At 33.2% G+C, this 143,874-nt stretch overlaps 5 protein-coding genes across 5 annotated transcripts; 2 read left to right on the forward strand and 3 right to left on the reverse strand.

The window, feature by feature from the left end:
• The first annotated feature begins 2,695 nt into the window (after window positions 1-2,695).
• On the forward strand, window positions 2,696-57,183 carry LOC145333796 (uncharacterized). The gene is made up of 44 exons (XM_080179034.1): window positions 2,696-2,823; window positions 3,290-3,364; window positions 7,288-7,399; window positions 7,944-8,063; window positions 8,459-8,554; window positions 20,844-20,942; window positions 21,633-21,688; window positions 22,580-22,663; window positions 22,896-22,971; window positions 23,560-23,632; window positions 23,992-24,082; window positions 24,736-24,824; window positions 25,916-26,022; window positions 26,622-26,695; window positions 27,392-27,587; window positions 28,633-28,728; window positions 29,267-29,370; window positions 29,776-29,866; window positions 32,712-32,777; window positions 33,505-33,601; window positions 34,636-34,733; window positions 35,416-35,533; window positions 36,668-36,717; window positions 37,275-37,329; window positions 37,879-37,954; window positions 39,222-39,279; window positions 39,941-40,066; window positions 40,646-40,861; window positions 41,401-41,478; window positions 43,110-43,165; window positions 44,392-44,483; window positions 45,815-45,911; window positions 47,356-47,504; window positions 47,941-48,037; window positions 48,356-48,480; window positions 49,004-49,081; window positions 49,602-49,667; window positions 50,284-50,362; window positions 51,246-51,347; window positions 52,265-52,481; window positions 53,531-53,625; window positions 54,225-54,336; window positions 54,718-55,540; window positions 57,033-57,183. The coding sequence occupies exons 1-43, from the start codon at window positions 2,729-2,731 to the stop codon at window positions 54,814-54,816; spliced, it is 4,236 nt and encodes a 1,411-aa protein (XP_080035160.1). The 5' UTR covers window positions 2,696-2,728; the 3' UTR covers window positions 54,817-55,540; window positions 57,033-57,183.
• Window positions 57,184-58,447: 1,264 nt separating this feature from the next.
• Window positions 58,448-67,847, reverse strand: LOC145333799 (uncharacterized). Its single transcript, XM_080179036.1, has 9 exons — window positions 67,793-67,847; window positions 65,534-65,607; window positions 64,810-64,974; window positions 64,122-64,412; window positions 63,567-63,689; window positions 60,627-60,719; window positions 60,179-60,240; window positions 59,256-59,319; window positions 58,448-58,578 (listed from the first exon to the last, which is right to left on the reverse strand). The coding sequence occupies exons 2-9, from the start codon at window positions 65,598-65,600 to the stop codon at window positions 58,568-58,570; spliced, it is 876 nt and encodes a 291-aa protein (XP_080035162.1). The 5' UTR covers window positions 65,601-65,607; window positions 67,793-67,847; the 3' UTR covers window positions 58,448-58,567.
• Window positions 67,848-77,798: 9,951 nt separating this feature from the next.
• On the reverse strand, window positions 77,799-83,317 carry LOC145333800 (UPAR/Ly6 domain-containing protein crok-like). The gene is made up of 7 exons (XM_080179038.1): window positions 83,228-83,317; window positions 82,848-82,941; window positions 82,390-82,457; window positions 81,639-81,708; window positions 80,927-80,990; window positions 80,030-80,099; window positions 77,799-79,249 (listed from the first exon to the last, which is right to left on the reverse strand). The coding sequence occupies exons 1-7, from the start codon at window positions 83,289-83,291 to the stop codon at window positions 79,221-79,223; spliced, it is 459 nt and encodes a 152-aa protein (XP_080035164.1). The 5' UTR covers window positions 83,292-83,317; the 3' UTR covers window positions 77,799-79,220.
• A 6,466-nt stretch (window positions 83,318-89,783) lies between these two features.
• LOC145334562 (protein Star-like) lies at window positions 89,784-105,343 on the forward strand. The gene is made up of 14 exons (XM_080180050.1): window positions 89,784-89,897; window positions 90,086-90,138; window positions 91,245-91,322; window positions 92,688-92,763; window positions 94,049-94,120; window positions 95,203-95,273; window positions 96,071-96,153; window positions 96,759-96,826; window positions 97,338-97,388; window positions 100,052-100,165; window positions 101,596-101,650; window positions 103,312-103,351; window positions 103,971-104,053; window positions 105,034-105,343. Exons 5-14 carry the CDS (start codon window positions 94,092-94,094, stop codon window positions 105,148-105,150), a joined length of 711 nt encoding a protein of 236 aa, XP_080036176.1. The 5' UTR covers window positions 89,784-89,897; window positions 90,086-90,138; window positions 91,245-91,322; window positions 92,688-92,763; window positions 94,049-94,091; the 3' UTR covers window positions 105,151-105,343.
• Window positions 105,344-107,236: 1,893 nt separating this feature from the next.
• Window positions 107,237-109,408, reverse strand: LOC145334336 (uncharacterized). Its single transcript, XM_080179767.1, has 2 exons — window positions 109,293-109,408; window positions 107,237-108,485 (listed from the first exon to the last, which is right to left on the reverse strand). Exons 1-2 carry the CDS (start codon window positions 109,299-109,301, stop codon window positions 107,529-107,531), a joined length of 966 nt encoding a protein of 321 aa, XP_080035893.1. The 5' UTR covers window positions 109,302-109,408; the 3' UTR covers window positions 107,237-107,528.
• Window positions 109,409-143,874: the final 34,466 nt, after the last annotated feature.

Here is a 143,874-nt window from a genome sequence, read left to right on the forward strand (position 1 = left end):
CGGCACTAATGGGTTAATTAAGCATCTTTTTAGAGCTGTATTAGACATTATACAAATGGCTAAAATAATAATTTTAAAATTTTGAATTTTTAAGTTGTATATTCTGTTGAAATTCTACAGGGCATTTTCATAATAATGATTGATTGAATGAAAATGATGTGCCTAAAAAATGTTGAAAAAACACGGCATTCCCTTATAAAAACCCAACTCAGATTTTTGTATTGCTTTTCATATGTTTATTCAGTATATGGCTTGGAAACCGATTAATATCCGCTTGACCTTATAATCAGTTCTCAACATAACTGAAAAATCATGTCTAGTGTTGTATTATAGACAGCTTTTTGCGGATATTACAATGAAAATTATGAGAGTAAAACCAGTTTTATTGGAAATGGAATAATTAAAAACTGCTTTTAAGTGAAAATATATTGGCACCCTCCCAGTTGAAGAGTGAGATTCTACCCCATGTGAAAAAATAACCCCCCCCCCCCCCCCGTCCGCAGCATCATGTGATTTTGTACCCCATCTTAAATTTTGGTCCCTGTATTTTTAATGTATAAAACCTTTATACTAAAGTAACAGGATGTTTGTCTGTGTGTCTGTCTGTGTGTCTGTACCGAAGGATCTCGCTAACTGCTGAACCGATCGGGTTCTCCTTAACTGGGTAGCTTCTCATAGATCCCGGGAAGGTTTATAACTTTTTTCTTGGGGGGTGGGACAACCCCAACCACCCCCGCCAAAATGAAAAATACCCCCCCCAAAAAAAAAAAAATTTCCACCCCCAAAATTTTTTTTTACTTTTTCTTATAAAATCTAAAATAAGAAATTGGGTTATCAAATTCGACTCCCCCCTCCTCAAGTGCCCCTAGAGGCCTCTAGGGGCGTAGCAGCTAGTTTAATGTATAAAACAAAGCTTGGTGGTAATAAAATATGAGTTATAGAAGCACAATAAAAAAAATGGGAAGCAAAAATCAAACATGGGGGGTCATTTAATTGTGATGGTGATACAAAAATTAATATGGGGTAATTTTTTCATGACAGGGGTAGGTTCAAGTGTTTATATCTGGAGAACCATGAGAGATAGAAGCCTAGTTGCTTTATTGTGGTAACTCAGCTTTACATAAGGAAGCCATTTATGCACATGGGGTACCAAAATTTGACGTGGGGTAAATTTTTCATGATGGAGGTAGGTTCAAGTGCTTATATCTGGAAAACCAAAAGAGATAGAGGCCTATTTGCTTGACTGTGGTAACTCAGATCTACAGATATAAGCACTCGAACCTACCCCATCATGAAAAAATGACTTTATTAATTTTTTAACCTCCATGTGTAAGTGTTAACTCCTTACTTCAATTTTAATATCTCAGCAATTTTTTAAAATTATAAAGTAAAGGAAAGTATTAGAAAATGTTGTTGTTAATTATAAAAAATTCCTTAAAATCATTATTAAAATTAAAAAATATATTTACTGTATTTAAGTGCTTATGATCTGTAAACCCCCCCCCCCCCTTCCCCATCAATTTTGGTACTCCATATACCAAAAATGGCCTCTCTTAATGAATTTGAAAATTGAAGTATCTGATTTTAAGAGAGGGTCAAAAATACATGATGGGGTATGAATCATGTGATGGGGTACAAAATTACAGGATGCCGGAGGGGGGAGGTTAACTTTTAATATGGTCTTGAGTTCACTCCTCAACTGGGAAATTAAAATTAAGTTACTTACATTATATTTTTCCTATCCTGAAAATGGCCATGTTCGTATAGATTTCTGGCAACATTTTCTTTGTCGAGACAAATACTTCTTAAACTTTTTTCCCCAAAAGGTTAATTAAGCTAGCTGCTAGAATCTGAAAAATCAACATTTAAATTTTGTTCAAATACAATTTTCTGTTACATTATCAATGTTGACTTACCGGTTTATAAATTTAAAAAAGAATTATTCAATATGATGCATTTTTTTATAAAACATAGAGGGGAAAAATAACAGGAAAAAATCGTCCAACAACCTTGTATTTTGAACCAAAATGGCAACCGCCAATTTTGAAAACATTAAACTTTTGTCAGCTGTCAGAATTTTGTGTTATTTAGGTGAAAGTGAAAATTTTGAATGGTTTTGTGATGATTTATGTTATTTTTTACCCATTTTTAACGTTAGGAAAAATGTAATTCTTTAATCTGAAGCCTTTTTAGTTTTCTTAAAGGGTCATTTTTATAAATATTTCGTGTTTTTTCACCTTTGTTAGTTTTAACTAGAATTATTATGATAGTGGTTGTATACTTAAAGATTAAAGCCAACGTTATTATAAAACCTAAAATCAGGATCTACGTAACTATAATATCCATTCCATTGTAAAATCATAATGTGTACATATTTGTGTTGGCAATCCGAAATTCGGTATCAGTCCATTTTTTGGACAATTTTGGAATACGGAATCCATTATTTTATAGCGGATTCGGATTCTTAATTGTTAGGCTAAAATTGGCGACTTGATTTTTTTCTTTTAACCCCGTACCCCCCCCCCCCCCCCCCCCATCTCCGCGTAGAATCCGTTTTATTTTTTGACGGATTCTTGTAAGTTGTAAGAATCCGAATCCGGTCTAAAAATTAGACGGATTGCCAACCACAATATTTTGACACACAATATTTATATATAGGTATATATATATGCTTTTTTTAATCCCCTTGCTTATTTTTTTTTTCAGATAATTGGCAGGTCAATTCCGGATGACCCTGCGAAAAGGCAAATGGGCGTCGCCTGGTAAGAAAGGGACGCCCTCAAAGACTAGGAGGCGGTCTTTAAATAAATCTTCATTATCAAGGTTAATTTTAAAATATTTTTCAGGAAAAGATAGTAAAAAAGACTTTTCCTACGTAAATATTATTTAAAATACGTAGCATGTTTTATTTTATCTGTCCTTAATTGTTTTTTAACACTGTAATCATTGATTTATCTTTTTTACTGGAGATTCACATTGCAGCCGCTAATGCCCTTAGTTTAGACTTTTCTGTGTCTGTTTCTTATTTTGTTGTTTTTACTTAAGATCTTACCAACCGGAGATTTGATATAAGGTTTCCCTTTATTGCATGCTGTTAGCTTTATTTTATTTCTTGGTAGGTTTCTCCTATTTTCTGGAATGTATCATATGTCACTTTCCGTCCCAATAATAAATATTTATTTTTGAAAACAAATTGTTCTTGTGAGATTTGGAGGGAATTGGGTGTTATATTACTATAAATACGTTAGGGGCTTCTTTTTAAGATTTCTATAAATATGATTTATTTTAGTGTGAGTCGAACCCAAAGTACATCAGCAGTTAAGAAGCCACTAGCTGCCAACATTAAAGTTGCCGTCAGAGTCAGGTGGATATTATGACAAGGGGCTGATATGTGGATTTCGCGTTATTCCTACTATTATCAATAGGGGATGGGAGGGTGGTTGTACACTTTGAAAATGGCTTGTTTTTATAGTTATCAATATAATTCTTTTTGTAAAATCTCTTATATGACCGGATCTGCCTGTAAAACTAAAAATTGAATATTGGCACTTACCTTTTAGGGGCTAGTTAGGTAAGTGAAAGTGAGCTTTGTGAAAGACGCATTAAAAGTTCCTTTTTTGTTTAGATGTTTAAGATTTTTATATCTTGATATTTTTAAATCATTTATCTTAAAATGTTAGATGAACAAGGATGACAACATCCTTAAAAGCGATGCTCTGAAATGGACGAACATTAACTCTGGTAAAGTGTCTGAACTGAAAAATCAAAGCATAAATGTATAAATGTCAAATGTATCAAAATTGTAAGTAAATCTGTTGAAAAACTGCTTAAATACAAGATTTTGTTTAAGGTCATATTTACATTTTAAGGACTTTATTATAGAGATGCTTCGCCTTTAAGTATAACAATGTACTTTGTTGTCCTAGGAATCAGTATTTCAAAAATCAGATCAAATGGATGATTATATCACATAAACAATTGCTGTTAAAAATCAACATGACAAAAATTGACGTTCGGACAGACGATTATACGTTGCTACGTTTTCTAAATCGTATCGAACTACTACAGGAATCACCATACAAATAATGAAATCGATAGTATAATTCCTACATGACTAAATTAACGTACGTAAAAAGCTTTTTGTTCCGAACGGTTGTACGGACCGACCCTAAGGGGGGGGGTTTTTAATGCAACCATCTCGTAATCAGTGAGCAAATGGCACTTAGAATTCGAATTTCGATCTGAAATTTTGCACGAGTAATCCTTGATAGGTCTATTTTCCCTAAATCGAACAAAAAGTTGGAAAAGTAACGGCTAGCGGCTGGCAGCTCAGCCGTTTAGCCGTTTTTTGCCTATTTTTAGGGCAAATTCATCATTAATTACGTAGGAATCAACTTTTTAAAACATATTTCTGGTTTAATTCATGTTAAATGATAACAATAACCATTTTTTTAAAATTTTTAGTACCAGCTGCTAAACGGCTAGAACCGGCTGAAAACGGCTGGGAGCCGCCAAGAGTATAAAGGGTAGATAGGGCTTGTGACATGGCTAGGGGTAGGTTTCTATGGGTGCTGAGCTCAAAAATGCTACTAAAAATAGTGACGGCCAATCCATATGGCAGCTGAGTAACAGCTGCAGCTCAGCTGCGAGCGGCCAAAAGTAGAATGAGTAGATAGGGCTTGTGACGTGTCTAGGGGTAGGTTTTTATAGGTGCTGAGCTCAAAATGCTAACAAAAATAGTGGAGGCCCATCCACATGGCAGCTGGGTAATGGACGCAGCTTAGTTGGGTAACGGCCGCAGCTCTGACGAGATAGGCCAAGAGTAGAATGAGTACATGAGGCATGTGACGTGTCCAGGATTAGGTTTTTATGGGTGAGAACTCAAAAATGCTTCTTAAAATAGTTTCGGCCAATCCCTACGGCAGTTAAGTAATAGCTGCTGCTTAGCTGCGAGCGGCTAAGAGTAGAATGATTAGATAGGGCTTGTGACGTGTCTAGATGTAGGTTTTTATGGGTGCTGAGCTCAAAAATGGTACTAAAAATAGTGGCAGCCCATCCATATGGCAGCTGGGTAAGGACCGAAGCTCAACTGGTAGAGGCCAAGAGTAGAATGAGTACATAGGGCATGTGACATGTTTAGGGGTAGGTTTTCATGGGTGCTGAGCTCAAAAATGCTACCAAAAATAGTGGTGACCCATCCTTATGGCAGCTGAGTAACAGCTGCAGCTCAGCTGCGAGTGGCCAAGAGTAGAATGAGTAGATAAGGCTTGTGATGTGTCTAGGGGTAGGTTTTCATGGGTGCTGAGCTCAAAAATGGTACCAAAAATAGTGGCGACCCGTCCACATTGCAGCTGGGTAACAGCTGCAGCTCAGCTGCGCGCCATTAAGAGTATAATGAGTAGATAGAGCTTGAAACGTGTCTCGGGGTAGGTTTTTATGGGTGTTGAGCTCAAATATGCTACTAAAAATAGTGGCGACCAATCCATATATGGCAGCTGAGTAACAGCTACAGATCAGCTAGGAGCAGCCAAGAGTAGAATGAGTAGATAGGGCTTGTGATGTGTCTTAGGGTAGGTTTTTATGAGTGCTGAGCTCAAAATGCTACCAAAAATAGTGGTGACCCATCCATGTGACAGCTGGGTAACGGCGGCAGCTCAGCTGGGAGCGGCCGAAAGTAGAATGAGTACATAGGGCTTGTGACGTGTCCAGGGGTAGGTATTTATGAGTGCTGAGCTCAAAAATACTACCAAAAATAGTGGCGGCTCATCCATATGGCAGCTGGGTAACAGCTACAGCCCACAAGCCCTATCTACTCATTCTACTCTTAGCCTCCCCCAGCTGAGCTGCAGCCGTTACCCAGCTGCCATATGGATGGGTCGCCACTATTTTTGGGAGCATTTTTGAGCTCAATACCCATAAAAACTTACCCCAAGACACGTCACAAGCCCTATGTACTCATTTTACTCTTGGCCGCTCCCATCTGAGCTGCAGCTGTTGAGCTCAGCACCCATTAAAACCTACCCCTAGACACGTCATAAGCCCTCACACAGCTGAGCTGCGGCCGTTACCCAGCTGCCATATGGATGGACCGCCACTATTTTTGGTACCCTTTTTGAGCTCAGCACTTATAAAAACCTACCCCTAGACACGTCACAAGCCCTATCTAATCATTCTACTCTTGGCCGCTCGCAGCTGAGCAGCAGCTATTACTCAACTGCCACATGGATTGGCCATCACTATTTTTGGTATTATTTTTGAGCTCAGCACCCATAAAAACCTAACCCTGGACATGTCATATGCCCTATGTACTCATTCTACTCTTGGCCTCTCCCAGCTGAGCTGCCGCCGTTACCCAGCTGCCACATGGATGGGCCGCCACTATTTTTGGTAGCATTTTTGAGCTCAGCACCCATAAAAACCTACCCATAGACACGTCACAAGCCCTATCTACTCATTCTACTCTTGGCCGCTCGCAGCTGAGCTCCAGCTGTTACCCAGCTGCCATAAGGATTGGCCGTCACTATTTTTAGTAGTATTTTTGAGCTCAGCACCCATAAAAACCTACCCCTAGACATGTCACAAGCCCTATCTACTCTTCATACTCTTGGCCGCTCCCAGCCGTTTTCAGCCGGTTCTAGCCGTTTAGCAGCTGGTACTAGAAATTTAAAAAATGGTTATTGCTATCATTTAATATGAATTAAACCAAAACTATGTTTTAAAAAGTTGATTCCTACGTAAATAATGATGAATTTGCCCTAAAAATAGGCCAAAAACGGCTAAACGGCTGAGCTGCAGCCGCCAGCCGTTACTTTTCCAACCTTTTGTTCGATTTAGGGAAAATAGACCTACCAAGGATTACCCATGCAAAATTTCAGCTCGAAATTCGAATTCTAAGTGCCATTTGCTCAATGATTACGAGATGGTTGCATTAAACCCCCCCCCCCCCTTATAGAAAAGCTTCGTTTTTAATAAACAAGTAATGTTGAGTGTGTGTAATTCCTGAGCTGGATCTTTAAATGTGTAGTTGTTGCTGCTGCCAGAGGTACAGCCACTAACCTAATAGCGATCTTTAAATCAAATTGGCTACGGCTTTAAATCTTTAAATCACAACCACTTTTTAAGTTTTCAGTAAAAATATGAAGAAGAAAAAATAATAATACCTAATACGTAAAAACTTCAAACATTAAATAATACATGTTTTATTGGCAGTTGCGACGGTTACGACTATGGCCACGGCTACGGCAACGGCTACACATATTTAAAAATCCAGCTCTGATAATTTTCTAGGCCTGAAAATGAGCGGGAACAGGCCGGAAGTTACGACAATATTATCAATGTTGTCGACAAAAATATGCTGGTATTCGACCCCAAGGACTGTGACGACACTTTCTTTTTCAAGGCATGGATAATAGATATGTTATGGCAAAATATTTTTTTTTTAATTAATCCATTAAACTTTCAAGGGTGATAAACAATATGTACCTACCTAAATTGTCGTGAATATTACAAAAGGGATAGTTGCACGAAATGCATTTCAACCTGAATTTGGTGAACTGCATATTTTTTTTGTTCATGAGTTTAAACTACATCTAAAGGACAAAATTTGATATAATTTTAATTTTCTACCAGGTAGTTTTAAAAATAACAAGGCTTTTGAATTTTATTTTTTGGATGTATGTAACTTATATGGCTGCCCTCTTTTCAAACATACAGCATGATAACTATTTTAGTGGTGCCTAATAGACTGCTTTAAATTATAATACAAAATTATATATGTTAGATGGTATTCTTGTAACTTTTGCTTGCAATCAAACTCATTAAATGCACTTCATGCAACTATCCCTTTTAAAGTTTGGACCTTAATGGACTATAAAACGCAATTCTTAAATGAAATTTTCCTAATTATATATAATAATACATATCTTTTTATCCTATTTTTCAAGGGTAAAACCCATAAAATGAGAGATCTCAACAAGAAACAGAAAAAAGACAAAAATTTTACTTTTGACAACGTATATGACGAAGATTCAACCAATCAAGAAGTCTTTGAGGGGACAACTAAGGTTTGGTTTCAATTTCTATTTTTAATTGTGATATGTATGTTTTTTCAACAACCAAAAATTCTTAATATTTACACTTAACATTTTTTTCAAGTGTCAAAAGAATATATATGGGAAATTTTATGGAAAAAAAATAAAATTGTTTCAGATCAGATGATTCCCAATTGTTTAATTTGGCAAGAAAAGGCAAAAAAATCGGCGGGAAACTTCGGTTCCGCTGCCTTTCTTCACAGTTCCATATTGTACCTCTTTAAAGCAACTGCCATGCCAAATCTCTAACTCTTTAATTAGTTGAGTTCTTTTGACTTTTAGTTTTTGTTTTAAAATTCCACCCCCTCCCTTTCTTTCCTACAATTTTACCTATTTATGTTACCCTGTTTAATTAATCTATGTTTTAGGGTATAGTGGACACGTTATTTGACGGATACAACTGTTGTGTTTTTGCCTACGGTGCAACCGGAGCGGGAAAAACTCATACAATGTTGGGGAATCAGGTAGGACACTGTTCCATCACGGCTGGATACAAACTAAGGTGGATTCTTTATTAAAAATTAGGGTCACTTACTGAGGTTAAATTATTTTTGTGAAAAATCCTCCAAAATCACAAAAAAAATCTACAAAAATTAAACAAAATCTTATGTTAATACCTAACCCTTTTATAATATTATTTAACTTTTATAGATTTTTTATGCGATTTTGGAGGATTTTTCACAAAAATAATTTTGCCTCACTAATTTTTTTTAAGAATCCACCTCTGGTTTTGAACTATGATATAATTCATCGATACAAGTTTTGGCGAAACCTATTTAAAACAAGAAAATGGCTTTAAATAAGTAGTTTACAAACATAAATCATAATCATAACATCTGCTTCAAAGTTATTGGTCTTTGACATCAAACGTGAAGGACAACGTAGCCAGAATTTGGTGTTTGTGTGTCTTGTTTGTTCAGTAAGATCTCGAGCATACATGCAGTACTTTTCAGCTCCTCAGTTCCACTAGGTGGCCCCTCTCCTCCTTATAGAAAAATATCCTCTTATAGGTCTGCATTTAGGTGTTAAAAAAATTTTTTGGCGCTACGCGCCAAAAAATCACTAAAAACAATTTTTGACGCTTCACGCCATAGTAACACTAATACAATGGTAATTAATATTTATTAGAATTAGATATTATGCTGAAGACAGTCAAAGAATCCCCTTCTTAACAATCTTAAAGCAATTTTATAGTTTTTTGTGAAAAAGAAATATTTACAATTTTTTTTAAAAACTGAATTTTGATCAATTTGATTGGTTAATTAAAATAATTGATATTTTTTACTTATTATTACTTAGGTAGTTATTTTTTAGACTTCAAGAAATATTTTTGTATAATGAATATTAAAGGGGGACGTACTGAAGCTTTTTTGATGCAGGGGGGGGGGGGGTTTCTCAGGAACCACTTGATGAACCGTGTAAATTTTTTGGACTTAAGCTTTTATGGGTATGAACATCTTATGGTTTCAAAGTCTTTTAGTTTTGTAGTTACCCCCCTGCCGCCAACCACTAGTCCTCCCGGGATCAAAAAAAACCCATAAAAATGAACCTAACCTTTATTTTCTCAGAAACCATTTAATCAATAGAGATGATTTCTTAAACTTTAGCTTTTATGCTTATAAACTAACTTTTAGTATAGAAGTCACCCCACCTGCGCCAACCCCTAGCCCTCCGGGGCTCAAAAAACCCTAAAAATTGACCTAACCTTATTTTTTTCAGAAACTATTTAATCAAGAGAGATGATTTCTTAAACTTAAGCTTTTATGCTTATAAACTAACTTATAGTTAGGAAGTCACTCCCCTGCCGCAAACCCCTAGCCCTCCGGGGCTCAAATAACCCTACAAATGAACTTCATTTTCTCAGAAACCATTTGATCAATAGAGTTGATTTCTTAAACTTATGCTTTTATGCTTATAAACTTACTTTTAGTTTAGAAGTCACCCCCCTGCCGCCAACCCTTAGCCCTCCGGGGCTCAAAAACCCTAAAAATGAACCTAACTTTAATTTTCTCAGAAACTATTTGATCAAAAGAGATGATTTCTTAAACTTAAGCTTTTATGCTTATAAACTACCTTATAGTTTAGAAGTCACCCCACTGCCGCCAACCCTAGCCCTGCGGGGCTCCAAAAAAACCCTAAAAATAACCTAACCTTAATTTTAAGAATCAGCATGTTTTAAATGGACATTTGGACTTTCTGTTAATGATTATAGAGTAGCTACGTTTTTTAAATTGTACCTAAATGCTATACAAATTATCATGCAAAGTTTAAAATCAATAGGACAATTATAATATGTCTAAATTAACGAAAAAAAGCTAACCCTCACAGACCAAACCTTATTAAAGAAAAGCTTTTCTTTAACAAAATTTTTAATTAACAAAGTATAGAGTCCCAACTCTTTTTCCCATAACAGCTGAAGTCCAAAATATCTGCATTTAATAATGCGGTTCCTGAGATAACTGAGGTTAGGTTATTCTTCTGAAAGCCTACTAAAAAAAATTTACTAGAAATTTAAGCTAAAGTATATTTTTTAGGGGGTTTTTGAGCCCAGGGTGGCTATGGGGTGGGTGACTTCTAAAATAAAATTAAGTTCATAACCATATTTCTGCCAAACAAAGTAGTTTATACACATAAAAATTTATCTCTATTGATCAAATGGTTTCTGAGAAATTAAGGTTAGGTTCATTTTTAGGGTTTTTGAGCCCCGGAGGGTTAAGGGTTGGCGGCAGGGGGGTGACTTCTAAACTAAAAGTTAATTTATCAGCATAAAAGCTTAAGTTTAAGAAATCATATCTATTGATCAAATGGTTTCTGAGAAAATTAAGGTTAGGTTCAATTTAGGGTTTTTTGAGCCCTGGAGGGCTAGGGATTGGCGGCAGGGAGGTGACCAACTAAACTAGAAGTTAATTTATTTGCATTATAGCTTAAGTTTAAGCAATAATCTCTCTTGATTAAATAGTTTACGAAAAAATTAAGGTTAGGTCAATTTTTAGGGTTTTTGAGCCCCAAAGGGCTAGGGGTCGGAGGCAGGCTGGTGACTTCTAAACTATAAGTTAGTTTGTAAGCATAAAAGTTTCAGTTTAAACTTTAAGAAATCTGAGAATCTGAGAAAATAAAGGTTAGGTTCATTTATGGTTTTTTTTGATCCCCGGAGGGCTAGGTGTTGGCGGCAGGGGGGTAGCTTTGCTTTAACAAAATTTTTAATTCACAAAGTATAGAGTCCCAACTCTTTTTTCCCATAACACCTGAAGTCCAAAATATCTGCACATTTAATAATGCTGTTCCTGAGAAAACTGAGGTTATGTTATTCCTCTGAAAGCCTACTAAAAAAATTTACTAGGAATTTAAGCTAAAGTATATTTTTTAGGGGGTTTTTGAGCCCAGGGTGGCTATGGGGTGGGTGACTTCTAAAATAAAATTTAGTTTATAACCATATATCTGCCAAACAAAGTAGTTTATACACATAAAAAATCATCGCCATTGATCAAATGGTTTCTGAGAAAATTAAGGTTAGGTTCATTTTTAGGGTTTTTGAGCCCCGGAGGGCTAAGGGTTGGCAGCAGGGGGGTGACTTCTAAACCAAAAGTTAGTTTATGACCATGAAAGCTTAAGTTTGAAAAATCATCTCTATTGATCAAATGGTTTCTGAGAAAATTAAGGTTAGGTTCATTTTTAGGGTTTTTTTGGAGCCCCGCAGGGCTAGGGGTTGGCGGCAGTGGGGTGACTTCTAAACTAGAAGTTAGTTTATTCGCTTTATAGATTAAGTTTAAGCAATTATCTCTATTGATCAAATGGTTTCTGAGAAAATTAAGGTCAGGTTCATTTTTAGGGTTTTTTTGGAGCCCCGGAGGGCTAGGGGTTGGCAGCAGTGGGGTGACTTCTAAACTAGAAGTTAGTTTATTAGCTTTTTAGATTAAGTTTAAGCAATTATCTCTATTGATCAAATGGTTTCTGAGAAAATTAAGGTTAGGTTCAATTTAGGGTTTTTTGGAGCCCCGGAGAGCTAGGGGAGTGACCTATAAACTATAAGTTAGTTTATAAGCATAAAAGCTTAAGTTTAAGAAATCATCTCTATTGATCAAATAGTTTCTGAGAAAATAAAGGTTAGGTTCATTTTATAGGTTTTTTTATCCCCGGAGGGCTAGGGGTTGGCGGCAGGGGGGTGACTTCTAGACCAAAAGGGATAGTTCTATGAAGTGTATTTAAAGAGTTAAGGTACTTAGAGTAGTGAACTTTTATATGTCTTAGTAGAATATATTAGGCATTGGATAGATATGATTATATGTTAAAGAATTTTTAACATTGACCAGACCAAACTTTTTTTATTTGACAATATCGAAAAAAGTTAAAGAGATTTGCCACATAAATTACATGAGAATGGTCTATTTTTTTCCAAATATGTATAGCCAAAACACCAATTTTAGATAATCTTTTTTCACATATTTCACAAGAGTTATAAAAAAATTGAACAGGGGTTCCCCTTGGGACAAGTTACTTAAAAAACATAAAAAATAACGTCCGGTTCACTATAGGACAGGTTTTCTATAGATTCTTTTTAAAAAAATAAAGAAAACCGTCCGGTTTACTTACAATATACACATTATCTCACGCGGAAATACCAACTAACCATACAACATATATATATATAAAAAGACCATTCTCATGTAATTTATGTTGCAAATCACTAACTCTTTTAGATATTGTCAAATAAAAAAAGTTTGGTCAGGTCAAAGTTAAAATTCTTTATCACAATCATATCTATCAAATGCCTAATATATTCTACTAAGACATATAAAAAGATCACTACTCTAAGTACCATGCTGAATATTTTATTGGTCATTCTTTGTTGTTATGTGTATTTTGTTGTATAAAAAGTTTAAAGTTCTATTAACTAGTAAATGCTATCTAAAGTTGTATTTATGACAAAAAAGTTTTTGCCATATATAACACGCAACGAAGTTGAAAATAAAAAACTCATTTTTTAAGGAAAATCCCTGGTAAAATCTTTTAATTTTAATCAATAACTTTATATTATGCACTACTACGTTATTCAAAATAGAAAAAACTTACAGTTCACTATTTTTTTTTTAAATGCACTTCGTGAAACTATCCCTTTAGTTTATAACCATAAAAGCTTAAGTTTAAGAAATCCAGGGTGGCCACAATGTACGGATGTACGGAAATGTACGGAAATGTACGGATTTTTAAAAAAGTGCTAAAAAAATGTACGGATTGTACGGATTTTTCATTTTGGTGTACGGAATTTCCGAGCATGGTGTTATAATTAGTGTATTATCTTTAAAAATTAAGTAAAATGTATCATTTTTTGGGATCATGAAAAGAAAACGAAGTTTCCGGTTTCGTCGTTTTTTTCACAGTAGCCTTTCTCCTATTTCTAGCCCCAGTGGGGGGCTCTAGCCCTGCGGGGCATATTTTCTAACCCTGCGGGGCAATCATTGACATTTAATTAACCTAACCTAACCTAAAATAACCCTTCAAAAGCTGCTGTGAAAAAATACGATGAAACCGGCAACTTCGTTTTCTTTCCATGATCCATTTTTTGTTCTGTATCATTATAATATTTGTAAGTTACATTTAGATTTCACGGGAACCAGTTTGGACAAGAATGGTGTACCAGAAGTTGAATTATTCAAACTATTCAAGATTTGTCTTCAAAGTTTCTATTCAAGGGGGGGGGGGGGAAGTTCTGACACTTTTGCGTAAACAGTGATTATAGGCTTTGTCTTTGGAGTGAGAGGATAGGTTATTTGACAAAAAAGTTTCCTTTTGGGATGTAGTTTTCCTATTTTTAAAAAAATTTTGGATTCGGCCTCCAGGTTCCGGTACTCCAGGCCTCCAGGTGGATTCTGGACAAGTAAAAAAAAATTTCAAGTAAGAACAAAACTTATTTAACAAAAGTAGCTTCTTTATAGATGGTATTAACTAATTTGAAGAAAATTTTGAAATCGGGCTCCAGGTTCAGGTACTGCAGGCCTCCAGGTGGATCCTGGACAGGTAAAAATTGAAAATTTTTACTTTAAAAGTTAGAACAAAACTTATTTAACAAAAGTAGCTTCTTTATAGATGGTATTGACTAATTTTAAAAAAAATTTGAAATCGGGCTCCAGGTTCAGGTGCTGCAGGCCTCCAGGTAGATCCTGGACAGGTAAAAATTGAATTTTTTTACTTTAAAAGTTAGAACAAAACTTATTTAACAAAAGTGGCTTCTTTATGGATGGTAGGAACTAATTTGAAGAAAATTTTGAAATCGGGCTCCAGGTCAAGGTACTGCAGGCCTCCAGATGGATCCTGGACAGGTAAAAACTGACATTTTTTTCTATTAAAGTTAGAACAAAACTTATTTAACAAAAGTTGATACTTGATGGATGGTAGGAACTAATTTAAAGAAAATTTTGAAATTGGGCTCCAGGTTCAGGTACTGCAGGCATCCAGGTAGATCCTGGACGGGTAAAAATTGAAAATTTTTACTTTAAAAGTTAGAACAAAACTTATTTAACAAAAGTAGCTTCTTTATAGATGGTATTATCTAATTTAAAGAATATTTTGAAATCGGGCTCCAGGTTCAGGTTCTGCAGGCCTCCAGGTAAATCCAGGACAGGTAAAAATTGAATTTTTTACTTTAAAAGTTAGAACAAAACTTATTTAACAAAAGTGGTTTCTTTATAGATGGTATTAACTAATTTGAAGAAAATTTTAAAATCGGGCCCCAGGTCAAGGTACTGGTAGGATCAAGGTAGGATCAAGGAACAGGTAAAAACGGAAATTATTTACTATTTAAGTTAGGAAAAAATTTATTTAACAAAAGTTGTTACTTTTTAGCTAGTTTTACCTAATTTGAAGAAAAAGACGAAATCAAGTTTTGTTCTAACTTTATTAGGAAAAATTTTCAGTTTTTATCAGTCCAGGATCCACCTGGAGGCCTGCAGTACCTGAACCTGAAGCCCGATTTTAAAATTTTCTTCAAATGAGTTCCTACCATCCATAAAGTATCAACTTTTGTTAAATAAGTTTTGTTCTAACTTTTAAACTAAAAAATTTCAATTTTTACCTGTCCAGGATCTACCTGGAGGCCTGTAGTACCTAAACCTGGAGCCCAACTTAAAAATTTGCTTTAAATTAGTTAATACCATCCATAAAGTATCAACTTTTGTTAAATAAGTTTTGTTCTAACTTTTAAAGTAAAAAAATTCAATTTTTACCTGTCCTGGATCCACCTGGAGGCCTGCAGTACCTGGACCTGGAGCCCTATTTCAAAATTTTCTTCAAATTAGTTCCTACCATCCATAAAGTATCAACTTTTGGTTAATAAGTTTTGTTCTAACTTTAATAGAAAAATTTTTCAGTTTTTACCTGTCTGGGATCCACCTGGAGACCTGCAGTTCCTGGACCTGGAGCCCTATTTCAATATTTTCTCCAAATTTGTTCCTACCATCCATAAAGAAACAACTTTTGTTAAATAAGTTTTGTTCTGGAGGCCTGCTGCAGTACCTGAACCTGGAGCCCGATTTCAAAATTTTCTTCAAATTAGTTAATACTATCTATAAAGAAGCTACTTTAGTTAAATAAGTTTTGTTCTAACTTTTTAAGTAAAAAATTTCAATTTTTACCTTTCTAGGATCTACCTGGAGGCCTGCAGTACCTGAACCTGGAGCCCAATTTCAAAATTTTCTTTAGATTAGTTAATACCATCCATAAAGTATCAACTTTTGTTAAATAAGTTTTGTTCTAACTTTAATAGAAAAATTGATCTTGATCAGTACCTAGTATGAAACCAATTTTACTAAATAATATATTTACTACATAGTAGAAAAATGTACGGAAATGTACGGAAAAATGTACGGATTTTTTTTTAGCATGCACGGAAATGTACGGATTTTTTTTAAAAACCTTGTGGCCACCCTGGAAATCATCTCAATTGGTCGAATGGTTTCTGAGAAAATAAAGGTTAGGTTAATTTTTAGGGTTTTTTTTGAGTCCCTTAGGGCTAGGGGTTGGCGGCATGGGAGTAACTTTTAAACTAGAAGTTAGATTATAACCATAAGAGCTTAAGTTTAAGAAATCATCTCTATTGGTCAATGGTTTCTTTTTCCCATAACAGCTGAAGTCCAAAATATCTGCATTTAATAATGCGGTTCCTGAGAAAACTGAGGTTAGGTTATTCTTCTGAAAGCCTACTAAAAAAAAGTTACTAGAAATTTTTGCTAAAGTATATTTTTTAGGGGGTTTTTGAGCCCAGGGTGGCTATGGGGTGGGTGACTTCTAAAATAAAAGGGGGGGGGTTCGTAATGACATCTATTCGTAAACCGTGAGCAAAATGGTCTAAATATTTAGTTAGACCCTTCAAACTTGGTATATAAGCCTAGTCCTACAGGTATTACATCTAAATGGCAAAAAAATCCAATTTTTTTTATTTTAAGGTTAGGTTAGGTAAGAAAAACCCTGCGGAAATGGGGTTTTTAGGCTTTTTTTTGGTCTATTTTATTCTAGAAACTTACTTATTCTTTTTTGTTTTTTCCTTGAATAAACTGTGTCTATTAATGAGGACATTATTTTAGATAATCCAGCAAGTTGGGGACCGACCCCAGCGGGCTAGGTGGTTGGCCTGCAGGGGTTAAGTGCATTTTCCCCAATATATATGTTGTAATACATCCAATTATAGGTTTTGTATGTCAAAGAACTAAAATTTAGAGCTGAAATAAGCATTAGACTAATCTGAAGCTAACCCCAGCGGGCTGGGTTGGTTGCCCACAGGGCTTAAGTGCATTTTACCTAACCTAACCTAGAAACTTACATTTAATATTTTTTTCTCAAATAAACTGTCCATTCATGAAGACCTTATTTCAGATGATCCAGCAAATCGAAGACCGACCCCAGCGGGCTAGGTGGGTGGCCTGCAGGGGTTAAGTGCATTTTTTTGAAAGTATCTGTTGTCATACATCAATGTATAGGTTTTTTAGGTCAAGGACCTCAAATTTACAGCTAATAAAAGCATCAGACTAATCCAAGTCTTAAGTGCATTGAACCTAACCTAACCTAGAACCTTACTTGTTTTTTTAGGATTTTTTTCTGGAATAATTTGTGTCTATCTATGAGAACATTATTTAAGATGATCAAGCAAGCCGGGGACCGACCCCAGCAGGCTAGGTGGGTGGCCCGCAGGGGTTAAGTGCATTTTTTAAGAGCGTGTGTTGTCATACATAAAATTATAGCTTTATTTAGGTCCAGAAATTCAAATTTAGAGCTAATGATAGAATCAGACTAATCTGAAGCTAGCCCCTGCGGGCTAGTGGAGTTGCCTGCAAGGCTTAAATGCATTTTACCTAACCTATCCTAGAATCTTACTTTTTTAAAGGTTTTTTAATTGAATAAACTATGTCTATTCATGAGATAAAAAAAATTTGAGTTTATTGACCTAAAAAATCTAGGTATAATTTGATGTATGACAACACATACTTTAGAAAAAAATGCACACACCCCTGTGGGCCACCCACCTAGCCCGCTGGGGTCGGTCCCCAACTTGCTGGATTATCTAAAATAATGTCCTCATTAATAGACACAGTTAATTCAAGGAAAAAACCAAAAAGAATATTAAGTTTCTAGGTTAGGTTAAATGCACATAAGCCCTGCGGAAAATCTACATAGCCCGCGGGGGTTAGCTTCAGGTAAGTCTTATGCCAATTTTAACTCTGAATTTGAGTTTCTTGACCTTAAAAACCTATATTTTGATATATAACAAGGTATTTATTGGAAAATAATGCATTTAACCCCTGCGGGCCACCGACCTAGCCCCCTGGGGCTAGCTTTAGATTAGTCTTATGCTAATTCTAGCTCTGAATTTGAGTTACTGACCTAAAAAACTTATTATTTGATGTATCACAACATATATGTATATTGGGAAAAATGTACTTAACCCCTGCGGGCCACCCACCTAGCCCGCTGGGGTCAATCCCCGACTTGCTGGATCATCTTAAATAAAGTCCTCATTAATAGACATAGTTTATTCAAGAAAAAAACTTGCAAAAATATGAGTAAGTTTCTAGGTTAGGTTAGGTAAATGCACTTAAGCCCTGCAGAAAACCAACCTAGCCCGGGGGGGTTAGCTTCAGGTTAGTCTAATGCTAATTTTCGCTCAAAATTTGAGTTTCTTGACCTAAAAAACCTACATTTTGATATATAACAAGATATATATTGGAAAAAATGTACTTAACCCCTGCAGGCGACCAACCTAGCCCGCTGGGGCTAGCTTCAGATTAGTCTAATGCTTATTTTAGCTCTGAATTTGAGTTCCTTGACCTAAAAAACCTATGATTTGATGTTTCACAACAAATATATTTGGAAGAATGCACTTAACCCCTGCGGGCCACCCACCTAGCCCCCTGGGGTCGGTCCAAGACTTGCTGAATCATCTTAAATAATGTCCATATGAGTAGACACAGTGTATTTAAGTTAAAACCCTTAGAAAAACAATTTAAGGTAAGTTTCCACATCAAAATAGACCAAAAAAAGCCTAAAAACCCCATTTCCGCAGGGTTTTTCTTACCTAACCTAACCTTAAAATAAAAAAAATTGGATTTTTTTGCCATTTAGATGTAATACCTATAGGACTAGGCTTATATACCAAGTTTGAAGGGTCTAGCTAAATATTTAGACCATTTTGCTCACGGTTTACGAATAGATGTCATTACGAACCCCCCCCTTAAGTTCATAACCATATTTCTGCCAAACAAAGTAGTTTATACACATAAAAATTTATCTCTATTGATCAAATGGTTTCTGAGAAATTAAGGTTAGGTCAATTTCTAGGGTTTTTTGAGCCCCGGAGGGCAAGGGGTTGGCGCAGGTGGGGTGACTTCTATACTAAAAGTTAGTTTATAAGCATAAAAGCTTAAGTTTAAGAAATCATCTCTATTGATTAAATGGTTTCTGAGAAAATCAAAAAAGCTTCAGTTACGTCCCCCTTTTACTCATATTAGCAACTATTGAAGCTTTATGAAGAAATATGTAAAAAAAATCGTAAAAGGTTAGCTTTTTTGTGTAACACAAGAGAAATAAATTGTTAAAAGTTAGCTTTTTTGTTTAACACAAGAGAGAAAAAATACATGATGTCAAGTTCTTATTTCTGTATACAAACTTTAAATGAAGATAGCTAGACTTTGAATAAAGGTAATAACACAAAATCAAAAGTTTTTTTTGAAAATTAGGTTATTGTTGTTTATATCTGTAAAAAAGGGGGGAGGCGGATGTGCTACCTAAAAATACTGAGACTCGAACTGGGCGCACCTGGCGCTATATTCTTTAACACAAACTTTGTTTGCATATAAGAAATATTTACATAGACGTTGATTTTGCTAAAATATTCCTATCCTAACTAGAATTATGATAATTTATAGATTTTTTAAAAATAGGGTAGCTTCGCTCCTCCAAAACAGCCAGACGTGCTTACCAAATGTACATTAGAAGTTAACAGAAGCAAATTTAAGTTATTTCCGAGCTTAAGCAAAAAAATTACATCATTTCTCCAAATACAAGCCTAGATATTGAAGTTTACTTTTGTCTAAAGATCGCAATGTGTAGTATAGAGAACTAAAATCAAAGAGGTTGCTCCTCTTTTTTGGAGGTTGGCCCCTCCTTTTTAATGTGGTGGCCCCTTCTTTTCAAGGTTATAACACCTTAAAATAGAACATAATTCTAATTTATAATACAAATTAGAACGATGTCTGTCTGTTTGTTTGTAGAGAAGGATCTCGCTAACCGCTGAACCGATCGGGTATTCCTTTACAGGGTAGCTTCTCATAGGCCCCGGGAAGGTTTATAACTATTTTCTTGGGGCGTAGGACACCCCCAACCCCCCCAAAAATAGTGGGGTCGACTACCCCCCCCCCCAAAAAAAAAAAGTCTCCCTCCCCAAAAATTTTTTTTTTTTAAATTTCCTTTAAATCTAAAATACGAAAAATTAGTTTGATCTAACCGCTTCGGGCAAAGCCTCTAGAGGCTAGGTGGCCCCTCCTTTTTAATGGAGTGGCCCCACCTGTTCAGGGTTAAAACACCTCAAAATAGAACATAATTCTGATTATTTAATAAAGAATCATAATATAAAGAACTAAAATAAGAGGTTGCTCCTCTTTTTTAGAGGTTGGCCCCTCATTTTAGGGGGGTGGCCCCTCCTTTTTATGGGATTGCCCCACCTTTTTAGGGGGGTTGCCCCTCCTTTTTAATGGGGTGGCCCCTCGTTTTCAGGGTTATAACACCTTAAAGTAGAACATAATTCTGATTATTTAATTAGGAATCATAAAAAGAACTAAAAGAAGAGGTTGTTCCTCTTTTTTAGAGGTTGGGCCCTCATTTTAGGGGGGTGGCCCCTCCTTTTTTGGGGATGGCCCTTCTTTTTTTGGGGGGTGGCCCCTCTTTTTTGGGGGGGTGGCCCCTCCTTTTTGGGGTTGGCCCCTCCTTGCGAGGAGGTTGGCCCCTCCTTTTACTAGGGTGGCCCTTCATAAGGAGGAGAAAAGTTGGGTTCCAGTTGGGTTCCAAGAACCCAACTACTGCATGTATGATTATTCTCGAGAAACAGTGGAAGGATAGTCATTCACAAAGTCCAGGGAACCTTTTTACTGGTTTTAATTTATTTTTGGGTGGATTCAGGATTGACAGATCAATTCTCTCAAAAAGAAACTCTACTCTGATAAGCATTGATTTATCCTCTGAACGAATAAAATCAGAAATAAAATTATTTAGAACAATCCTGGAATTACATTTTTGACGATGAAAGAAATTTTTGAGAAGCAAGAAACCATTGACGATATGAACTTTGAAATATTTCTCAGTTATATTGAGGTGAGTGGAAATATTTTTCCAGTGTGGCTTTGAAACCGATTAATATCCGCTGAATTAAAACTGGTTCTCAGTCGTACTAAAATATCTTGTTGTATAGCATCGCATTTTAGACAATTTTCCATGAATATTGAAATAAAATTCCCAAAATTAACACCAGTGTTGTGATCCCGGGCCTTTGGCCCATGATGGGTAACAAAACAAATCTTACTTTTTTTTGGGTACCGCGGAAAATTGTCTATATGCGATAATTAAATATTAGGCGTATCTTTTCAATTATAAAAGTAGATGATTCTTTCAGTTACAATACATTTTTTTAAAAAGTGATTATTGAAACAACGATGACAATATCCGTAAGAAGCGAAGTATTGAATCTAATACTAGTATTAACGTAAAGAATAAGCTTTATATTCTGCTAGGATGCGCAATTTTTTTAAGGCCTATCTTTGCATCCGACCGAGAAATCCACAACATTTTTTAATTAAATCACAAAGATATAAAGTTAAACTTACGATTAAAGTTTTAAACAATGGTAGTATTCCTGTCAATGCATAGTGAAATCTTTTCTAAAAAAGCACTCTGTCTTAAATAGTAACTGAAGAAGATACCAAACTATTGAGAAATTTAGAGTTACTTTGTTTTATTATTCTTTGTTATGTAAGGTAGATCATTTTTATGCAAAATATTCTTTAGGTCTACAACGAAGGGTTGAGAGATCTTTTGGATCCTTCTAAAACATTGATCATCAGGTATAAACATATTTTTTGTGCTGTTGACTGACTTGATATTGACTTGATATTGATATTGAAACTATCCGGCATTATAAACTTTTTTATTAAACAACAAAAATCCTTACTTTTTATAATTTGAATGGCTGTAATTTTCGTATTTTTGAAGCTAGATGAATTTTTTTCTTCAGAAAATGTTTATTTATATGAAAATTTTATATTATAAATCTCAAAACATGATTTTTGACGGCGGTAGCTGTACTTGGTAACTGCCAGCAGTCGCAGCTAAACAGCAGCCGATTTTTATGAAGAATGTCCGGTACTTTGCCGGATATCCGGCCAAATAAGTATTTGGCCAAACCCTACTTGTAACGTACATACTACACAATGTGCCACAAAAAAAAGAGAAGGATATGAAAATACAATGCGTGCTATTAACTTCTTTCTGATAGCGTGTCCAATAAATATAATACTTGGTCGGGCCAAGAGTGTCATGTTTCAAACTGTCAAATTAGACTACACAAAAGATTAAAAAAAAGTATTAGCTTCTTTCTTGTTAGGGGACTGATTTTAACGAGTCGGAGAATATCTTAGGCGATAAATGCACTGTTTATTAAGAAGTCTTTTTAATAACAGGATGTTTGTCTGTAAGCTTTACAAAGAAATCCTTTATACAACAAGTGACAAAGATTTGTAATGTCTGCACTGATAAGCTTAGAATTTATGCATACATACAGTGCTTTTCAGCTTCTCAGTTGCGCTAGGTGGCCCCTCTCCTTTTTAGGGGTGGCCCCCTCCTTTTTCTAGGGTGTCTCTTCATCAGGGGGACAAAAGTTTGGTTTCACTTGGGTTGCGAAAAATCAACTACCTAATGCATGTATGAATTTATGTATATTTTGATATTTTTTACAGGGAGGATGGAAAAGCAGGAACTACAATTGCTGGCATGACAATGCTCAAGCCACAAAGCCCAGATGAGGTTCTTAATCTTTTAAGGTATAGTTTTATTAACTTCCCTCTAAATTTATCACCTGATTATGTTAACAAAATTTGCAGCAAAAATCAGTCATTAAACTAGTTTGTACATTAATATGTACAGTCATTTTTGCCTTTTTCACTTGAAAAGAAAGATCCTTTGTTTCTATATTATAACAGAATGCATATTTTAGTAACTAATACCTAATCATAACAAGGCTCCTTTCATAATAAGACATATATTTATTTGTAGTATGGGCAACAACAATCGAAGCCAGCACCCTACAGACCACAACAAGGAGTCATCTAGATCTCATGCTATCTTACAGGTAAGTTGAATAAATGTTTTAGAGAAATCAATATTTTAACTTTCCAGGGTGGACCTGGAACCTGCATGACCTGAACCTGGAGACTGATTTGAATTTTTCTTCAATTATGATAATTACATCCTAAAGAAATGAACAAATTGTTTAGTAAATTGCTCTCTAACTCCTAAAACAAAATTTTAAAAATGTTTTACCTGTCAAGAAACCACCTTCTAGCCTGAAGCACCTGAACCTGGCGACCGATTTAAAAAATGATTTAATATATGTGAAATACTCCCCCCCCCCGGGCCCCCCCCCCCCCCTATCCTTAGTTTTCAACTCTTTATGAAAGAATTTAACCAAAATTCTTTCCTTCAATTATTTAGAATTTACCCTATTAAACAAGTAAGACAACATCCATGAATAATTGTACCAAATATTTTATTAGAACCTAGTCTTAGAATAGTTTCAAATGAAATTTACTATGACCTTGCCCATAGCGTATGGATGGACGGACAAAATGATATATGAGTAGATACTGTTAGTGCAGCTTTAAAGATTATTCTTAATAAATAGAAGGATTTTATATACCTAATTGAATTCTTTGTTTAGATAATTTTACAGCAGAAGCCAAAGGATGCAGGCCTCAAGGCAGAAGTTAAAACCGCAAAACTTTCTATGATAGGTAGTTTTAAAAACTAGTATCTAAAGTAGCGTATCTACTATAAGAGTCGTGTTTAATGTTTATGTCAGTAAGTTTGGGGTCTCGTCTTTAGATAATATACATACAGGCAGAAAATTTGAGTTCATTATCAGAATTATTAAATATGAAAGACAAATTATTAATTTTATAAACTCTCTATGAAAATATCTCAGTAACTTTTGGGCTGATTTAAATAACTAGATAAAAACTGAATTTGAAACGTGAAGAAAAACACTGAAATATAGTAAAATACCTATTTTTTTATTCTTTTTTGGCATCGATACTATGACTTGCCATCTTAATTTTTTTGACTGTTTCGTAACATTATTTCTTTTTTTTAGATTTGGCAGGAAGTGAGAAAGGTACAGCAACTGGACACAAAGGTGCCAGGTTTAGAGAAGGATCAAATATCAACAAATCTTTACTGGCTCTAGGAATAAACTTATTCAATTCAGTGAATGATTGGTATAAACTAAGCCTTAGCAATAGCATCTAGATGTTTTGATAAGAGTAAAACACTTGAGAGGGAAAGGGTTAGATAACTGTTTCGCTCCATCGCACTGTCCTTGTACCAACTTTCAATTGGGTCATTGAAAAACAACCAATGGTGTGGTGTGTATTAACACAGCCAAGTAGCAGGAAATGATTTGGTAGCAGACGAATAAGGTCATTGAAAAAGGAAAAGAGGTAGTTATCTGTATATACATCTATACTATAGATCTTTTGGTTAGATAACCTCTAGAGGACGGGTGAACTATAAGGTCTCAATTGATTGGGTGAACCTTGACACTTGCCAAACCAAAGGGGGCTACTGTAACTTTGTAGAATTTCACTCCCATTGATATTTTCATCCTTGTTAGTATCGAAGCTACTCTATAAGTTATAGTGTCTGCCTGTCCTACTCTCATGCTCTTTCATTTTCTTATTTTTTTACAGTTGGAAATGAAATTATAATATCTTTTTCTTCTTTATGCAGGTAATTCTCTAAATGATTTGGCCTAGGTTTAGAATCTATTTGACGTAATTGACCTTAAGAAATAAAAATTCTTAAACTTGCAGAATTGAATAATAAGTTTAAATACCCCAGGAAATTGTATAAACGCACTTGCTGCTGGTTCTAAATATATTCCTTACAGAGATTCCAAACTGACCAGGCTCTTGAAAGATTCTGTAGGTAAGAAAAATAGATAGATAGATGGGTTATACGTAGAGTTGCGCCGGATATCTGGCCAATGCCGGATATCCGGCAAATTACCGGATATCGGACATTATGTTTTAGCCGGATATCCGGCATTATAATTTAGCCGGATATCCGGTATCTGGATAGTTTCAATATCAGGTATCCGGCTGGATATTAAAATGGCTGGATATCCGGCCCAACCCTAGTTATAAGACAGATAGATTATATAGATAGGTGAAGAGATTGATAGGTAAATAAATTCCTGAAAGAGATTCCAAACTTATAAGGCAACTAAAAGATTCAGCAGTAAGGTCAGGGATCTTAAGAGATAAGACAATAGACGATAAATTAATGTACATCCCCAATTATAATGAACTAGCGGCTTCGCCCCTAGCCTCTAGTGGCTGTGCCCCAAGAGATGATAAAAAAAAGTTATGGTGAAATTCGTAAAAAAAAAAAAATAAGAAGGACCAAGGAAATCTTCTACAAAAAAAAAGGACCAAGGATATCTCCTACAAAAAAAAATAATTGTGGAAATTTTATTTTTGGGGGGGTTGGGGGTGTCCCACCCCCAAGAAAATAGCTTAAAACCACCACAAGACCAATAGGTATATACCCTCAAGAGTAGAATCCGATAGGTTCAGTGGTTACCGAGATCCTAAGCTTCAGACGGACGGACGGACAGACGCACAGACAGACAGACATCGTACTACTTTGTATTATAAATAAAATAACTCCTTCTGTAGATTAAAATATTTTTGGTTAAAAAGTTAGGGATCTTTTAGTATGGAACCTACAAATTACAATTCAATATAAGTACCCAATTTTTTTGAGTTATAAAACTTTGGGTACTAGTGTAATTTACAGTACAATACCCCTCCTCCCCTTAACATATCTGAAATAGTGAAGATATTTTTTTGGAAAAAGGACAGTAAACTGCAATAAAGTTCAAATGGAAAAAAAACAATAATTAAATACTTAGACATTTTTAGGGGGAAACCTAAACATGCAAATATTGAAAACGTCAGACACATAATAAAGATTAATTAACACACTTATTATTAATATATAATATGTTATATTAGGTGGAAATTGTGCCACAGTTATGATAGCCAACGTATCACCCTCCAGTCTAACATATGAAGACACACTAAACACTCTGAAGTATGCAGATAGAGCTAAACAGATTAAGGTAGGACAAGTATTTAATTTTTTCGCCATTGCCTTTCCCCTAATTAAAAACAAAATATACAAGCGCATGTATAGAGCTTAAAAACAATTCATGACAAATTGTACTTCAGGTTTGGTGATAATAGTGATTAGAGGAGGTTACGATTCCTCTTTCCTTAAAATAGCTTAAAACCTGCCAGGGACAAGTTTTAAACTTTCCTTAAAAGGGGACTATGCAATGCACGAACAACGAGTGCAAGTGATTCTAAGCAGCTTCCAGCAGTGATACTAAATATTTTTTTGGGGAAAATACTACGGATATGTTTGATTTAGTTACCCACACCCACTAAAAAAAATAATGTTTCACCTTGGTTTTCTATAAATAAAACTAAAATGTTACCTAAGCATTTTTTAAACTCTTAAACTATTGTGAAACTTATTCTTCAAATTAATACAACGATATTAGTATATTCACAAAAAAACATTTAGAATCACTGCTGGAAGGTGCTTAGAATAACTTGCTCTCGTTCGTGCATACTCCTCTTTCCAGTCGTTTGCAAGATTTTAACATTATACGGACAAAAACACTTAGCTACTGTATAATATGTGGTAAATTTTCAGGTTGACCTAAAGAAAAATGTTGTAAACGTAGAATTCCATGTTGCTCAGTACGCCAAGATTGTGGAAAACTTACAGTAAGTCATTGTCTTTACAGTTGCTATGCTATCATACAGGTTTTAGTCTATAGATATTGATAATATAACTAGAGTGGTTTTTAGGAAAACCTACTGTAACTTTAAGTAAGTCTTTACAGTTGCTTTGCTATCATTGGAGTAAAACACTAGAGGGAGAAAGGGTTAAATAACTGTATCTCCCCATCGCATCAACCTTGTGCAACCTTTCTATTGGGTTATTGAAAATCAACCAATGCAATGGTGTCGTGTATATCAACACAGACGAGTAGCAGAAAATAATATAAAAGCAGACGAAAAAGGTCATTGAAAAGGAAGGGAGGTAGTTGTCTGTATATATATCTATACTATAGATCTGTTATGCTATCTATCATACTAGTTTTTGTCTATAGATAATTTAAATAAATGGTTTTTTAGTTGACCTAAGTAAAAGCGGCTCAATTTTTTTAGTCACATTGTTGTACCATGAATTCTCTTACATAGTATATATTTTTAGTTAGTTTCAAATGTAATAGAATCTCTGACGGATTAGTTTAAAATCTTTATTTATGCTTTTTTTAACTTTTAATAATGTTTAATGTTTAAATTGTACCTACAGAGTAAGAGAGCTACTGGCCCGTGAAAATTAAATTTTTTTGTCAGACATTACAGGTTAAACATTTCCTCTCGCATTAAATAACAATTTTATTATTTATTAAGATCTGAAATAGAAGCTCTCAAAACAAAGATAAAAATACTGGAGGAAGAAAATGAAGATTTAAAAGTAAACGGCGGACCTGTTGCCGCAGCTGGTAGTGGCCAGGCAGCGCTAGGTAGTCCAGGAATCGCGGATAAGCTAGCTGCAGCCACTAGCGGTCAAATGGATATTGATATGGATTTAGATAGTCTTTCTGTGGTAAGTTGATAATCTTTATTAAAGAGGACTATCCACGAACATGAGCAAGTGATTTTAAGCACCTTCCAACATTGATCCATAGTATTTATTTAGTGAATATACTAGATTTATGTTAAATATTTGGTTTATCGACTAAAAAGTTATGCTTTACCATGGTTTTATATGAAAAAAACTTTCAAATGTAAAGCATTTTTAGATACAATATCATCAACTGCTTTGTTGAGTTCAAAGGACAAAATAAAATAAAAGCATCAAATGCTGTAAATTGCAAAAGTACATTAATTAAACTGTTTAAAATATTACAAGCTACCAACCCTTTTTCTAAACATACATTTTTAATCAAAATGATATACTTTTGTGTCAAAGCTTTTAAACAACAGTTTGAACTCATTAAAATATTTGATGAATTTGCACCAAACTATGCTTAACATTTCAAAGTTTTTTTTCATATAAAACCATGGTGAAACCTAATCTTTTAGTCAATAAACTAAATAATAAACATGAACCTAGTATATTCTCTAAAAAAATGCCAAGGATCAATGCTGGAAGGTGCTTAGAATCACTTGCTCTTGTTCGTGTATACTGTATAGTCCTCTTTTTTAATGATATCTTAGGTAAACATTTTCTAGGTGGCATACAAATTAAACATACAACGCTATTTAGGCAAAAAAAAAATTCTCATATTATAGATTTTTATGTTCTATTAGTTGCAGTGGGGTGTATATTCTGCACAAAATTCATTTTTTCTCCTGCTTCGAATTTTTTATTCTCCCCCTAGTTTTTTTTAAAACTGTTAATTTTATTCATTTTATCCCCCCTCCCACATATTTTTTTCAGTTTTTTTCCCATTGAGGGGAGTAAATGAAAAAAAATGTTTTCAGATCTCCTAATTTTAACATTTTTTTCCCCCAACCACATATCCCCCCCCCCCCCCTTTAGCAGGGTCAATTTTGTAGAATACGAAGAAACGCCCCTTAAGGAGCGTTGCAACGAAAGGAACTAAACCCCAAAATCCCCTTCCTACCTGAATGATTAATATTTCTAGATCACTAAATTGAAGCAACAGCTGGCAGTTTTGATGGAGAGGCAGAAAGATTATGATCAGTTACAAGAACAATTGAACAGCCACCGCGAAACTCAGGTTAACCTTTACTTTTATGTTTACGAAAGACAAGGTTTGTGTTGCTTTCACAAGCTTTTATTTCAAACCGGACGATGCACGAACGAGAGCAAGTGATTCTAAGCACCTTCCAGCAGGGAATCTCAATATTTTTTGGTAAATATTCTAGTGTTTTGTTTGATATATTAGTTATATCGAATAAAAAAATTAGGTTTCACCATGGTTTTCTTTGAATAGGTATAACTAAATATTATCAAATGTTTTGTTGGGTTCAAATAAAATAAAAACACGCTAAAACATAATCAAATGCTGTAAATTACGAAAGTACACTAATAAAACTGTTTATAATACTAGTTACCATCCCTTTTTTTAAATTAACATTGGTCATTGAAAAAGTTTATTTATGTGTCACAGCAGTTTGAACTTAACAAAACATTTGATGATATAGAATCACTTGCTCTTGTTCGTGCATATTCCCCTTTATTCTAAAAATAAGGGGAAGGGGTTCTGTGTTCGCTAGTCACTCTTAGGGAAAACACAAACTATTTCCATCTTTCAGGATAAAAATACAAACCTGTTGAAAGAAAACGAGGCTCTAAGACAACGGATTGAAACTTTAGAGAAGCAATGCACAGAACTGCAGACGGATAAAATTAATAATACAGGAAATTTTTCATTTAAAAAAAATAATTTTCGTTCAACTTAACTTTTACCATTTCTACCTATCAATTATAGATTAGATAATTTTGCAAAAATTCTATGGTAAAACTTTGCTGAAGGAATTTTAAAAATAAAACTTGGGTATATTCCCTTTCGTGGCAACGTCCCTTAAGGTGCGATTCGTCGTATTTTTAAAATGGATTTTTGATAAGTTATTTTAGGTTAGGTTAGGTTATATTGGGTTAGGTGATTGCCCCGAAGGGTTAGGCAATTTACCCCGCAGGGGTTAGAAATAGGAGAAAAGCTACTGTAAAAATACGAAAGAAACGCCCTTTAAGGGGCGTTGCTACGAAAGGGACTATACCTAAAAACTTTTAATAGCTTTTTGAATGAAAAATTATTGACATTAGACGAAGTATTGGAGGAACTGCTAACGAACAGAGAACACATACTCGAACTAATTGGTAACGAGAGATCTCTTCTGTCCGCACTCGAATTAAGGATTGTTCATGACATCATTTTATGCTTGTAGTCAAAAAGGGTCATCTCAAAAAACGCTTTTCTCATAAAATGCCTATCTTATCTAAAAAAAACCTCCTATCTTATATAGAAACAGACCATCTCAAAAAACGCTTTTCTCATAAAATGCCTATCTTATCTAAAAAAAAACCTCCTATCTTATATAGAAACAGACCATCTCAAAACACGCTTTTCTCATAAAATGACTATCTCATCTAAAAAAAACCTCCTATCTTATATACAGCGTGGCCACATCTTTCAGTATACTGAAAATATTCAGTATTCTTCAGTATTTGGAAATTGGGGGTTCAGTATTTTCAGTAAATACTGAATATTCAGTATTTGAAAATTTTATTCAGTATTTTTCAGTTTTTGGAAATTTTCATGATTCAGTATTTTCATTATTTCTTAAATTCCAATTTTTTTTGCATAAATAAGATGTTTTTTCAAGTAGTTGATGTCAGATTTTTTTGGCGCTTCGCGCTCACTTTACTTTCATTTAAATTACCCTATAACTTTGTACATTAATTTTGCTTTTTTTATGGTAATATACATTTTTTTTCAATTTCATCTCAAATATACCTAATTTTTTTAGATATTTGAGATGCTTTTATACAGTATTTTTTCACATATTTTTTTTGTCTATTAATAGAATGAATAATCTAAGGTGAGTACTTTGCATCAGGGAGTAAGGGAGGGGACAATGGGCAATTAATTCAATTTAATAGGGTTCGCTGAAAAGCAATGGAAACCAGATTTATCAAGAAAATTTTACCAAAATTGTAAAGGGATCATGGTAACCTAATTTAGAACAAAATTAGTTCTAAGAAAAAAATCATTTACTTGAAAATTAAATTATCAACACATCACAATGTAGTAAACATTCTGTAATTAATCACTAGAAAAATCTTGTTTAGAACTACCTCAACCCTTTTCATCTATTTATAACTGACACGTAAATTCAAGCGGTTCTTAGATTATTTAATACATAAATATCACAGTAGAGTTTCCATACATGAAATGACATTTTCTTGGGAAAAAATATTTGTTAAAACCAGCCATTAATAACAAATTTTTCAGTCTGCATATTCAAAACTAGCTCAGCTAGTTAGCGGGGCATTGATGCGCAAGTATCCAAAGTCAGTCAAAATCTGCTGTATTCGTGCACATTCCCTTTAAGCCAGTACCCAAAGTCTGAGACTCCTAAAAATTGAATATTCGATCCATTGTCCCCTCCCTTACTCCCTGACTTTGCATGAATATTGAAGCTAAAGTTTTTTAGCATGCTCTTAACCATAGACGTCCAAGGGGGGGGGGGGTAATGGGGTGAATACCCCCCCATTTAAAATTTACCCCTACCCTGGAGGAGCCGTAGGCACCCCCAACCATTTAGGAGGGAGTATTTAACCCCCCCCCCAAAATAAAAAATCTCTAATAAAAATATTTTTGCGCGCTTCGCGCGCATTTTTAATACTGAATATTTATAAAAAATTTAAATTACCCCCTCCCAAAATTTTACCCCGAGGATAAATTTTTTTTTTGGGGGGGGTAAACTAAATTTACCCCTGCCAACAGATTTCAGGGGGGTAATTATCCCCCCCCCCAAGCAAATTTTACCCCTCCCCCCTAAAATTTTTACCCCCCCCAAAATAAAAAGCTTGGACGTCTATGCTTAACTCAACTAAAAAGTATTTAAGTTGTAATCATTTAAAATATTTATCAGTCATTTTCTGCTTAATTGGTGCAAGAAAATCTAGGAGGCAAAAGATCTTTAAAATATCCCCCTAATAATGAAGCTATGATATATGAAATTTTAAAATGAGGAATCATATAAAAAAATACTTATTCAGTATTTGTATTTTTTTGTTCAGTATTTCAGTATTTTTTCTTATTTTAGGATTCAGTATTTTCAGTATTTCCTTTTTTTTCTTCAGTATCAGTATTTTTTTGGTTTTGGCCACACTGTATATAAAAACAGACCATCTTAAAAAACGCTTTTCTCAAAAAATGCCTAGGTATCTTATCTAAAAATACTCCTATCTTATATAGAAACAGACCATCTAAAAAAAACGCTTTTCTCATAAAATGCCTAAAAAAACCTCTTATATAGAAAGAGACCATCTTAAAAAAACGCTTTTCTCCAATTCGCTGAAAACACCTATCCTAGAGAACACTAATCTTAACAAACGCCAATATTATAATACTTATTTCATTAAATGCTTATACTAGAAAATATCCATCTCGGAAAACACCTATCTTAAGAAACGTATAGCCTAGAAAATGTTATTCAGCCAATTTATTCCATTTGAAATTGCCAAAAATGAAATATTTTGTTGGAGTAAAGTTGGAGTAAAAGTTTTTTTTGTTTTAAGTATAAGGGAAGTGGGTAAAAAGGGGAGAAAAAAGAGAAGGGGGTTACGGAGAAATTTTCACTTATAATTTTTTTTCAAAATTACATTCCTTTTTACATTTATTGTTAGGAATAACAAGAAATAGTTATTTCTCGCATCGTATTATAAAAGGCTTTCCGCGGATATAGAATGTACAATTATAAGATTAAAACTGGTTTTAATCTTATGATTGTACATTTTTATATTCGTAGAAAGGTGGATATAATACGATGCTAGACATAGTTTTTTCGTATGGATGAGAACTGGTTCCCATCCACCGGATTCGAATGAATACGAGAAATTTATATTCTTATTTAGAGCTTTAAGAGCAAACCAACAACATTTGATATGAGATAATTACAGTAAAGCAAATTATAATAAAGGGGCTTAGCTACTCTAAAATCAATAATATCGATTTTATGAACAAAACTATTCAGAATTCACTATAAAACCCTGCAGGCTGAAAGGTGTAACCTAATTGGAATTGTAAACTCTGAAAAGGTAAGAAGAAATTAATAATTTACAAATTTTGATGAAAAAGCTAACTAGCTGCTGCACCCTTCTTTACAAGGGAAAGTAAAAAGGAAAACAGAATAATAGCCTAAAACCATCACGATCCTTAATATGAAATTAATTACCATAGGTCCAAAATTGAAAACTTAATAATTTCATGAAATGGTATTATTCTCTTAGAAATACTTTTTCAATTTTGAAAAGGGGGGAGGCGGAAGTGACACTTTTTAGAACCAAAACTAAAAGTCAAAGGAACTCAACTAAATAAAGAGTTACAGCTCTAAGATTTGGCATGGTAGTTGCGGAACCGCCGCTCCCGCCGAAAACATGCAAATATAAAGACGGCAGAAGCTCGGAATGCTGCTAATGCTGGAGAAGATAAGTGTAGTTTTACTAAAAGTATATTGCCGTTTCTTACATTTGCAATTGACTCTTTTTAATATTGGCATGTGGAAAAATTTACATTTAGTGTAGTTTTACTAGAAGTATGATGCCGTTTCTTACATTTTCACTTGACTCTTTTTAATATTGACATGTATAAAATTTTACAAAATTGAAAAAAAATATTTCTAAGAGGGTAACACCCATTAAACTCTTTTATAAAAAAAAACCTGTTAAATCAATTACGATTTGTGTTGTTCCTGTTCTGTGTTCCTATTGGTGCAAATTAAGGATTTGTCATCTAGACTATCTATAAGATATTTATTCTTTTTAGGAGAAATCTGAGGTAAAGATGAACAAATCAATAGAATCATTAAAAAAGAAGGCGGAGAGAAAGAAGGAGAGATTGGAAAATCTTCTAATTAAATTCAGTAAGTTATTTTTCATTAGCGGATACGCCCCTAGAGACCTCTAGAAGCATTTGAATAACAAGGACAAATGTGTTTATAAGTAGCCGAGCAATAAGTTAACAATAATGGGCAGACAAAAAGTATGTTTCTTTTTTCTAAACTAGCGGCTTCGCCCCTAGAGTCTCTAGGGGCACTTGAAGAAGAGAGAGTTGAATCCCAAAATGCATTTTTTTAAATTTTTTTTTAAAGGAAAACAAATTTTTTTTCCAGGGGCGATTTCTCTTGGGAGGGTGGTGGTACCCTCCCCAATAATAGTTATAAACCTTCCCGGGACCTATGTGAACTTGTGAAGTTACCCTGTTTAGAAGAACCCGATCGGTTCAGCGGTTAGCGAGATCCTTCGGTACAAACAAACAGACAGACAGACATCGTTCTACTTCGAATTTTATAGGAAAGACTAGTTTTTAGAAATGTGTTTTTTTATCAAAACCTAAAAAATTTATTGGTTATACCCCCACGATACCCTATTGGTGTCTGTGGGTAGTAAGATCTTAGCGGACGAATAGACAGACATCCATACAATGCATCCTATATTTTAAAAGCGAAGCTTTTCTATAATTAGAGTCGATCCGTACGTCTGTACGTAACGGATAGCTTTTTTTTTGTTAATTTAGGCATGTTAGAATTGTCCTATAGATTTTAAACTTTCCATGATGATTCCTGTAGTAGTTAGGTACGATTTAGAAAGCATAGCAACTCTATAATCGTTTAAACCAGAATTTAAACAAGTTGATTTTTAACAACAGTTTTTTATGTGATCTAATCATCCGATTGATCTAATTTTTATCCTTAAACAGTATTCTGTATTTAAGAAGTTTTGCAACAAATTTACGTATAATTTGGTCTAAACTTGTATATTTATATTTTGTATATTCAGTTTTGACACTCTACAAGTATTAATGTACGTTTGTCCCACCGTTTCAGTGCTTCCACATTCATGGATGTTGTCATCCTAGTTTTAATACAAGACAAAGATATATTAATATTGTGTTCAGATGCTGAGAATAAAAGTATTCAAGAACAGTTGTCAAGAAAACCAATTTCCAGCACCGCGATAGCTGCGCCATCCAGGCTAAGTCTTGAAGAACACAAGGTAATAAGAATTTGCGTGGATGAGAACAGCTTTTATATTTTCTTGCAGGGGTGACTATTCTGCACAAGATTCATTTTTTCCCCTGCTGCAAAATTTTAAATTTTTTCCCCTCCTGGTTTTTTTTCCAACAAGGCAGGGGTGTATATTCTGCACATTTGACCCGACTGAGGGGGGGGGGGGACGTAGAAAAAATAATTATTTTAGTTTCCCCCCCCCCCCCCTGAATTGAGCAGGGTCAATTTTCCAGAATATACACCCCTGTTTTCTTGTGATCAACTACTCGTCAAAGCCTTGCAGATCAATTTAATCTTCTCTATAAATTACTTTGTCCGTCTACAGGGGTGTATATTCTGCACAAGATCCATTTTTCCCCCTTTCTAGTTTTTTTCTAGCAAATTTTTTTCCCCTCTTCTAGTTTTTTCTGGCAAAGAAGGGGGAAAATGTAAAAATATTTTCAGGACTCTCTTCTATTCATATTATCCCCCCTTCCACACAAGTTTTTTTCCGTCTGTCCCTTAAGATCTCGGTAACCACTGAATCGATAGGATTCTACTCTTCAGGGAATATACCTACTGGTCCTGTGGTGGTTTTAGGCTATTTTTTTATGCAGATGATGAAGAATGAAGATGACCAAAAAAAGCTTGGACGTCCTAGTTGTTATACTTCTTTTTTATTTATTTAGACTGAGAATATTCTGCTGCATTGTGTTATAACCTCTATGGAGAGAGAATTTACCCGCGTGAACAAGCAGTTCCTAGAAGCTATTCCAATCTTAGTAAGGAATGAGAGGCTAATTAGAGGTCAGTTTTTGTTGATGGCATCTCATAAAACCATTTTTTAAAGCGAAGCTTTTCTATGGTCGGTCCTACGTCCGTCCGGAACGGATAGCTCTTTTCGTTAATTTAGGCATGTTAGAGTTATCCTATCGATTTCAAATTTTGCATGGTGATTCCTGTAGTAGTTTGTACTCTAGAATGCGTAGCAAATCTATAATCAATACCTTAAACATTATCCTGTATTTCAGCAATTATTAACAAATTTGCTTACAATTTTTTTTGACTGATATACTTTTATATTCTGATTAATGAGTTCTTACACTCTACAAGTGTAATTGTTCGTTTCAGAGCTTCGCTTTTATGGATGTTGTCATCCTTGTTTTATCTTAGTCACGTTATTTTTTCTGTTGCTTAAGATTTCAATGAAATAGTAAAAAACCAAATGAGTTCCCCATTTTTGTGAAGTTCAATATAGGTCCCGGGATGGTTTTAGGCTATTTAAGTCTTAATATATATAGTGTTGGGCGGGCTATAGTTTTGCTTACTCCATACCCCTTATTGCTTGCAACATATTAAAAAAGAAACTTTGATAGCAGTGAGCGGCCAAGAGTCTGGCAACGCTTTCTCTGGCCGAACGAATAGAAGCAAAATAAAAAATCCACCAAAAAATCTGGAAGTGCGCAGCTCCAAAAACGCGCCAGATAAAAATAAAACAAAAAATACCTGTTGTGTCCCTCGAGATACTTGTTCATTATTAATCATTGTTGATTTAGGTTTCTTGTAGTCTTTGATAAGCCTATACCAATTCTTAAAAATTTGTAGTTCAGTGACTTATTACCATGGTTATAACTAGCGGCTACGCCCTTAGAGGCCTCTAGTGGCACTTTAAATGTTTGGTTTCTTTTAAAAATAGTACGACGCCTATCTATGTTGCGCTCAAGTCTCTGCGTAATTTTTTTTTATTTTCTTGTGATTTCTCTTGGGAGGTTGGTGGTACCCTCCCCCCAAAATAGTTATAAACCTTCCCAGGACATATGAGAAGCTACCCTGTAAAGGAGAACATGATCGTTACAAGCATACAAACACACAGACAGACAAATAGACATCCTGTTACTTTAGTATTTAAGATTTTCCTTGTCAAAAATATTTTTGTTTCAGGCTTAGGAGCTTCCAGCAGGGAAGACAAAGAACAATTTTCTGAATTACAGGTCAATAATAGTTATTTCTTGCGTTGCAGTATAGACAGCTTTCCGCTGATATTAAAATAAAAAAAATTAAGATTAAAACCAGTTTTGTTCACCTCGCTCGAGGGCCTAAAGGCCTAGGCTAACAAAACTGGAATTAATTTTATGATTTTTAATTTAATATTAGTGAAAAGTTGTCTGTAATACGATGCTAGTATGATATAATCGGTTTCGAAGCCTTAGGAACTAGGGTGGGTCGCTTAGGTCTCAGAAAAAAAATGTCCAAAATCGACTGCTCTATTAAGTACTGGAATATACATTATACAATATTTCTTACAAAGTTTATACCATATAAACAGAGCCAGATCAAATAATGCTATTAAAATTTTATTTCAACAGCTATTTCATCTTTGAAATTGCTGAAAATTTTAATATTTCACTTGGGTAAAATTGGGTTAAAAAGGTTCTGACACTTGTCCCCAAATTTTTGTTTTAGGATAAAAAATTGAGGGCGAAAATAGTTTTTCTTTAGTTGCATTATCCCTGACTTTCAAAGTTAACATTTGTGTTGTTTTGTCAAGGCTCACATTCAATCAGCAGAAGGAATCAGTTTTGCACACGATGTTAAAGATCCAGGTATTTTTTTAGGAGGGATATTATTCTTTAAAATGGGGGGGGGGGGATTGGAATTTTCACTAACTGTACCCACAATTTAGAGAAATTCATTCAATTACAATTAAATTAAATCTTAATACAAAGTTACTTTATTTATGTAGTCAGAGTCTGATATTCAGCCAATTAATTCCATTTGAAATTGCCGAAAATTAAATATTTTGTTGGAGTAAAGTTGGAGTAAAACTTTTTTTGGGGGTAACTGAAAGGGTAGTGGGTAAGAAGGGGAGGAAAAAAGGAAGGGGTTGATTGGATATTTTCACTTAGAATTGTTTGTCAGAATCGCATTCCCTTTTCCCTGGAAGTAAGGTTTTTTGATTGTCCATGCACAATACACATATTTCACAGGATGGTTTAGGCTATTTTAATTTTAGTCTTGGGCGGTGTAATGCTTTTTTACTGTGCCTTCATCCGCTTTATGATAGTGGCACATCTGCTAGTGCAGTAACTATAATTCATTTTTTATATTATATTTAAAAAAAAACTTACTGACATAAACTTTTAATGTATTAGTGAGTGAAGAAACTGAGTATAATGTATTCAAAGAGTGCTGTAACCTAAACCTTCCTTCCTTGTCTTCAACCAGAAGGTAATTTTATTTCAGGGGGTGTATTATAATCTGCACAATATACTTTTTTTTACCCTGTTGCTAATTTTTTTTCCTCCTAGTTTTTTTTTTTGCAGCAAGGAAAGGTAAAAAATGTAAAAATATTTTCAGAACTCTTTGTTTTATTCATATTATCCCCCCTCTCACATATTCTTTTATTTTTTTTCACCAATTAGGGGAGAAAAATGGTAAGAAAATGTTTTCAGTTCTCTTAGTTCTTACATTTTTTTCCCCCAACCACATATATTTTATTCCCCCCCCCCCCCCTTAACACGACAACTTTTAGTGAAGTTTTTGTATTTTTCATAAATCTTTATAAAAAAAAATTAAAGGGTTAGTTGCACAAAGTGCATTTAAATTTAAATTTGGTGAACAGAATTTTTTTTCTGTTCAATAATTTCAACTAAACCTATAGGACATATATTTGAAAGAATTTCAATATTCTGCCAGTTACTTTTAAAAATATGAAGACTTGAAAATCCTATTTTTGGAAATATGAAACTTAGTTACTTATATGGCTGTCCTATTTTCACAAAAATAGCATGATGATTTTTAGGTGGTGCCTAATTGATTGCTATTGTATTATTGTATTACAAAAGGGGGGGGGTTTTAATGCAACCATCTCGTAATCAATGTATAAATGGCACTTAGAATTCGAATTTCGATCTGAAATTTTTCATGAGGAACCCTTGGTAGATCTATTTTCCCTAAATCGAACAAAAAGTTGGAAAAGTAACGGCTATCGGCTGCCGGCTCAGACGTTTAGCTGTTTTGGGTTTTTTTTAGGGCAAAATTATCGATAAAAACACCAATAAACTTTTTAAAAATTTCTAGTACCAGCTGCTTAACAGCTAGAATCGACTAAAAAAGGCTGGTAGAAGCTATAAAATACCAAGAGTATCATTTTTAGACCGAATAAATTAAAACTATCATTCAAAAAGTTGATTCCTCCGTAATTAATGATGGATATGCCCTGAAAATAGCCAAAAACCGGCTTAACGGCTGAGCTGCCAGCCGTTGCTTTTTCTAACTTTTTATTCAATTTAGGGAAAATAGACCTACCAAGGGTTCCTCATGCAAAATTTCAGATTGAAATTCGAATTCTAAGTGCCATTTATACATTGATTACGAGATGGTTGCATTAAAAACCCCCCCCCTTATATATTTTTGATGGTATTCTTGTAACTTATGCTTGCAATCAAACTTTTTAAATGCACTATTCCTTGAACAAGTATGATTTTATTCTTAGGAAGAGCAGCAGTATGGAACAAAAGATTTTATTCTCTGATACAATGGAATCAACACAGGTGAGATTCATTTTATTATTCATGAAAGAGTCGTCTTTCCATTGTGAAACTTGGTACATAACAATGTTTAATATACATACCACGTACTGGATTTTGACTCCTGAGTCCCAAGAGACCATTGACAATATTTTTTCCCTAAACCTATTTGTGATTGTGTCCATAATATTTATCGCAACAACTTAGTCAATTTTATATAAGCTCGACTACATTTGTTCCTAATTGATTTTTGTATTTTCACAAAAAAAAATTCTTTATATTGAACACAAGCGGCTTTGCCCCTAGCCTCTAGGGGCTTTGCCCCAAGACGTAATTTAAAAAAAAAATTAAGTAACTCCACAAAACTCCTTAAAAAATAAGGAGAATTTTTTTTTTTTGGGGGGGGGTTTCCCACCCACCCCCCATAAAAATAGATCAAAACCACCACAGGACCAGTAGATATATTTCCTGAAGAGTAGAATCCAATCGGTTCTGTGGTTACCGAGATCTTAAGAGACAGTTTGCGAAAATATACACCCCACCATTCAAAATCAAAGACTAATTTTTTATTTTTATCAAGATGATAAAACTTATGAAGTTCTGAAAAATAAAACCCATCCTCTCAGTCCAAAGATAAACTCCCCCCCACCCTCTTATTAGATATAATCGTCTTTCTATTATTCAGATGGACACTGGAAACGACCAGACAGACTGTGGGGTACATGAACTTAGTACTTCAGAACAGGAATCTAGTACACAGGACGACAGCAGCAGTACAATGGGTGAAGTAAGCAGTAGTTTTGCTCCTAAGGTACTGGTAAAATTAGAATTAAAAATTAATTAGTTCCTAAAACAGTTAATGGGGTCGCACAAAATGCATTTGAACTTAGATTTAGTAAGCTACATTTAATTTATTTGTTTAAACTATCTAGGTATATGTGGCATATATTTGAATGAATTTTAATTTTCTAATACTTAGTTTTAAAAATTTGAAGACTGAAATTATGACTTCTACCTACACAAATAAGACATTTTTGGACGAAACTCAAAAACTGCTTAATAAAAAGTTTATTTTTATTTCAAATATCTTATTCTTCATTGCTAACCCATATTTATAATATATATCTCATATTACACAAAAACATTTAAAAATTAGGTTGAATTTACAAGTACCCCCAACTCATTAAATACACTTCTTGCAACTATCCCTTTAAATAACAGGCCTTTATTATCATGTTGTGAATGTTAGTAACCATTTTTAAAATTTTAAAATTTCTCTATTTTTTTTTTTTTTTTTTTTAAGTCAATAATGACATCTATTCTACTTCAATTTTTATCCATGAAGAATATGTTCCTGCTTTTGTTGTGTTATTCTTTTTTTTTCTTATAGGAAACTGATAAAAGTACACATGAGTATGAAGTACAACCAACCAACAAAGTTGTACTCCCTAGTACAATTACACATAGTAGTACATCCAGTACATATGTACCCTTGACAAGTACGGCACACAGCCCAGCAGCTGTTACTGGATCCGTCAGTTCAGGGTTCCAAAGTTCAAGATTCGGACCCGCGACATTTCCCAAGTCTTCCATTACTTCTATTAAGGTATTTCTAAAAACTTTAAATTTTTCTTTTAAACATATATTTGAGTCCTTAACAGCGTTGTGGAGCCGGAGCTGGAAGCCGCCATATTTTGCCTGAGCCGTAATTTTCGTTAAAAAACAGCCCCGGCTTCGGGTTAGCTAAAAAAAGTTATTATTTTTATTATTTTGGTAACTCTGTTGTGTCGTGTGCAAATGACCCTTTTATGTTTTATCAAAATTTGAACTTTTAAAACCTTCAAAAGTAAAAAATAGACTTGATTTTTCGTCTGCACCAAAATCGAACGTCTCCGCAACGATGAAAGAGAACATTAAAATTGAGAAAATATTACAGCGAAATAAAACAAATTGAAAATAACTGGAGAGGGGGGGGGGGGCTTTTCAAGGAAGCTTGATATAATCTACAAATTCTAATGCCCCCAAGGCAAGAAGCCAAGGGTGCAGCCGCCCGCTAGTTACTCGTTTAGTTTTATTACAGTCTTTATGGTTGTTTGTTTATTCATGGATGCCCTTCTATTTCTACATTTATTTTGTTTATTTTAGACCCAAGAAGTGAAACCTTTATCAGATTTAAGCCCTCTGAAACCAATAGAAAGCTTTGACAGTATTCTCAATAGAATGAAGGAAACAGTATTTGTTATTCGTAAATTTTGTTTCAGAAGCGAAACTACTTAATGACAAGGTTCTGTCTGTATGTCCTACAGATTTATTGTATTTCATCTCAATTCAATTTTCGTATTAATGTAAACAAAGGTAGATTCTTTTTTTAAAAAACTTTTTGGCTCACTGCCTCACTAAAATTAGTGAGGCTTGCTAAAAAAATTCTGAAAAATCCTCCAAAATCGCATAAAAAATCTACAATAATTAAATAAAATCATTAAAGGGTTATTAACATAAGATTTTGTTTGATTTTTTGTAGATTTTTAATGCGATTTTGGAGGATTTTTCACAAAAAAATTTACCGAACCTCACTAATTTTAATGAGGCAGTGGGTGAAAAAGTTTTTTAAGAATCCACCTCAGGAGCCTTAAGGATTTGAAATTACTTCCTATTACTAATGTAGAATTAAAATATATAGAATGGAAAGGTTAGCACAACCCACAAGATTCATTCATATCCCCTGAAGTTTTATGTCAGCGAATTTCAGAACGAGTCAGTTTATAATCTTTGGTGGTCAGTAGCATTTTCAGTTTTTCATTCCCTATAAATAAGTTCATATAAGATTGCTTCTAAAACATGATTAATTTTGGATCAACTGCAGTTCACGGTAAAATATTCCTGGTAACGAATATTTCCAAAAATCTATGAATTTTAAAGGCTGCTAGCTGCCAAACGGCTGAACGTACAGATCATACCCGCATACCATTTTAAGCGGCATTATAAGAAGGCCTACAAATAAACTAGAATAGCCAAGATCTAATGATGCATGCACAGGGAAAGCTTCACTGAAGAAAAAACGCGTAAAATAGGTCTTTTTCGCGCAGCCTTTAAAATTAATAGATTTTTGGAAATATTTACAAGGAATATTTTATCCTTCGCAAAATTAGAAAACATACATTAGAATACCCCACTCAGAACTTTGTAAGTAATTCCTCAAATTACCTCTCTGAAAATGAAGAGCTTGGACGTCCTTGCTTAAAAGTCATCAAATGGGACTATACACGTACAAGAGCAAGTGATTCTAAGCACCTTCCAGCAGTCATTATAAATATTTTTGTGTGAATATACTAGGGTTATGTTTGATATAGTTATACGCTACCAACCAAATGAATTAAGTTTCACGATGGTTTCCTATGAATAAAACTTTGAAATGTTGAGCATTTTTTGAAGAAATGTCATCTAATGTTTTGTTGAGTTCAAAGGGTCAAATAAAATAACACGGCAAAACATAATCAAATGCTGTAAATTACGAAAGTACTGTTAACAATATTACAAGTTTCCATCCCCTTTTCTAAATTAACATTTTTTTATTGAAAAAGTTTATCTTTGTGTCACATCAGTTTGAATACAACAAAACATTTGTATTATATATCTAGTCAAAAAAACGTCTTACATTTCGAAGTTTTTTCATATAAAACCATAGTAAAACTTATTTTTAAAAATTGATATAACGATATTAAACATAACCCTAGTACATTCACTAAAAAAACATTAAGAATCTCTTCTGGAAAATGCCTAGAATCACTTGCTCTCGTTCGTGCTTAGTCCCCTTTTGCATACACTGAATAAAAATAACAAATATTTGTAATTGAAAGGAGGCAAAGAAAGAAACAACAGAAGAAATTCCACCAACTCCGCAATTAACAAAGTAAGGCTTTTTATATCAATGGATTTGTTATTACTTGGATATTACACCAGATTATCATGTACTCTAATAAAGTGAAACTTGTAGCTGGCTAAAATAACTATCCCCTCTATTTACCCCCTTTATCCCATTCCCTCCACTCCTACTGTATGAACATTGAACAAAGTTAATAGTAAGTGAGGTAAATGTTAGCAATCTAAATTGACGACAATTTTTTCTTTGTCATAATATCCATGTATATTCTATATCCATTTTTGTAGCGTAACTTCTATATATTTATCTTAGTATGCACGTGTCTTTTTTGCCTGTACAAAATACTCATTACCTGTTTAAATACTTAAAAGCACAAAAGTAAAATCCTTATACTAAAGTAACAGGATGTTTGTCTGTCTGTGTGTCTGTACCGAAGGATCTCGCTAACCGCTGAACCGATCGGGTTCTCCTTAACAGGGTAGATTCTCATATGTCCTGGGAAGGTTTTTAACTATTTTGGGGGAGGGTACTACCACCCTCCCAAAAGAAATGACAAAAAAATTGAAAATTTTCTTAAAATCTGGGAGACTTCAACGCAACATTAAGAGGTATCCGTAACATAAAGAATTATCGTAAACTTTAACAAACAAAAACATTTAAAGTGCCACTAGAGGCCTCTAGGGGCGTAGCCGCTAGTGAAAAATATAGGATCAATGTCTGTTTTATTGACCCCGGGCCAATTAATTCTTTGATTTTTAATTTTGTCTCGTTGAAAATAGTTCATAATACAACTATACGATACCTACATGATTTTTCAGTGTGATTCATAACCGGCTATGAAAGGAATGGGATTTCTAGAAATAATATTTAAATTTTTACACTTTCTGTGGAACAATTTACTTTTACTATTTAATTGAAAAATTTGGAATCATATTGTTGCTGCAAAGTTGCAGTTGTTTGCTCGTTTTTTTTTGTATTTGGTGTCATTCATTTTCATTATAATTTAGTACAAGTAAGTTACAACATAAGAGTAAAACACTAGAGGGAGAAAGAGTTAAATAACTGTATCTCCCCATCACAACCTTTCTATTTGGTCATTGAAAATCAACCAGTAGTATCGCTTATATTACACAGCCAAGTAGCATAAAATAATTTAGAAGCAGACCAAAGAGGTCGTTGAAAAATGAAGGGGGGTAGTTGTCTGTATATACATCTATACTATAGATCTGTTGTTAGAACTTGAAATAAAATTTCAGGCAAAACTCTGGCGGTCAGTTGCATCCTCTGGGAGTCCAGCCCAGGAACAAATCATTTCTGGACAGACTACCAGTATCAGAGTCAAATATTGCAGGAAAAAAAGATAATCTTTTGGTTTAGAAACATTTTTGCACTCCCACAAGTGGCCGATACTAAAAAACACAACCCCCCCCCCCTCCCGCCCTTTTTTTAAAATAAATTAAAAATAAGGGGGGGGGGGCTAGTTTTTTCCTATGCCTAAAACCGCCACCCTTTTTTCACAGGTCCATATTGTACGAAAGCAATTACTAAGCCATCATCCAATCCACCACTCACCGCCTTTATATTATATAAAAATCTTTTAAAAAGGGGAAGGTAGGTTGTGCTAAAATTCCGTAAAGGTATAAGTTTTAAGGCTTAAAAACAGTAGTAGAAAGATAATATTTATCCAAAGAAGATAAAGTATAGAATAGAATCCAGGTAGAAGATTCTGCCTGGCTAGCCTGAAATAAAATTGGAACTTTTGAAAGCCCTAAATGGCTACAAGGCTTGTAGTAAAATCACATGATTTCAGATATTATCAAGAAATGATATGAAAAATAAATGCCTTTTTTATTAGTATACTAAAAGCCATACAGCCAATCGTCCAGCCATATTTGTCCTATTCACAATGGATTAAAACCTTATAGTATGAGCAAAACTTTAAACAAAAATTCATTTCAACATGAATTTAGTAAAAAAATGACTTTAAAAATATTTGGTTAAGAAATAATGATCACGGCATTTGTATTAGGGTTGCGCATGAATTTGTTTACAAAAAATCCTTAGCAGCTGATTTTTAATTCTTTCAAGGTCTGAGAGTAAAAGATGTTTATATCCAATTATATATTTTTAAGTATTTTAATTTCAATTATTATCATTTATCATAAATTATTTTATTAATTGTTGAGTTATACACAAGTTACGTTTACATTCGTAATCGAGTGATTACGCAAGTTGCGTCATAAAGTACATTGACAGTGGTGAAATGTAAACAATATTAGATAAACATAAATTTAATTTCTATGCAGTAGAGACATAAAGTTAGAGGAAAAATCTAATACTTTTCCATATATTTTCATTAAAAAGATATTATTTCAGTTTTGTCCCAACTTGACATGTGTACCATTCAAGTTTCATATTATGTTTTTATTGCGCAAGCGCAACTTTTCTTCAATATTCCCTAAAATATTTGAGGTTTTCATTTCTATTCCTCCTTATTCTATGTATTTATCTTAACTTTTAACAAAAATTTGTCTAAAGTTCTTTTCAATAAGGAATACACATATTTAGTGAATATTATCGTTCTACTACTGGTTTTTTAAGCCTTAAGACTCGCACCTTTACTTAATTTTAGCAACTTTCATTATAAATAATTATGGAAACAAAAAATATCTTTGAAAACAGGACGAGACAGTTTGACAACGGTCAGTTCATTGAGTAATTTGAAAGCGGATGATGGTGGCAAGCGATCTCCAGATATTGGCATTTTTAACTCACAAGGAAAGAATAAAAAGATTGAGTTATTTATGAAAATATTTTATAAAAGCAATGTTAATGCCTTAACCTCATGGCTTTTTAAAAGTTTATTAAGTTTAAGAAAGATAAAATATTGTTAAAAGCATATTTTTTCTTCTACAATAAAATATATATGTCCTTGTGTACGCAACGGTTTAGGCATGTTAGAATTGTCCTATCGATTTCAAACTTTATATAATGATTCCTGTAACAATTAGGTACGCTTTAAAAAGCGTAGCACCTCTATGACCTTTACCAGAAAGTCCATTTAGAGCACTCTGATTTTTTACTTTCTTACGAAATTGTTTGTATGATATAATTATCCGATTCCTTTGATTTAAGGAATAATGATTCCAAATTAACAAGCTACAATATACAGTGTGTTTTTTTATGAGAACTTTTTTGAAAGCAATTTTACCCCACTTATAGTTATCAGAATTTAATGATTAATGGCTTATTTTCTTCGTTTTTTAAGGCAATTAATAGAACAACAAAAAAATATTTCAGTTTTTATTTAAAAAGTACAGTAACATCTAAAATTCAAAACTTAGGTGTCAACTTCTAAAAATGGTTTTAGCGCATTTTTCTTATGCTTAAATGATCAACCTTTTGCAAGAATGGCTGCTGAACACTTCAAAGTTGAGATATAGAGCTAAAAATGTATACAGATACTATTAGGGACATGTACTAGAACATATCAAAGTTTGAAGGTCATATCTCAACCAGGGAGGGAGTACTGGCCTCCCAAAGTCGACTAAAGAAAATCCATTTTTTAAAGAAAAATGCGCTAAAACCATTTTTATATGTTGACACCTAAGTTTTGAAATTTAGATTTTACTGTACTTTTTAAATAAAAACTGAAATATTTTTTTGTTGTTCTATTAATTGCCTTAAAAAAACGAAGAAAATAAGCCATTAATCATTAAATTCTGATAACTATAAGTGGGGTAAAATTGCTTTCAAAAAAGTACTCATAAAAAAAACACACTGTATTAAGTGAAACTTCTCTATAATAAAGGGAGGAGTAGGTTGCGCAAAAAATCCATAAAGGTTGTGAACTTTAAGTTAAAAACAGTAGTAGAACGATAAAAATTTAAGTTAACCCTTAAAAAAATTGTTATCTATAGTTCTTTTCAATAAGAAATACACATATTTGGTGAATATCACTACTATTTCTAAGCCTTAAATCTTACACCTTTACGGATTTTTTGCGCAACCTACTCCTCCCTTTCTAAAATGAAAGTATGCCCTTAAAAATTTAGATATTGTGCAAATAAAGCTAGAAGTAATATGCAATTTAAATTTTAACTAGCAAAACTATATAATTAAAAGAAATAAGCGAAAGAAATGAATTTATCGCCTATTTTCCTATTCTGTTTCTATTTTTATTATGCGTATGAATCCATCAATTTATTCTGAATCTTGGCAGGGTCTAAGGATAACCTAAATGAGACTGTTACATTAGATAACAAACCAGAACATATAGTAAGAATTGCTGAAGTTGGCAATGAGAAGAAGCGACCTCTACCTCTAGAATTGACAAACACAAGAAAACAAATTGAGGACTTGAACGATTCAGGAATACAGTTTTTCATAGAATTTTAATAAATCTGTGTGTCGCACAAGATCAAAGAAACAGCTGGGTTTTCGCTTTGAGCATTGTCCTTTACTTCAGTTTTAAATTCCGAATATCCATCCTATCATGGAAAGAAAACGAAGTTTCGTCGCATTTTCACAGTAGCTCTTCTCCTTTTTCTTTCCATGACCCGTAATTTCTTGATTGTTTTTAAGATATAAGACTAAATATTTGTGAAGTTTCCGCGGCAATTAAATATTTTTATTTTTCGTTTGTTCTTTGTTACTGTAGGTCAGGTTTGGATTGGTAACATTAGGTATTAGGATGTCCCGTAGGTTTGAGCCCTCAGCAGGTATAGAAAGAAAAGACTAACCTCTTTGTTTGGTAGGCACTTCGAAGGAAATTGCCTTTTTCTTTTACCAAAAACTGTATTAACCAGATTCATTGGAATCGCCTGGTAAAAAGGCAAAAACCTTGAATGAAACATATTGTCACGTGGAAACGGACGGACCATCTGCCTGGTTGTCACATAGGTAATTTTTTAAGTAGCGAAGCTTCTCTATAATTCACTTTGTCTTTATATCAATCAGTCAGTAACGCTATGTGGGAAATGTGATTTTCTCGGCTACTATTGAACTTAGAAACTACCTACTATGGAAAAGGGACCATGCACGAACGAAAGCATGTGATTTTAAGCACCTTCCAGCAGTGAATTTAAGATTTTTTTTGTTGAAGTTTCTGTTCAGTAATATCAACTGCAAAAATTAAGTTTTACCATGGTTTTATATGGAAAAAAAAACTTGAATGTTAAGCGTTTTTTTTGAAGGAATATCATCAAATTTTTTTTTCAGGGGCAGTGTTGTTATTCCTGACAGCCCCCTAGTCTTGGGTGAACTTGCACAGTCTCCAAATGTTGTGGACGCCACCTTCACTAAAGAGGATTCTCCAAGTACCTCCCCAGAGGTCAATAACAAAGGTACAGTTTTCATAGTATAAAACTGGTATTAAAAATTAAGACTTCTTTTAATTATATGAATGCCAACAATTAAAAAATTTACAACTTCTACAAGAAAGGGGTAGTTGCATTAAGTGAATTTGAATTTAGTTAATTGCATATTTTTTTCGGTTCAATGGTTTAAACTTCATTTTTGGGAAATAAATTTGTAAGAATTTAAATTTTCTACCATGTAGTTTAAGAAATATCAAGACTTGACAATCTTATTCTTGTGATAAAATTTTATATAGCAGGTTTATATTCACAAAAATAGCCTGTCGACTAATTTAGTGATTTCTAACTGTTTTTATTTATTGGTAGGTATACTTGTAACTTATGCTTGAAATCAGTTTTCTGAAATGTACTTCATATAACTATCCCTTTTATAAAATAAAGAATTTGACATTTTGAGCTAATAACTTTTTACAAAACAGCAATGGGAACCATTTTTGTCGTCTCTTACTTAACATTGATATGCAACATTCACATAATTTTTATTATGTAGGTAAAACTAGTCTTGATGTAACTGGTGCAGAAGTTCTGTTACAACAACTGGACTCCAAGTGTGCTATCAGTCCTCCAGGTATTGCTTCTAGTCTTAATGTAACTGGTGCAGAAGTTCTGTTACAACAACTGGACTCCAAGTGTGCTATCAGTCCGCCAGGTATTGCTTCTAGTCTTAATGTAACTGGTGCAGAAGTTCTTTTACAACAACTGGACTCCAAGTGTGCTATCAGTCCTCCAGGTATTGCTTCTAGTCTTAATGTAACTGGTGCAGAAGTTCTTTTACAACAACTGGACTCCAAGTGTGCTATCAGTCCTCCAGGTATTGCTTCATAAGACCTTCTTTCTCATTTGTAATTGATTTTGAAAAAAAATGTATTTATATTTTTCCCCTTTTACACCTTATCTGTGTTTCACACATTTTTTTTGTGTGGGTATCGCACTAATTCTAAATTTTTCTATGGTGGTATAGCTAGAAGATTGGTTTGTATTGAACTAAAACCCTTCAAACCAAAATTTAATACTGTATTTGCCCCACTGTGCATTGTGTAACTATTATACAATTACACATACTGATATTGAAAATTTTGTTTAATTAGGTGAACAGAAGAAGAATGTATCAGCTGCTTCCTCTGTCAATTTAAATTCAACATTTCCAGTTGAAGGTAAAATATTTTACTGGCTCTCAAATCCAGGGAGGGAGGGGATATTGGACTATAAATTACACTGGTACCAAATGTTTTTTTTAATTATCTTTCCTTTTTTATGCCTTTTTTAGTTTTCCTATAAGATTGGCTATAGTTTAGCTAGAAGAATGGTTTTTTAAAAGTGTCTAGGTCGCTAAAGTCGTCCGCATCCTGTCATTCGTAGGTCTTCTAAGGCACAGCAGTTATATTGTTTATTATCGGCTACGCTCCTAGAGGCCTCTAGGGGAACTTGACAACAGGGGAGTTTAATTCCAACGGCCAATTTTAAAAGAAAAAGTTTTAAAAATTAAGCGATTTCTATGTTGCGTTCAAGTCTCTATGAATATTTAAATTTTTTCGATTTTTTGTGATTTCTCTGGGGAGGGTGGTGGTACCCTCCCCCAAAATAGTTACAAACCTTCCCGGGACCTATAAGAAGCTACCCTGTTAAGGAGAACACGATCTGTTGAGTGGTTAGCGAGATTCTTCTGTACAGACACACAGACAGACCAACACACATCCTGTTACTTTATTAAAAGGATAGAAAACAATTGAATTATTGCAGCGCCTACAATAGATTAATTCTTTTATTTAGATGTTGAGATGGAACCTATGGATGTGGATGCCACCGCAAATATACATGACATCAGTGTTATTCCAGCCCCTAAGAGAAGGTATGTATTTATATTAGGGGTACGGGTTGGTAAAATAAATGAAAAAAATCTTCCCCTCCCCACTTTCAATTCTTATGTGTTTGTTGATTTTGATTTTACATCAAGGAGGGGGGGGGGGGAAGTTTTGACACATTTGCGTAAACCTGGCACTTGGGCTTTATCTTTGGACTAAGAGGATAGGTTATTAATGATAAAATCATTCTTATATGATGAATTTCACGAAGTTTTAAGATTTTTTGGATAGGCCTCCAGGTGGTCTCTGTACAGGTAAAAATGAAGAAAAAAAATGTTTTAAAGTTACAAATCAACTTATAAAACAAAATATGCATCTTTTTTCTTCAAATATGTGAATAATATTAAAAAAGATGCATATTTTGTTTTATAAGTTAACCTGTAACTTAAAAAAAAAAACCTGTACAGAGACCACCTGGAGGCCTGGAGCTCCGGAACCGGGAGGACTATCAAAAAAATCTTAAAACTTCGTGAAATTCATCATATAAGAATGATTTTATCATTAATAACCTATCCTCTCAGTCCAAAGATAAAGCCTAGGTGCCAGGTTTACGCAAATGTGTCAAAACTTCCCCCCTCCCCCTTACTACATCCAAATACTATCAGCTTATTAACCTCTGTTAATAAATTCGGAAGACTCCTAATGTTTCAGATAAAATCTGCTTGTATTTAAAAAATTTTGTTATTGGTTAATTATCGCATCGTATTTAGTTGGAGTTTTCCGCGGATAGTTATCTAAAAACTTGTACGTAGTGTCCAAACTTTTCAACCAATAATTTCGATGTCACATTGTAATGTATAGTTCTTGGCTTCACAAACGAGTAGGAATCATTGTTATTGTTAAAAAGAATTAAATATTAATATTTTTTAGTCCCAATCAGATGTTGGGTCTAACCAACAAGTCACCTGTGAAAGCAACAATGGGTGCAAGTCCAAAGTTTTTTGCCAAAAGAGCACATCCTTCTCCTTTGAGGTAAACAAAGTCTACTTTGTATTGATTGACAAACGAACGTTTCGGCAGCTGATAAGAAAAGTGAGGACAATAACAGCTGCTGGTATTTTTTCCCAGCGGCTGCTGATGCTACAGATTGTTAAAACAAATGTGGCTTTATTTTGTCTGTGAATATATGTTGGTCCTGACAGTTTATTTACAACTAGCGGCTACGCCCCTAGAGGCCTCTAGTGGCCTTTAAATGTTTTTTTTTAATTTTAAATATCTAATTTGAGAAATAACTTGTCTATGTTATCAATTGTTAAATTCAAGCGTCTACGCAGCGCGACTACGTAGCACGACTATGCTAGCGACACTATGAGGCGGAAATATTTAATATTTTTGATTTTATTGTGATTTCTCTTGAGAGGGTGGTGGCACCCTCCCCCAAAATAGTTATAAACCTTCCCGGGACATATGACAATCTACCCTGTTAAGGAGAACCCGATCGGTTCAGCGGTTAGCGAGATCCTTCGGTACAGACACACAGATACACAGATACACACACAGATACACAGACACACAGACAAACAAACATCCTGTTACTTTAGTATAAGGATAAATGGCTTATTATGCCTTTGTTTTAAAGAAAGGCATATAGTTTTTACTTTATCCATTAAATCTTTAAAAGTTAATTGTAATTTCTATGACCATTGGGATCTACATAACATTGGCCTTCAAAAAGGTGTGTGCTTGTCTGTAGGTCACACATTATTAAAGAGGCCTGGTATTTTCTTTAAATTGTATGAATGAACTATCGTAATATCGGAATACAATACACAGAATAAATCAACACTTAGATAATCAATGTTGGAAAATATGAAAATCAACATATTCAAGAAGTTAATTCGCTTACCAATATTAACTAATAATAATTCATATCTCATTGTTTTATTTAGAGAATCAACCTTGCTTGACCTCAAAAAGGACCCCAGCAAGCCTGCAACATTACCGGAAGCGGCCACTCAACCTGTAACAGCAGGATCAACTACCAGCAATGATCCGCACGTGTTCCTCCCTCCCTCCAGCACAAACAAGCTAGGAGCAATGATGCAATCTTCCAGTAAATCTGGAACTAAGGCGGTCAAGCTGCTCAGTTCTACTAACTCAACTAAGGTAAAGGGGACTATGCACGAACGAAAGCAAGTGATTCTAAGCACCTTCCAGCACTGATTATTAATGTTTTTACCTTTTGGGGTGAATATATTAGGGTTATCTATAATACAAAGTAGAACGATGTCTGTCCGTCTGTCTGTCCGTCTGTCCGTCTGTCTGTCCGTCTGAAGCTTAAGATCTCGGTAACCGCTGAACCGAATGGGCTCTACTCTTCAGGGAATATACCTACTGGTCTTGTGGTGGTTTTAAGATATTTTCTTGGGAGGTGGGACACCCCAAACCCCCCAAAAAACAAAAAATCCCCCCCCCCATTTTTTTTTTTTTTTTTTTTTTTATTGCAGAAGAAATCCTTGGTTTCTTTTTTTTTTGCAGGAGATTTCCTTGGTCCTTTTACGAATTTCACCCTAATTTTTTTTGATCACCTCTTGGGGCAAAGCCCCTAGAGGCTAGGGGCGAAGCCGCTAGTGTTTAATATAGTTATAAAAATTTAAAAAAATAAGTTTCACCATAGTTTTATATGAAAAAAAACTTTGATATGTTAAGCGTTTTTTGGCTATATATAATCAAATGTTTTGTTGAGTTCAAACTGCTGTAATACAAAATTAAACTTTTTTAATTAAGTGTTAATTTAGAAAAAGGGATGGTAACTTGTAATATTATAAACAATTTTATAAGTTCATTTTCGTAATTTACAGCATTTGTTTATGTTTTGGTGTGTTATTTTATTTGAACCCTTTTCAGGCATCATTTCCATATGTAGTTCATTTATTTATCCGTAGTATCTAAGTAAATTATTAATATCATTTAAGGTACTTTATAATTTGTGATGCAATTTTTTACATATTAAATGGCTACGGGTAATAATGAAATAGAATATAATTTTCTTAGCTTTTTCTGTTTTATTTTTAAATAGAAAATTTTACCAAAAAAAAATATTTCTGAAACTTGAAGATAAAATAGCTCAATTTTTCAATGGTGATTATTTTGACTTTTTTTCATATTACTGCTTGTATGGACTAAGAAAAGCTTTTGATAGTATATTTATTTAGGGAAAGCGGACCCTAACATCATCCCGGTCAACTAGTAGTGTTCTGCACAAACCTGCCGCTGCACACAAACTTAATCTTCCCCCTCACCCATCAAGGTAGGGATTGGACATTTACAAAAGAAAAACAAGGATGACATCATCCATAAAAGTGAAGCGAGCGATAACTCTTGTAGAGTGTTAGAACTTAATGAATATAACATAAATTTTTAAGTCTAGAAAGATCTGGAATTCGAATCATTTTTAATTCACATGTAATGTTGTTTGGACTTGTATATTGATATATGGCCTGGTGTCTACAAGTATTAACGTTCGTTTTTTCTGTTTTAGATTTTCTATTTTATGGATGTTGTCATCCTTGTTATACATATTTTTACTAAAATGCGTGTTTTATAAAAACATGGATGACATCCACAAAAGAGAAGCTCTATTATCAAGATTGTTAGACAAACGAATATCAAAACTTGTAAAATATATATATCTATCCAAAGAGGTAATTTTTTTAAAAATCCCCCCCCCCTCAATTTTTTCCCCACCACTCAAGAAAATAGCTTAAAACTACCACAGGACCAGTAGATATATTCCCTGAAGAGTAGAATCCAATTGGTTCAGTGGTTACCGAGATCTTAAGGGACAGACGGACGGACAGACATCAAGCTACTTTGTATTATAGATATAATCATCCTTGTATATGTCAGGAGCCGAAGCCCTGGGGCACCGTTGCGGGTAGCGACAAGCCCGTCTCCCCCATCATACGCCAGTGCAACCACGGCCAGCAATAACAAGATAGCTAATGACCGCAAAATAAAGGTAGCTTTAAGGTTATCCAAGCTTTTAATTTTGGGGGGATGGGGTCGGTAAATAATCTAAATAGATGGAGATAGTTTTTTGTTGGGGGGGAGGGGGGGGGGGAGTGAAGGAGAAATGGTGGGTCTATTACCCAACTAAATATCGTTGAAGGTAAAAAATCCATTCATTAGGTGTGAAATGTTAAAAAAAAATAATGGCTTTTAATCATGGGGGATAATCAAAAGACAGGGCAGTGAAAACAAAGTTGCCACAGATATAGTCAAAAACCTTCCTTGGGCCCATATTAAACTATGACCTTTAAAATGAGAACCGATTATGAGATTTTAATGGACACACTATTTTAAATTCATTAAATTAAACTTAAACTTTATTTTTTTTCAGGGTTCTGAGAATCAACGACCCGGTATTAACGGGGGTGGAATAACTATAAAATCCACCGGACTTAAACGTTCTAATTCGTTGAGAAAAACTAATATTTAATAATATGATATGCATACTAGTTTATAATTTTTGTTCTATCCCACCATAATTTATGTCAAGGCAGTGCCAAGTATTCTGGAAAATTAGTGTCTACGCCATTAAGTATTCAACACCTTTTAAATTTAGTTTTAAAAAGAAAAGGCAGGAGCAAATTTTTCTAATGGGTTTATTCTCTTGCGCGGGTGGTGGTACCCTCCCCAAAAATAGTTATTAACCTTCTCAGGACCTATGAGAAGCTACACTGTAAAGGATAACCATATCGGTTAGCTAAATTCTTTGATACACACAGACAGACAAAGATCCTGTTACTTTTTTATAAGGATAAAAATCACATTAAAAGCTAGGTATAATAATTGTAGAGACCACGTATGAACGCCATTTCCTAAAAACATCGACGATAGCTGGAAAACATATATTGACCGCATAATAACTCCATTTACTGTCTGTATTAATATTATTTTTAGTCGTGCGGAAGGGGGCTGTGCCAACACCTCCCACAATACTAAAAATCGGATGTTATATCTAACCCATTTTTGCCCACTAAAAACCCTGTTCACGCCACTGTTATTATTTTTGTTTTCTTCAGAATACTTGTCCATGATATTACATAAATTTAATTTTTGAGATGAATTGTTAAACTTTATTTTAAAACCTTTCATTTTGTATTAATCTTACGCATGTTCTTTTAATCTTTTTAAATGAACAGGGAAATAAAATTAGATAGGTAAAAAAAACTAATAAATTTCTTTGCATTTAAGTATAGCATTTTTCTTTATTGACTACAAATATACCTGAGATGAATTCTTAAAAAAACTTTTTGGCTCACTGCCTCACTAAAATTTGTGAAAAATCCCCCAAAATCGCATTAAAAATCTACAAAAATTAAACAAAATCTTATGTTAATAACCGTTTTTATGATTTTATTTAATTTTTGTACATTTTTTATGCGATTTTGGAGGATTTTTCACAAAAATTTTTTTGGCGAGCCTCACTAATTTTAGTTAGGCAGTGAGTCAAGAAGTTTTTTTTTTATGAATTCACCTCAGTTTTATTTTTCTTTAGTTAACCTCTCCCTAATTCTTAAATAATAAAATTATTAATATTCACCAAAATCTTTCTTTTTATTATTATTATAGTTTGTCTTATTAGGTAAATTTCAATATTTATTGACATCTTGTATATTTATGTTTTTGGTAATTTGACAAATTTTTTTCTTTTAATTTTTCTTTACAAGTATATTGGGACAGATAAAAGCATTATCTAGCGTAGTTTGTTTTTGTATTTAAAAGAAACCTAAGTCTTTTTCATCCGCCAGTTTTATTTATTATATTTTAAAAACTTTCCCCCAAGAAGCCTCTAGGGGCACCTAAAGTAAAAGTCGACCCGCCCCCCTATTTTCAATTTAAGTTTTTAAAAATTTAAGGGTAAAAAAAATGGGGTTAATTTTTTCCAGGGGCTGAGGGTTAAGATACCCTCTCCATAAAGTTCCTTGGAGTTTTAAGAAGTTTCATTGTAAAGGAGAACCATATCAGTACAGCTGTTATCTAGATCCTTCGCTGCAGACAAAAGGGCTAAATACAAAATAGGATTAACACTTAGGTAGATTGCTTTTTTCCAGTCTCATATGAACTTCTTTTTAAAAGCGAAGCTTTTCTATAATTAGGGTCGGTCCGTCCGTCCGTACGTCCGTACGTCCGTCCGTCCGTACGTCCGTAACGGATAGCTTTTTCCGTTAATTTAGGCATGTTAGAATTGTCCTATCGATTTCAAATTTTGCATGGTGATTCCTTTAGTAATTAGGTACGATTTAGAAAGCGTAGCAACTCTATAATCATCACCAAAATGTCCGTACGTCCATTTTAAACATGTTGATTTTTTTACTTTTTTAACAACAAATTTTTATGTGATCTAATCATCGGATTGATCTGATTTTTGGTATATTGATTCCTGGGACAACAAAGTATAATGTATTAAGCGAAGCAACTCTATAATCAAGTCCTAAAAATGTAAGTATGTCCATAAAAATTTTCCTGTATCAAGCAGTTTTTCAACAAATTTACTTACAATTTTGCTTTGAGTCTTATAAATTTATATTATGATAATTAAGTTCTAACACTATACAAGTGTTAATGTCCGTTTGTCCTACCGTTTCAGTGCTTCGCTTTTATGGATGTTGTCATCCTTGTTCTAATATCTTTATATTTTAACACATTTAGATTGACAATTTATTGTAACGCATATTTTTGTGATTTTCTTAATTTATAACCGACAAACTTACTTATGTTTTTTTCTAACTGTAAATTATATTTTGAAATTGTTTATTTTGTTTATAAATCTTCTTAATTATGAATTAAAACATTAATATTATTTTTTTTCTTCATATTTTTTAAAAGCGAAGCTTTTCTACAATTAGGGTTGGTCCGTCCGCAATGGAGCTTTTTTCGTTAATTTAGGCATGTTAGGATTGTCCTATCGATTTCAAAATATGCATGATGATTCATGTAGTAGTTAGGTACGATTTAGAATGCGTAGCATCTCTATAATCGTTACCAGGGTGTCCGTACGTCTATTTTAAACATGGCGCTTTTTAACAATATTTTTTTGTGATAACTATCCGATTGATCTGATTTTTGGAGTACTGATTCCTATTACAAGAAGATACAATATTATTAGTGAAGCATCTCTATAATCAAGTCCAAAAAATATCAGTATGTCCCTAAACAGATTTCTGTATTTAAGAACTTTTGCAACAAATTTGCGTATAATTTTGTCAAAACTTATATATTTATGTTTTCTATATTCAGTTCAGACACTCTGCAAGAGATAATGTTCGTCTGTCCTACCGTTTCAGAGCTTAGCTTTTATGGATGTTGTCATCCTTGTTAGAAGCAAAACTACATATAACACAAGTCTTGTTTGTTGGCTTACGAACTTTAGTGGACGATTAGGTTCAGGAAACGAATTTTCTTCTCCTAAAAAAAAAGTTTGGGGGGGGGGGGGGGTGATGCTACCTTGGTATGGGAACTATGCAAGAACGATTAGTATTTTTCATGTTTTATGAAGAAAATATGTTAAACGAGTTTCGACTATATGCTGGCAGCTCATACCAATAACGAAATTAATTCAGAAGAAAATCACGAAACCTATACGTGTTTTTCAGCTGTCGTTGGGGGGCAACACATCGTAAAATTGACGACCTCTCCATTTGCCCCCCAAATATTATTTTAGATTTATTTTGCTTGTTGGTTATACCTTATTCCTGTATGCTGGGAAAAGGGAATGATATTCTGACGAACAATTCTAAAGGAAAATTTCACCACAACCCCCTTTTCCTCCCCCTTCTTACCCACCCCTCTTTAATTACATTAAAAAATATACTTCCACCTTACTTTAAAGGTTTCGTGATTTTTTGTAGTATTGATTGTTATAATAGCTTCCCCTGACTGTCATTTAGGCATTTTTTCAAATAGTGTAATTTTCATAGCATTTAATGACAAAAACTGTTTGGCATTAATGCTGTAAGGTGCTTAGTAACACGTGACTTAGTTTCTTTATTGAATCGTTTAGAGTTTTGCAATCCCTGAACCTAAAAGAAAATAACAATATTTGTAAAACATGAGCTGTACATACATGTATTATAAAGATTTATTAGCAGTGTGATCAATTCAAAAAGACAAAGTAAATGTTTAACAAAAGTATTTTTTTTCCATAATCATTTCCAGCATCCAGGCCATCTTCTTTAGTTCCATAGTTATGCTGAAGCTGAAATAAATAAGATTAAGCAACATAAGCATTTAATTCTACTATAGTAAGACTAGAGTTGTTGTTAATCCTATTATATAAAGTAGTAAACGTGTTTTGTCTGTCCCTAAGGATCTCGCTAACTGCTGAACCGATATTGTTCTCCTTTACAGTGAAGCTTCTTATAGGTCCTGGGAAGGTTTTAAACTATATTTTGGGAGGGTGTCTTCTCTTCATCCTCCCCCTCCCCCAAAAAATACTTATTTACTCTTTTGAAACTAAAATTTAAAATGGGATGAGGTTGACTTTCCCCCCTCCTACCTTAAGTGCCCCTAGAGGCTTCTAGGGGCGCAGCCGCTAGTTTTACTATAGAGTAGATGAAATTCCTGAGCCAATAAACAGGCAAAAATAAATAACATAACATGCATAGTCCAGACAAGGGTAATGGAATTAGAATGTTTGTTGTCTGATGGGTGTTACTTCAATTAATACCTTAAGACCTTTTGGAAAAGGCAAAAATGGTCCAATATTAAAGTGATTTGAATTATATGACAATTAAATTTTTTTGTATCATTAAATCTTAAGTGTTTTGTCATAAATTAAAGGTGAAAAAAATATTTTTATATTTAGTATATATGTTAAATTTTTTTTTTAAATCATGTTTAAGTACAGTATTTAAGTATCTATTCTGTAATTACCTGGTATCTTACACACAGCAATGCGTGGCCTTGTACAATTAGTATCATACCATTTCACATTTGCCTGAAAGTTTAAAAGCTAATATATAATCATGTTGTTGCATTATTGACACATTATGTCTGTCTGTCCGTCCCTTAAGATCTCAGTAACCAATGAACTGAATGGATTCTACTCTTCAGGGAATATACATACTGGTCCTGTGAGGTTTTAGGCTATTTTTTGGGGGGGTGGGACACCCACAACCCTCCCCCCCCCATTTTTTTGGGGTGTATGTAGAAATTTAGGTAGGTACAATTTTTTAGAGGCTAGGGTCGAAGCCGCTAGTAATCAATCCTATTATATAAAGAAGTAGCTTTTTTGTCTGAATCGATATGGTTCTCCTTTACAGTCTTCTTATTGGTCCTAAGATGGTTTATGCTATTTTATTTTCATAAATAAGTCTGGGTATGGTTTTAGGTTTTTTTCTGCTTTTGTATATTCCTTTATTTATAGAGCCCCTACATGATAGGGGCGCAGCCGCTAGTAAAGTATATAGTGAAACAAATCTATTTATTCCACTTAAGAAGCCAAGAATTGTGAATCAGTGTTTAAAAAGGATATCTGTTGCTTCCCAAAGAGTATGTATCAAGCACAAAATGCTCACCTTATTTTTGAAGTAATTGAAGTTAATTGGAAGGTTAAGGGGAAATTTTCTTCTCCTTTTACACTGCATGGTTCTATAACCCTATGGTGCATTACAAAATATAACCTTACCTAAAGTAACAAACAAACAAAAGAAAAACAACTCCCTCTTATTTTCTACTTATCTAAAATGCAGGGGGGGGGGGGGGGCTTGGACTCAAAATGTCACTTAGAGGGGAAACATTTCCATTTTAATATCATTTTTTGTAAAAGTGTCTAGATAATCATAAAATTTGTTTACCGTCATGCAGTTATAACCACTCGTTGAACTAGGCCAATTAGTATGCCAGCCATTGTATGTTACTAAATAAAAAATAATAATCTTTCATGTGATACAAATACTCTTAGGGATTAAATCTAAAATATCATTAATAAGTAAAAATTAAGAATATGAAGGATAGTTAAATTAAAGTACGTTAATTTTGTCTATTCTAAATACTTAAGTAACAGAATGTCTTCCAGTTAGTGTATATGACTGCTAACATCGTTCAGGGATTATTCCATTAGTCCAAGGTTAATTGGAAGGTTTAAAGCTAAATGATACGTCTATTCGTTTGTGACATGTCCAAATATATATGTATTCTAAATGTAGAGAAATTCTACAATATTTTGATTTAAAGGAATATAAATCAAGCTACTTTAAATATATTGCTCTCTTTTATTATTGAATAAATTTAGGAAGATAACACCTGGAGATCCGTCTGTCCACACCCAAGTCCCTTCTACAGCCTCATCTGAACCACCAAGCCACACAGTTTCAGTTCCTCTTAATTGTAAAAGATCTAAATAATAATATAACAATTTAGATAGGCATGATATTAATTCTATTTGGAATTTAAGTATTGTTAAAAACATTTTCTATAATTAGGGTCGGTCTGTATTTACATATGTCTGTCTGATATGGATAGCTCTTTTTGTAAGTTAGAGTTAAAGTTAGAATTGAATTGGATTTTAAGCTTGGCATGGTGATTTCTGTAAAAATTAGGTACAATTTGAATAGGGTAACTATTGTATAAATGTTACAAAAAAGAAAAGTGGTCCATTTAAATATTTGAATTGCAACATTTTTTTATAAAATATAATTATCCTATTCAGCTGATTTTTAAATTTTGCAGCTTCTGATATATTATTTTGTTTAGACTTGTGCACATTTATATTCTCTTTTTTGGATGTTATCTTTTCTTGATTCAATGTCATTTTATCTAATCATTTCATACTAGCAACTCTACCCATAGTATCTAGAAGTATTCAAGGAATAAAAAAAGAGGTAGAAAAAAATTCAAAACTGTCTAATATGCAAGATAATTGGAACAAAATTGTCACTAAAATGTCAAAAGTTAGAAATTTTTGGGCACTTTTCTACCTTACTACACCTGGAAAAATTGCAATTATTAAGGGATTCATGTTACCGTTACTGAATTATGTAGGAGCAGTTGTCTTTCCTTCTGAAGAAATAATTTCACAAATCGAAAATATCATTATTTCTTTCTTAAGTCAAAGTAGACCAATTGCAAAATGTAAAATCTTTTCAAGTGTTGAAAATGGAGGTTTAGGAATACCAAAAGTAATAGATTTTTTACGCTCTTTAGATATTTTAATGTATAAAAAATATTTATCTATAGTAGATACTTGGTCTTTAGAAATAAAAAATACGAGATGTCAAGCAAATGATCCATTTTATTTCAATGAAAAATTAGATAAGAATATAAATCCTATTTTATCTAGAATTATTGAATCATATATAATATTTTCAAATTCATTTTGGTTAAACCATGACAACATAAAAGACATGAGAATTTTTAAAAATATTTTTTTTTGTAATAGTGAAAAACAAATTGTAAGCAGGGCTATTTTTACAGAAACAACATGGGTACGATATGAGAATGATATAAAGTCAATTTGTTTTGGAGACCTTCTAAATACTGATAATTTATGTCAAGATTATAGAAACTTTAACATCAAATCAAAGGTCAATTTCAATTACATGGAATATTTGAGACTTAGGGGATTTGTTCAACACAATATTGCTATATATAGGTGTAAACTTTCTAAACCCCAAACTAAAATTAGTTCACTATTTTTAAAGCCAAAAGTAAAGTCAAAACATTTTCGTTACTTCTTATCAAATGATGATCAGAGGATAGAAAAGTGTAAGTCTTATTTAAATAGGTATAACTGGGCGAAAATCAGAGAATTTGACATAGAGAGAGAGCGCAAATGGCAGAAAGTATGGACTTTGTCCTTTATTCCAATAAATATACGAGAATTCTCGTTTAAATCTATAAACAATTATAACTATTTTAATGCTAATATCGCTAATTTTAGGCCAGAGTCTCCAGAGTGTACACTTTGTATACTAGACCGGAATCTACCCGCACCCAAAGAAACTGCCCAGCACTTTTATCTGGACTGTCCTGTCACAACTGATATTACAACCAACTACTTCTCAGACTTTCTACATAATATTCAACTCAATTTTGACGCAAGCTGGCTGTTAGTAGGAGTTCCAAAAACGCTCACAAGTAATATGATAACCGTTTTAAATATTGAAATTATACTTGTGTTATATTTCATCTTTCAGTCAAGACTGAAAAAAAAGCTTCCATTAAACTCAAATCTACTTGAATTTATTTCCTTTCAAAGAAAATTTTTGCTTAAGAGCAAAAAGTATAAACTAGGATATGAAAAATTAACAACAATTCAATTTGACCCTGGATAAATTTTATTCCTACTCTGTCTGTTATTCAGCTCTAGGGTAAATACCTAGGTAAGGGACCAGTCGATAATGATCCTTCATTAATCCTCTGGCGACTCTTAAACCTAACAGGGTCAGAGCTGTATACTATCAGAATACCTGTCCTTGCCCCACTCATCTTAATTCAGTCTGCCAATATGTGATACACTATTTCTTTAAGGCTTTATTGATGACTGGGCTCAGGGAATACCACAGGATGTCTGACTTAAATTAAAGAGGCAATAACAAGGTAAGGGACCAGTCATCCTCTGGCGACCCATGTACCTAACAGTGTTAATAAAACTGTCCATGCCCCTCTCTTACTTATTCAGTCTGCTAATCACATCTTAAATGTGATCCATTATTATTTTATGAAGACGTAAATCATGACTGAACAAAGGGAATGTCACAGTATGAAAAAATCTTTTCTTATAACCAATGTAATTTTGATATGATATTCTTTAATATATGTGTACATAAATAATTTTTATCCATGATTTTTTGAGTATTGAGAATGACTTTTAAAATAATATTGATAAACTTTAAATGTAATTTTTGTATGTAAATGATAAAGACAAATATAGAATCAAATAATAATAAAAGAAAAAAATTCTGAGCAGGGCCTATACCTGCAGTGCCCTATCCATGCAGGGCTACCCTTAATCCAAAAAAACTTAAACTAAGGGAGATAATACAGACTTATAACGCCAATAGATTTCTAATAATGTATGAATTTTAATTGTTAAGTATTAAAAATGTGGGAATGAAATGACTGCTAAAATTGTTTACTAAAAAAGTCAAATATTTTATGCTTTTAATCTTTTACACAGAAAGTTGGTTGACTGGTTAAAGTTGTGGTAAAGTTTTGTTTATCTTTTAAAGAATTGTCACCAACCTAATACAAATTGCCACTCCTGACTTGACCGTATAGAAGTAAGTTCTGCACCATGGGCCTCACATTCAGACTTTGCTTCATACCAAGTTCTCTTTGTATCATTTAACACAATGTAACAATTTTCTTAAAATATTTTAAAATTTACAAAAATGAAATTTAAATAAATTTAAAGGGTAAATAATAGTGAAAAAAAAAAAAAAAAAGATGTTGGTTATTGATAAAAACATTACACCATTTATGATATCTTTTATAATTCGACGAAGCCCAATCTGTCCTATTGTGAGGAAGACGTTTCCCTTTTCTCCCATCTCTTTTGAAGAGATTTTCTTCCCCCCTTCCCTTTATATGACGTCATATAGGAATCGTCTTCCTCACAGTGGGACAGATTGGGCTTCGTCTTATAATTCGTCCCAAAAAACTAACAAAACTAGGAAGTAATAAGAAAATCAGATACAATTATTTAAGTACTCTTACAAAATCTGGTATGATAAGATGATTCATTAGTACACATACAGTAAAAAATATAATTGGTCAAATTTCAGTTATGAATACTACCTGTGGTAATATCAAATGTACAGGAAGGTAAGGAAGTTGTTGAAGTTGAAAATGTTGTAGTGGAAGTAGTTGAAGTGGTTGTAGAAGTAGTTGAAGTTGTAGTGGAAGTTGTAGTGGAAGTAGTTGAAGTGGTTGTAGAAGTAGTTGAAGTGGTTGTAGAAGTAGTTGAAGTTGTTGTGGAAGTTGTTGTGGTTGGACTAGAAGTAACAGGCGGGCAACTTGGTGGTGGACAAGATGTTGTAGGTGTTGAATGGCAGTTTAATCCAAAACGCCCTTGCTTGTCATCATTGACTAGAAAGCATAATTGTAATTTTATCAAGAACAATTTACAAGAACACCAAAGATATGGAGAAATATGTAAAAATAAAAAAAAAATTAAAATCAAACCAAATACACAAAAGATATGGGGGAAAATGTGGAAATATACAAAAAAAAACTTCTTAAAAGTAGTCCAACTGCCATTGACAGGTTTTCATAGTAAATTATGTTCCATGATAATGGAAATGTTGGTAAGGAGTTTCAGCCATCTATCTTGAATAAGAGCCAAGAAAATCATGAATCATAAATCCCCCACATTGTGACATTGCAGATGGATAGATAAACAGACAATTTCAATAAAAAAGTAGCAGTTACTAAAAATACACTGCATTCTTTTTCTAGTAAAACTTTTACTAATTGTAATTCTTACTTTTAAACTTGGCAATGCTGCATTCATTTGTGGTTTTGTTGTAGTTCCACAGAAGGCATTTCTTCCTCGATTTGCAATATTGAGCACATTGTTTAGATGAACCAAGTATTCCATGATTTTTATTCACAATTTTCGGAGTTCCCTGTAAAACTTTGCATGCTGATCCTAAAACATACAAAAAAAACATGTTTTGGTTTGTCTAGTCATTGTTAGTAGAAAATTATCTTTATTTTTGTAAATTTTATAATTGTAAACAATATTAGGTCGTAATGAATAGCTCTATATTGTTGTATTAGGCCTCGTAGAATTGTCCTATCAATTTTAAACTTTTTGAAACAAATAAAGTACAACTTAAAAAGAATTAATCTAGAACTACAAGGAATAATGTCAAAAGCAATTCATCTCCATTATTAAGTCCTAAAAATTCAGCTTTTTTATGAAATTAAAAGTATTGCTTTTGTTAACCCACTTGTACCTAATAGAAATTAATCATTCTTTTTTACTTCATTGGTGAGAGGAGTTACATCAGAAAAAAAATATTTTATGTAGGTACAAATTATGCCTTAAAATGTGGTTTTTCAAAAGTCCTTTTAAAAAATATTAATAGATTTAAATTTAATATTTTTAACCTATTTTTGAAAGGTATATCAAAAATAAACTCTGACACCTGTAGAATCATACTACTATCATATATCTTAAAATTCTAATAATTAAATTGATTTACCTTGTACATCTGTTACACTGAGTGTAATACCAGAGAAAATAAACCAAACGAATAACATTAGATTCATGCTTAATCTAAATTTATAAAAAAAAGAATAGCATTATGACAATACTACAGGGTGTTTCAAGAGAAATGTCTTATTTAAAAACTTAATTATACATATAAAAAAACAATTATAAGAAATGCTTTATATATTTGGAAAACGTTTTTTGGTCCATTTATTTTTCAAATATTTAAAAATGGCTATTTCATTAACGCTTAACCTTTCTTTCTAAAGTGCCTTATTTTTGAAGATTGAGGGACCATGAAAAATTTAAAGTGAGTGCAAAAATACGCACATTCAAACTCTGCGGCTTGTGTTAATATTAGAAACGTTTTGGTTACTGTTAGAACCTTCAAAAGCTCTTTTTTTCTGGGTTTATAAGAACCATTCATGTGCTATGTATTGTACAGAAGCTATGTGGTATAATGTCCCAACTGACTTAAGATATTTGTTATCCTTTCTTACATTTTTCACTGTAGTTACTAAACGACAAATAGCACTAAAATTGTACTCACATTTACAAAAACTAGAGCTTATGATACTCTAACGGTATGAATAATATTAACACAAGCTGCGCAGTTTGAATTTTAAAAATATACGTTTTTGCACACACTTTATATTTTTCATGGTCCCTAAATCTTCAAAATTAAGGCCTTTCAAAACCCGGTTTTTAAGGATTTGTTGAAACAGTCATTTTTGATTATTTGAAACATAAATGGACCAGAACAGGTTTTCCAAATATATAAAGCATTTTATATAATTGTTAAGTTTAAAAATAAATAAATTTCTCTTGAAATCAATCACTCTTCTCATAATATTGTTACATCACTATTTTATATCTAATGAGCTACTAAATTATTACTTGTCATAAAACATTTCACATAAAAGCTTACTATTAAAATTGACATAAAAAGTACATATAAAAAATTTTTATTCAAGACCCTCCAGGGTTAGAAAGGTCTAAAAGGTTTGAAATATTGCAATTGGACCTACTTTGCAAATATATTTCAAAATTATATTTATTACAAAAATACCTTTATGACAACTGAGGTGGATTCTTAAAAATAAAATTAGGATCGTTAAATTGGCTATGGAAGCCAGATCACCATAATTGTTTTTGTCAACTAGGCACTTTGAGAGAAACCATTTATTTGGGGGAATGTTTCTTAGCCCTTAAAAGAGAAATAGCTACACCTAATAATTAAAGGGAACTATGCACGAACGAGAGCTAGTGATTTTAGGCAACTTCCAGCAGTGAACCTGAGTTATATGGAATAAAAAAAATTAGTTTCGCCATGGTTTTATATGGAAATTCGGATCTACTGCAGTTCACGGTAAAATATTGCTGGTAACGAATATTGCCAAAAATATATAAATTTTAAAGGCTGCTAGCTGCCAAACGGCTGAACGTACAGATCATGCCCACACACTATTTTAAGCAGCATAAGAAGGCCTACAAATAATCTGGAATAGCCATAAATCAATAATGCATAATTATCTCGCAGTGCAGAGAAATGCGCGAAAAATGCCTATTTTGAGCGTTTTTTCTTCAGTGAAGTTTTGCCTGTGCATCATTGGATCTTGGCTATTCCAGATTATTTATAGGCCTTCTTATACCGCTTAAAATGGTGTGTGGGTATGATCTGTACGTTCAGCCGTTTTGCAGCAAGCAGCCTTTAAAATTCATAGATTTTTGGCAATATTCGTTACCAGCAATATTTTACCGTGAACTGCAGTAGATCCGGAAATTCTTTAGAATTATAACCATTTTTTGATGAACTATCATCAAATGTTTTGTTGAGTTCAAACCATTGTTTCAAAAGCTTTGACACAGAAATATATTATTTCTGTGCAAAATGTATATATAGAAAAACTGGTGGTAAACAGTTTATTTAATATACTTCTGCAATTCAAACCATTTTATTTTTTTGCCTATGTATTTTATTTTGTCTTTTGAACGAAACAAAGCAATTGATGATATTGCGCCAAAAAAATTCTTAACATTTCAAGGTTTTTTTCATACAAAAACATGTTGAAACTTATTTTTTAGTCAATATAACTATATAAAACATAAACCTAGTATATTCACTAAAAAAAATACTATGGTTCAATGATGGAATGTGCTTGGATTCACTTGCTCTTGTTCGTGCTTAGTCCCCTTTAAGGAGGTGGGGTTTTCGCTGCAACATGATTTAGTAGAATATAAAATCGCTTACCTCTATTCTGTAATAATCAGCAGAGACTGATATTTTTACAAATTTTCAATTTGCTTTTATAACCATAAACAAGTGTTTGTAGAAAAAATTAGTCTCAATCACATAATATCTTTTTCACCACTGATATTCCCTCCCCTTTTTTTTAAATGATTTGAAAATAAGGGGGGTGGGGTGGGGTTAGTTTTTGTTAGATTTAGGTTTGGTTAGGTTTTATAGGGGTACAGGGTAGCCTGGCAGGATAAAGGCAGCAAAGGTGTAGGCACAAGGACTAAGCTTGGGGAAAAATATATTCCCCTACTTACTTTCAGTGTATATTAAACTTTAATGGAGGGGGGGGGGGTATCATGAAAGATAGAGGGATATAACTAAGTAAATTTTTGAATATGGGTATGGCAAATAACTACAAGGTAAATAGATTTTATGCCAGCAAACTTGGCAGGGTCATTCAGGAAAACAACGTATAATGTCCTATAAAAAATGACATCATACAATACAAATGACCAATGATAGGCCAGTATACATTGTAATTGACCAATGGTAAATTGTAAGCTGGCCTATCATTTGTCATTTATATTGTGGGATGTAATTTTTTATTGGACACTGTACGCTGTTTCACATGTAGGTAAAGAGCAAAAATATTTTTAGAGTCAAACAAAGCATTTATGTTAACCTTTAAGTTAAAATATTTTAGAGTTTAGTTGTCATGTATCAATTTATAGAAGAGTAGGTTTGCTAGAAAAAATAAATAAAATATAAAATTTTTATGTTAAATGTAAACTTGATAATTTATAAATAGCAGCCTTCATATTTATAAAAATTTCACCTGTTTTAAAAGAACGTGTCCTAACTTTTGTGATTTTTGTTGACCCATTTATGACGAGCTCCTAAAGTTTAAAGTTTTGATTCATTGGGGTTCAACAAAATAGATTTTTAAATAATTACTCAACAAAATTCAAAAAGTAAGGTGCCAAATTCAAGATCTTGCTATTTTTGTTCATAATGGTAATTTTCTTCTTTTTTGTTGCGGTAATTTTATTTTAAACTTAAATTACTTCAAAAATAAGAGGTCTACAAAAAAGACTATTGCATATCTAAATTCTATGGATTTTTTTTACATCTACTACTTACTAAAAGCATCGACTAGCTATTCAAAAAAAAATCACAAAAGTTCTTTATAACTATTTATATTTTTAAATTATCTTTTTAGAACAAAATATTAATTACCTTGAAATTTGACAAAATGTATCCTGATTTATAATCTCTATTAATATGTTTAAATCTGAAAGTTTAATTTTTAGTCTGTCTGTCAGTCAGTCAGTCTGTCCGTAACGCTATGGGGGAAATGGGATTTACTCAGCTCCTATAGAATATAGAATGCTGAAACTTTTACAACATTCCCATCATTAAGGAGCACAATTAACTAAAAGACATCAATGAAGGTCAGACTGCTTTTTAGCAGGTTTTAGGCTATTTTTATATTTTCCACATTTTGGTGTTTAAGGTTCGATTTTCAAATTTTTTTTTTCTGGTAAAGATATCAAAATTAAATTTCCCGTCGTTTGAAGAAAACAACAATGACATTCAGACTACCTTTTTGCGATGTTTCAAAGATTTTTTCCCATTCTTCTAGCATATAATTTACTTTAACCGTCGTCATCATACAAAAGGTTTCGTGTTTATTTGCTCCAATAAATCTATTCTTGATTTTAATAAGTACACTATAAATCTACTTGTACGTATTCCCCTCCACGATTTATTTTGCTTCGCTACTTATGGATTTTGTCATCCTTGTTTTGTTGCTTTTTTTTCGCCAAATTAGACAATTTTGAATCATTTAATTTGAAAAGAAATGCAATAATTATTAAGGCCATGCATTTGTTTGTAAAAGCAATGATTATTAAGGTTATATGTACATCTGTTTGTATAAATGCAATAATTATTTATAAATGCCATTGACACAGTCTATAATTTTTATAAACTATTGATTCCTTAGAGGTAATTATAGACCTACTGGATAAAAGTAGTTACATTCAAGGATAAAATAGCATAAGTATGATCAGGTATTCATTTACGTAATAAATATTTATATCGAAGCATCTTTTTAATTTTTTCTATAAATTGGGGCCAAAAATAGATTTGAAGGAAACTACTCCTATTTTAAATTTTAAATAATAGTGCTAAAAAAGGTGGCTAATTCACCACCAAAAGTAAAAAAAATGTTTAGAAATTAAAATTTGCATTGATATTTGATTTTTTAGCTTCTTGTATGCAAACTGTTATCTGTTGGTCTAAATGCATTTGAAAGTTGTTTTAATTACTTGTCGCATCGTATTTTAGACTGATTTCCACGGATAGTAAAATAAAGAATTATAAATTTTGTTTGCCCAGAGTGGCTGAACCCCCCCCCCCCCCCCCAACAAAAAAGCTTTGGTGTCCCTAATATTAAAGATAAATATTTAAAATTGTAGCAATAAATTTTTAACAAACATATTTTTATTTGACAATATGTTTATATGTAATAAAACTGTCGTTTTTATCTGATAATAAAGACATGTTTATTATTTAAAAACATCTGTTCTTTACCTATGTAGATTATACTAGAACATCTATTTGAAAAATAACAAAATGTCCTTCTGTCTGTCTAAGTGTTTGTCCGTCTGACTGTCAGCTAAAACAATATGGTTAACAGTGAAGGTTCTTAAATATTCAGGAAAGGTTCATTACTATTTTGGTGGAGGTCCATTAACTTTTAGGGAGAAATCAACCACCTATTCACAAACTATAATTTAAAATAGAGGATCGACTAATCACATCCACTCCCCCCAAACTTCTTTATGAGCAGAGCCGCTATTTTCACATATGAGGGAGCTTTGACAATTAACTTATGTTCAACTCAATCAATTTTAGTTGCAGGGCGGCCATCTCCTCATCATATCCCCAGATCTTGCAGATCCCGAGGACAGACCTGTTAATTAGCATCTGGACACTTGTCTGGAGAAATTGGTTGCAATCAGCCAGCCGCTGACGCTCACTGGACGGGAGAATAAATAATTCTATCATATGTTCCAATTTTTCAGTGATAAACGTCAGGGGTGGCACTATCTTGGGGCTGAGTTGGCCGACCACCTTTCCACAGGGTGGCAAGGTCCCTGGTTTGACCCAGGCCTTGGAAATAGGGCATACCTGTCAAAATGCCTCTATGGCTGGCCCCCTCCCACATAAAGTCCGAGAAATCTTTACTGCTCGAATTTTCGAAGCTGGAGTAGGCAGAAAATATGTGGAAGGATAAGTCCCAGTTATTTTGGGAAAAAAACAAAGACAGAACATCCATAAAAGAGAAGGTCTGCGCGGTAGGACTTTTGTAGAGTGTCAGAACTGAATAAGCATGATATAAATATACTAGCGGCTATGCCTCTAGAAGTCTTTTAATTTACTTGAACGTGTTTTTATCCACAATTTTTTTTGCTTCGCTACTTATGGATGTTGTCATCCTTGTTAGAGTATTAATGGATTACTTCAGATCTGACATTTGTATCCTTTTTATCAAATCCTTCATTTATATTTTTGCATCTAACATTTTCATGAAATTGTGATTTTCCTCAAATGCCTAGCGAGCATAAATCCCTTCCCCCTTAAAATAAAACAGTGGGGGTTCGGTGAAGTGTAGTTTTTCATGTCTCACCCCTGTGCTGCCCTGCACCTAATATAGCCTAACCTAACCTAAAGTAACACAATAATTGACAACCCCCCCCCCCCGCCATTCATTTAAAATTAGGGAAAAGCGGACTTTTTTGCTCGAAATGTAATTTGAGGGTTACCGCTACCGTTACAACTGAAGTTGCTCAATGTTTTTTTTTGTGTGTAGGGAGTATATAGGTAACGACAACCAAAATAATCCTTAAACATTTCTTATACCCAATAATATAATGGAATTATTAAACAATAATAACTAAGGCAGAATATCCAAACAAAAGATTTATGCAAAAATTATTGCTCTGTCCTTATTAAAACAACTGTGTAATATTAATGATGGAGTGCAATTACAGGGCATTTTATGCCTTGTAAATAAAGAGAGGGCTGTAGTTTTGTTTAATTGTTTATTACTTACGCGGTTTTGCCCCAAGAGGTAATTAAAGAAAAATAAATAATAACCTCTGGAGATGCCCCCACAAATTTTAAATAATTAAATAAAAAAAAATTGAAGGGGGATATTTTTCATTTTTGGGAGGGTTGGGGGTGTCCCACCCCCCAAGAAAATAGGCTAAAACCACCACAGGACCAGTAGGTATATTCCCTGAAGAGTAGAATCCAATCGGTTCAGTGGTTACCGAGATCTTAAGGGACGGACAGACATCATTCTACTTTGTATTATAGATGTATATTAGAATAGCGTAGAAGGCTGTCTATATGTAAGTGTTAAACGTAAGTGTTTCTGTATTTATTTTCACTTAATAATTATTTATTTACATAGTTAGACTAATTGTAATTTAAATCTAAAGATTATATTTCCATTTGCAGTATTTTTTTTCAAATGCATAAAAAAAGACTTTCAGAATGACTTTTGAAATGAACAGTTAGCTTCTTAAATTGAAAAAGTTTTTTTTTAATTAGAAACAAATATTTTTTATTCAACTTTGGGGACTAGTGTAATTAACAACCCATTGTCCCCTTCCTCCCTGGTAATATCTATTGATGTAAGAATGCTGGGTTAGGTCAATGGGCGACAAGATGATATTATGTACTTATAAATTTATAAGAAACTCTTAGCAGTCGTGAATGCTTTCACACAAAGCACCTTGTTAAGCATTAAAACCATACTTTTTAAAAATATAAAATTAGGACAGGGACGTAGCTTTTGTTGTCTATTTTTTTGATACTGTAGGTCAGTGGGCTCTAATTTATGGTGTAAGCCTATGCATAAGTATGCAGGGATCTAAAGGGATAAGACAATGGCCTGTAAATTGATGTACTTCCCCAATGATGATATGCAAAATTACACCTTCTGTAGATTAAAATTAGTGCTTGAAACCTTTGAACTTAATTAATCATCCAATCAAAATTCACTGAAAAGTTAAAAATCAGCATGTTTTTAATGGATGCACGGCCTTTTGGTAATGATTATATAGTTGCTACGCTTCTTAAATCGTACCTAACTACATAGTTTTAAATTGAAAGGACAATTCTAACATGTCTACATTCTTTATCTCCGTATATCTTTTATTTTATTTTTATTTAAAAACAGAAAAATCTGTTACGAATTGTCAAAACTGGATACAAAATACATTTTAATCCTAAATTTTTTGACAGGTATTAACCAGAGAGCTAGAGAGGGGATAATGGGCTGTTTATTACACGTCCCCAAAGTTTTATAATATTTTTTTTCTTATTGGTTAAACAACTTTAGGGGCTTTTTATTCGTTGGTTAATTCAGTTAACCTTACAATCGTTTCAACCTTTAATTGTTATCAACAGAAGGGGTAATTTTGTGTATCATTATTGGGGATGTACATAAATTTATCGGCCACTGTCTTATCCCTTTAGATCCCTGATAAATAAAATAGATAGCAACTATAGGGTTTGAATTTTACATATCTATTTAAACATTACAAATTATTTTGACGTCAATTTAAAACTTTAAAAGGATTTTTGCAAATATTTTTGAAGATTTTTTTTATAAACATAATTATTTTTTAATCCTTATAATAAAGTAACAAATCTGTGTGTAAACGATCTCGTTAACCACTGAACCGATATGTTCTCCTTTTCAGGGTAGCTTCTCTTAGGTTCACTTCAAAAACTTTTTTTATATTAACAAACATATATAGGGATATCTAACTCTCCTGCATATTGCTTAATACATCCTAAATTGAAATGTTGCTCAAATAAAAATTGTAAAACAATTCTTGTTATAAGAATTCAATTAGATTTAGAAAGCGTAGCAAACGTATAAACATTACTGGAAAATCTGTTAATCAATTTTTACATATTGACTTATTAGATATTTATATTTTTTCAAACACTATTAATCATTTATTACTCTGTAATTACTCTATTGGCTTAGTTTTATAATGATGATGATAATAGGAAAATTATACAAAAAAAATGAATGAAGCTTTTGTATAGATATTAAACATCATGCTTATTTTTTCTAATTCAGCTTCGCTTTTATGGATTTTGTCTATTTATATGACCTTAAATTATATATGCAATGCATAATAATAATTATTTATCATATCGTATTATAGACAAATTTCGGCGAATGAAATAATAAATTGTAATATTAAAGCCATATACGTTAACTCAAATGGTAAAAAATCCCAGGCTAACAAAATTGGTAACAATTTTATGATTTTATTTTAATATTCGTAAAAAAATGTCTATAATTCGATGCTATATAGGGTGATTCAGAATAAACTGAGTTTTCCGATTTTCTGATACAACCAGAAGGAACACAGAAAAAAAAATTATACATCCTTGTCCTCTTTAAAAAAAAATACATCAAACTTAGAAAAGGTCTTTTTCAAAATCTCTGAAAATTAAGGCGCATTTTAGAGCATAAATATTTTAAAAAGTGCATATGATACTTTTTTCTGGTAGAATTTTGTGCTTTAAGGTTGGTTTTTTAAAATTTATTTACTTGTAAACAACATCTGTGTGTTGTTTATATATAAACATCTTTAGTTTAAAGCCAATTATTTGCAAGGTTAAAAGAATGTCTGAAATATGTATATGTGCATTAATTACAACTGTTTGACTGCACCAATTATTGCAAATCTTCAAGGATTTCTTTTGAATATTTGTATCCTTTATCAAATCATCGGGAATGATTAATGCATTTATAAACGGCCTTCTTTGGCCTACTTATAGATGTGATATGTATAACTTATTAACACAACCTAACCTAACATTTAAAAAATTTGTTTTTTTAGTGGGACTACAGGACAAGAATATAGCTCAATATTTAAACCATTTTGCTCACTGTTTAAGTTCAGATGTCATTGCACCCCCCCCCCCCCGCACCTTCTTATTAAACATTGAAGCTAACAATTAAATTTTATTTTATTTGATTTATTTTTCCTTTAGATATAGTACCTATTCTAGCTCAATATTTAGACCATTTAGCTCACGGTTTAAGTTTATATGTCATTGCGCCCCCCCCCCCCACTCCCCCTCTTATTACATTTATGATCTGCCTTCTTTGATGACAACACCTATAAAAACAAAGCACTGAAATGGTAGGACAAACGAACATTAACACTTGTAGAGTGTCAGAACTGATTCCTGAATAAACAGAATATAAATATATATGTTTAAACAAACTTTAAAGTAAATTTGCTGGAAACGGCTTAATATTTTTAGGACTTGATTATAGAGAATTTTTCCTTTGATATTGTACTGTGTTGTCCTAGGAATCAATATTTCAAAAAATAATCGAGAAACACGTAGGACGCACCATTACAACGTAAGCGGAAGATATAAGAAATGATTTTTTAAGCGTTTTTCGGCGGTATTCGGCGGGAATGGTGGTTCTGCTAAAATAGCTTCTTATATCAACTCTTGTAATATTATTCGAAATTCTTCATTGTTTTGTTTCTATGTTCAAATAATGAAATGGAATTTCAGGGTCAATTTTTATTGTAGAAAGCTCGACAACTTTTAGATATCAGTAAATTGATACAGTCATTTTAAAATTAATGTTATTTTTTGGACAGCCTATATTAATGTCAACTATGACAATAAGCAGCAAAGCGCAAGGTACATTACTTTCTCTTTTTCTGAAGTGTGTAAAGAACTCTGTCAATTACTTTTTTACAGCCCATGGCCCAATTTTGCAGGTTAATCCAGAGTAATTATATATAAATTTAAATTAAAAATAAAACACATTTTTCAATAACAAAAATACCGAATTCTCTAGCTTTGAAAATCAATACAACAAGGATGACAACATCCATAAAAGCAAAGCTTTAAAAACAAAAGGAAGGCAAACGAAATATAACTTTAGTAGAGTATCAGAACTTAATAAGCAGAACATTAATTTTTATGTCTAAACAAAATTGTACATAAATTTGTTGCAAAATTGTGTAATTAACGGTTACAGTAAAATAACCCCTTTTGTAGAATGCAATAAGTGGTCTAAACTTTTGAACTCACAACTTAATGAACTAACTTTGAGGACTAGTGTAATAAACATCCTAATGTCCCCTCCCTGCCTGCAGATTTGTACTTGTCTCAACAATATTAATGTAGATAAAACAAATCTTTTTGGAAATAATATTTATAGCCGTAATTAATATTTTTATATTTGACATTATGACATTTTTAAACATTTGTATCCTATTTTTCATTGCAAAACTGCACTTTAACATACCTAATAAAAATAGAAAATCTGAAATGATAAAATTATATAAAACAAGAATACTATACAATAATTCCTTGATATTTATATCCTTGAAGAGTAGGGTGTAGGAAACATTTGATTATAAATTATAAATGAAAGTTTCATAAACACGTTCTCCTATTCGTTGGGATAGAAACACCACTGGTGAATTCTTAAAAAACTATTGCCCCACTAAAATCAGTTTGTCCCACTAAAATTAGTGAAACAAACTAAAAATTTAGAGGGGATAATTTTGCCTCACTTAAATTTTAGTGGGGCAAAAGTTTTTTAAGAATTCACCTCAGGTATAAAATCTTTGATAATCAGATCTATGCCGTCAGGTTTTAATCTAACTGGCAGTCAACTCCACATCTTATTTCTCCATAATCCTGTTGGATGCAGTGTTTTTTTCGTCTTGTGTCACTTTATAATTTCAAATTTAGTTTTTTGTAAAGAAAAAAAAATTGAAGGGGAGGGGGGGGGGGGTCAGTTTCTTCTAGAGGAGGGTAATTGTACCCTTTCCCAAAATTGATATATACCTACAACGGTTAGCAAGTTCCTTTTGAGCTGACTGACACATATACTGTTACTCTTATATATATAAGCTATGTTTTTTTATATATTTTTTTTTATGCTTTTAAAAAATATAACTGATCAATTTGATTAGATTAGATATTTATTTTTTAACACACATAACAAATTATTCATATACAAACAATAAAAATTGAATATGAATAAAAGAAATTAAGAAGAGATCATTTAAATAATAATTATCAATGGATATGAAAAGTACTTGGGTTATAAAATGATTCTTTAGGTATCTGCTGTCCTGACCATTTTTATTTGTTAAGATAGGGTATAATTGTCCAATATAATAGCCATGAAACAAAAAAAGCAACATTATTTCAATGCGATAGGGCAGGTTTTGTGAAGAATTAATTTCAATAGATATTGCAATTGACACGTAGTTTTAGAGAGCAATTGTTAGGAGCAAAGCGATTGATAGTGAAGATTTTTTTTTGGAAATATATTTCGTTATGGAGCAGCAGTAGTTAATAATTTTTAAATGTTATGGTTGAGATAATAATAAATGTTAATTAACATTATGGTTGAGATAGATTTATAACTGTTAAAAGTGTTGTCCTATAGATCTCAAACTTTACATGATGATTCCTCTGTTGATGGAGAGCGTCATTCGTTACGGTGACTTAATTTGGAACACCTGCCATACTCGGCGAGGGTGAGGTATTAAAGTAAAACACTAGAGGGAAGAAGGGTTAAATAACTATATCGCACTGTACGTGTGCAGACTCTCAATTGGGTCATTGAAAATCAACCAATGGTGTTGCTTATATTAACACAGCCAAGTAGCAGAAAATTATTTAGAAGCAGACGAAAAGGGTCATTGAAAAAGGAAGGGGAGTAGTTATCTGTAAATACATCTGTACAATAGATCTGTTCCCCCTTAGGTAATAAAGTTTAGATTCCATGAAATAGTGGTTCAAGTCATAATGTTCTTGAACGTGGAGCTTGATAGCCCTAGTGGCTATACAAAAGTATCTTCTCCTATTCTTCTACTACTTAGCTCCAAACACTATGAAACAATGGCTACAAATAAAATAATTAAAATACATAGAATTACATTTATTACATAAAAACTCTATACATTAAATTACAATTATTTTATTTTATAAAATTAAAAAATAATTTTACTGTTTATTTTTAATACTATTAAATTCCTTGGATTTAATTAATAGGGTTGAGCCGGATATCTGGCTGATTTATAATGCCGGATATCCGGTATCCGGCCCAACCCTATTAATTGATAGAGAGAGTATATTATTTGAGAAAAGCTCTAATTTAAACAAGGATAATTGTGTTAATGAAAAGCGCAGCAAAAATTTCAATGAATTTCATCACAGAATAAGATATTTGATCTTGAAACGTCATTTGATTTAAAGTAATATTTGTGTTAATATTAATAATTAAATCCATAACTAAATTATTTCGCTAACGGAAAGACAAACCATAATTATAGAGTAGCTGTAATAACAAAAATATAAAACTGAAGAAACATATTAAAAGTACATTAATTTTTTTAGAAGAGGAAAAAATATGACCCGGAAAAAAAAATCCTTTGCCCTTTAACGTTTTTGTTTACTTAGAAAAAATTATGAATACATATTTATCATTTTAAATAACTCTAATATCATTTTTGACAGTCTTAGTTTTTCTTTAATTTCATATTTTATTTATTATGATATTACATTACATTTATCTATATTTAAAGACTAAAAAGAAAAGAAAAAAAGACATAAAAACTATAAAAATTTGGTAAGTTGACTTTTAGAATAACTTGAAATTAGTCCTATAATTTTAATTTACTTCAAATTGATGTATAAAATGATTTTAAAATATTATGTAATTTGTCTAAATAAAAAATATTACTCACACCTAGCTTGAGCTGTTTATAGGTTAACTTATTTTATACAGGGATGTAGGGGACGTTAAATTATAATGGTACCCAAAGTTTTGAATTAAAGATTGTTCTTTGGGTACTTTAATTAAATCTTAATTGGTTGGTACTAGCTGGCAGTGTCAAAACTTTTACATTAATAATTGAAATCTTACAAGGGGTTAATTTTGTTTATCATAATTGGGTACGAACACCAATTTATCATCCATTTTCCAGTTAAATCCCTGTTCTCAAATATTTATAATACTATTTTAAACTAAAATCCAGAATTTTAATTCAAATTTTCAGTTTTTTTCATATTTGTCTGAAGTTAACCTATACCCAACTCTTGATAGATGTGTTTTTAATAGGGTTGGGCCGGATACTTTTTTTCTTTGGATACCGGATATCCGTCTGTTTTATAATGCTAGATATCCGGTATTCGGCCGAATATCTGGCCAAAGCCGAATATCCGGCAAATTACTGGATATCCGGCATTATAAATCATCCGGTAGCCGGCCGGATATTGAAAATTGCCGGATATCCGGCCCAGCCCCTGTTTTTAACACACAAATATTTTGATTTCTTTAATTTTATCATCTGAACCTCCACTGGTTTATAATGCCTAAAAAAAAGAAAAAGCATAAATTGAAAGATTGGTTTTTCATAAAAAGTTATGCCCTGTAAAAATAAAAGATTGCTTTCCATAAATTGTTAAATTTGAAAGGGGAAGACATTCATTTACTGCATAAAAGCAAACAAGGGGCAATTATGTTCATTAGTAGCGCAGCAACATCATTTTAGATTCAACATAAAGAGTAAATTGTGGCTAATATTAAACAAAACTTTAGATGATTAAGAAAATATTCAATTATAAGTTAATTATATTTGAGGTAATTTAATTACTTAAGCAGCATATTCAGGCGAGCCAAATATCTCCTTTTCTGACCTAACACCTAGGGTAACAGACAACCAACTCTTTGATTGTAAGACTTTTGTCTAGAAGTCTCAACTGTGCTTGGTAATGAGTTGCGCCTATTTTATGTAAAGGCATTCACTAACAACTGACATAGCCACAGTAGGAACAATTTCAACGTCTTTAGTTACGACGCGGTGTAAAGCTGAGATTCGAACCAATCCCCTGTCCAACGACGATCTAATGCGCTAAGTGTTGAGCCGCGGTCGAGGGTAATCACAGTAACTCGGAAGACGAAGAAAGTCCCTCAAAAAACATTCAGACTTCATAAAAATAAGGGATGTGGAAAGGAGGCGTGTGAAAGAAAACTCCTTATAAAGAGATTGATAATCCCTCATTTTTATGACGTCACATTGAGCGACTTTCTTCGTCTTCGTAACTCGTCTAATACAAGGTTTAGAGCAAAGCTTCTCTATAATGCAAGCTTACCTATAGTTACAATGAGTCCTGTCACGAACGTCCAGTTTATTTGAATTATACTCGAAGAATTACATCCATCCTATATGAATAAAATATTGATTATTAAGTTGATAGACGAATAATTGAATTTTACCTACAGCTGTTTTAAATTGCAATTTATGGACAATGTTTTTTTCTTCAGAGTTCATTCTTTACTCATTTATCAAAAGAAAAGGCCTTGAAAGAAAGTTTCTAAATTTACTAAACACATTGTTTTACGGGACATTTAAGTAGATATCCCTCCCTATATTTATAAACTTTTTGGGGGGTTGGTTCTGTTTGGTTAATTTTTTTTCAAGGGGCCATTTCTCTTAAGTGGATGGAGGTACCCTCCCCCAAAATAGTTATAAACCTTGCTTAGAAGTTAGAGGTTAGCGTGATCCTTAGCTACACACAGTCAGTAAGACATTCTGTAAAACAACTTTTACTTGTGTGAATATGAAGTAAGAAGTAAGAAACTTCACTGTAAGGGAGAATCATATCGGTTCAGCGGTTAGCGAGATCCTTCGCTACAAACTCAGGCAGCCATCCTCTTAATTTTATCCTTATAATAAAGTAACAGGATGTGTGTTTGTCTGTTTGTTTGTACCGAAGGATCTCGCTATCCGCTGAACCGATCGGATTCTCCTTAACAGGGTAGCTTCTCATAGGTCCCGGGAAGGTTTATAATTATTTTGGGGGAGGGTACCACCACCCTCCCAAGAGAAATCACAAAGAAATCGATTTTTTTTACGATAATTTTTAGATAGGTATCGTAGAGACTTGAACGCAACATAGATAGGTATCGTAGAGACTTGAACAAAAAAAAGCGCCACTAGAGGCCTCTATATAGTATAAGAATATAAAATGAAGGTTTATTTACATTACCTTTTTTCTGCAGGTACAATATTCTACATGGATATTATAGGTTCCGGATCTGTGAATACAATATCTGAAAATAAAATACATTTTATGGTTTAAACATGATATTTATTCGGAATCTCACTGACTAATGGAATGGTCTATGGACGGAAATAATTTTTCTTTTTACCTTCTTAGTGTTTTTTGACAATATTTATGTCGATTCATTTGGTATTCGATTAAAAAGGTCAAAATATCGACATAAGATAAAGAAACCACCACCAGAATTAATATATCTACTACTTTGATATAATTAAGAGTAAAATAATAGAGGGGAAAAGGGGTTAAATAACTGTACCTCCCCATTGTAATGACCTTTAGCCGACTTTCAATTGGGTTTTTGAAAATCAAACAATGGTGTCGTCGGGAATTTTAACACAGTCAAGTAGCAGAAAACAGTTTGCTAGCAGACGAAAAAGGAAGGGAGGTAGTTGTCTTTATATACATCTATACTATAGATCTGTTGGTTAAATCTCCCCATCGCAATGACCATGTGCCGACTCTCAATTGGGTTTTTGAAAATCAACTAATGGTGTCGTCGTTAATATTAACACTGCCAAGTAACAGAAAACAATTTGCTAGCAGACGAAAAGATGATTGGAAAAGGGAGGAAGGTAGTTATCTGTATATACATCTATATTATAGATCTCTTGTTAAATAAATGATTTATTGATTATACCTTTCATCATTCCCCACACCAGGTTCTCCCAGGAAAGCGCAGGAACGAATATATCTCCACTCTCCATTCACTGAAAAAAAAGTAATATCATTGGTTTTATGGTCCTTTCCCAACAACGGAATAGTTATTTCTCGCATCGTATTATAGACGGCTTTCCGCGGGTATAAAATGTACAATTATAAGATTAAATCCTCGGGGCTGAAAAAACTTGTTTAATCTTATGATTGTACATTTTTATATTCGTAGAAAACTGGATATAATACAATGCTAGACATAGTTTTCGTATGGATGAGAACCGGTTCTAATCCACTAGATTAGAATCGGTTTCGAATGAATACGAGAAAATAGATTCTAATACACATTTTTTTTATGTAACTGTAACTGTAACTTTACCAAGAATGGTCAGATAATTAGATGAGAAATCTTTAAAAGCCTGACATACAGACATAAGAGTAAAACACTAGAGGGAGAAAGGGTTAAATAACTGTATTCCCCAATCACAACCACCTTGTGCAACCTTTCTATTGTGTCAATGAAAATCAACCTTTGGTGTCGCTTATATTAACACAGCCAAGTAGCAGAAAATAATTTAGAAGCAGACGAAAGAGGTCTTTGATAAATGAAGGGAGGTAGTTATCTGTAAATACATCTATACTATAGATCTATTATACAGGCCAACCTTTTAAAAACTTTATATAATATAAACTATACCAACAGTTGTATTTTTAATAAGGAGTAAAATAAAATTTACCTTTTTGTCTGATTTTTCTGCACATAGTTGACTCTAGGCCAGGCAGATGTACCCTCTCTTTTTCATGACTAAAATAGTTATTTATCGCATTGCATTCTAGACAGCTTTCCGCGGATATTAAAATAAAAACCCTAAGATTAAAATCATTTTTGTTGCCACAAGGGGCCGAAGGCCCGATCTAACAAAACTGGCATAAATTTTATGATTTTTAATTTTATATTCGTGGAAAATTTTATTTAATACTATGCTAGACATAGTCTTTTCGTATGGATGAGAACCGGTTCTAATCCACCGGATATTAATCGGTTTTGAATGAATAAGCGAAATTAATTTACAAACATATCCCACTACCCCAAAAACTCTAATTAATATCTAAACATTAGTTTAATTAACTTTGATCCCTAAAAAGCAAATCTTCTCTACGAGAAGCATCTGTCTGACATATTTCATGCTTTTACCTGCAATCTGTGATGGGAAAAGATCTGTTGTCAAATGGATCCGCACATTTTGGATCACCATCGGATCTACACACCCAACACTTTATACTGGAACCTAGAAAATTAAATATTTGAATTTTGAAATAGTTAAAAATAAGGGGTGGGAAGTAATCTCCTAACCCCTTGCGCAGGGAGGCTTACCCTGCGGGACTTATACCCCCGGTGCCCTAACCCTGCGGGTCTAACTAATACCCAATATAATCTGACCTAAAGGAACAAACAAACAAACGAAAATTACCCCCCTTAATTTCAGTTTATTTAAAAAATCAGGGGGGGGGGGTACTAGTGCTCTGCAAGCACTTTCTGTAAAAAAACCCCGCCAAAATACTTGTAAGTTATACCTGGATGAATCAAATATGCTGTGTAGAGAAAGAAGAAAAAATAAAAATATTTATACATCTCCATTTTTATCTATGTTATTATCATTATCTGAAATTAGTAAATTGTAAATGTAATAGTTATATCATGGGAATTAAAAGTTAAAATGTGTGAAACATTATCCCATTGAACTACGGTTTTATGTCTGTTAGCTAAGCGGATCAAGCGCTTCATTTTAGCATGGTTTTAAGCCATTTAATTTCTTATTATATGTAGAATTAACCACTGAATCAATTTAGTTTTACATTTAGGAAAGCTTTACATAAGGCCCACGATGGTTTTAGGCTATTTTTCTGCCCCCCTCCTCAACCTAAATAATAGGGAGAATCTACTAGTACTTCTTATAATGGAGAAGCTTATGTACTATTTTTTAAACTTACTTTTTTAACGTAAATAACTATTATTTTTTTTCACTGATTTATCTAAAAGTTTAAATAAAAGCTTGTTTTTATGGGTCTGATTGTAATAAATTCAATGAAAAATGCCCTAATACCTAATAAAAACAAATTTTTAACTATTCAAAAAGATCCAAAACATAAATTTGTAAATACCAGTAAATACTTGTGTTAGTAAAATCAAAACATCTACTTTACTACCATACCAAAATTCTACCTGTTTTAATTCAGGGCAAAATATGACAACATAGATTTATTATTATTTTTTTGTTAAATACGTAAAAATAAGGTGATAATAATAATAATATTCAAACTAATTTTCAAAAGTATCAATGATATTACAATATAAACAGTTTTTTTAAAATTTTCTAAAAAAAATCATAAAAAATACAACTTTTAGCCTACATTAAAAATAAACCACTATTTTGACATAAAAAATATAAATTAAATGTTAAAAGTATGTATATTTACATGAAATATTTAAAAAAAATATTTAAAAAAAATATATATATTTACCCCTGTGTATACCATAAGCAGGTAAAACTCTAGTAAGCACTATGGCTTGAGTTTCCACCTTAATTCGATAGTGGACAAAATAATGCCATTTCTCGCGGTCATACGCCGTCATGCGTCATATTGAAAGGGTAACGCAAATTAATCTTTATATTATAGCGAATTAAATAATCTTTAAATCATCGCTTTTATCTTATAGAGAAAAATAGTAAATCAAATAGCTAAAACTAAGATATGAATCACCCTTCCAACATGACGCATGACGGCGTATGACCGCAAGAAATGGCATTTTTTTTGTCTACTATCCTTAATGTAGTAGTAAATTATGATAGAGGAATACTCTTAAAGAAATTTTTAATAGCGAAGCACACCCCCTTGAAATTTGAATAGTCGAGGACCTACCTTTCCTTTTCCCTACAACTTAAGGATTACACAGGACACACACACACCTAGAAAAACTCTGTGCACGATGATTCCGATACAAAAAACAAGTTGACTATATGTCAGCCTATACCATTTTATTTAATACCATTTGGAATCGATTGAAAATACATATATATTGACAGAATGTTCATAATTTAGTCAGGGGAAAGAGGGAGAGAGAGAGAGAGAGAGAGACAGACAGACAGACAGACAGACAGAGAGATATCTAAAGAAATAGAGAGAGAAAGAGTGTATGAGAGAGAGAGAGAAAGAGAAAGATGGATAGTAAGAGAGAGAGAAAGATAAAGAGGAATATATAGAGAGAGAAAGATAAAGAGGAATATATAGAGATAGATAGAGAGCGAGAGAGAGAGAGAGAGAAAGAGATAGGGAGAGCGCTGCAAAAAATAGTGAAAATGGCAAATATGTTAATTCAATGTGTAATTTCAAAAAGAATCTATATGAAACATACTTAAACTAATTTTGAATGTCTTAAGGAAAGTCTGTCACGAAGGATCTCGTAAAGGGCTGTACTGAGCTTTACCCAATTTTCAGATGAATTTAGCATTGGTCCAATGAATGTTTTCTTTTATTTTAAATGAGAAGGGCTGAAAGTTGGGGAGATTCAACTCCCCCCTCCCTCCCTCCCTTAAAAGATATCTCCCATGTTTCAAACACAAATAAATAAAGCCACTTCTTCAAAATAACATTTTTTGGGGAGAAGAGATGGGGGATATTTCTAGTAGGGTTGGGCCGGATATCCGGTCTTGCCGGTTATCCGGCCGGATATCCGGCCATTTTCAATATCCGGCCGGATACCAGATATTAAAAATATCCGGTTACATGATATCCGGCTGATTATTGACGACGGATATACGGTTATCCGGCCGGATATCCAGTAAATTTCCGGATATTGAACGTTGGCCAGATATCCGGCCTGAACCGGATATCCGGCATTAGAAATCAGCCGGATATCCGGTATCCGGCCAAAAAGTATCCGGCCCAACCCTAATTTCTAGCACCTGTAGGGCTATCATAGACATTTACCTTACCTAAAATAACTTATCAAAAGCTATCAAAATACGACGACACCCTGCTACTTCGTTTTCATTCCATGATCCTAATAAGAGAAGATGATTAAAGTCCCTCCACAGATTATGACGTCATACGATAGAATAACCAATGAGAGGCTAGTATACACTGTAATTGACCAATGGGAAAATTTATGCTGGCTTCTCATTGGTTATTAACTCGTATGACGTCATAATCTGTTGAGGGACTTTAATCATCTTCCTAATAAGAATTTATTTAGCATATAATATTTTTTATCGCATCGTATTATAAACAGCTTTCCGTTGATATTAAAATGAGGGGCCAAAGGTCCGGCGGGCCAACAAAATTGGTATTGATTTTATGATTTTTATTTTAATATTAGTGGAAATTTTCTGTATTACTTGGCTATACATGATTTTTTAGTATGGATGAGAACCTGTTATAATCCAGCGTATTTTAATCGGTTTCGAAGCGCTGATGTATCTAAAATTTAATTCAAAAACTTAAAAATGAATATTTTGAATAGAATATAATATCTACAATATCTATCTTAGGGTCAGTCCGTCCGTCCTTCACAGTTAGCTCTTTTCGTTGTCCTATCGATTCCAAACTTTGCATGATGATTCCTGTAGTAGTTAGGTACAATTTAGAAAGCGTAGCATCTCTATAATCAATACCAGAATGTCCGTATGTCCATTTTAAACATGTCGATCTTTAACTTTTTTGACAACAAATTTTTGTATGTTAAAATTATCCGATTCTTCTGATTTTTTTGTAAACTTATTCCTGTTATAACAAGGTACAATGTTATAAGCAAGGCATCTCTATAAACAAGTCCCAATAATGTAGGTATGTCCTTAAACAGTATCATCTATTTATGCAGTTTTGCAACAAATTTACTTACAATATTGTTTGTACTGATGCATTAATATTCTGCTAATTCAGTTCTGACAATCTACAAGTGTTAATGTTCGTTTGTCCTTCCATTTCAGAGCTTCCCTTTTATGGATGTTGTCATCCTTGTTATCGTTGTTTTTAATGGACATTTTTGGGAGGGTTAGGATGATTTTCATTTTTCAGTACCACACGCGTCACGTACTATGTGAAAGGCTTGGACACAATATAAACATGGTTTTATTGCTTAAATGACTATGCAATACATGAAAAAAAGTGAAATTTAAGTGTCTTAGTTTTATGTGTGCATTTGGTGAAACAAGTTTTTTTTTTGTGATTATTCTCCTAACCATTGAACACGAAACTCTATAAATAATTTGGTCCGTTGGTTTGTCTGTTAGGCTACAGGAATATCAAACTTCCTTCGGGTAAATGTCTTTTTCTCTTTTACTATTATAGAAATACTTCAAATTTTCAAACAGTTTTCAGTATAATGACCCAATTCTGATCCACTGATTTTAAACAAGTTCTGAACCACGTTGAAAACGGAGGTATCGTATTATTATCTTAGAAATTGTCCAAGAATTCATAGGATTAATCTAAACTAATATTGTTCTACTTTACAATATAGCCTCTCATAGGTACTGGGAAGTATAATAACTATTCTAGGGGAGGGAACCAACCTAGAATAAACTTTCTTCCCACTTTTTCAGACTGAAATTGCAGATTTTCCCTACCCCCCTCCAACCTCAAACAAAGAAATAACATGTAACACGTACGTCATATTTGAAATTATGAGAGAAATCGACCTTCAACATGCATCAAAAACTAATTCTTATATTAAAGTAGTATAGTGTGTGTGTGAACTTGTCTGTCTGTGTGTACCGAAGGATCTCGCTATCAATATTTTTTTTAGGGATTTTCATTCCCACTTCTACTCTCATCTTCCTCATTTTTATGACGTCACATGACTGAATTTTGAGACACTTTGTCACAATTCATGGTTCTTTTTTACAGTGAAAAAATAAATGACCCCTCCCAAAAATTAAAAAAAAATTTACTTGCAAAGAGGAGGGTCGACTCCCTCCCCCCTTCTTTCCCTCATATGCCCCTAGTGGCGTAGCTGCTAGTGTTATACCCCTCCATTACAAATTACAAATATCAGGGACGTCCAATGGGTAAAGGGTTAATTTCGACACAATAAAAACTGTCCCGAATTTGTATTAATTTTGAGGAACACGACTCCAGTGACGTCATATTTTTCTTTCCCGAAAAAGGGAAGGGGGGAAGAAAATCTCTTCAAAAGAGATGGGGAAAACCCCCTTTTCTCCCGTCTCTCTTTTCTTCCCCCCTTCCCTTTTTTTTCTTTCCCCCTTCCCTTTTTCGGGAAAGAAAAATATGACGTAACTGGAGTCGTGTTCCTCAAAATTAATACAAATTCGGAACAGTTTTTATTGTGTCGTTAATTTCTCCGCCCCCCCCCCCCCAAAAAAAAATATTTTTAATTTTTACCCCACCATAATCAAAAAAAGTTTTGACGGTCTGCCTCTATGCATGATATAAAGATTCCCCCAAAAGTTTTAATTTTCAATCCCCCCCCCGCAATAAAAAAGCTTGGATGTCCTTGTTACAAATGTTACTGATACTGCGGTACTAATGTAGATAATCATTCATGTTTAGATAAAATGAATAAAAAACTGAAATGCCTCTATTTTTCTGCCATTATCATGACAGCAGCCGGTGAAATTTATTACAATGAAGAGTGTTATCAAGACATCAGGAATTTCTTCAGAATTCAAATCATTTTTGTAGCGAAACCATTCTATAAGTCTTGTGTAAATGGAGATAGTCGCTCCAAAAAAAGACATGTGACGTCATAAAATAAATGATAATCCATCTTTTTTTGGGGGGTTTCTTTCCCACTTCTCCTTTCATCTCTCTCATTTTTATGACGTCAAATTGAGCGACATTCTCCATTTACGTAGAGATTTACAGGAATACAGATAAATAGAAAGATAACAGACATACAGACAAAATACAGAGAGACAGACAGAGATATAGACATACAGACATAATACAGAGAGATAGACATAGTTACAGACATACATAATACAAAGAGATAGACATAGTTACAGACATACATAATACAGAGAGATAGACATAGTTACAGACATATAGACATAATACAGAGAGATAGACATAGTTACAGACATACATAATACAGAGAGACAGACAGAGATATAGACATACAGACATAATACAGAGAGATAGACATAGTTACAGACATACATAATACAGAGAGATAGACATAGTTACAGACATATAGACATAATACAGAGAGATAGACATAGTTACAGACATACATAATACAGAGAGATAGACATAGTTACAGACATACATAATACAGAGAGATAGACATAGTTACAGACATACATAATACAGAGAGATAGACATAGTTACAGACATACATAATACAGAGAGATAGACATAGTTACAGACATATAGACATAATACAGAGAGATAGACATAGTTACAGACATACATAATACAGAGAGATAGACATAGTTACAGACATACATAATACAGAGAGATAGACATAGTTACAGACATACATAATACAGAGAGATAGACATAGTTACAGACATACATAATACAGAGAGATAGACATAGTTACAGACATATAGACATAATACAGAGAGATAGACATAGTTACAGACATACATAATACAGAGAGATAGACATAGTTACAGACATATAGACATAATACAGAGAGATAGACATAGTTACAGACATACATAATACAGAGAGATAGACAGAGATATAGACATACAGACATAATACAGAGAGATAGACATAGTTACAGACATACATAATACAGAGAGATAGACAGAGATATAGACATACAGACATAATACAGAGAGATAGACATAGTTACAGACATACATAATACAGAGAGATAGACATAGTTACAGACATATAGACATAATACAGAGAGATAGACATAGTTACAGACATACATAATACAAAGAGATAGACATAGTTACAGACATACATAATACAGAGAGATAGACATAGTTACAGACATACATAATACAGAGAGATAGACATAGTTACAGACATATAGACATAATACAGAGAGATAGACATAGTTACAGACATACATAATACAGAGAGACAGACATAGATATAGACATACAGACATAATACAGAGAGATAGACATAGTTACAGACATACATATATAATCCAGAGAGACAGATAGATATACATACAGACACAATACAGAGAGACAGATAGATATACATACAGACATTGAATTCAGAAGAAATGATTAAAAAGGAATTATGGTTTAGTGAGGTAATTAATTTCAATTATCAATTTTAGAAGCGCAGCTACTCTGTAAATAGGGTTTGTCAGAACCTTAATATCTCGGTAACCGCCAAACCGATTGGGCTCTACTCTTTAGGGAATATACCTACTGGTCCTTTGTGGCGGATTTAGGCTGGTAACACTGTTAACGTTCACTATGATTTTATCTGTTTCAGACGTTGGAAATCAGAAAATTCATCACGACCATTAGCAAATTTGAAGCCTTACAGTAAGTTGTTATTCTATTCAACTTGTTATATAAAGTAGTGTGGATTTTGTTTACATTAGATCCCTCAAACCAATCTCATTTTAAAAATATATAGTAAAATGATATTAAACCCCATTGGGTGCCATAAATTTACGCATGCCTAGTACTCAATATAACCTAACCTTGACCTTAGGTAAAAAAAAACAAATACCCCCCCCCCTCATGATCAATTTATTTAAAAATATGGGGTGGGGGTCTTTCTGTGCTCGATGGGCACTTTGAGGTAAAGATTCACTTTACACTTGGGGCTAAGTTACACTAGTATACTTTACTTCAAAACAGGGTTTTGGCAGAGGCACGTATGCCGCGGCGAAACCTCCGTTTAGATGTTTTGAAACACTTTTTGAAAAGAAGGATTGCCATAATTGGGTCAGGTTTAAATTTCCAGCTGATTTTTAAAATTGTAAACGGTTAATTTCTCTGAAGCTTACTGGCGGCTGCCGCGCAGCTGCCGAGCCCAACTTTAAGAATTAATAAAAACAAGGATGACAACATCCATAAAAGCGAAGCTCTGAAATGGTATGATTGACGAACATTAACTCTTGTAGAGTGTCAGAACTGAATATACAAAATATGAATATATAAGTTGACAAAATTATACGTAAATTTGTTGCAAAACTTATTAAATACAGAATTCTGTTTAAGAACATAATGACATTTTTAGGACTTGATTATAGAGATGTGTCGCTCAAAATATTGTACCTTATTGTAATAGGAATCAGTAATAAAAAAATCAGATCAATCAGATGATTTTGTCACATAAAAACTTGTCGTTAAGAAAGTAAAAAAATCAACATGTTTAAAATAGACGTACGGGCATGCTGGTGACGATTATAGAGTTACTACGCTTTCTAAATCGTACCTAATTACTACAGGAATCACCATGTAAAGTTTGAAATCGATAGGACAATTCTAACATGCCTAAATTAACGAAAAAAGTTATCCGTTACGGACTGACGGAAGGACTGACTGACCCTAATAATAGAAAAGCTTCGCTTTTAAAAAAGATTCAGGGAAACTATGTTTTATCACAAATGTAATAAATAATTGTCCTGTTTTTTTTTCAGTTATAGAATCAAGTTTTGGTATCGAAGAAAAACATTTTAATACAGATGGACTAGATATTCCGAAAGAAAAATTTGTAGGTAAATAATTTCACTTCAATTCATAATTCAATTGCGCTAGATTAAAAATCATGTATTTTAAATATGAAATTAAAATCATTTGTTGGCATGCGGGCCAATAAAATCTTCATTAAAATAAGCAATTTCTTTACATTAAGGATCGTCCCTATTGGATAGCTTTTATCGTTAATTAAGAGACGTTGGTATCGTCCCATCAGTTTCAAACCTGAAATTATTACCTGAAAGTTGATATGGTAATTTTAAACATGTTTATTTTTAGCTATATTTGTGTGTTGAAACAATAAATTGTAAAAGTTTGATCAACAGAGCTGTCATTAAAAGGGAAGCTTTTCTATAATTAGGGTCGGTCTGAATGACAACTGAAACGATGTGGTCTCATAGGTCCTGAGATGGTTTTAGGCTTTAGGCTATTTTGTTTTTATGACTTGGTATGGTTTAAGTTTTTCTTCCCTTCCATTTCCCTTTAAATATAGAGCCCATAAATGCTAGAGGCGCAAACGCTATTATCTTTATATTTTGTATATTCAGTTCTGACACTCTACAAGAAATAATGTTCGTATTTCATACCGTTTCAGAGCTTCGCTTTTATTGTTGTTGTCATCCTTGTTTTACATATACTATTATTATTTGATTCTTTATTTGTCTTAATTATTTACATAAAAAGTTTACATCTTAATTATAAGAGTTATTATAACAATATTAAAATAAACTAATCCAAGATAAAAAAAAAGTGTCAGTTGATTATAAAGCAGAAGTAAAAAAAAGAGAGAGAAAATTGCCGTTTAACATAAAAAGTGTACATTTAAATTATAAATTTCAAGACTAATTCAACATAATATAATATCTTCTCAAAATATGTCAAATTTATACAAAAAAAAATAGAACTTTAGAATGTCTTAGAAGGAAAAATAAGCGTCATTGAGAAGAAAAAAAATATTTATGATACAAATATTAGGTCAATACTAAATATATTCTCATTAAAATGTGTCTAATGGATACAGGGCTGAACTTAAAATTGTCAAAGAGGGATAAATAAATGAGGCCTGTTGAATGAAAACTGCAGAATGCTTTAATGGGCAGATCACCAAAAGCTCCACCTCATGAATATTGTGTAGGATGTATATAGTTATACTGACCCTCTATTGTACGAGGTAACTTTTCTTGTGGTCTAACGTCACCATGTGATTAACAGGCTAAAATTCACATGATTAAAATTAAGAATCACAATGAAATAATTATCCTCCGGATCATTCTTTAATTTTACTACACTTACAAGATTTATCAATACCCACCTGTAAATCTTACAAGTGAGTTAAAGTAAATCTTACAGGTGAGTTTTACATATACTACTATCCTTATTTTCAGCTGAGCATAAACTGATAAGATATCCCCTGTTGAGTTGTTTAAAATACGATTCTCCACAATTAATAGAAGTAATACAGTAAGTTTTTTAGTTGCGAAGCTACTCTATAGTTTGAAATGTCCTCTGTCTGAAATGTTTTGGGGAAACGTGATTTTCTCAGATCCTATTCGGTGTGGCTTCATGGTGCTCCCAAGAAAGACCGTAAGGAGGTGAATCAGGAACTTTTGTCCGTTTCAAAGTATCTCGTTCCTAGCCTGAGAAAATATCAAAAAACCTCTACAAGTTGTACAATTCTCAATAAACTCTAAAAAATGGTGAATTTTATTCATTTCTAAGGCTAGTAACGAGATATTTTGAAACAGACAAAAGTTCCTTATTCTACTCCTCAAGGCGTTTCCTGGGAGCACCATAAAGCCATGATTCTGAGTCAATAAATTACAGGTCTTTTTGAAGATTTAGAAAAATATTTTGCATGGGTCATTTTTAGCATAAATCAACCACATTTTGACTGGAAGTCTTAACTGTTCTTGGTATTGAATTGCACCTTAATTGGGCCAAAGAATTCACCCTCACTCTAACTTTTAATGTTGCGCATATAGCATTGCATTAGTGGTGTTCTCGGTAAATCATATTATGGTTATATTATATGTTTAGAAAGCGTTGCTAAAGATATCATAACAAGGATGATAACATCCATAAGTAGCGAAGCACAAAAGTTCGTGGATGGGACTGACCGTCATTGGTGTTTTCTTCAAACGACCGGAAATTCAATTTTGATATCTTTAACAGAAAAAATTTTGGAAATCGGACCAAAAACACCAAAGATATGGGGGAAAATGTAAAAAATATAAAAATAGCCAAAAACCTGCAAAAAGGCAGTCTGACCGTCAATGTTGATTTCTTCAAACGACCGGAAATTAAATTTAGATATCTTTAACTGAAAAAATTATGAAAATCGGACCAAAAACACCAAAGATATGGGGGAAAACGTAAAAAATATAAAAATAGCCAAAAACCTGCAAAAAAAGGCAGCCTGACAGTCATTGTTGGTTTCTTCAAACGACGGAAATTTAATTTTGATATCTTTAAGGGAAAAAAATTTGAAAATCGGATCATGAACGCCAAAGATATGGGGGGAAAATGTGGAAAATAAAAAAATAGCCTAAACCTGCTAAAAAGCTGTCCGACCGCAATTGATGTTTTATAGTTAATTGTGCTCCTTAATGATGGGAATGCTGTCAAAAAATTTCAACCTTCTATCTTTTATAGGAGCTGAGTCAATCCCATTTCCTCCATAGCGTTACGGACTGACGGACGGACAGACAAAGTGAATTATAGAGTAGCTGTTAAACTGTTATTCTAGGAAAGATTTTCTGGATAGAAATAACGAAAATCTACCATTGAATATGTCAATTTCTAAAGAGGAATTTTTAAGGTTAGTACTTTTTAGTAGGGAAGTGAAGCTACTCTATTATTAACTTCAGTCTGTCCGTCCGTCCGTTACTCTGCAAAGGTATGGGGGAAATTTGATTTTCTCGTCTGTTATTCTAAGTAAATGGCTGATTTTTTGGTGAAAATTGCATATAACAATGAGTATCCAGAATATAATTTTCTTAGTCTGTTGGTATGTCAGTAATGGTACAAAATATAAATATTGAAAAATATACAGACTATTTGAAAGGTATCTTATTTTTTTTACTCTTAAATCTATTATTGATGACCAATGAAATTCTGCCCTTTAATTTATGGATGTTGTCATCCTTGTTTTTACTCCAATTATCCTATTTTATAAAGTAGTAGGTTTTTTTGTCTGTAGAGAAGGATCTCGCTAACCGCTGAACCGATTTGATTCTCCTTAACAGTGAGCCTTCTTATACGTCCTGAGATGGTTTTAGGCTATTTCATAATTGTAAATAAGTCTGGGCATGGTTTTAGGCTATTTCTGCCCTTCCATATGCAATCGAATATAGAGCCTCTTTATGCTAGAGGTGCAGCCGCTAGTTAATTATAAATCAAACGCGCTACATTGATTGACATTTGATCTTTTAAAGGTTATAGTTATAGGTTTTAGTTTTGAAATTTGCAAGATAAATTGTTTTCTTGTATCTCTTTGAAACTGATCGATATCTGGTGGATCAGAATCGGTTCTCAGCCATACTGAAAAATTATGTCTAGCATTGTATTGTATCCAGTTTTCTAAGAATATAAAAATGTACAATCATAAGATTAAAACCAGTTTTTTAGCCCATGCCTTCCGCATCTCGGGGCTAAAAAAATGGTTTTAATGAACCCAGTTATAGTGTCGGGCTGATTATGACGTAAAAAAAGTTAGCCAATGAGAGGCCATTATTGACCAATGGTAAAATTTATAGTGGCCTCTCATTCGCTAATTATTTTTTTACGTCATAATCAGTCCGACACTTTTACTGGGTTCGGTTCTAATCTTTAATTGTACATTTTTTATATCCGCGGAAAGCTGTTTCTAATACTATGCGAGAAATAACTATTATTTTGCAGTGATCCAACAAGATTTGGTGATTCACAAGCATTAGATGTAGACAATCTTATATTCAAAGGAAAATTAAAAGGTAATCATTTGTTTGGGTATAGAGAGATAGGGGACAATGGGTATGGGCTGTCCCCAAAGTTTTACTATTACCTTTTCTTACTATATGGCTTAACAACTTTAGGAACTTATACTGAATTTGGATTGGTTGGTTTATTAAGTTGAGTGTTCAAACGTTCCAACCACTAATTTTAATCTACAGAAGAATTAATTTTGTGTATAATCATTGGGGAGGTACATCAATTTATCTTATCCCTTTAGATCCCTGGTTTGCAGCACTGGAGAGTTCACAAAGCTACAGTGATAGTGATATGTTCGATTCTCGGCCCAAACCGCATCATGCCTAGAGATGTTAAAAAATTTGTACCTCCTGCTGCTGTGTCAGATGCTTCTACACTAGTAGTAAAAGCCGGGCGGAATGCCTTGACCCAAAACAGGCGCAATTAATGGACAATTAACAGTTAAGACTTCCGGGCAAAGGTTGTGCAAACAAAGTTTTGGATGTATTAGTTATTTTTGAATCTACCAATAGCAGAACATGTTAGTAAAGATTTTAAATAAATTTATCTATTGTAATTATAACAGATCTATGGTTCAGATGTATAAACAGACAACTACCTCCCTTCCTTTTTCAAAGATATCTTTCGTCTGCTTCTAAATTATTTTCTGCTACTTGGCTGTGTTAATATAAGCGACACCATTGGTTGATTTTCAATGACCCAACAAAAAGGTTGAATAAGGTGGTTGCAATGGGGATATATAGTTACTTAACCCTTTCTCCCTCTAGTGTTTTACTCTAATGTAATTATTTCTTTTTAGATGGATTTTTCCTCGAAGCTGGAGGCTATGATTTTGAAGACCAGTCCACTTCTCTTTATTTTGAATTAAAATACAACTGGACGGTAAGCTTGTTTCTTAAGATCTTGGAAATGGCTGAGAATTATAGGCATGCCTGAGGGGGGTATCAAAACTGGCTTAAAATTGAAATTTCACACCCACTTAAGATTTAGATACCCCTGTGAAATCTCTGTGCCCCAAGCATCTAAAGGGCAAAATAGTCTAAACCATCCAGAGACTTACAGCTGAATAAAATAGCATAAAACCACCCTTTAAGGGGACGGGGCAACCCTAACCCCTAATTTTAATTTTAAAAAAAGTAATAAGTTTTTTTGGAAGCTTTACAAAGTGTCCTAGAAAATGAGACATATGACGTCAATAGATCCATCTTTTTTTAAGGGGTTTCCTTTCCCACTTCTCCTCTCATCCCTCATCTTTATGACGTAACACGGTGTAGAGCTTCGTTTTTTTTGAGGTGGGCTTTTTTTATTGGAGATTTCTCTTGGGATGGTGGTGATACCCTCTCCCAAAATAGATATACACATTTTCTTGAACTATGAGAAGTCACATTGAATAGAAGGCTCATATTGGTTCAGCAGTTAAAGAGATCCTTCGATACACTCAGACAGACAAACTTTCTGTTATTTAAGGATTATTATTAAACTTTCAGGGTCTTCTGGTTGAGCCATTTCAGTACTACTATGAAAAAGGAATTCATAAACATAGAAACATAGCAAGGTATGTAAAAGAGAATCTTTTCTATAATTAGGGTAGGTCCGTCCGTTCGGAACGGAACGAATAGCTTTTTTGGTTAATTTAGGCATGTTAGAATTGTCCTATCGATTTAAAACTTTGCATGGTGATTCCTGTAGTTGTTAGTAGCTTAGCAACTCTATAATCGTTACCAGAATGACCGTACGTCCATTTTAAACATGTTGATTTTTAACTATTTTAACAACAAGTTTTTTATGTGATTTAATAATCCGATTGACTTGATTTTTGGAATTCTGATTCCTAGGTCAACAAAGTTCAATATTATAAGCGATGCATCTATTTCTATAATCAATTCCTAAAAATGTAAGTAAGTCCTTAATTATTATCCTGTATTTAAAAAGTTTACTTACAATTTTCTCGACTTTTATATATTTATATTCTTAGTATTAAGTCCTGACACTTTGCAAGTGTCAATGTTCGTTTGCTCAGAGCTTCGCTTTTATGGATGTTGTCATCCTTGTTTATATATTTTTAGTTCACGTGTATGTTTGGCTAGCACAGACTATCCATCACTATCTAAATATAAGTGAGTAATGTCTTCTCATTTTTGGACGCGTAGCTATTCTATATCAAGGGTATATCATTACGTATTCAAATATGTTGCCTAGAGGCAGGACCCATAGGGTTGGGCCGGATATTTTTTTGGCCGGATACCGGATATCCGGCTGATTTCTAATATACCGGAAATCTGGCTAACGATAGATATCCGGCAAAATCAGCTGGATATCCGGTATCCGGATAGTTTCAATATCCGGTATCCGGCCGGATATCCGGTACAACCCTTGACCCAGCGCAAAACATAATATGGAAATTTTGTAGTACAAAGTGGATTATTAAACAAGAACATTATGAAAGAAAGCTATCTGTAACTCAAATTCAATTAGATAACAGAATATTTTTAGCTTCGCCCCACAGTTATGGAATCTCGACCACAAAGATTTTTTTATCCAATCTTGACAAGTGAGGTATTTTTGGAAAGAGGAATATATATAGAAAACGCCTATGAAAATTAGAAAATCCGCAGAAATCATATTTGCAAGTTATTTGCAAAAATCTGCAATGCTAATTTGCAAAATTAATTTCATGCCTTAAATGACTTATTTAATAAAATCTTTTTATGAAATGTGTTTATTTATAAGTTTAGAACATACTTAGGGCAAAAAAAATTTCTTTAGTGTTACTTTTTTCACCTTATATATGAAAAAAGCAGTTTCTCACATTTTATGATAAAAAAAGGTATAGGAACAAAAAATATGATTTTTCTTGATGTAAACACAATAATTGGCATAAAATCTATCATCCTAAATGTAAAAATCAGATATAGAATCCTTTTTAGGGATAATATAGTGCAAAAAGTAACCAAGACATTTTTGCAAAGTATGAAAATCTGAAGAAAATAGTTCTTTTTGCTTTTGATATACATATCAGATAAATGTATATAAAATTAGTGATTAAAAACTATAAAACATGTTATAAGTTTTTTCAACACTGTCATTGATTAAATTGCACTTTTAGGTTTAAGAATTACCGAAGTAGTGCATAAAAACTCTTTTTATGATGTAATTAAACAAAATAAATGCCAAAAAACCAACTACAAAATGGTCTACTGCACTATAAAAATCGCCTAATTGTTGATTTGAATTTATTTTATTTTGTTTAATAACTTAATAAAAAGAGTTTTTATGTGCTACTTTGGTAATAAGTAAACCTAAAAGTGCATTTTAATCAATGATAGGGTTGAAAAAGTTATAACTTGTTTTATAGTTTTTGATCACTAATTTTATATACATTTATCTGATATGTATATCAAAATCAAAAAGAACTATTTTCTTTAGATTTTCATACTTTGCAAAAATGTCTTGGTTACTTTTTGCACTATTTTTGTTCTAAAAAGGATTTTATATCTGATTTTTACATTTAGGATGATAGATTTTATGCAAATAATTGTGTTTACATCAAGAAAAAACATATTTTTTGTTCCTATACCTTTTTTTATCATAAAATGTGAGAAACTGCGTTTTTCATATATAAGGTGAAAAAAGTAACACTAAAGAAATTTTTTTTGCCTTAAGTATGTTCTAAACTTATAGATAAACACGTTATAAAAAGATTTCTTTCTAAATAAGTCATTTAAGGCATGAAATTAATTTTGCAAATTAACATTGCAGATTTTTGCAAATAACTTGCAAATATGATTTCTGCGGATTTTCTAATTTACATAGGCGTTTTCTATATATATTCCTCTTTCCAAAAATACCTCACTTGTCAAGATTGGATAAAAAATTTTTTGTCGTCGAGATTCCATAACTGTGGCCCCTACTGGCATAAGGGGACTTTAGGAGAGATTAAAGTTCTTGAATATTTTTGTATTGGCGATTTCTCCTGAGAATGTGATGTATCCTCCCCAAAAATAGTTATAGCTTCTCCTGGATTATTTAGAGGCTTCATTGCATATCGGTTCAGAGGGTAGCGAAATCGTTTGCCACATACATACAGAAAGACTATATATAAAGACTAGCAACTGAGCATTCAAAGAGGTATAAAGGAAGGACAAAAAACAGCTTCAAACCATAAGTAAAATTTGAGATGAAGTAGCCTAAAACCATCACCTCACCTGTATAATACTTTCCTTACCTGGAGAATCGGTTCAGTACTGTGCAGTGGCGTGCAGGGGGGGGGGGGATGGGAAGTGGAGGATGTCAACCAACACCTCCTTAAAATTAAAATTTGGAAGGCCTGCAGTTCACTTTTTAACCCTCTAATATCTTCACACCCCCTCTTGTGAATTGCTGTTCACGCTTCTAGTTCTGTAGTTGTCGACATCCTAAGCTACAGTATAAAAAACCTTACTTCTTTATATAATGGACTAGCGGCATCGCCCCTTGCCTCTAGGGGCTGTGCACCAAGAGGTAATTAAGAAAAAAAATAAGTACTTCTGGGGCTGCAACCACCTACTTCAAATTAACTGTCTAAAAAATGAGAGGGATTTTTTTTTTTTTTTTTGGGGGGGGGGGTTGTCCCCACACGACCAGTAGATATTTTCCCTGAAGAGTAGAATCAAATCGGTTCAGTGATTACCGAGATGTTAAGTGACGAACAGACGGACGTACAGACATCATACTACTTTGTATTTTAGAATCCTATATTTTAAAAAGGATGTTATCGTCCTTATCTATTTTTATTTTTAAGTTTTGAATCTCAAGCCGTTTATGATGAACCCTCCCCCGGAAGCATGGAATTCCAGTGTCTACCCCTGTACTCACTCCTATTGGCTCTAGGAAACCCAACTGTTAATTATATGAGGTAAATGGATTGATAGATGGGGCAAGGACGTCCAATGAGGAAGGGGGTAAAGGGGTGATTACTCCCCAACTCCCCAAAATAAATTTGAAATGCCAAATTTTAAAGTTTGAATTCTCCCCCCCCCCCAAAAAAAAAAATTCAAATGCTTAGACGTCCTTGCTTATGTGATATAAAGATTCCCCCCCCCCCTCCAAATGAATTTGTGAGTGCCGTAGGCACCCCCAAAATAATTAATTTTGAATTTTTACCTCCCCTCCCCCCCCCCAAATGAAAAAGCTTGGACGCCCTTGAGATAGGGATATATATATAGAAAAATAGAACAAAGTATTTTTTAACCCACTTACCCCTGACAGAAATTAAAATACGATTTCTTTGCTTTTTTCTAAAGGCTTGGTGAGTTTTTCAAATATTCTTTTTTTAATGCATAACTTATTGAAATTGGGTAAATCTTTTTTTTCTGAAAATTAAGCAATACTTTTGTTCTGTTTAAAACATTCTGTATGAACAAAAATAATCGAATAATCACGAAACCTTTGTATCATATTCCAAGTGCATGTTGCAACACTAAGCCTTTTTAGACGGAAAGCAAGAAAGGTTACCAGTAACTTATTTTAAAGATTTTATTTCTCAATGTTTTTTAGTTCAAATATTTATCTTCAATGATATTGATGTTATCCAAAAAAAATATTGAAAAACATTAATAAAATAAGATTTTTCCTTTTCAAATTTTCTAAGCTAGCCCAAGAAATTTGATAGGATTTGGCCCATTACATTTATTTGCTAATATATGATACTAGAGTTGGCTCGATATAACTATCTCACTATTGGCTAGTTTTCTATAAGTACATATCTATTTATCTATTTCAATTTTCCTCCCTCGCCATTACTATCTAAAAGAAAGAAGTAAATATCTTATATTTAAAATGATTTTAAAAAGATTTCTTCAATTATATTTTTTATTTACATTACCATCACCAAAGGGTTATATGATTAAAATTTTAGTTTTAATATTTGAACACTACGGAAGTGTCGCCACAATCGAATTCTTTTAAAACAGAGTTTTCTTTGATTTTCTATATTATGAACATATATTTTTTGTTTATTAAATCAAGATTAAATACTTCAATGTAATTCAAATATCAACATGGATTGAAAAACTTTATTTATTCCATAAACAAATAGAATAAAGGTCTTATCGCTTTGGTCAATGAGAGTTTAATGAGGATTATTGGAGCACTATGAGTTTTAAAAATTTATTCCTTGGAGAACTTGAGCTCATTTATAGACATTTATTTCCTATATAGATCTGACATGGATCTTGAAGCAATAAAGCAGGCTGTTTTGTAAATGTTAAAAATTGGAAGAATCTATTAAATAAAAGTTATTGCAAATATACTTAGTAAATAAAAGTTAGTATTATTATCATTTAGTTTGGATATAGAAGGAGGAGAATTTCAAGTGCTACAATCTATTCCATGGGATAAGGTACCTTATTATATTACCTCCTCTGGGCGAGCTGCTGTACTTGACACTGTAATGGCAGCGTCAGTTCCAGCAACACAGGGGTAGCTATTGTAACAAATAATTCAACAAAAAAATCACGAAACCTTTTAAAGTATTTGGAAGTATATTTTGTTTTCTCATGTAAGTGAACAGGGGTGGGTAAGAAGGGGAGGAAAAGGGGAAGGGGGTTGTGGGGATATTTGGATATTTTCCTTTAGAATTGTTTGTCAGAATATCATCCCCTTGTCCCTGCCATCAACCAAGGAAAACTGATGAAAGCAAACACCCAGCCAAACACCCTGTCTCAACCATGACACTTTGGTTGAGTATGACTTCCGAATTAGCGGGAAGTTCTCGAGATCTGTTGGCGAACATACAAACCCCCAATACCAGGAACCATCAAGTTTCAACAGCAGGTTTGAATATAGATTTATTGATGAAATTATTTCAAAGTCCTGAAATTACAAAATCAATTAGTTCATAATTCCAGTTATTTATAACCACGTAATCTTAATTGCTTTTTAAAAATCATTTTTCTCTACGGTTAAGAATCTTTGGAAACTTTGGCTTTAAAGGAAAATTATTTGGTTTAATAATCATTGTTAAATGCAAAATAAAAGCACATAAAAAATTACTAAAACATATATTAATCATAATTAAGTTTCATGTTTAGCTGGCTAAAGCCTTTTTTTAAAACTACATATAATCGTCCTATACACCATTCTTCTTAATAAAATTAACAAATTCTACCTGAAGTTCTTATGGTTTCAAATCCCTGGTATACTAGGGTTGTTCACGCACTATGAGACCAATGATAGGCCCAATTTTGTTCTCCGAAATCCTCACACGCTCACATATCATTCAAAAGTAAGAAACGTGGGCGCATCAAAATATATAAACAATCCATGCCGCGTCACTTTATGAAAGGAAAGTCAAAAAAGACGACATTTGCGCTTAGTTTGGGATAATGATAAGGAATTAATTTCGAACTTGATAAACACAAAGCTTCCTCAAAAAGAGGTTAAGACACACCCGACGTTGGGTTAAGTTACACCCAACAGACAATCAATCATTTTATTGCATGATCTTTGTCACGGTAATGAGTTGTATCTGTTTATTGGCCAAGGCATTCCCCTTACTCTTACTATTGAGGTTATTTGGCTACTGGCCTGACATATGTACTATTTTAAACTTCTCTAGTTTGAAGCGGTGGGGTCCAGACTCGGACAGCAAGCAGATACTAATTATGCTAAAAGCGCGGCCATGGGATAAGTTTTTCAGTCTTTCCAGTATGGCTTCAAAACCGTTTAATATCCACTGGTTTAGAATCGGTTCTTAGTTATACTGAAAAATCATGTATAGCATTGTAATTAACATAAAAATCATAAGATTAATAACAGTTTGTTAGCCCCTAGGTTTCAATAATCTAAGTTTTCATCTTAATATCCGCGGATAGCTGTGTATAATACTTAACACTATTTCACTTTAAATGTGTGACACAAGGAAACTTTTCTGAATCATATCTTTAGTTTGGATTAAGAAGGCCCTACAACTTAACTACAATCCAAATCCTCAATATGGATAGGACCCACTTAACCTTGACAAAAAAAGCAACATTTTTTTCATTTCCTTTACAATTTTAGGTTGATATTCAAGTTATGAGCATAGAAAGCCATTTCTTAGGTAAGTACATTTCCACTGGCATTAAACCGGTTTCCAAACTAAATTAGTTTAAATAAAAATCAGTCATGTCTATCCGTAGAAGCTTTTTTTCACAGAAGCCGCTCATAAGTAATAGAAAAACATAAGTAACAAAAAAGTCGGTTCCATATCGCTGATATAAATCGTCCATAGATCTATAAATAAAAAAAATATTTAGTGAATAGTTAATACCTAAAAGCCTCTGAATTATTGTTTACTGACAGCTACACCCCGTAGAAACCCCTAGGCGCACTTAAAGGAGGGGGGGGGGGGGAGGGCGTTATAGTCCCTTCACTATCATTTTAGTTTAAAATAGAAATAGTAAAAAATGATTGGGTATAGGGGGGGGGGGGGGGTTATTTTTTTCCAGTGGAGGGTAAAGGTATCCTCCCCAAAAATTGTCAACATTCTCTGGACCTACAAGTTTATCTTATTAAGGAGGATCATATGAGTCCAACAGTTAGCGATATCTTAAGCTAAACACACACACACACACACAGATAGACAGACACTCATCCTATTAGATTTACCTAATAATACATTAATATAAATCCTTAATTCATTATCTGATATTTGATCTAATTTTCTTTTTGTTGTCCAGGGATTCGAACTGAAGGCACTCTGGATGATTTGATCAAGTATTTGAGTGAAAAAGGATACAAACATTTTCCAAACGTTCATAAGGTAAATAGATGCCTAAAAACAATGAAAATATAATTAAGCAATCACTTTACAAAACTAAGATATAACAAGGATGACAACATCCATAAAAGCGAAGCCCTGAAACGGTATGACATACTAACATTAACTTTTGTAGAGTGTCAGAACTGAATAAACAAAATATACATAGATATATAAGTTTTGACCAAACTATTCCTAAATTTGTTTAAGGACATACTGACATTTTTAGGACTTGATTATAGAGATGCTTCGCTTATAATATTGTATCTTATTAATATAGGAATCAGTACTCCAAAAATCAAATCAATCGAACGATTATATCACATAAAAAATTGTTGTTAAATATGTTTAAAAAACAACATGTTTAAAATGGACGTAAGGACATTCTGGTAACGATTATATATAGTAGCTACGCTTTCTAAATCGCACCTAACTACTAGAAGAATCATCTACTTAGCTGTGTTATTACAAGCAACACCATTGGTTGATTTTCAATGACCCAGTTGTGGGTCAGCACAAGGACACTGCGATGCAATGGGTTGATACAGTTATTTAATCCTTTCTCCCTCTAGTGTTTTACTCTAATATAAAATCTATTTCGGCTCAGTAATTTTTGTCATAAATTCACTTTTCATAGATACAATTGTCATAAAAAACATATGTAATAAATGTACACTTGTCCTAAAAATATTTGTCATAAAAGTACATTTTTTATAAATTACATTTATCATAAAGATACGTTTGTCATAAATTAAATTTGTCATTAACGTCCCTTTATGACAAATGTAATTTATGACAAACGTAACTTTATGACAATTGTACCTTTTTGACAAACGTAACTTTATGACAAGTGTACCTTTATGACAAATGTGTTTATGACAAATGTATCTATGACAAGTGTACCTTTATGACAAATGTATTTGTAACAAATATGTTTATGACAAGTGTATCTATAACAAAAATTACTGAGCCTCTATTTTTAGGTGGAGAAAGAATTTGTTTACAGAGACAAGAAAAGCAAGGAGGCAAAATATTTAAAAATAACAAATGAATTATTTGTTAGAAATGATATAGCTGTCAAAGCTGGACTTTTATTGTAATTTAACTAAAAAATATCTATAATACAAAGTAGCTTGATGTCTGTCCGTCCGTCCGTTTGTCTGTCCCTTAAGATCTCGGTAACCACTAAGCCGATTTGATTCTTCAGGGAATATATGTACCTACTGGTCCTGTGGTGGTTTTAGGCTATTTTCTTGGGGGTTGGGACACCCCCAACCCCCCCAAAAATAACAATTCCCCCCCTCCCGAAAAAACAAATTATTTTAAAAACTAAAATCAAAAAAGGGGGTCGTCTAAACCCCCACCTAAAAATAATTCCCCCCCCCAAAAAAATTAAATTTTTTTTTTAAAATCTAAATTACGAAAAATTATGTTGATCAAACTTCTTAGGGCATAGCCTCTAGAGGCTAGGGGCGAAACCGCTAGTATAGTATAAACTGTGATATAGTTTATATAGAAAAGAACAATAAATTATAATAAGGGATATAATTGTCGTCAATTTAGGTTGACAAACTGGACATCATTAATTGGTCAGTTCGGATGCTTGTTGCAAAAAATATGACGTAACAAAAAAAATTAGCCAATGAGAGGCCGTTATTGACCAATGTTATTTGGCTAATTTTTTTTGTTACGTTATATTTTTTGCACCAATACTCACAGCATCGTCAGTTCGTTCATGCATGATAAAGAAGGTAGAGGGGGTCATTATTTTAGCCAGTTACAAATTTTTATTTTATTAGAGTACTTGATAATCTTGTGTAAGATCCAAGTAATAATAAATCCATTTATTATTATCATTATCCTTCTTTATACGTATCAGAAAGTTTGCCTTTACAAAGATCTCTCTAAAAGCTGAACCAATATGGTTCTCCTATACAATATAGCTTTTCATAGGATCAGGGAGGGTTTACAAATATTTGGAGGGAGGGTACCAGGTGCGTCCAAGCTTTTTTTTTTGGGGGGGGGGGAGGTGGGTTTAAATTTTTTTAAGGGGGGGGTAATTTGTATTTTGGGGGGGTAATCACCACTTTACCCCCCCCCCCCCCCCAATTGGACGTCCTTGGAGGGTACAATAACCTAAATACATACTTAGAGTAATCACGGGTATAGTACCTTTAATGGCAACGCCTCTTAAGGGGCGTTTCATCGTTTTTTCACACTAGCTTTTCCCCTGTTTCTAGCCCCTGCGGGGGGCTCTAACCTTGCGGTGCTATCACCTAACCCAACTTAACCTAACCTAACCTAAAATAACGTATAAAAACTAATGTGAAAATATGACGAAACACCCCTTAAGAGGCGTTGCCACGAAAGGGACTATACTCGAAATCACTACCAGAAATAATATATCATCTCTATAACCATTATTAGATGGTCCGTACGTCCATTTAAGTATGTAAATAATTCATACATTTTCTACATTATTTTTTGACATTTAACATTTATCTTGTTATTTATTTTTGGAATGATGATTCTTAGGTCGATTTGGGCACAATGATTTAAGCATAGTATAACCTTATAATAAAGTAAGAATAGTATTATAAACGGCTTTCCGCGGATATAGAATGTACAATTATAAGCGTAGAATATTCGTAGAAAGCTGGATATAATACGATGCTAGACATAGTTTTTTCGTATGGATGAGAACCGGTTCCTATCCACCGGATTCGAATGAATACGAGAAATGTCTTTTTCTTTTTACCGAAGGATCTCGCTAACCGATGAACCGATCGGGTTCTCCTTAACAGGGTAGCTTCTCATAGGTTCCCTATTCTCATACTATTTTTGGGGAGGGTACCACCACCCTCTCATGAGAAATCACAAAACATTCGAATTTTTGTAGAGACTTGAAAGCAAAATAGAAATGTTACCTATTATTTAAAAAAAAAACATTTAAAGTTTCACTAGAGGCCTCTAGGGGCGTTGCCAATAGCAAATATTAAAATAATGTAAATATATACCTATTATTAAGAAGCGTCTAATATTTAGCAGTTTTTTTTCAAAAATAATACATTTATTTTTAATGATATTCTGGCTTTCTGACATGTTTAGATTTGCTTTATGAATAGTGTTATCCTTGTTTTTAATAATGTAAATTATAAATGTTAATAAGAAAAAAAAATACAAATAATAGTTTGTTTACATTTATTTATTTTATTATAAACATTATATTCGACTTAGTTCTCTCCTTGGATTTTAAAAAAGCTGAAGATAGAAATGAATAATTTGGTTTAATGCTGAATAATTTGATTTGAAAGATTTGGTGTCTAAGACATCGAGTTTGATTTTTATACATGAGATTCATTTTTATAAAATGAAAAATGTTACAATAAGTTGGTAACTCTGTTATTTTACATATAGCAGGAAGAAGATGGTAACCCTGGTATTATGATGTTAATTTTGCCGCCAAATTGTCAGCTGTTTAGCAAGCAACCTGCATACCGTGAACGTTGGTGCAGACTCCAACGTTGGAGGAGTGGGTCACACCGTTGGCGGTGTAGGCAACAGCGTGGTTGAAGGCCTTGGCAACAACGGGAACTCCGGCATAGTGAGTGACGGGAGAGGCAAAAGAGTTGGTGTACATGACAGGGGAAGCGGCATAGGTGACAGGGCTGGCCACGTGGTGGGCGACCGTGTTGGTGTAGGTGACAGGGGCAGCAACATGATGGGCAACTGTGTTGGTGTAAGTCACGGGGGCAGCAACGGTGTTGGTGTAGGCGACTGGGGCAGCAACGGTGTTGGTGTAGGCGACGGGGGCAGCAGCAACATGGTGGGCAACAGTGTTGGCAGCATAGGTGACAGGAGCAACAACATTGTTGGTGTAGGTGGCAACAGCAGGGCTGGCAACGTGGGTCAGACCAGCAGCAGTGTAGACAAGAGCGGGGTCAGCCTCGGCATCAGCCTCAGCCTCACGCTTGACAATGTGCTCAACACCGTGGTTCTTGGCAATGTAAGAGGGACCAACAGCACCGTTGGTGACAGCGGTGTAGTGGACAGGGCTCTTGTAGCTGGTGACAGTGTGGCTGGGGGCAACAGCGCTGTACACAACAGGCTTGAGAGCGGCAGTGTTGTAAACAACAGGGCTGACGGCAGCGTTGGCAGCAGTGTTGTAAACAACGGGGTTGACAGCAGCTGTGTTGTAGACAACGGGGTTAACGGCAGCGGTGTTGTAGACAACGGGGTTAACATCAGCATCAGTCTTGTACACTACGGGGTTAACAGCGGTCTTGTAGACAACAGGGTGGACGGCGGCAGTGTTGTACACCATGGAGTTGTAGGCTCCGCCATAGGTGGTCCAGGGGTATCCGGAAGTGTATACCAGGGCAGGGTCGGCTTCAGGCTCACCGGCTACGAGGGCGGCAAAAGCGAGAACTACGAACTGAAAAAAATAATCTTTTAACCTTTTTATTTCACATTTATAGGATTTTCCTAGTTTCATGGTAATAAATATTCCACTGTGGCTTCGAAACAGATTAATATCCGATGGATTAGAACCAGTTCTCAGCTATACTGAAAAATAATGTATAACATCGAAATACACTCAATTTTCTTTGGATATAAAAATAAAAATTGTAGAATTAGTACGAGTTTATTCTTATAATTTTTCATTTTAATATACACGGAAAGCTGTCTCTAATGCGATATAATAATTGATTTGCATTTGATTATTAGACAAAATTACATTAAAAATACAGAACATAACTGTTTAAGTTAATCAACCTTGTAATTTTTTCCCTACTACTTTGGCGATACAATTTTTTAGTAAATTTTAACGTTAAAATTAATTTTAACTAGATATAATGATTTATATAATAATTCACAATGATTGCAGGACATAAAAACGGACAACAAAGCACAATTACAAAGTTGCTATGCTAATAAAATACTTATACTAAAGAAACAGGATGTCTCTTTGTCTGTCTGTGTGTCTGTTCCGAAGGATCTCGCTAACCGCTGAACCGATTAGGTTCCCTTTACAGAGTAGATTCTCATAGGCCCCGGGAAGGTTTAAATCTATTTTTGGGGAGGGTACCACCACCCTTCCAAAAGAAATCACAATTTTTTTTTTACGTAGAGACTTGAACGCAACATAGAAATTATTTCTCAAGAAATAAAAAAACAAACATTTAAAGTGCCACTAGAGGCCTCTAAGGGGCGTATCCGCTAGTATAATATAATATATTACCATCTTCATTCTGCTGATGAGTTTACTATTGGACTATCCGAAGAGGACTGTGAGGAAAAGGAAGCAGGACACCCTATTTATACCAAAAAACCGCTTGGCGCATTTTTCCGGTCCCACTTTTTCAAAAGTTGGTTTCTATCTCAAAGTGTCTTTAAAGGTATTTCTACAATGTAACTCAAACATTCACAAAAATAAAGTGGAACGATATTTGAATCTAACCCCTAGAAGAGTGAATGTTCTCAAAACAATGTGTATATTATATCGAAATTAAACTCCAATTCTGTCGTCTAAAGAACATCAACTAATAGCGGTTGTGTCTTACATATCATATACAAGTCTTTTTTTATGACTACATTATTAATTTCAACTGTATGAAAATCCATTAAAAAACATATTTTCAACAAAAGTGATACAAAAAGCATAGAAATATGTAGATTCTAGCAGCTACGCCCTTAGAGTCCTCTAGTGGCACTTTAAATATTTCTTTTAATAATAGGTTACCTATCTATGTTGCGTTCACGTCTCTATATATAAAATTTTAATTTGATTTTTTTGTGGTTTCTCTTTGTAAGGTGGTGGTACCCTCCCCCAAAATAGTTATAAACCTTCCCGGGACCTATGAGAAGCTACCCAATAAAGGAGAGCCCGATCGGTTTAGCGGTCAGCGCAGCGAGATCCTTCGGTACACACAAATAGACAGACAAACATCCATCCTGTTACTTTTGTATAAGGATAATAACAACAAAAAATATTTTATAATAAACTTTGCTAATCCGTAATATTGCGTGTTTTGTATAAACGTCTAAAAACTTGAAGTTTCTAAATATCAAAGTATTTTCACCCCTTACACATTTAAAATAATTTCAAAATATAAATCTTACCAATTAATTTTTTTCTATGATTTTTTACTTTTTGTAAAATCGAATTATACAACTTATTCTAATATATATTTAATACTTTTTTTTCCTTTTAAAATTATTTTCTTTGCTTAAAACAACTTTTTTTTTGGGTGGGGGAGGGGCTCATTTGTTTCTAGGGGTTATTTATCGGTAAAGGATACTGGTATCCTACCCCCAAATAAAGAGTCATAAACCTTGGACCAATGAGAAGATTCACTTCTATATAAGGATTACTGCGCTACTTTTGATCTTTGTTAAATTGGAATACTTTTTCTACATTTAATTTTAATTTAATTACTTAATCTAAACACAATAAGTTATCATGTAACTGGACAAAGTGTCTCAAAAATCAGCCATATGACGTCATAAAAATGGTGAAGATTACAGGAGAAGAAAGAAAACCCCCTAAAATAGAAATGGATAATCCGTTATTTTTTGACGTTACATGGTTGATTTGTGAGATACCTTGTCCTGTAACGTTATCTTTAAACAAATTAAGAACTGTTTTAAATTACAGCTTAAATTTTCTATTTATTTTTAAAATAATAATATTCAGTTGAGTTATATTTTTTTAATGCAGGAAAGTTAGGGAACCGAAAACTCATAGAATTTTACTTACCCTAAAATGTCTATTATTCGTAGTACATTTTTCAGGTATTGCCAAAATTTCACCCAAAAATTGCAACAAAGTCAGATAGGCAGATGGATAGATACACAGACAGACATACATATAGGTGGTAAGGTAATGCAATAACGTCTGATTTTGATATAAAACTGATAAGTTTGCCATGGCTTAGTTTCTTAATCACCAGCGGCTACGTCCCCTAGAGGCCTCTAGTGGCACTTAAAATGTTTGTTTTTTATTTCAAATATTTATTTCAAATAGATACACAGACAGACATACAATATATATATAGGTTTTTATGCAAGAAACGTCTGATTTTGATATAAAACTGATAAGTTTGCCATGGCTTAGTTTATTGATCACTAGCGGCTACGCTCTAGAGGCCTCTAGTGGCACTTAAAATGTTTGTTTTTTATTTCAAATATTTAACTTGAGGAATAATTTCTATGTTGCGTTCAAGTCTCCAATTGAAATTTTTTTTTGATTTTCTTGGATAGGTGGTGTTACCCTCCCCAGGACCTATGAGAAGCTACCCTGTTAAGGAGAACCCGATTGGTTCAGCGGTTAGCGAGATCCTTTGGTACAAACACACAGACAAAGAGACATCCTGTTACTTTATTATAAGGACTCTTTCGATTTTTAACCGCTGGTTAAAATTTCAGGGAAGCTTCTTATTGGTTGGTTTACGACAGCATGACCCTAACACTTGGTGTATTTCAAAAGTAGCATATGTCCTTGTTCTCTGTACATTTCCACACCAGAATATACATAATAAAATCTATTAACATCGGTGGTTTTCTACATAAAGTTTTTAAAAATTCTTTACGTACTTTTTATAAAACTGTAAAAATGTTTCAAAGATTTTTTTTACAATGAAAGCACCTTTTCACCTGGCATTTTAAAAGTGTATACAGCAAAAACTCTTTAATCCAAAGAAATCCTATTATCCTTTCATTTTTAATTTCATAACTAAAATTGTTAAAGTTTTTTTCATATTACCTATGATAGACCTCTAGAGCTAAATGGCACAGCCATAAATCTAATAATCCGATTTGTATACAACAAACAAAAAAATAATATAAATAAAGCACATAAAATTAAATAAATGATGTGTGTATACCCCTACACTGTATCGTGTATTTAAGCAATTTTTCAGTAGACTTCTATTTAATTTTCTGCCTATTAAATTCTGACACTCTACATACAAGAATTTTTGTTTGTTTGTTCTTTAAAATTACTTTGGAGCTATGCTTTTATGGATTTATAGTCATTCTTGTTTCTATATAAAAGAAACCCTTAGAGGCTAGGGACGAAGCGACTAGTTTACTATACCAATCTAATAAATTTATTTAAATATGATAATGATAGAAAGAAGACAAAGCAAAAAAACTTGACAAAGAAACTTTATTATCTAACGAATCCGTTAGAACATTGGATACAGGGATGGGTAAATGGAGAATTTCTTTTAAAAGAAAGTAGAAGTAAAGCTAATCTATAACGCAAATGTCCGTTCTTTTGCCCTTTTTAAAATAAGGAATACATAAAAATTGACGATAAACAATGGATTTATTATAACTTGGATCTGACACCAGATTATCATATAGTCTAATAAATTGAAACTTGTAGCGGACTATAATAACGTTACCCCCCACCACCCCCTTCACACCATCCCCCCCCCTCTTACTGGATGAGCAAATTGACTAATAAGTGATGCCCATGTTAGCAACATAAATTTTTCCCCTGTCATAATATCCACGTATATTCTATATCCATTACAGTAACTTATTTTTGAAAAGGAAGGTCGAAAATAAAATTTTATAACAGGTACAAGATTACTCTTTCCAGGATAGCTTTTAAAACCGATTAATATCCGCTGGATTAGAACCGGTTCTCAGAAATACTAAAAAACATGTATAACATTGTATTACATACGATTTTCCATAAATATTAAACTAAGACTAATAAAATTCATAACTGCATCGTTTTCCTTTGCCGTAGATCCCACGGGGCTAAAAAAACAGGTTTTAATCTTAAAATTTTTTATTTGACAAAGCCCATATTATCCTGTTGTGACGTCATAAATTTCAGTTTAGGGAAAGGAAAAGAGAAAGGAGAACCCCATTTCTCCCATCTCCTTTGAAGAGATTTTCTTCCCCCCTTCCATTCTCCTATCCCGAAATTTATGACGTCACAACAAGACAATATTGGCTTTGTCTTTTACTTTAATATCCACGGAAAGCTGTCTATAATACGATGCGATAATTACCTAATCTCTCATTGACCTTTCTCTATATTCCTGGTGTGTCGTTAGCCAGAACTAGGAAGAAATTTTAAACTAGAATTTCAAAAGTTCAGGCATTTAAGTATTATTAAACTGAGAAAATTCATTTGTAGATTGTTGCGGGCAGAAAGGGATGCGGATTAATTTAAACACTACATTGTAAATTTATTTAACAAGGATGACAACATCCATAAGTAGCGAAGCTCAAAAATTATGAATTCATTTCCCAATGGCGTTGATGAGTATATCTCTAATGAAAGCTGATCGCAATTGCAATTGCTTACAGATAGAAAGTCCAAAAAAATGACAGACGGACACCATTGAAAGTATATTTTGTCAAATATATAAAAAAACCCAATTTTTAATATATATTGTTTTCCTAATCCTAACGTCCTGACGAAAAAAGTTATATGGAGAGATTTAAACGGTAGAATAAAGAGAGGGAGGAGATTTAAGTTTTCTGGGGTTGAAATGCTTTCATAAAAACGTAGATAATTCTGCCAGTAATTGCGATATCTGTTTTTAAAAGCGAAGCTTTTCTATAATTAGGGTCGGTCAGTACGTAACGGATAGCTTTTTCCGTTAATTTAGGCATGTTAGTATTGTCCTATCGATTTGAAACTTTTCATGATGATTCCTGTATCAGTTAGGTACGATTTATAAAGTGTAGCACTCTATAATCGTTACCAGAATGTCCGTACGTCTATTTTAAACATGTTGATTTTTAACTTTTTTAACAACAATTTTTTTTATATATAATCATCCGGTTGATCTGATTTTTGGAGTACTAATTCCTAATAAAATGAGGTACGATATTACAAGCGAAGCATCTCTATAACCAAGTCCTTAAAAGTCAGTATGTCCTTAAACAATATTTTGTACAGGATGTTGTCATCCTTGTTTAAATGCAGTTATGTAGAGTCAGAATATCTTTGACAAACCTAATCTAAGTCTCTCTCTAAAAACTTAATGGTTTACAATTTTGGCTTTTAGATACTATAATATATAATAGGGTTTTGATTTTTTGGTTAGTTATTTTTAGTAATGCTAAATCTATAATACAAAGTAGAACGATGTCTGTCTGTCTGTCTGTTTGTTAGTACCGAAGGATCTCGCTAACCGCTGAACCGATCGGGTTCTCCTTAACAGGGTAGCTTTTAATAGGTCCAGGGAAGGTTAATAAATATTTTTGGGGATGTTATCATCGTCCCCCCAAGAGATATCGCACCTAGAAAAAAATTAACCCCCTGCCCAGAATTTTTTTATAAATTTTTTCAAAATCTAAAAAAATGGGGGTTTGGGCAAAGCCGCTAGTTAACTATATATAGGCACTTTAATTTAGCTAGAAATACAAATAACTAGTTCCTTTGTAGTATAAATTTGGTTGGATTTTAAAAACTATGAATTTTGAAGATGTGAAGAAAAGGTAAAATAGCCAGACAAGTGTGTATGCTAGTGTGGTATTCGGCAGCCGTGAGCCATGTTCTATGGCAACCCTGACCTTGGTTCGGAGAAGGGCCGAGGGCCCTCCCCCGAGTACTGGGGAAGGGGTCAGCCGACCCCCTCCCTATGCCTAAAATTAATGATAGATTTTGACAGCCTTATTATGGTTAAGCTGTATTGTTAATTCCCCCCACCCTTTCCAGGGATGGGGGATCATTATTGCCCAAACTGATTATTGTATATGTATTTATATTGATTCTGTTTATGATTACTTATTCCAATCTGTGCATTTATTGTTTGTTGTATATAACTTTAGTAAACCTTAGACCCTGAATAAAGGAACATCTGAATAGACTCTGTTTGTTACTTAGTGATTGCTAGAGAAGCGTAGCTTCTCTATAATATATGTGTCCACGTCTGTTCGCACTGCCGTAGTCATTTGAACTCGGGTGTCTGCCATTTAACCTAGGCGGATACCACACTAGCATAGTGTTGCTAGGGATGAACTGAAATTAGTTTCCGAATGTGAACACATTTTCCTAGGTGTTTCCCAATCCTATCTCAATATTTGCTACTAGCTAAAAAACCTTCAAACTTCAAAAAAAAAATCAAAATTTGAATGTATTAACGATTTATACATTCAAAGTTTTAATTTTTCAAATTTAGATTTTTTTTTTGGAAGTTTGAAGGTTTTTTAGCTAGTAGCAAATATTGAGATAGGATTGGGAAACACCTAGGAAAATGTGTTCACATTCGGAAACTAATTTCAGTTCACCTTGCTAGGCGTTTGTCCTGATAGCCTGATATCTAGTTGCCGAATGTGTACGCAGTTTCCTGGGTGTTTCCTCATCCTCGCTCAATATTTACTACTAGCTACAAATCTTCAAACTTCCCTTAAAAAAATCAAAATTTGAATGTGTAAACGATTTATACAATATACATTATAAATTTGAATTTTTTAAATTTTGATTTTTTTTTTTTGAAGTTTGAAGCTTTTTTAGCTAGTAGTAAATATTGAGCTAGGATGAGGAAACACTCAGGAAACTGCGTACACATTCGGCAACTAGATATCAGGCTATCTTTGTCCTGAAATATTACGTTTTCACATTTAAGCAAAATAATAGTCCTTTTGACTTCAAACATTTATTAAATATTGCTTTTATCAATAACAAAAATAACATGTTATTGTTAAATAAAAAACTATTTTTTCCCATATATTTTACATAAATAAAAAATAAATTTCTGTTTGATTATATTTTTTTGTGTTTAAATAAAGATTATTTTAAATGAAATTGTAAAAAAATTACTCTGTTTGTCTCTCATACTATCTTTAAGAAAAAGATCAAGTCTATTGAAAGAATATGAAATTTTTTTAAAGTGTTCGCTATAAATCGACAATGTTTGTCCCGGTTTTGTATGAACACTCTATAAAGAAAGCCATACAATTTATAGGTGTGTTATCAACTCCGCAGAGTAACAAGAGTAATACTTAGATAAAACAACAAAGAATAGCAAGAAATAGATATTAAGTATTATCAGAAAAAATTAAAATATCTATCTAATTAATAAGAGGATTGTAATTAGGTAATCCAGTATCAAATTTGCCAATAATCAGAATCGCAAAACATCATAATGGTTAAAAAAACCGAAATATTATGATTAAATTTTATCTATTCTGAATGGTTGCAGTTTAAAATTTTAACATGTGTAAAACCGGGAAAAAAATTCAACTGACTTTGACAATTTTTTGCTTCTTTATGGGAAGGGGGGAGAGGGGGGATGGGCTTTAAACCCCAATACCATCCCCAATTGGAAGTCTAATTACAGTATCAATTTTCATTGCTGAAATGATAGCACCCCCCTAGAAACTAATCCATCTGAAAGGTCAACCCCTCGGGGCGAGAAATTTTGAATTGCAACAGGGAAGTTAAAAGTTGTTTGGGGCAATAGATTTGTTACATAAAGATTTCGGTAACCACACAGTAAAATTACTTTTATGTACTTTTGGCAAGAAACAAATACATATATAAAGGTAACTTATACAATATCTAATTGGAATCTTGGTAATTTCTGACCCAAACAAGGATGACAACATCCATAAATGCGAAGCCCTGAAACGGTATGACAGACTAACATTATTGTAAGAACTGAATATACAAAATATAAATATATAATTTTTGACAAAATTATACGTAAAATTGTTGCAAAACTTCATAAATTTATATTACTGTTTAAGGACATTGATTATAGAGATGTTTCGCCAATAATATTGTATCTTATTGATATAGGAATCATCACTTTAAAAATCAGATCATAAAAAATTGTTGTTAAAAAAGTTTTAAAAATTTGTTTAAAATGGACGTACGGACATTCTGGTAACGATTATAGAGTTGCTACGCTTCCTAATCGTACGTAACTACTAGAGGAATCATCATACAAAGTATGAAAAGGATAGGACAATTCTAACATGAACCATGAAGCATTATGGAGCACGAGTTAATAATTTTGAATGATTTGGGTTCGAATCCGGACCCAACCACAACATTCTAGAGACGTTATATAAGATATCCACTCCACTGTTGCTATGCCTGGCACGTGACTTTGTGACAATTAGGGGAATGCTTTAACTTTTGTCCGTAAACAGGCGCATTTCGTCCCCTTGCACAATTTTTGGCTTTAAGAAATCTAAAGACAAACCTGCCACAAGTGTTTTTGTCATTTAGGCATGCATAGAGGGAGGGGAAATTGGACACACTGGCATCCAAAGTTTTGTCATTTGTTGGCTTAAAAACTTTGGGTACTTTTATTGAATTTTTGTTCCAAACTTTTAACCATTTAATTTGTATTTAAATATTTCGGCCATTGTCTAATCTCTAAAGATCAATAGTTATTTAGGTTATTATTTTTTTTTTATTTCATACTCATAATGCAAAGTAATTGTAGTTTAACTGTCTGTCTTTCTTAATCGAAAATTCTAAGTAACAAATTGAACTTTTTTTTCTAGTTCAAAATTATTTCTCTTTAGTAGTGCAACTATTCTATAAGTAGGGTTTTTTAACCCTTAACGGTCGGGGGAAGGGGGGCGTTGAACGCCCCTCCACCCTCCGGTTTTTTCTATCTCATTTTCTGTGTGTGAAAGATAAAGAGCCCAAACTGCGTAACATTTTAAGTAGGTGTATGACACATAACTGAGAATTAGATTTTTTTAATATCTCCATCCTGGCGAGCACAGGATACCAGCAAACTTGGTAGGGTCATCCAGGTAAAGAGCAAAAATATTTTTTTTTGACTTAAATAAAGCATTTTATCTAACCAATATACTAAAATATTTTCTAGTAGTACATCAACATATTAAATACAGGTGTTCGAGTCAATTTCAGGTTCCAGTTATGATCCTGCAGGTCCTGATCCTCCAGAAATCTTTAAAAGGCTCCTATGACCGCAATTTTTGACTTAGATACTTCAAATTTTAAATTTAAGCTTTGCACAAAAAAATTAGCCTTCTAGATGTAATAGGAACTGAGACAATAGGGGGGGGGGGGAGGAGGGCGTTGGACGCCCCCCCCCCCTCCGACCGATTAAGGTGCGGCAAGAGGCCCGACTTTGAAGGGTTAATACAATCTTCGCACCGACACTCGTTGGCCTTGATTGTATTTACTTAGCTACTATCAAAGATAGGTGTCAAACATTTTGTTTTTGATATTTTCCTGACGAGCAAGCAAGGGCGTCCAAGCTTTTTCACTGGGGGGGGGGGGAGAGGTAAAATTCAAAATATTCTAATTTTTTAGGGGGGGGGGTTCTTTATATCATATAGGCAAGGACGTCTAAGCTTTTATTTTTCTTTTTAAGGGGGGGGGGGATACAGCTCTTTCCCCCCCCCATTAGACGTCCTTGCCAGCAAGCAATTTTTAACTTTATAGTCATTGTAGTCATTTGAAAAATTGAAGTCAAATTTTTTTTTTAATTCACGCAACCTTTTACATTGAAATGAATTTCGAATTTCATTTTCTTCTAGTGTTAATATTTATTTTACAGTCGAGCTGACCCCCTCTTTTATTTTTAAAATAAATCTAAGATAAGGTTTGGGGGAGTTTTTTCCCCTCTAAGCCACGGCTGCCATGTACTTTATATAACCTAACCTAATCTGACCTAAAGCAACAATGAAACAAAAAACTACACCCTGATTGACTTTATTTAGAACAAGAGAATGAGTTTTCTGTGCTCTTAAGGACTTTGAGGGAAACCGTGTAAAAATTTTATGAAATGTTTTGGCATAAAGGAAAATGTGGCCGAGTATAAGCAGTAAATCTTTAATTGACTCTATAATAAAAAAAACAGCATTACATACAATATACATATATACAGACATATATAATACAGTGAAGGAAGCAAAATATACATTGTTACAGCTCTCTTGGGAAACTTATGGGGGGGGGGGGGGAAGGGATGACCCAAGCTCATTTTTAATTTGGGTTTTGAAAAGGAAAATTAAAAAAAAAAATTGGGGGTGGGGGGTCATTTGTTTTCTATGGAGATTATCTCGGAAGGGTGGTGGTGGTACCCGCCCCCAAAAATAGCTATAAACCTCCACTTGGCCTATGAGTAGCTACATTGTAAAGGAGAACCATATCAGTTCAGTGGTTAGCGAGATCCTTTGCTACAGACAAAAAACTTACTACTTTATAATGTAGGATTGTGTTACATTTAAGTATTTTATTTTAGAAAGTTTATCTTTTAAAAGCATATTTTCATCTAAATCTAAATTTGACCTTAATACTTAAAACAACGAAAGTTGTCATATGAATTAGGTATGTGTGTTGGAGGGGGGGGGGGGGATAGGTTGGTGAAACTTTAGCATATAATATTGGAAATGTGTCTCATATGAACCCTGTAGAAACTGTATATATTTGTGTTTCCTGTTATTTATTACATTTAATTAAAAAAATTGTCTATAATACGATACTATACATATTTTTTTTAGTATGGCTCAGAACCAGTTCTAATCGGTTTCGAAGCTATACACCGAATAAAAAGGGTCAAGGCTAAACGACAGATAATCATAAAGAATTGTAGAGTACCTTTTCAATTTCAAGATGAATATTGCCATCACGTTGATTATTTATAAATATACGGTCATTCACCCCGAATACGGTCGTATTTTCCAGCGCTTATGTGACGTAAAGTGTTTATTCAACACAGCCAATTTTCAGTCGATAAATTAAATAATTACACAATTTTCATATTAGCATGAGGGTTCACTTTGTTACCTATTATAAATGATGATTATATTTTTCTTATATTTATATCTGTCATACCTAATATTATTTTTAGAAAACAAGGATGACAACATCCATAAAAGCAAAGCTCTAAAATAAAAATGAAGAACAACTAAAAGGTGTAGTAAAAAGCTTTTAAAATAGAAAGGAAAGTTTTTAAAAATATACATTGATTTATTTGCTACAATAAATAACTACCTCTTTAGAATTTAAATGTCGCGATGCTTGAAAAAATAGGAAAATTTCAAATAAATACCAAATATCATCTAAAAACAATGAAATGAATATAATTGTTTTTTTTAGTTAAGGTAGCTTAATATCTCTAAAATAGCATATTATGCCTTTTATAGTTTATTGGGGTGAATATAAAACCATCCTAAACCAAAATCCACCCTATTTTTTTGTTGTATACTAGCGCTTCGCCCCTAGCCTCTAGGGGCTTTGTGGGATTTGTGGGTGTCCCACCTCCCAAGAAAATGGCCTTAAACCACCACAGGACCAGTAGGTTATTCCCTGAAGAGTAGAATCCAATCGGTTCAATGGTTACCGAGATCTTAAGGAACTGACAGACAGATGGACGGACAGACATCAAGCTACTTTGTATTATAGATCTTTAATATTTAATGTTCGCCACCCATAAACAATGAATGTTTTGATCCTTGTGTAAAACATGAATTTAAAATACAAATTAGTAAACAATGTTCAGAAATATTAGAGAATATGAATAATACAATTTATATCATAAAACATAAAATCTAACGAAGAAGCAGCGAAATAATCTGAGAAATAATGCTCTATAACTCCTTTTGTCTGTCCATGCTTTAATCATTTTGTGTAAGGATTACTATTCTGATCAGTATAATAATTGATGTACTGAAATTGAATTGCGTTTCTTCCCTAATTTCCAAAGTTGTACAGCAGATAACCCAATTATTGCAAACGCTATTTTCAGATACTCCGGTCAAAGGGAAAAGCGATATAATGTATAAACGATTTATACATTAAAAATTTTAATTTTTCAAATTTTGATTTTTTTTGGGAAGTTTGAAGCTTTTTTAGCTAGTAGTAAATATTGAGATAGGACGCGGAAGCTAGGTACACTTTCGGAAACTAAAATTCAGTACATCTAATAATCACTTTGTCAATTGTTCTGTCTTTCATAGGAGAAAATAGATTTTGTTAATCCGAGATAATCAGTATATCCATAATGTACTGGGGGCCATTAAACCCCAAAAAGGAATCTCTATATTTCAATCATTTTGTTCCAAGCTTTTCTATTTGTCCAATGGATGACTTATTTATTTAAAACTAAAATAAACTATTTATTTTAAAAGCTATTATCCCTTTTATGACTGCATAAACCCTACCCATTATTAGTTTAACAACCATAACTATAACCGAAAGTAGCGCAGCAATAAATAATGCTTAAGATTAATCGTAACCTGTCAAAGCTTTTCTGATAAAATTTAACAAAGAGAGATATTGTAAAATAATTCGGTTTTGTTCTGTTGCTTAAGAATTCGATAACAGCAGAACCGAATTTGACTTCTCCATTTTAAGGAATCTTCGTATAGGTTCCGGGATGGTTTTAAACTATCATTTTTATAGATCTAAGTCTTTGTATAGAATAAGCCTAATATATATATAATATAGGTATTAGGTATGTCTATCCTATATTATCTAAATTGAAAAAATTTATTTGCTTTAGCTTAATTTGTTTGATTGAGGTTTTTTTTTAAAGTTATGGTTGTTAATGACGTGTAGACCTTAGTTATAAAATAGCTGCGCTACAATATAAAAAGTTGGGCTAATCAATAATTCTAATTTTGACAACATCTAATTTACAAAGTTTAAAAATAAAACCTACCTTTACCGATTGGATAGAATTCTATTTAAAACTATAATTTCTATCTTATGAATTATTAGGAATTTCTGTCTGTTTGTCTATCTGACTGTCTGTATGTCTTTATATCGGCTGGACTGGTAATTCTCAGGGGTGTCAAGTATTGACCGAGGGCAGGTTTTAAGCTATATGGGAATTAATTAATTCAATCCACGAGAGAAAATTATTGTGGCTGGTTAATCCTACCCTTTGAAATAAACAAACCTCATTTATGCTAGGGACGAGGACAATTGTACTAACTCACCAAACACTCACTTATGAGCGAATGACATAATGTAAAATACTTGTTATTACTTCACAATCAAATTCTTTTTGATACAGATACTAAAAATCCTGCTATTTAGATTTATGGTCCATTTGAGATGAATAAGAAATTATTGAAATTTCTTGCTGACCCCACCTTTTCTTTGTTTAAACAGTTTAGCTTATGAACACCGTTATAATAAAACAGAGAGGACAATCTACTGTTGAAAAAAGCTGCAACAGTAATAGCAGCAACAAATTGCTATGGTGGTTGTTGCTTTAGAATTCGGACTTTCCCTCAAAGTTCCTGTCGAGCTTTATATTTGAATAGATTGAAAATGAGGGAAGATTATATCTTCTTATGCCTAACCCCTGCGGGGGCCTAACCCTGCGAGGATAACAAATACCAACTAACCTGACAAACAAATGAAAAACTTTACATCCCTTTCTTCAATTAAAAAACGAATGGGAGGGGGAACCCCCCTTCTGTGCTCAACCAGGCTTTTTTAGGGAAAATACTAGATTTTTAAAGTCAGGCTCGACTGCGGATAAGGCAAAATGTTCCACCCCTCAAGAAAAAAGCTTAAATCCACCACAGGACCTGTAGATGTATTCCCTGAAGAGTAGAATCCAATCGGTTTAGTGGTAACCGAGATCTTAAGGGACAGACAGACAGACGGACAGACATCAAGCTACTTTGTATTATAGATAGAGCAAGATATAATTTTAAAGTGCTTTATTTCCAAAAACTTACACTTAATTAATTACACCGAAGACCTCGGCCTTTCTACTATATCATCATTACTTTTATTAACCACACTGAAAATATGGACCTAAAAATGTTCACAATTTATTTACACATAATAAGCATAAGTTATGCTCAAAATCCAGAGGTGGATTCTTAAAAAAAATTTGCCTCACTAATCGCTTAGTGGGGCAAAATTGTTTTCGTGAAAAATCCACCAAAATCACTTAAAAAATCTACGAAAATTAAATAAAATCATAGAAAAGTTATTAACATAAGATTTTATTTAATTTTTGTAGATTTTTTATGTGATTTGGAGGATTTTTCACGAAAACAATTTTGCCCCACTAAGCGATTAGTGGGGCAATTTTTTTTTAAAGAATCCACCTCAGGAATATCAAGGGATGGGACAATGGGTAAAAAATTATTGTAACTGATAATGGTTATTAACAAAATTACTCAATAGGTAAATTACATCATGGATAGAAAAGATTAAACAACATATTATACAATTACATCCATGTTAAGATTTAGGTTTTAATGTAATGAACAAATAAACTTTGCGGGGCATTAAAGCATTGTTCACTTCACCCCTGGTTCAAAATATAAAGAAAGATAAAAACAAAGATGATAACATCCATAAGTAAATAAACTCATGATAATATTTCTAAAAAGCGAAGTATTTCTATAATTTGGGTAGGTTCGTCCGTCCGTAACGGTTAGATCTTTTCGTTAATTTAGGCATGTTAGAATTGTCATATCGATTTCAAACTTTGCAGTGATTACTGTAGTGGACTGGTACGATTTAGAAAGCGTAGCAACTCTATAATCGTTACTAGAATGTCCGTACGTCAATTTAAAATATGTTGATTTTTTACTTTTTTAATGACTAATTTTCATGTGATAAAATTATCAGATTGGTCTGATTTTTGAATACTGATTTCTATAACAACAAATTACAATATTATGAGCGAAGCATCTTTATAATAAAGTTCTAAAAATATAAGTATGTCCTTAAACAATATCCTATATTTAATCAGTTTTTCAACAAATTTACTTACAATTTAGTTTCGACTATTATACATTTATATTCTGATTATTCAGTTCTGACACTCTACAAGTGTTAATATTCGTTTGTCCTACCGTTTCATATTTCCCTTTTATGTATGTTGTCATCCTTGTTTCCATTTTATTTACTGACATTGTTGGAGTGGTTATTAGGATAAGCTTCCCTTTCAAATCTTCATTTTGTAAAAAAAAGAAGTTTTATTTAGTGATTTATTTCAATGATTTGGTAAACTTAACTAACCCTTCTCAAAATTTAATCCAAATTACATATTCTTACTATTCCGATATCTTAAAAGGACTCTCCACAGAAAAATCAACTTTGGATTTTTGAAAATCTAACCTGAAACTATTATTCTCTGTTCAATTTTAGGCATTTTTTGTTTTTGTGGCATCGCGATCGAAGCCCTTTGAAAATTTTGTCCGCCGCCTATTTGTACTGCCGCTATAAAAATATATACTACACTTTCCTCCACTCAATATGTGTTCGCCGCTAAAGAACATTTGCTCCATTGCAACCGGCCGCTCTACGATTTATCCTCTTCCTTGACTGGACAATCCTGCCGCCTCCATTTTGTGTTCGCCTCCGCCAAATATAACCATCTTTTGCCGCAGTTGCCGCATTCATCGCCCTTCTCCGCCGCTACTCCGCTATACATTGCGTACGTAGCTATACACAACACCCCCAGCCTCCATTTAATTTCTGAACAAGGGAGAGGGGAGCATGTATTAAAAAGCGACGTACAGCGGAGCAGCGGCGGAGAAGGGCGATGAATGCGGCAACGGCGGCAAAAATAGAAGCTAAAAATCACTAAAGCAGCACAAATTAAATGGCGGGAGGATTCACTTAAAGGAGGTAAAAAATTTCAAAGGGCTTCGATCGCGATGCCACAAAAACAAAAAATGCCTAAAATTGAACAGAGAATAATAATTTCAGGTTAGATTTTCAAAAATCTAAAGTTGATTTTTCTGTGGAGAGTCCTTTTAAGAGATAATTCAATGGATGCACAAAATTAAAATTTTGGGTACTAAAATCGGAGTGGGGACAAAACCGCGACAAACAAAACCGCGACAGGGACAAAACCGCGACATAACAAAACCGCGACAGGGACAAAACCGCGACAGTGACAAAACCGCGACAGTTAAAAAATAACAGAAATATAACTATGTAGGATTTTTTTTGTAGAAATACATGGCCGCAGCGCTCGGCCCCCTGGCCTGCCTAGCCGCGGGCGCTCGGCCCCCTGGCCTGCCTAGCCGCGGGCGCTCGGCCCCCTTGCCCATAACCTAACCTAACCTAACTATTGTAAAAAAAATATTAAAAATTTGAAAAAAATCTACCAACCCCTTTTTGTAAAATTCTAAACTATAAATAACTTAATGTACATTAAACATTTAAACATATAGGTTAGGTTAGGTTATAGGCAAGGGTGCCGAGCGCCCGCGGCTAGGCAGGCCAGGGGGCCGAGCTCTGCGGCCATGACCTTCTAGCATTAAGATTTTTTTATTATAGATTTTTTTGCAATGTCGCGGTTTTGTCACTGTCGCGGTTTTGTCCCTGTCGCGGTTTTGTTATGTCGCGGTTTTGTTTGTCGCGGTTTTGTCCCCACTCCCTAAAATCAATATAGATTACTTTACGTATGTATTTACTGTATGTAAGAAAGAACCAAACAAGGATGACAACATCCATAAGTAGCGAAGCTCAAAAATTATGATTATATATCAGGAAAAAATACTATAAAGCAGTGTCATACAATTAACATTAGTGTTGATAAAATAAGGAGATCAGAAAACCTTTAAAATCACGCAACCTTAAAAATCATGAAAATTAAAAAATCTAGGAATTGATCTAGCACCGCAATTTAAAGACAAATCTTAATGAAACTTGTTAAAAAAATGTAGAATATGAGCATATTAAATCCCTAATAATTTCAGCCGCAAATCCTGAATAGGAATCGAGAAAACAATAGAAAACCTAAAAATCTAGGAATCGATCTAGCACCCCTATTAATAGAAAAATCGTAATAAAACTTTAGGAAAATATGTAAAATGTAAATTTAAGCATTCCCTGAAAATTTCAGCCCATTATCTTAAAAAGGAGTTGAGAAAATCAGGAAAACATGAAAATGTAGGAATCGATCTAGCACCCCAAATAACAGACGGATGGAGAAAACAATGTATAGATTAGATGGGCATATGTTATAAGAATCTTCACTAAAAATTTCAGCTGTCTATCTTTTATAGGGGCCGAGAAAATCACGTTTCCCCCACTTTGTCTCAGACGGACAGACGGACGGACATTTCGAATTATAGAGTAGCTTCGCTACTAAAAAGTATAAAAGCATTCAAAAACTTTTACATTTGTTTAAAAAATAATGTTTTGTTTGACTTATAAATTATATAAAATACTTTTTTTTTATAAAATGTAAAAGTATAAGGTGGGTAGTAAATGTCAGACGCTTTTAGAAGCGAAGCTACTCTTTAATAAGGGTCGGACCGAATGTCTGTCAGTCTGAATTTCTAATTAAGTCAGTCTAAAAGTATTAAAAGCATATTCAAAAAGTATATATGGATGTATATAAGAAAAAATTACTTTGGACATACTAGTACGGGGAGAAAGTTGCTCAAAAATCATCCACGTGACGTCATAAAAATGAGGGATTATCCATCTGTTTATAGGGATTTTCTTTCCAGCACTTCTCCTCTCATCTTCCTCTTTTTATGACGTCACATGTATGATTTTTAGCGACTTTTCCTTGTACACATAATGAATATTAAATATATTTCGACATTAGTATTCTCCTTCTTAATGTTCAATGATATGCATAATTGTCCTGTCTTTTATTATGATTCTTAAATGTTGCTTTTAGGATTTTGGTAGATTTTTGAAGCGTGTGTGACAAAAACATTAATCAAATCAAAATATAAACCCACCTTATCCCCAAAAAACTTTAAAAGCTAATAAAGGCTGAAATCTACTCTAAAAACTGTGTGAGGGATGTCATTTATCAATGACTGTAGATTTTGGGGATTGGTTTAAAGCTTCGCATCATGTTCACAAAACTGTCCTTGTTTCGGTTGAAAAAGAAAGCAACAAAATATTATTTATCGTTGCCGGATTTTTTACAAAACAGTAAATTAAAATAAAATGTATATTTCGTATGTAAACCCATCTTACATGTAAGATCTGTTTTATTCATAAGCAATCCTAAAATAGGTAAACCAAACGTCTTTTTAGATCAAGAAAATTGCAAAATTCTGCTGATTTTTGATGCTATAGATTATTATTTAAATTATTAGATTATAAAATAGCCCAAAACCATCCTGGTACCAGGGAAATACTTACTCAATTGGTTGATTTGTTTTCGTCGACCTTATAGGTCAAACAAAAACAAAACCCCACATTGATTATCTATTATTCAGCTAATTCTGCTAAACTAGTTCTTGTTACATAATACTTGCTAATTAATGATTTAGTTGTAATGTAACAGCACTTTTCAAGCCATATTTGCAATTGGGTCCAATTAAGAAAACTGGTTTCCCTAAAAAATTCTACCGGGTCTGGGTAGAGTGTGGGATTAATATAGCAATAAAATAATAGACATGAAAACAAAGGTTGCTGAATAAAAGGGTTAACTAGGCATAACATGAATTTAATTGTGCTACAATCAAAAATTATTTATAGAAAATTTCAACAGCGCAAACATTTATAGCCCTCTGACTGTATCATAAGCTGAGAATGGATTTCTGATTACTTGGATCTTACATATCATGAACTCATATCTAATAATGTAAAAAAATAAGCTGAGAATGTATTTATTACTACTTGGATCTTACTTATCATGAACTCTAATAATATGAAACTTGTAGCTGGCTAAAATAACAATATCCTCCATCCACCATTTAAGCCCCTCCCCTCTTGCTGGTTGAAAAACTAATGTCTATTTTAGCAACAATTTTTTCCCCTGTTTGAAAAGTTATCTGTCAAAGACGCCAATTTGTAAGTTTTGTTTCAAAAAGACTTCCTATACAGAAAGGGGAGGGGGCCTTTTAATGTAAATTATACTGGTATCCAAAGTTGTATAATCCCGTTTTCTAAATTGTTGGCTGAAAACTTGACTGGTTTATAAAAACTAGCAGTGTACAAACTTATCCATTAATGATTTTAACCTGGAGAAGAGTATACAACAATTTATCATCCATTATCTTAGCTCTCAAGATCTTTTCTAGCTACATTTTATAGATTAAGATTAGTGGCAAAAAACGTGGAAAAACTAAATCAACTAGAATAAAAGTTTCCTAGAGATTTAAGCCAACAAATTAGAGAACATGTTTATAAAACTTTGTGACAAATAGTTACCAATCCCAGGGATCTAAAGGGATAAGACAATTGCCAATAAATTGAAATACTCCCCCAATGGTGACAAACTAAATTAAAATTAGTGGTTGAAACGGTTGAACACTCAACCAAATAAACCATCCAAAATTAAGTAAAAGTCCCCAAAGTTGTTAAGCGAACAAATAAGAAAAACTTTGGGGATTATTAACAGCCTATTTCCCCTCTTTTTCTGTAGCAACCCTTCACTCTCTATTTTTCTGACTTTTGTGTACGAAAAAATAAATATTTTGCTACGCTTATCCCACCACTACCAATTAAGGGTGAAAATGATGGCCCCTTTCTCTGCTGCCTATCTGAAGGAAAAATCTACCCTGTTGCTTCTCTTCCTGGTTCTGTTACTAAGGGGGTGCAAAAGATTTTATAACCATTTATGCCATATTCTTTAAACATACTTAAAAAGAACGTGTCCTAACTTTTGTGAGTTTTGTTTAACCCATTTGTGACGGGCTACCGAAGTTCAAAGTTTTGATTCACCGGGCTTCAACAAAATAGATTTTTTCAAACTCAACAGAAAAAGTAAGGTGTCAAATTAAAGATCATACTATTTTTGTTCATAATGGCAATTTTCTCCTTTTTTTGCGTTTTATTGCCTTAAAACCAACTTAATTTCATTTCGAAACTTGCATATCTAAATTCTATGAATCATTTTACATCTACTACTTACTAAAAGCACCAACTAGCTATTTTAAAAAATCAAAAAAGTTAGGACAGGTTCTTTGTTTATTTTGTTGCAAATTAAAATCTTGGCAACTACTGAACTAAAGGAGTTTCAGATTAGGGATGCTTTACATAGGTACCGGGATGGTTTCAGGATATTTTATGCCTCCTACCTCCCACTTAGATGCTATGAGCTCAGTCCTTAGTGTAATTATGTCGATTACATCCACATATAATACAAAGTCTCCTACTCTAGTATGATGTTATGGTATTTTAAAAAAAGTTTTTAATATAGGTCTAATTGTGTGAGAAAGAAACAGTTATTCAATCTTCGAATTTCAATGCTTTTTATATTTTCTACAAATTTTTTTTCAATGTTTTCAAAGAAAAAATCTTTGAACTAAAAACATCTTCCAATGAAAACAACCAATAATGTTTACAATAATCTTTTTAGCGCTCCGTGTAAAAATGGTGTTACTGTGGTAAGCCGAAGCGTTTCAGCTTACCGTTGCGAGTTCGAATCCAACGAGCCCCTAGCCTTGAAGAATTCTACCAATAACAAACTAGCAGGATTTACTCATACAAAATTATATTAAAAACTGAATACATTTACAATGGGTGATTACTATATATACAAAATAGATGATAACAATAAGTTAGGTTTGAAGGGGGTGTGGGGAGACAAGGGCGTAGCCCGCGGTGGTAGGCATCTGTGGGGTAAGCTGCAGTAAAGGGGAAGGTAACCACCTCCCGGTAGGATAGTTGCCTGAGGGGCGCGGGGTTGCTAAGTGGCCGTGCCCCTTTCCCATTTAGCCAGTCCAATCTGACCGCTGCCGGTGGGGTCATCAGCGGTCATGAGGTGAATGGTGATAATAGGATTAGTGCAGAAGGCTTGATTTGATAAGCCACTGCGTAGCAACTCTGTAAAATGCCCGTCCGTATGCTGCCGTCTTACCACATTACTAAAAATTAAAATTTCTGGACAATTAAAGAATCTGACCTAGACTGCAGTAAAAGCGAATTTAGCCTGAAGGCATTTTTCTAGAAACTTCCAGGATTTTTTCATTTTTTAAATGTTTTTTCTTCTTCTTAGTAACAGGATAATAGGGCAGAAAGGCAGAAATATCAATTTCTTTAAAACGAATAAAGAAAGCATACAAATTTATGTACATTGCCTTACACGTTCAAAGTATTGTATAAATAGCTAATTCCAAATAGTTCTACATTATACTTTTTAGTTGAAGTATTCTTCAAGTAAGGTGTAAAATTAATAGATAGAACCTAACATCTAATAAGGCATCTTTTTTTTATCACTTCTATAAAGATTTTAATTTCTTTATTAATGATCATATTCAATCACTATAAAAATGTAAAAAGAAGTTATGGTGGTAATTTAAAAAAGCATGTTTTTTAATGAATAAAAATGATTGAGATGTTCAAGGGCGTGCACAGTATTTTCTCCGGGTGGTTTTTGAAGCGCTCATAAATTTTTACATCCTCTAGAGATTAGGGGGTTAGTAACACTGTTTTGAAACAGATTATTTATGTTGACCATGTATCAGAGTAAAACACTAGAGGGAGAAAGGGTTAAATAACTGTATCTCCCCATCGCATAAACCTTGTGCAACCTTCCCATTGGGTCTTTGATAATCAACCAATGGTGTCGCTTTTATTAACTCAGCCAAGCAGCAGAAAATAATTTTAAACAGACGAGAAAGGTCTTTAAAAAATGAAGGGAGGTAGTTGTCTGTATATACATCTATACTATAGATCTGTTGACCATATAACATAAATAAAAGTGTTCATAGGTGACATAAAAACGATCTCATTGATATTATCTATGTATGTCGAAAATATAGCATCAATTAAAAAAGACTACAATATCGGCAAAACGACATTATTGTATTTATTGTTACAGGTGTTTTCGAAGCTCTTTATAGTGTCTATAAAAAAGGGATAAATTAACAAACCTTTGGCCAAGTATCCATAATGACGTCATATTAGAATAATACCAATTGGAATACTTGGACCAAAATTTTTTTGTTTAATCCCTTTTTTATAGGCACTAAAAAGAGCTTGGGGTTTTCAATACCCCTCCATCCCCCTCTCGCGCACGCCTCTGGTAAAGTCATAACACGTGACGGAATCTACACGAGAAATACGTCGTAGTAATTAGACTATGCGGTCAGTTTCGGAGAGTTTAAGTAAATGATTATAATACAAGCAGCTATTGCACATTGTTTTTAAGATATTTGATGCCCCCATAGACATCGCTGCCAATTTATATACTAATAATACAAAGTAGAACGATGTCTGTCTGTCTGCCTATTTGTTTGTTTGTAACGAAGGATCCCGCTAACCGCTGAACCGATCGGGTTCTCCTTAACAGGGTAGCTTCTTACAGGTCCCGGGAAGGTTTATAACTATTTTGGGGTAGGGTACCGGTACAACCACGCCCTGTGGACATTTTTGCAATTTTCTAAAAAACATAACTAACACCATCTATTGTCGAAAAGAATATTTTTGATGCTGTGAGTATTGGTGCAAAAAATATGACGTAACAAAAAAAATTAGCCAATGAGAGGCCGTTATTGACCAATGGTAAAATTTATAGTGGCCTCTCATTGGCTAATGTTTTTTGTTACGTCATATTTTTTGCACCAATACTCACAGCATCATATTTTTGGTAAATAACTGATTTTAAAATAGATTGAAAAGAAACAATTTTACGTATCCCTAGAGGCCTCTATGGGCGTAGCCGCTAGTACTAATATAAGCGGATAGACGGACCGATGGACAGATATGAAAAACTAGAAGCTGTGTTACCAAAATCTATATATTATTTCTTGGGGATTTTCACGTACTAAGATAAAGTAATGCTTGCAGCTGACTAAAATAATTCTCTTTATCCCACCTTTCTTCTTCCACTGAACAATAAATGAGGACCATTGTAGCAGCCTAAATTGACGACATATTTCCCCCTGTTAATATACCCACGTATTGAAGTTTATCTTGATGAATTGTCTGTAAACATTTGATTTCCAATTATTTATTAATTTACATTTGTGGGAAATAACTAGAAAAGAAGCATTTAAACGTCAATATTTAAAAATATGCATTCGTCAACAGATAAAATGTTGCTATGTAATAGATTATATTTGTTGACTTTTATGTTAAAGATATCCTAATCCTTACAAGAAAGCCATAAAAAATGTGTTTTTTTATCCTCCAAAATGTGAAAAACCTTAATGGGTTACAAACAACATTAAAAAAATATTTTTTTTATGCACACTTTAGGTTGGGTTAGGTTTAGTAAACGTCAAAAGAGCCCCTAAAGATAATACCCCGTTAAGATAGGGCCTTACGTACAGAATTATCTTCAAAACTTTAAAGTAAAGGGGAGTGCATCGTTGGTTCAAAAATAGGTTTAATGGTAAGCACCAAAAAGTCAAAAAAGGGTGTCTCAATACTCCTTTTAAGATATTGAACGGAAGCGACGTAAAAAAGTATGTTTCAGTTGACATTTAAGAAGAGAAAAAAAAATTTAGGAAAATCTATGGTAAACGAGGAAAGTTACTTAGCCCAGATCAACTGAAAATAGTTGCCGAATGTGTACGCAGTTTCCTGAGTGTTTCCTCATCCTAGCTCAATATTTACTACTAGCTAAAAAAGCTTCAAACTTCAAAAAAAAATCAAATTTATAATGTATAATGTATAAATCGTTTATACATTCAAATTTTGATTTTTTAAGGGAAGTTTGAAGATTTGTAGCTAGTAGTAAATATTGAGCTAGGATGAGGAAACACCCAGGAAACTGCGTACACATTCGGCAACTATTTTCAGTTGATCTTAGCCCAGGATTCTAAAGGGATAAGGCAATGGCCGATAAATTGATTTACATACCAAACAATGTTGCACAAAATTACCCCTTCTGAAGATTACATTTTGAAACGTTTGGACATTCATTTTAATCAACAAATCAATCAGAAGTCAGCAATGTTGTTAGGTGAACGAAAAGGAATAGTTATATCTCGCATCGTATTATAAACAGCTTTCCGCGGATATAGAAAGTACAATTATAAGATTAAAACTAGTTTTTTAGCCCCGTGGTGCCGAAGGCACCGGCTAAAAAAACTAGTTTTAATCTTATGATTGTACATTTCTATATTCGTAGAAAACTGAATATAATACGATGCTAGACATAGTTTTTTCGTATTCATGAGAACCGGTTCCTATCCACCGGATTCAAATGAATACGAGAAACGTTATTAAAAAACTTTGGGGATTAAAAAAATCTATATATTTAAAAAACTGCAGATTTATTTATCTAGCTGTTTCCGAGACATTAAGAAACACAAAAATACCTAGGTGAAAGAAAAATAATTAATAGGGTAATTTAATAAAATTTAAGATATTCTACAACTGATGAACCAAAAGAAAAATCAAATTCTAAAACATCTTTAAAAGCTACACAACCTTAAACATTCTGAAACGAAATTCTAGAAAAATTTAAATCGACAAAAATGGCCTATAAACTACAAACTTGTTTCCGCACTTTGTTATAACAAAGAACTTACGTTTACTGGTTGTGGCTGCGCCACTAATGGACATCATTCTCCTTGGATTCTTTTGTTTATTGCGAAAAAATGAAATGTATCAATTTAAATTCAGGGATCTAAAGGATAAGACAACGGTGGATAAACTGATGTACATCCACAATGATGTTACTTGCCTTGTAGATTACAATTAGTGGTTGAAATGTGCGGACACTCGACTTGAACCAACCAATAAAAATTCTTTAAAAGTCAACGATTAAGAAAACCTTATAAAAAAAAACTTTGGGGACTAGTGTAATAAACAGCCGAATGTCCCCTTCCTCCTTGATTTAAAATGCTATTGTATGTAATATAGCACGGCAAAGTGTTTGTAAGCAAGTTAGGAAATTTTAAACCTTGGACAAAGTGAGTTAAGAGTGCAAGGAAGTTTTTTTTCTTCACCAGAAAATTTAGACATATAGTATAGATGTATATACAGATAACTACCTGTCCCTCTTTTCCAAGGACCTTTTTCATTTGCTAACAAATTGTTTTTTGCTACTTGGCTGACTTGATATTTCCGACACTATAGGTCGATTTTCAAAAACCCAATTGATAGTCGGCACAAGGTCATTGGGACGGGGACATTATTTAACCCCTTTCCCTCCAGTGTTTTGCTCTAATGTTTCTCTCAAAGTGCCTAGTGGAGCACATAACCCCACCACCCTTAAAAAAAAATTAAAAGAAAAGAAAGAGTTTTTTTTTTTTGGGGGGGGGGGGTAGTTTTTCATGTTTTTTATTTTAGGTCAGGTTTGGTTAGGTCATTTTGGGTTCAGTGTAGCCCTACAGGTTAATACAAAAATTATGCGAAGTGTGTTTCTCTGCGCTTGATGATTAATTTAAAAACAACTTTGGTTTATTTTCTTTGAAAGTGCATTTTAAATTTTTACTTAAGGGTAACAATTTAACTACATTTGCGTTTAAGATTCATTTTTTTATTCACAGCTTTTTTTGTGTTTGTTTTGTTTTTCATATTCACAAGCTATCAAGAAAAAAAATCTTCATGATTAGCGAACGAAAAATGCATCAAAACTTAATTTAAAGTTTAAAAATGGATGTATTATTACTTGGATGTTACACCATATTTTTATGTTTTCTATTGAAGTGAAATAACAACAGGCTAAAAAAGCAATGGATGCACGAACTGACAAATAAATGAGTTCTAGTTAGTAACCTAAATTGACGACAATTTTTCCTCTGTCATAATATTCATGTATATTCTATATCCATTACGTAAAAACAGGGAAAAAAGAAGCATTGACTCTACGGGTGAGTTACAGCCCTCAAGCACTGGATACAATTCTAATTCCTCTATAACATTGTATCTGGTATGGTTTTATGCTAGCTATTTTTCAAGTGATCTTCTTACCCTCTCAATACAGCTTACTTAACCAATAAATTTTTTTGTGCTTCGCTACTTATGGCTGTTGCCATTTTTAGAGTAACTATTATCTTTTTTAGTAGTTTTATACTAAAAAACAATTTTTCACCTGTCATGATATTTTACATCCATTCAGAAAAGTAAATGATATGGTTAACTGTAGAGAAGCTACGCATTTAAAAATGCAATATGCGTTTAGTACAAAATTCACAGTGACCCAAAATGAAATATTTTTATTTATAAATATCATTTATGGACAAAATTACCGTAAAAAATGTAAGATAAACGAAGAAATAGAGAAGTATCGTATGGTAACGTAATTTTTGTTATTTTTCTTAATTTTACATCTTTGTGATTTCATTATTGTTTCCTATTTCATAGCCATGAAAAATTAATGTTTGGGTAAAAGCAGCTAAAATAAGCAGCTAATTATAATAATAAAAGAAAGGTTAGTTAGAGAATAGGATTTCATTCCGTTTTTTTTTGAAGGATCTTGCTAACCGCTGAACCGGTATGGTTCCCCTTTACAGGGTAGCTTTTCATAGGTGATGGGAAGGTTTATAACCACCATCCTCCTAAGAGAAATCGTCCCTAGAAAAAAAATTACCCCACCCCCAAAAAAAAATTACCCCCCAAAATATATTTTTTTACTTCTTATTTAGAAAATTGGGTTATCGAATACAACTCCCCACTTCTCAAGTGCCCATAGAAGCCTCTAGGGGGCGTACCCGCCAGTAAGAAATAACTTGATAAGACAATAATACTTGTAAAATATAATCTACATATGGCACAAATTTGACCTTTTTAGATTAAAACCTTTCATCCATTAATTTGATTTTAATAAATCTATTTTGTTAGAAATGTTCTTCAATGCTGAATCACTTAAAACGATTAAGATAGGTTGCCTTAAAAATAATTGTTTTGAAGTTTTGATTGAAAAGAATTAATGCATGATCATGCATTACTGAAAAATCAAAACTTTGGATTTTTACTGTAATTTGCTGTACGAAACACACATTCTCTAAACAAAGACTGTATAGAATGCCAAAATTATAGATTCTAAAGTTAATAATACTTTTAGTTTGAGCTACTAGTGTATTATAAGACTTTGAATTAAAATAAAAAAATATATTAGTGCTGCAAAACTGCAACTAATCATATTAACAAGAACTAGCGGCTATGCCCCTAGCATAATGGAGATCTGTACTCGAATGATAAGAAAGGGGCTAGACAAATAGCTTTAAACCATCCAAAGACTTGAATCTGAAATAACATAGCCTAAAGCCATCACAGGTCATATGTAAAGTTTACCTAAAATAAATCGGTTGGGTAGTTATTAAGATCTTAAGCTTCAGACAAAATAACTATACTACTTTATATAATAGGATTATACAGAAATTAAATTCTTGGTTCTAAAGTTGGCTATAATGAATAATTGAAAATGCATGTTTATTTGTGACAACACCAAGTATCTTTTATCGATAGCCTGATATCTAGTTGCCGAAAGTGTACGCAGTTTCCTGGGTGTTTCCTCATCCTCGCTCAATATTTACTACTAGCTACAAATCTTCAAACTTCCCTTAAAAAAATCAAAATTTGAATGTGTAAACGATTTATACAATATACATTATAAATTTGAATTTTTTAAATTTTGATTTTTTTTTTTTGAAGTTTGAAGCTTTTTTAGCTAGTAGTAAATATTGAGCTAGGATGAGGAAACACCCAGGAAACTGCGTACACTTTCGGCAACTAGATATCAGGCTATCCTTTTATCGTGGTAATAAAGGTGTCAGAAAATATTTTTTTTTGCATTGCATCTCTACAACTAAAATATTATAAGCTTCTACTGGCCTATATAAAGTGAAACTTGTAGCTGACAAAAATAACGATCCTTAATTTCCTTTACCAAATACCCTACCCTCTTACTGGATGAACGAACTGACCAACAAATGTTTTCTGCGCTAACAAGCTGAATTGACGAAAATTTTCCCCCTAAAATATCCAAGTATATTCTACATCCTTTATAAATGATGCCCCCCATCCACTTTTCTCACTTTTACTTTACTCGTCCTACTGGTACAAACTGACCAATAAATGATTTCTATGTTAACAAGCTAAATTGACGACAAGTTTTCCCCTATCATGATTTCAATTCCACGTATATATATTTCTCTTTTGACAAATTTGAACGACATAAAAAGAATAGATCTATCATTAAATGGATCTTACACCAGATTATCATGTTCTCTAATTAAGTGAAACTTGTAGCGGGCTAAAATAATGATCCACTATTATCCACTACCTGTACCCTATCCCCTACCCTCTTACTGGATGAACGAACTGACCAACAAATGTTTTCTGCGCTAACACGCTAAATTGACGAAAATTTTCCCCCTAAAACATCCAAGTATATTCTACATCCTTTATAAAAAGTAATGGGCAGTCTTTTTTCAGCTTTAGAGCCTTTTACAAATTGTTTCTATATTGTTAACTATAACAATTCAAATATTTTAATGGTCGGATATTGAATAATAATTACAATACTATTATATAAACAGTATGTTTTTTAAGTTTGTAGCTTAAGATTTCGATAACTACTCAACCTATTAAGTTTTAGGCCATTAAATTTGTAAATTAGATACTTAGCATGGTTTAAGGCTATCTTCAGTTCCTCCCTACCCCTTCGAATACGGAGCACTTAGAAGTTAGATGTTGCAAACGTTAGTACACTATAAATATTCTTTTGAAATGCTTCTTTTGCTAAAACCGCCGAAAATTAATGAATGGCTTCTTTCAATTGCATTTAAATTGTTAAATAGTTAAGAAGGATAAGTAAAAAGAGACAAAATAATCTAGACAAAGCCCAAATAGTGATAAAATTGTTTTAAAAATGATCCACGTGACGTAATAAAAATGAGGGATTATCCATCTCTTTTTTATGGGCTTTCTTTCCTACTTCTCCACTCATCTCCCTCATTTTATTACGTCACAAGGCTCATTTTTGACACAATTTTAACACAATTTGGGCTTTGTCATAATCTACAATCCTTTCCTCTCCCCTTTATTTATTAGAAGAAAGGGAAGATTATTACATTTTTCATTAAAATCAAAGGGGGTGCTTTCACTTAAACCTATTTCTTAAACACCTATAACCCTTCCACTAGTTTAAATTTTTTAAAGAAGTTACATTTCCAGCCCCTGTGGGGGCTTATTTCTTTTAGGTGCCTTGAACCCGACTTCAATTGAAAATAGCTTAAAACTATTCCCAGAACCTGTGTGAAGCTGGAGGCCTGTCAAAGACCCATGCCCTATCCCTGTGCTGGCCACACCTACTTTTAAGCAAATAATATGAAGTGCAATTTCTTTAGTCATTGGTAATTTTAAAATTACACTATTTTATCGAACTGTCCCAAAAGTAATTACATTGTTATTATATAGATTTAAATAACTTTGGTAACGGCCAAGCCTACAAAAAAATAGGCTACCCATTGTTGTACCAAATATCGATTAATTATGCATGGCCTACCATTATTATGACTGGGTTTTTTCAATACAGCGAGTGGGCAGTGTTTTCTTCTTTTACATCTGTTGAAGTGAGGGATTACCATATTTAATGTTGTAAAAGGGCTTACAGGTGCAGGGGCGTCTAAGCTTTTTCATTTGGGGGGGGGGGGGGGGAAGGGGGTAAAAATTTGAAAATAAAAATTTTGGAGGTGCCAACCCCCAAGCTCATTTTTTTTTTTTTGGGGGGGGGGTAATCCTTATATCATAGAGGTAATTTTTTTTTATTTGTTGGACGTCTTTGTACAGGTGGCTGATGCGCCATAGACATCAAAAGAAAAAAGAAAACTCTAGACAATCTTGTATACAAAAGTTGTTGTATGTTTGTCTAGCTATGCACTATGTAAATGTATGTCTAGTAAAAGTAATCTCGGCTAAGCTTTTTCGGTGAAAGGGGCTATTTATTTTTTTTTTTTTGAAGGGGGGTGGAGAGGGTTGGCAAATTTTTACGAAGTGGTTAGGGTATACAACCTCTGAAATTTTTTTACGGAGGTAAACCCTCAAGAAATGTACAAAACTTACTTAATTTTTAAAAAACTTTATATGTTAAATGTTGGTTTTGTTGGTGGATGGGGGGGGGGGGGGTACCCTATAGACAGGACAGATTTTGCCATTTTGTAAAGCTTTGGTCAAAAAAATTAAGGAAAAATAGCCCCTTCAAATTATGTTTTAAACTATTATCATGAACCTTTAAGCCTAAAATGCATCTAAAATGTCACGTGTGACGTCATAAAAATCCATCTTTTTTTTGGAGGCTTCCTTTCCCACTTCTCCTCTCATCCTTCCCTTTTTATGACGTCACTCGTGACATTTTAGCACCAGTTTAGGCTTTTTCAAAGTAAATCCCTATAGCTATTTTCCTGATAAAAAATGTGCATGCTTTCTAATGGTATTAATGAGGAAAAGAATGAAACAACGCCCCTAGGCCCCATAATGTGTAGACCAGACTTTAGGTCTAAATATTGGATCTAAAAAGTATGGATATCATATTATACATATTACATAAAATTGTATTTTTTAAGATAATTTTTATGAAATCAAAACAAAATCTTAAGAGCAAACAACTTGGTATTGTGGTTAATATTATATAATATTAAAAGCGTAGCAACTCAATAATTATTGCAAAAAGTCATGTTGATTTCGAAGCTTTTTACACTGCCTATAAAAGATGACGTCATGCAATACAAATAATCAATGATAGGCCAACACACAGAATAAATTACCAATGGCAGGCTAGTATACATTTTAATTGACCAATGGTAGGCCGTCTTTTTTTTAGGAACTATAAAAATCTTTGTTGATTTCTAGCTTTTTTTTTATGTTCAATCAACATGTACGATGAGAAAAATTCTTTTACCTAAGCATCTCTATAAATACGTCTTAGTATGTAAGTACGTCCATATTAAGCATACATACATGAATTTTTGTACAGATTACAGATTTTGATAAAACTGCATAATTTATATTATATCCAATAAGAAAAGCATGAACTGCTAACGTGACTGAAACGTGACCATTATTTTCTCATGGTGTAGGCCTCCTGCCTTTTGCCTGGGTGTTTCAACTTTTAAACTAATATTTTTCTATATATATATTTGTTCATGAATTACTGAATTGAATATCTTAATCAATTTAAGAACATTATAATAAAATGCTCCTCGCTTTGTGGTTTTTAGTCTAATCCTTTCAAGAAGAAAAGTATTAAATAATGTCTAGCACTAGCCCTAACCATTAAATTGAAAATAAGGGGGAGGGGGTGATTTTTTTGTTTGCTAGCTTTATATTTTACTAGCGACAACGCCCCTAGCGGCCTCTAGTGACACTTTAATGTTTGTTTTCTTTGGTTCAAGTCTCTACGATACCTCTCTATGTCACGTTGAAGTCTCAGCGTAAAAAGAATTTGATTTTAAAAAATGTTTCTTGGGAAGGTGGTGGTACCCTCCCCAAAAATAGTTATAAACCTTCCCGGGACCTATAGGAAGCTACCCTGTTAAGGAGAACCTAATCGGTTCAGCGGTTAGTGAGATCCTTCGGTACAAACAAACACACAGACAAACAAACAAACATCCTTTTACTTTACTATAAGGATTTCAGGTTAGGTTAGGTTATATTTGGTAATGGTAAGTCCCACAGAGATAGGGCTACGCAAGTATATATAGGCCTTGAAGGGACTATTATCAACAAATTTTCTACCTTACTCCTCTTTTAGTTTATTTTCTTTTTATTTCAACAGTAAAATATAAACATATCATTGAATATCGGACGCATAAAGTAAATTTTTTTTCTTTACATTTTTGTGGAAACGTCCTTGATTATGTTTTAAATTACATGTATTCTTTGGCTTACTGCATGGTAACTAAGATTTCATAGAGGAAATTTAAAGAGCAGAACTTTTTAAATTAATTTATTTACGTACAATTAATAACCTTTAATTTCAATGTAACGTTCTGATACGAGCAATGTTTATTGGAAAACCCAACAGAAAACAAACCTTTTGCACGACCTTTGTCTATATGTCTGGTAAAAAATAGTTATGAGATATTCCTTTTAGGCAAGCATCCCCCTACTCATAGTATTAATGTCACATACCTGTTATAGCAAAAGTAGGTACAATTTTTAACGTCCCCTTTATGACGCGGTGTGGTCAAGACTCGAACCTGACACCTCCCTGAAGGCAAGCCAAGACAAATTGAATTATCCTTTTTACTTTAACTTATAAAAATCTTAAGCCTAGATTCCTAAGCATACAAATTTTTTTTTGGATTGACACGTTGACATACCATTGACAGACTTCAACATATTTGAATCAAACAATGACAAAAAATCTCTAAAAGTTGTTTTTGTATGTTAGTTAGTATATTGGTTTATCTGTATGTCTGTCAAAAGTCTGAGTTGTTTTAGGCATTGGGAACCCTAGATTAGATTATATTGAAATATTTAGGGGCGATATTTTGAGTGTTACATTATAATGAATTGAAACATAAAATTACTTAATTATTTAGCAACCCACGTACTATTATATGCAAACTTTTAAAGATAGGTGGATTTAATGACAGAGGAAAATTGTCGTTGCTAACATGTAACTCATTTATTGGTAGGTCTATTCATTCAATAGGAGGGAAGGCAATGGGAGAAATTATTATTTTAGCCCGCTATAGGGTTCTTTTTTTAGAGAACATGAAAATCTGGTGTAATATCCAAGTAATAATAAAACCTTTTTGTTTGTATTTAATGCAGGATTTAATTTATATCCCAAATTCCCTGAATTTAGAAGTTAGACAAGAATTGACAACTGTAGTCTGGCCTATTTCTTAGTTACAGAGATAGGGCAATGAATGATCAATCAATCTTTTCCAAATTTTCTAAATTAAACATTGTAAGCTACCGAATTGTAAGGAGGAATAATTTTTAAACTACCATCCCCCTTCATCCATCTATTTGTCTGTCTATCAGTTCTTCAGTTCATCCAACAGATCTATAGTATAGATGTATCTAACGAAAACCTCCCTTCCTTTTTCAAAGACCTCTTTTGTCTGCTTCTAAATTATTTTCTGCTACTTGGCTGTGTTAATATAAGCGACACCATTGGTTGAATTTCAATGACCCAATAGAAAGGTTGCACAAGGTTTATGCGATGGGTAGATACAGTTATTTAACCCTTTCTCCTTCTAGTGTTTTACTCTAATGTTTATACTTTAGGACATTCTAAAAGAATAATTTCATTCAAGCAATCTAATATATAGAGAAGGATGTCTGTATGTCTGCTCGTCCATCCATCTATTTGTCTGTCAATCGGTTCTTCAGTTCATCCTTACATACAACCATACTGCGTAAGTAAAGATGAAAATCCCGTTGACCTCTCGACCGATTAGTTTTTTTTTTTAGGAGTTATGCTAGCCTGCAAATACGTCCAAGGGGGAGGGGGGAGGAGGGGTAAACGGGTGATTGATCCCCCCCCCAAAAAAAATTATTTTTTTTCGTAGTGGCAAAATTTTGAAAATTGAATTTTTACCCCCCCCCCCCAAACAAAAAAAAAACAAAAAAAAAATTGGACGTCCTTGCCCCCCCCCCCCCTTGTGAAAAAGCTAGCCTGCCAACGTATTATTTTGGGTAAAAACCCATTTCCCCAACCAAAAAAAAAGAAGACCCATGAATCACACAAAAAAGAATCTTTTCTACTTGCTATCAATCAAAAAATCTTTTTGAAACGTTTTAATATAAGATTGATTGATTGATTTAAAGGTCACTTAATTCTTACAGCAAGGATGAAAACATCAACAATAGGCAAAGCACATAAATAAACAAGTTTCAGCTGTAAAGGTTTACAGCAGCTTTTCCAAGTACATTACCGACCGATCGACGGACCAGATGAGCTATAGAGCAGACTCAGCATGAAGGGATAAGTCAAGTATTTTTAATAACAGTTAAGCAAACCACAAACCCCTTTGCTGAAATCGAGGTTGTATAATGGTTTGACAGATGGACGAAGTAAGCAATAGAATAGATGCCCGTTGGTCAACTGATTCAACATAAAATAGTAAACCCTCTTTTCAAATAATAGCAAAGTAAATGACTTTTATACAGACAGACAAAATGGACAATAGTTTATAGCTATATAGCTAGGATTGAATTTTAACATTGTATTTATCCTATTTTTTCCCTAAAAATATTGATTATCTATTTTTTAATATTTCTTTAGCAAGCGGTTAGGCCCTTCTAGAAGCCTCTAGGGGCACTTAAGGTGGGAAGGGAAAATTTTTAAAATAATAAGTAAAAACAAAAACAAATAAGTCGAGAGATGAGGGTGGGAAGTGATACAATCTTCAAATAGTTTAAAAACCTACCCCAGACCTAAAAGAATCTTTACTGTAAAGGAGAACCATATCGATTCAGCAGTAAGCGAGATCTGTCCCTTCAGACAAAAAAAGCTTACTACTTTATATAATAGGATTGTATAGTAGCCAAGCTACGAAACTCAGCCAAAAAAAAATTGTCCTATGTACTGAAATTACTGAAATTGAGGGATACGACAATGGACGATAAATTAATATACAGCCCCAATGATTGAAAACAAAATTATCCGTTTTGTAGGTCAAAATTTTTGGTTGAAAAGCTTGGACACTACTGGTTTGTAACTAACCAATCGAAATTCCAGTATCCAAGATAATGTGGATATAAAACTTTGGGTACCAGCGTAATTCACAGGTCAATGTCCCTTCCCTCCCTTCGTACTGTCCTCTTATTTATAACGATTAAAATTTTGGTGAAAACATTTTCAAGAATTTAAAATTTCACGACAAAAAAAGAAGAATTTTGAGCAATAAAGTTTGGGACGAGTGGTGATTCAAAATTATTTAAAGCAAATTAGAAAAAGGAAAAAATACTGGAACATGGAAAGAAAACGAAGTAGCGGGTGTCGTCGTATTTTCATAGTAGCTTTTCTCCTATTTCTATCCCCTGCGGGGGTGGGGGATTCTGGTTTAGATATTTATTACCTGCATTTTGTCTG

The sequence above is a fragment of the Acartia tonsa genome, chromosome 12 (assembly GCF_053477335.1).
Source record: "Acartia tonsa isolate MP-2025a chromosome 12, ASM5347733v1, whole genome shotgun sequence".
Taxonomy (NCBI): Eukaryota; Metazoa; Arthropoda; class Copepoda; order Calanoida; family Acartiidae; genus Acartia; species Acartia tonsa.

Coding starts and splice junctions, on each gene's coding strand:
- LOC145333796 (XM_080179034.1), top strand. CDS start 2,729: ATGACCCTGCGAAAAGGCAAATGGGCGTCGCCTGGTAAGAAAGGGACG. Junction 3,365..7,287: donor AAAGTTGCCGTCAGAGTCAG/GTGGATATTATG, acceptor ATAATTTTCTAG/GCCTGAAAATGAGCGGGAAC. Junction 8,555..20,843: donor ATACAATGTTGGGGAATCAG/GTAGGACACTGT, acceptor AAAATTATTTAG/AACAATCCTGGAATTACATT.
- LOC145333799 (XM_080179036.1), bottom strand. CDS start 65,600: ATGAATCTAATGTTATTCGTTTGGTTTATTTTCTCTGGTATTACACTC. Junction 63,690..64,121: donor TACATTTGATATTACCACAG/GTAGTATTCATA, acceptor AAATATTTTAAG/AAAATTGTTACATTGTGTTA. Junction 59,320..60,178: donor GTGGTTATAACTGCATGACG/GTAAACAAATTT, acceptor TTAAACTTTCAG/GCAAATGTGAAATGGTATGA.
- LOC145333800 (XM_080179038.1), bottom strand. CDS start 83,291: ATGGAGATGTATAAATATTTTTATTTTTTCTTCTTTCTCTACACAGCA. Junction 81,709..82,389: donor CAGAAAAATCAGACAAAAAG/GTAAATTTTATT, acceptor CTTTTTTTTCAG/TGAATGGAGAGTGGAGATAT. Junction 79,250..80,029: donor AGGACTCATTGTAACTATAG/GTAAGCTTGCAT, acceptor TCTTTTTTTTAG/GCATTATAAACCAGTGGAGG.
- LOC145334562 (XM_080180050.1), top strand. CDS start 94,092: ATGTCAATTTCTAAAGAGGAATTTTTAAG. Junction 94,121..95,202: donor TCTAAAGAGGAATTTTTAAG/GTTAGTACTTTT, acceptor ATTATTTTGCAG/TGATCCAACAAGATTTGGTG. Junction 97,389..100,051: donor CCATCACTATCTAAATATAA/GTGAGTAATGTC, acceptor TTTATTTTTAAG/TTTTGAATCTCAAGCCGTTT.